This window comes from Periplaneta americana, chromosome 13, assembly GCF_040183065.1.
Source record: "Periplaneta americana isolate PAMFEO1 chromosome 13, P.americana_PAMFEO1_priV1, whole genome shotgun sequence".
Taxonomy (NCBI): domain Eukaryota; kingdom Metazoa; phylum Arthropoda; class Insecta; order Blattodea; family Blattidae; genus Periplaneta; species Periplaneta americana.
Window position 1 is genome coordinate 31,524,261 of NC_091129.1, and position 144,179 is coordinate 31,668,439.

Genomic DNA, 144,179 nt, shown 5'->3' on the forward strand with positions numbered 1-144,179 from the left:
TATTCTTGATGACGCCGGCAAACTGACGGTCACTTGCCGTTAAGTGTGAATGAGCTTGCATTGGACGTGACGGTGATGGTGGTGGTCCGTGACGTTGATGTTCCGTATAATGTGAATCGAGCTTAATAGCTTCATTCCGAACAAATGCAAAATGTTTCAATTTAGATTTCTTTCCCAATGGAACGAATGTCTCATGATAAGCTAGAATTCGTAAGTTGACTTGCAACACTTCAATTAACATTTTAATTTTCTATCATTTTGGATGACGAACATTTTTCCAAAGCTATTTCATTAATTGTTTAGGTCTGGAAGAAGTAGACATAATTGTATACTGAAGCAGAAAGCGACATGTGAATAAAAAGAGTGTAACAATGCTAAGACCGCGGTATACGCTTGGTCTTGGTAGAGCAACAATGCAGTATCTGCAACTCACATACCGCACTTATGCGTAGCATGGGAGACATACTGCAATCTTGATTAGTTTATCTAGCGATTTTGTGCAGATAACGCAAAATAAAAAGCTTATATTTCATTTGTCATTGCAAATACCGCATTTTTACTTAGTCCAATGAATTCCTGACAGTATAAAACCCTATGAAGTGCGAAAACCCCCATTTTTTCAATTTTCTTGCAGATACGGCACTTTAGCTTAGTAGGGCAGTATAGGCTAATCCTTTTTACTTTTATTAGCCACGAATATGTTTTCACCATTTGCTACTAAATTAACTTTGCAGCTTTTCTTTTTCGGAAGCGGTACTGCAACAGTACATTTGACGATGAATCCATGTTTAAACATAGTTCACTAAACTATAAAACGCAGCAATTGTCGATTAAGGGAATCTTTACACAGAGAAAACCTGAAGCATATACAGTACAGTCGTATAAGTACAATAGTTTGTTTTCTGTAACATAATACGGAGCAAAAATCGTCGTAGAAATTAAAAGATTAATTAATCAGTGAAATGTAACATTTCTTCCTTCTTTTTCTTTACATCCGTGTGCATTGCAGCTATTAAAAACAGCACACAAACGAACCATACTTATTCAGCTCAACCAAACAAATTGCCGCCCGTCGGCTATTCAATTTGGGAGCATAACACTAGCGCCAGTGAGCGGTCTAGCGGTTATTTAGTAAGTCTATGGTTTGGTGTTACCACCAAGCCCCTACAGTCTCGGCTGCGCGAAACGAGGAAACCGGGGCAAATTGAACACTGCGCTTGCCGCCATATTGTTGGAGAGCAGACGCATAAGAGTAGTACGTAAATCACGCAATTTAACGCTGTGATGATCTAAAATTGACAGATTATGGCCATTTTCGACATTTAACGTAAAATTAGGACGAAATAAACATTTTCAAAGTTTCATTGATATGCATTAGAACATTAAAGAAAAGAAAATACGTACGCAACAATTTATAGAAAACATACTCATACATCCATAAATAGGCCTACACAATACACATTATAGATTGTATAATTTTACGATAATCAGCAAATTGTTAGGTTTCAGAGACTCTAATATTATATTAACATACATTACTCTTAGATCACAAGACATAAATATATGCACCTTGATTACACAAGTTTTTATTATAATCAAATTCTTAAGTGAAATAAATATGTGATAATCAGTATAGACCTGTTGTTAAGTTTTAGAGAATCGAAAATTATATTACCGATACTTCTAGACCACAGGACATTAGGTAATCTGGCAAAATATAATGTGCGAAGTTAGCCAAATTACATTGAATTCATTCTTCAATTAATAAAGGGAATGCTATCAATTATAAAAAGTATCGGTACCAGTACCTAATAAATTGCAAACAATAGGTAATGTGAAGACCTAAAAACTAAACAATCACTTTATGCAAGATAAAAAAACCACATACTTTTCATGTATGGATTTTTTACATACCGGTATTGTATTTTTATTTTAAATAAATAAAATAGATATATTATCATTGCTTGCGGAGTGATGGTACATAATTTTTATGCACATATGTAATATCAATAAAATGCCATTCCTTGCTTTTGTTAATAAAATATATGTCCGGCAAAATGTAAAAGAGTTACTTATAGGTGAACTCTGAATCATAAGTTCACAAAGACGGCTTAGCTATTATAGCTATTTATTTATTTATTATCTGTATATTTATTTATCCATTTATGGATCTTGAATGAAAGTTTATAATATTGCAGATAAATTCATTTACATAATAAAAACAAAAATTTATCTTTCCACTAATGTTTTAACATCTGATGTGTTAGTCTAAATAATTCACTCAGTGGGATTTCTCTACAGTCTGATAAGTATTCTTTATTGTCGTAAACTACTGATTGATTTTTAATGATATTGATATTGTAACAACAGAGATAATATTATATCGTACCTTTTGCAAATGGCTTGGAAAATTAAACAGGGTTAGTATTATCGCCGCGCTCTCGTGGTTAACATTCGGCAGGTCTTTGAGCGGCCTCGTGCATAACATTCGGCAGGTCTTTGAAATTTAATTGCATTATTGTTTTCAATTTCTTGTGTCGCCGCTCCAATCACTCGTCTCAATTTCAATATTGCAGCCAATAAGCTGCTTCCATTATTAAATGACACTTACTTGTCTAATCCACGTGGACTAAAACCGAGATTGCAATGTCTTGTGCTGAGGACGAACATTAAGGTATGTGATTAAAAATTATTATTAAAGAGTTATTATTAAGAGTTAAGAAAGCCAGCGTACTCGTATATGATATAATAATTATACTAATAATAGCCATTTAACAATATAACAAACTAGTGCTTATTCTTATCGAGGAAGTAGACGTGACGCTTAGAGTGAAACCTACAGAGCAACAATCGGTCGGCAAAATTGTTTTAAAAGCACACCGCACGTTATTGTATGATGCCGACATGTTAAGCATGAGTCGGCGGCGATAATATTTATCATCTTTCAAAATTCTATTGCCATTACTTTCAAATTGTTCACTAAAAACACCAGAGACAAAACGAACAATTGTGTTTACCGCTCTATTTCTACCAGTAGCATGGCGGCGTAAACATGCGCAGACTGGTTTCAATTTTGGACAGCACACCAGCGCTCTGTGTGAGTCTAGTATACTATATAACGTCTTTGGTTACCACAGTCTAATAGATACAGTCACGCAACTCATACGTATAAAATATGCCAACATTTGACAGCTGGCGCGACAGTAGCCCTCTAGCGGCAGGCAAGTGAAAAGTGTGCACACGACATATGATAATACATCAGAAAACGGGTTTTGCGTAATTTATTTTATATTTTTATGCTATACAATAAGTGTATATGGTTCTTACTAATTCTACTTTAGAATCCTGGAAGAATTTCACACGCAGTTAATCTACAAGTTTCAGAAGCTGGGAATAAACGTAATTCTTTCTCCTCCTTACAACTGAATCATGGCCCTGATAACGTATCATGGTTTGAAATAATATAATTGTTTGTACGTGGACGGTTAATTCAGTTCATTCCTAAATATATTTATGAACCATTGGAACTCTATATTTCCTGTGAGAAGAGTCAAAATTGTAGGGCATATCTCGTAGGGTACATCGCGTGGTGAACTCCTCTCCCTATTTCCTGAGAAATTAACTATTTTCCATACCGCAAATTGGGGTAAACTCGGCCGCTGAGGTAAACTTAAAAATAAAAAAGGGGAATATTTAAACCTTAATTTGACAGACATTGATTTATGAAGTTCATTATTTTTCAATTTTTTTTATTACTATTTTTGAGTCGCTAATAGTGCTGATATTATGGTTTAAATTTTTATGGAAAGTTTACCGCATTTTACATTACATTTCCAGTTTTCACACATAAGCTTAATTTTAATTTACCCTACCTATATAATACGTAATTTTCATGCACTTACTGTTATTATGACGTAGGTGAGAACAAATGAATACACAACTTTGTTGAAAAAATTGTAACTTCAATTAACTCAGAAAATGTAGGCCTAATTTTATTTTCAGAGCAAAAGTGGTGTAAGTCAAAAATGGGTAATGAGGGTTAAAGTAAACATTCTGTAAAATACAGCGCAAAGTAGCAGTTAATATTGAATTTATTTAAACTATTAGTAGTCAGTGAATAGCACGAAGGATATATTAATTGCTACTTTGCGCTGTATTTTACATAATTTTTACTTTAAACCTCATTACCTAATTTTGACTTATACCACTTCTGCTCTGAACGGCTCAAATAATCACTGGTAATGTAAAATCAACACCAATAACAGTTATCAAATAATTACAGAAAAGATTGCTTTTTATATTAAATTTAAAAAGGTTGTTTTATTTCTTGAGAACTTAATACGTCTGCCACATGAATCTACACCAACACATCAGAAATTTATCGACACAGTCTGGATTTATTCAAGAAGTGAATATTTTGCAAAAGGATTATAATACGCCATTAAATCTTGAAAAAATTAACGTCATAATCCCTACTTGAATGCAATATAATATTCAACTTTTGAAAAATATAAAGAAAAACAAAAACAGGAATACAAAAGTTATGGAAATACTTGCATTAAAAACTGTAGATACATTATCCAAAATCGGAATGGTTACACATTTACACATGATCTCTGCAAAACAATAATATACTGTAACAGGTATTTACTTTGTTTTTATTTAAACTCTCCTTCCTGACATACAAATAGGTAACTGATAACTAATATATGTTTTATAGAACACAATACGTAGTCTACCTACAGCGTGGATTATAGGTTATGACTGAGTTATGATTTTCTCTTGGTTTTTAGGGAATCAGAAGAACGACAAATTCGGAGATTTAAACTTGTTGTTAATGCAATATTCGTCATTGCACACATTGCCTTATTCCGACGCATGATTAAAACGTTATTATAACATCTCGCATGCCTTTAAAGCACGTGCTGGCTGTATCAACCCTATGACCAGTGCCTTGCCTGCCGCTTGAGCGCTAGTGTCGTGAATGTTGGCAAAAAAAGTGTTGAAGTTGCGCGACTGTATATATTAGACTGTGGTGTTACTGTGACAAAAAAAAAAAAAAAAAAAAAAGGAAAATACCCTATGATAATGTTCCAAGTTAAACAGTGTTCCAAGTTTGCCCATTTGACGGTACAAAAAAAAAAAAAAAAAGAGTTCGACCAAGTTTGTGGAGGCAGTGCCCCCCTCCCCATGTCCTCCCATAACTCTGCCTAAAGGCTAATTCACATGGGGATAGTTTACAGGAGTCAAGTGCTTGGAGAAAGTCGACTTTCCTTCAACTTTCCCCGTGTGATATGGTCGAGACAGTCAAGTTGTGACTTGGCGGTCAAGCAGAATTCGAGTTGACGACCCGTCAACTTTTGTGTCCACTTTCCCGTCACGTGACCAACTTGACTCCACCACTTTCCGCGTGTGAATGGGAACTTGTAGCAACTTGGCAAATAGAAAGTTTGTAGTTTTAGGCCTATTGTCGAAGTAAATTAATAATTATTAATAATGAGCGCCCTTAAGTGGAATTCCAACGATATCACAAAGTTTTTGGAAGTGTATGAGAAGTATGAACTTCTATGGAATATACGTGACAAAGAATACATCAGTAAAAACAAGCGGGAATTATTATTCCAGGAACTAGTCAGTGAACTCATGGAACAAGGTTTCGAAAACATAGACGTAGAAGTGGTTCGAAAAAAATTAAAAACCCTTAAAAGAGGACTCATTCTGAGATGTTTCCTGTATTCTGCAGGATCTTCTTCAGCTAATTCTTTCAACAAGGTATTAGATGCACCGTGCATAATTCTTCTACGAATCCATTTCTTAACCCATGTTCTCTTTTCCTTTTTTTCTAGAATAATTTGTAATTCATACAATAACATGGCTCCAATTAGCTGCATACATGCTTTAATATGTGCTGGTGGCATCTTCAGTTTCACCAAACTAAAAATGCTAGTTCACTATTGATTTTTATTAACTATAACAGGTACAAGAATTCAAACACCACTACGAATACAACATTCAGCGCGCGCTTTTTTTCAAGCATGTTTTCAAGTGTAATGTCTCCGTGCGATCACAAATATAGCATCAAGTTTAGAGACTTCAAGCACTTGACTCCTGTAAACTATCCCCTTGTGACTCGGGTTTAAGGTTAAGTTTTTTAAAAATCCTAAATGTTTATAACATTTAATTTATTATACATTTATTAGGCCGAAACATGTTAACAAGGTAACATAAAATTTAACACGTGAAAGATACGTAATAGTTCTCCAACATTTAATTTATGTGTGGCCTATTTCGAAAATATGCGAATTCAGGTTCAATCATAAATTCGGTGCTGAGTAGTAATTAGTGCGGAGACCATGAATGACAGAATACATATCAATATAAAAATACTGTATATTGATCGTGACAATGTGAAAGTTATTCTGACTTTGAGAAAATTGTACATTTTTTTTTATTTAAATCTCGTGTTTTTGTTTTCAACCAATCAAACAGTAGACTCAGTCCTGGCGCTGGCCAATGATGGGCGACGGCGACGTTTTCGGATAGAGAGATTGTACTGTGCTGCCACCTATGTGTATACATTGCGGCAAGTCCATGCCGAGGGGTGGCTGTAGGGTTCGTATTTGGTTAGAATTTGTATTTTATTTAAAGGCGTGTATGTCCCTTTATATCTTGTTTGTTCTTGGTTCCTATTTGTAAAATAATTATAGCGTACCTAAGAAAAGATTTACCGAGTGTGTAAATATTTTACATTTAAGTTAATTACTGTACAGTAATGCAGAATTTTGTGATTCATTATCCTGATTATTTTGAATGTGACATGAATGTTGTGATCCTTCTTGCATAATTTCTATAATTATTTTAGTGTTGCTGTTAATATTTTGGACTTCATGCAGTTGTTTTTTGCACAGTACTCATTTTATAATTCATTTTGCTTAATACTTACAGTTGCAAGACATCAATTAGAACGTAACCTAACTATGAGTTACAATCGGGGTGGTGACGGGAAACCTCGCGGTTTTGGGTTTTCTGGATTCCAATTAAAGCGAGATCGGGCAAGCCAATTGCCGCCTCCACCATCAAGTGCAATTAGCAAACATGGGTACTCAACGATGTCTGCTATCAGCCAGAATGCACTTGCTGCAAGTTATGGTTTGCCAAGAAAGAGATCTAAGACGGAGGAAGAGTGAGTATGACATGTTTTGTCTGTTTTATATGCCTATAATTCTTGTGTAAAAGCTCCAGAGCTTTAACCTATATTATTAACTGACTTTCACATTGCTTCGAATAAATAGTCTTATCAAATTATTAGGTATTTTGGTAATTTCATAGAACACGGGCACCTGGTTGGCTGTAGTATTACCAACCTTTTTACTTTAGAGTTAAATGTTAGGTGATTTTTAGTGGCTTTTATTTGTTCTAGGTTTTTATATTAGGAATCTAACGAGTAGAGCTCTACTCAGTGACTTTAGGTTGTTAGGTTAGAAATTTCGACTAAACTAGCGCTAAGGTAGTTTCCTTCGTATTCCGCTTATACACCTCGCATATACGATTGTGTGACAGGTTAGGTTTGGTTAGTTTAAGCTTTTGTTATGCCTTGCATATACGATTAACTCCATCTCCACAAAAAAAAAAAATCCGATAGGCTACCAGTACTAATTGGCAAGGAACTGACCGGTCTTTCACAAGATATGACGAGGTTAGTGGGTTAGTTGAGGGGATATCTAAGTGACGTGAGGCCGAGGAATATGTGGAAAGATTTAAATGATTTAAGATCTTCTGCTTCACGTCACTTAGATATCCCTCAACTAACTCACTAACCTTGTCACATATCTTGTAAAAGACTAGCGGACCCTTGCGAATTACCAAAAATCCCTCACAAATTGAACGATTTTCACTTCCGAAATCACCAGAACTACCTCAGCGCTAGTTTCACCTCCAGTAGCTACATTTAAGTGGGGCTTATGGATTTTGAACTACATGTGTAGAAGAACGACGTATGGAGTGTCTGCTTATATTGAATGCAAGCCATCTGCATAAAGCTTTTTCTCTCAAGATACAGAGCAACATCTTGTTCATAACTTATTGCTTAAATACCAGTAGGCCTACCAACAATTCAAGAAGTCTAGAAGTATGCCTGTGCACAGAAAATTTTCAAATTTAGGCCTAATTGTAAAAGTAACAGTGAGCAGAATGTATTTAAGTTGACATAAGATATTCTGTCGACCAAACTTTTACAATGTTCATCTTATAAACATGAGTCTGTGAATTCTTAGTTTTTGAGCCTGAAGGCTGATAGCTTGTCACGTGTCCATATACCAGTACTTGTTGGAGTATGATGGCATCTTTCGATCGTAGCTTTGTCCTTCTTTTTTTTTTTTTTTACATATTCAATCTTTCTGTAGTAATCCATTCTGTTATGGATTCATTTCAGGGTCATTCCATAGTGACACACGTAACATTTTTAAAGTAACTAACTATGATCTTTACAGGATATTTAGTTAAATACTTACTAGTTCATGAAAAAGACATTACTGTCTTTTAACATAAGCATTCCAAAATATAAAACACACATTCTTAATGAAAAGGAATAATTGAAGCGTCGGCTGGAACAACATTGTAAGTTACAAAATTTTCATTCGGCATGTTTCTGTGTAATAATCTTATGTCATGTTACCTTGCTATACTCCTTGGCTTGCAGCTGTCCATCAATGCAATATGTAAAATTTGTCCATTCAAAAGTTTGCTACCTCATAACAACAATGTTGTACATGTACACATTTTTTGCAGCTCCTGTAAATTTTACCAAATGTAACTTATAACGTTGTTCCAGCCGACACTTCAATTAATAATGCAAAAAATATGAAATATTGTATGGTGTGACACACGAACATTTTCTTGCCACTTGATTTATTATCAAAATGGAAAATGTTCATATTATTGTGCTAAATGACATAAATGCATTCAGTTGTTTTCCAAACAATTAAGACACTTGTGTAGTAAGTTACATGTAACTGCTAAATCACAAGCTTAAAAAAAATTAACAGTGCCAGTAAGAAATAAAATATTGCAAATATGTTGTGACACACGAACATTTCTGTCATGTTTGTTACTAATTGTTTTAAATGCACTATAATACATCACTTCTTGTGAAAGACTTATACACTATGCCTACAGCTCTTATTATATAAAACAACACTAGATTACACTAAAATACACTTTTAAATTTAAAATATCCATGGTTATTTACAACCATATGTGGTGATATTTCCTGTGTAATGTCATGTGGTGAATATAGCAATAGGTCAGCCATTTGTAGTACTTCCCTTCCTTGGACATCACAGACACTTTAAATTCTTTGACACCACAAGCGTTTGTAACTTCACCTGTATATTTGATGTCTTTTTTTTTTTATTCGGTCATTTAACGACACTATATCAATGACTAGGTTATTTAATGTCAATGGGATTGGTGATAGCGAAATGGTATTTGGTGAGATGAGGCCGAGGAATCGCCATAAATTACCTGACATTCATTCGTCTTACGGTTGGAGAAAACCTCGGAAAAAACCCAACCAAGTAATAATCAGTCCAATTTAAATTCTTGAAAATACTATCAAAAAATGTTCAAAATATGTAAATATTTATAACAATAGAACAATTAATACAGATTTAAAAAGGCCTATCTTTTTTAGAATTGCTAAATGATACTAGGGTAAAAGTTAATGTTATTAAATAAAACGATTTTAAATTAATACCATTTACCTGCAAATAATTACACGAATTTATTTATACATAGGCCTAGTATGGTGGCTACCTGCTTACCATTAAAATGTACTGTTTAAGCTTGTTTTTTATATGAAATAAATTAACATAAACCAATTTTTTTGTAAGTTTTTAATTCAAGGAATTAAAAATATATTACATATTTTATACGAACTTTAAGCATAAATTAAATGTTGTATGCTAATTTTAGGCCCACACACTATATTTTTACAACAATTATTGTTTAATCAACTCTCCAAAGACAGGTGTGAACCTTACAAGTGATACCAAGAAGGCACCACTTATGAGGCAATAAGGCCAGGAGATAATGAGGTAGCGTGACCAGTTCCTTCCCCCCTTACAACAGTTATGGAACACATATTTTCAAGAGTGTTTACTCTACAGAATATGTACACTTAACGGCAAAAAGAATGGGCCGACTCTTGGTCGATAGAAATGCTAAGTTCTATCACGTGGTTTACTCGTGTAAACGAACTGAACTTCAAGGCATTGCTGTGGTGTCTCTTCATTGAAAGTCATCCGTCTACAATGTAATCCTTACGAGCTGTGTGTGGCCCAGTTGTATGATGTTTGACATTCGTACCAGAGGTTGTGAGTTCGCCTCCCGGTACGGTAAAATAATTTTTTTTTTATTTTAGTTTTTAATTTATTTATTAGTTTAAATGTGAAATGACATTTGTTCATAAACTTCGTTATGCCTGCCTTGTAAAAATATTATTTCCCGTCACTTGTGGACTATTAATAGGCGAGACCCGGCCTGTATAAACAAAAATACTTGTTTCACATCCTAAAAAACCAGACGCATATCAAACATAAATAAATAATTAAATAAACGAAAAAACTGTTTGTTAATATATTAAAAAAAAAAAAAGGCCTGTGATGGGGACTAGTATCTCGTCCACAAACCACTTACGTCAACAACTGCCCTCATTCTGCGCAGCATGGAATCCACAAGATTAAGGAACAGATTAAATTCATGGCCACTTCCTCCCACGCATCTAGAATTCTGTCCCACAATTCGACAGCTGTCCGAACAGGTGATTGTTCTGCCCAATTAGAGCGTAGGATCCATTTGACTGTATCCCACAAATTTTCAATCGGATTCATATCTGATGATTTTGGAGTCTGCCTCCTCGTAAACCATCTTTGAATTCGGTTGGCGGTGTGTACCAGGTGACTATCCTCCTTGAAGAAAAGTGTTCCTTCTGGATATCGTTCTCAGGCAGAAGGGATCATTATGTTTGCCTAAATGTGTTCATAGACTTCTGCCGTAAACTGACCATGGATGCATTCCAGAAGTCCTGCCTCATCGTATGACATCTACTTATGAACATTAGAAGTGTGCATGATTTGATACATCAGCAGGAGTGAATATAGTTTTCTGCATTTCTCAAGTCTGAGCCATAACATCTGTTCGAAGTAAATCTTGAAGAGCCTACTAGTAAAGAATTTCAAAGTTTAGAGTGCCCATGAAATAACATATTTTAATGTGATGTAAATTCAACAGTAATTGATTCTAAACATATCTACATCTAATGATTTACTTAAATACTGTTAAGTATATCTGAGAGAGTGATAAGATGGATTGAAAGTAATAAAACTCCAAGAAACAAATTACATAACTCTTTGTTTCTGCATACTTCATTAATTTTATCTTTCTCATTTGTGCATTTTTGCGACAATTATTTACTTTCTATCTTACACTCTGATTGAAAGTGATCCATGTTCTAGAAGGTCTTTAACAAACTGACCACCTGAAAATATTGAATGTGTGCAGCAGGGGCGGTCCGTCCTTATGTGCTACAGTGCTACAGCACAATGATAATTTTTGCTCAAATAATGTATTTGTAATACCATAGTATTTGATCTGCCATTTGACAATTTCCCGTGGTTATGTTCACGACGCATTATAGAGTGTTTAGTCTTCGCTCTTTGGTGCCTCAGGAAGTTCGTTGTGCTACTCAAAACTCTACATGAGAATGTAGACAATTAATGCTCATGTGCGAAGCTGAAATCACTGCTCTGATTGGCCATTTTTACGCAGGGAAGTGCTGTAGTCAGCTTCAGCACAACACCGCTTGGAGATTACAAAAGTAAAGCGTAACGAAAGAATGCTTGTTTGTGGAAGAACTCGGAACTATGTACAATGTGTTTGGTAATTCAAGTGTCCGACCGCTGCTGCCTCTACCTGGTTTTTGAGGTTCCTCCTGAATCAGTCAGTCTAGAAAATTGTAGCCAAGGAATTATGTGACAGTGTAATTCAGGAAACTACTTATCGTTTTAGTCTTTAACCTACCTAGACACAACAAAATTGTTAAACAGCAAATTTTTTGACAATTTTTCGCATAATTTTCCTGAACGCAAACTTGAAGTTGCTGTCAACAGCTGTACTGTACTGAACAAAAGAGTGTTAAAGATACAACTTTGAGTTCTATACGGAAGACTCGACTTCCGAAATATAGATGGAGCTGTTCAATTGTTACAATACATAGCCTCCAACAATTCACAGTATCCATTCTGTGAAGTAACGAAGTTGTTAAATATTTTGCTTAAAACACCAATGACCACTGCTGAGTCAGAAAGATGTTTTCCGTTCTTTAAACGCATAAAAACGTTTTTAAGGAACACTATGTCCCAGGATCGCCTCACTGCTCTTGCAATACTGTCAGTAGAAAAGAGTATGATGTCCAAGATGGAGGGATTTATCTCCAGGGTAATTGACAAGTTCTGCAGTAGGAAGCAACGTCGTATGGACTTCATATTTCGTCACTAGGCGAGTCTCAAATTAAGATAAATACATATAAGTGTATACAGTAGGCCGATATAGAGATTGTAGCACACTCATTATTTTGACCACCAGCCGCTACTGGTGTGCAGGCTGCAATTAATAAAAATTGGTGATGAAAGAAAATGAAGGAGGTCAGGTGATTACAGAGATTTTTAGAATTTTGGCAAGAAATATGTGACCGTAAAATTCCTTCTGTGACTCCTGTGACAAGAACAGAAGGGACCACCTCTGTGGTGTAGGGGTCAGCATGCTGGTCTCTTATGCAGAGGGCCCAGGTTCGATTCCCGGTCGGGTTGAATTTTCTGTTTGAGGTTTTTCAGGGTTTTCCCTCAACTGTAAGTCAGATGTCAGGAAATTTGAGCCACAACATCCCTGAATATCGCTGGCTTCATTCATCGCCAAAATTATATTCATTCAAGTCAGTAATACATACATCTACAGAAGACATCTAGTTCACAACAGTAGAACCAGGATCAATAATAGTACACAGGCCTTCAGATTTCACCTAAAAGATTAACTCTCGATATGACCAGAGATGTTAAAGCGAGTATAAATAACACAAAGAAATAAAAAACAAGAGATAAAAAAAAATGAAATAAAATAAATTTCGTGCTGCATTTGCATAAGATTTGCTTGATACTGCTAACAAGATTAATATTGTCTCAAAACAGTTATAATTGGAGATGGGGCATGAGTAGGGGTGTGATTTTATGGTGATTATTTGACTCTGATTTTGGTGATTAAAATGGTTTAATTTCGGGAATATTTCGTAAAAAGTAACAAGCAATTTCGCTCATATTTCACACTGTAAAGAAACTTAAAAATAATAAAACAACGCTTTACAAATTATTATTCAAATAATCCCTTTGAAACTAACAGAAAATTATTTGCATCATTTGAATGTGAGTAGGTGGAGGCACTGCCTTCTTAACCTCACGAAGGCAATTGGTGCACGAAAGAGAAATGACCATTGTCTACTTGTGCTGCTCTCTAGGAGTAGTCCTTAAACTGTGTGAACATGTTGCCAGATGTCACATGCATGTAATGCTGAACGATCAAATAAGTAGAAATGTTGATGTAAATTTTATAACTAAGAAAATGTTCAGTTTTATGGAAGAAAGAGTCATTTCTCATGCGAATTCTCCATGAAACCCGTTTTTTTTTTTTCAAAATATCATGCTTGTGAACTAATTTAAGTTAGTAGATTTCTATAAATTCTGCAAAAATTCGCGGATATACTGTATTTAACTTAATTTTGGATTTTCATTAAGGGGTTTGCATTTTCCATGCATAATATCAAGTTTTTAACACATTTTGCGTATATCATTACTACCAAAAAATGATACCCCTAGACATGGGGTGTCCAATGGAAGTCACCTGAGTCCCACTTATGAAGAAGGCATGTCAAAATCAGAGCAATGTCAAGGTCATGTTGACAATTTTTTTATCTTAAGATCATAACAAGCTAGGGTAAACGTGATCAAGGATGAGAATGGTAACCTGCTTGCAGACTCTCATTCAATCGTGAACAGATGGAAAAACTATTCTGAACAGTTACTAAATGTAAAAATAGAAATGATCGAGAAGAAATTCAAATACAAACTGCTGAGCCATTTATTCCCAAACCCACATTCTCAGAAGTCTCCAGTATCGATCAAATTGCAGCAGAATTAATACAAGAGGGTGGAAATGCATTATCTAGCGAAATTTATAAGCTTGTACTTCCTATTAGGGAAAACGAAATTGTACCAGAACAATGTAAATGAAGGAATCCATAATTGTACCTATTGTCAAGACGTGGGAAAAAACTGACTTTCGAGGAATGTCACTTTCATTGACGTCATACAAAATTTTGTCCAATATTATTTTGAGAAGATTAACTTCGTATGTAGAGGAAATTATTGGGGATCATCACTGTTGTTTTAGGTGTAATAGATTGACTATTGATCAGATTTTTTGTATTAGACATATATTGGAGAGAAAATGGGAGTATAAGGGTACAGTGCATCATTTATTCATAGTTTTCAAAAAGGCATATGATTCGGTTAAGAGAGAAGTTTTATATGCATGATATTCTTATTGAATTTGGTATTCCCAAGAAATCAGTTTGATTAATTAAAATATTTCTCAGTTAAATTAAAGGAGAGTCCGTAAAAGCCAGTTTCTGCCAGATGCTTTTCCAATTCACTGTGGGCTAAAGCAAGAAGATACACTATCACCTTTACTTTTTAATTTTGCTCTAGAATATGCCATTAGGAAAGTTCAGGATAACAGAGAGGGTTTGGAATTGAATGGGTTACATCAGCCGCTTGTCTCTGCGGATGACGTGAATATGTTAGGAGAAAATTCAGAAACTATTAGGGAAAACACGGGAATTTTACTTGAGAAATAGTTTAGAAGTAAATCCCAAAAAGACAGAAGTATTGTACTCTCCAAACTTAGACGACCCCAGCTCAGAGGAAAAGAGTCAAAGAAGTCACATCAACATGCTTTCGATGTTTATGTTATGCAGTTGGCCGTGTCCGATAACTGAATTGCTTTATAACAGCATTGCCAAACATAGACGAGTAGAAAGATCTGCTTCTCTTGCCGCAAGAGATGACTACTAACTTTTCTGTTAAAAAAAAATTACTTGCCTCAGCCGAGCAGCTGGGCTAATTCAGAGTCATAATGTGACAACACTGCATAACTGACAGGCATGCACCGTATGATTTATTATGTTTTGGGTAAGACACAAGTCAGCAGAGTGGTGAGTGTGAGGTCATCTAAACTTGGCGAGAACTATATATGATTATTAGGGACTGGATTTTTATGTAATTACATATTATACTGGGTGTTCAGTTCAAAGTGTGTCATGGCTCGCTGTATGCCATGTGGCTAGCCGATGAGCCTAGAGAATTAAATCTTCCTACACTTCCGCAGAGGTGTATAACCTATGAGGCAGAGAACTTGCCTAGCAAGTACGGCGTTCATTCTGAAGAGTACGGTAATGCCGGTAGTGGCAGGAATGTGAACTGTTTGGAAATACGTACTGTCGGGATATGGGGAGAGGGTTAAGACGATTACTTACATATTTGTTGACATTAACTTCGACTGTCAACATGGACACGGAACATTTGATTTGTGTTGTGGAATGTTACCGTACGCAACGGATGATAACAAATACCCTGCGTATGACTTGCCGGCGCAAAACACAGTTCGAAAGAGGTTATGGTAGCACACAGACCGTACAGACCGCCATCTGTTGCTACGACTTTCAAGTTGTACCATACACATTCTCAAGTTCAGATTGAAGAACGCCTTAAATAATAGGCAACTTCTCTAACATATAAGCTGAAACTCGCTTCAAATCGGTGACCCAGCAACAGTGACGTCATGACACACTTTGAAATGAACACCCAGTATTCCTTTCAACCTAACTGTATATAAATAACAAATCTTTGTGATCTTGTAATAACCATTAATATAATCAAATTTGATACTACATATTTTTACATATTTACCCCACATTACATATTATGGCTTGGTATTACATAGATCTACATATTTAGAGAGTTTATTCATTTTTACTTCTCTAAAGGGGGGGGGGGGAACTTCTGTTAGGGAAGTTTAAAATTTGAAATACACAGATTTAAAAAGCCTTTTTGCCTACCCAAGAAAAGATATATTTCGGCACGAAACATAACATCCTTATTTCCAGCAAACAACAGTTTGTAAATGCCTATAGTTTGAGGTTTTAGTAGGTACTTTATTTCTTACAGGGAGCAGTAAAATGTATGTGTCCCACATCTCCTCTTATTTTCTCCTAATCCAGTAAAGCGAAACAGTGATTGCAGTACTGTTGTGTCATTCATTTCACTCAGTTCTCTAGTTTTAATACTTACAATATAAAGTGCAAGTGAGTTTATCTACTGATTTTAACTAACTAAAATGGACCCTGTATCTTCAACCCTAATGACAAAAATAAAATCATGGATTGCGATGGACAAAGGTTTCACTACAGATAGAAAAATTGCAATGTGTCAAGTATGCAGTAAAAAAGTCGGGTGCTCTATGAAATCACAAGTGGAGAGTCTTACCTATCCTATACCTGCTATATATTGATATTAAATATTTTCATGATTTTACATATTTTGGTACATATTCAGCTTATTTTTCTTACATAAATATGTACATATTTCACACCTTGATATTAGATAAAAATCCTGTCCCTAATGATTATGTCTCGTGATCAGAATATTGTACGAAATGGAAATATAAAAATTGGAAATTTATCCTTTGAAGAGTTGGAAAAATTGAAATATATTGGAGCAACAGTAACAAATATAAATGGCACTCGGGAGGAAATTAAACGCAGATTAAATATGGGAAATGGCTGTTATTATTCAGTTGAGAAGCTTTTGTCATCCAGTCTGCTGTCAAAAAAGCTGAAAGTTAGAATTTATAAAACAGTTATATTATTGGTTGTTCTGTATGGTTGTGAAACTTGAACTCTCACTTTGAGAGAGGAACAGAGATTAAGGGTATTTGAGAATAAGATGCTTAAGAAAATATTTGGGGTTAAGAGGGATGAAGTTACAGGAGAATGGAGAAAGTTACGCAACGCAGAACTACACACATTGTATTCTTCACTTGATATAATTAGGAACATTAAATCCAGACGTTTGAGATCAGCAGGGCATGTAGCACATATGGACAATCCAGAAATGCATATAGTGTGTTAGTTGGGAGGCCGGAGGGGAAAAGACCTTTGGGGAGGCCAAGATGTAGTTGGGAGGATAATATAAAAATGGATTTGAGGGAGATGGGATATGATGATAGAGAATTGATCTTGCTCAGGATAGGGACCGATGGTGGGATTATGTGAGGTCAATGACCTGCAGGTTCCTTAAAAGCTATAAGTAAGGAAGGTCATACGTAACTTTGATGTTAGAATGACTTTGCTGCTTGTTTGAAATAAAAAATGTGGCATTCCAGTGTTCATCTCTTGTTTGGCAAATAGAATTCTATTGTCAGCAAAAGCATAGTGTCTAAATTTAGACGAGGTGGATACAAAATGTACTAGACTCTTGCTAAACCAATTCAGTAATCTGACTTTTCAATTATCTGGTGCTTTCTAATGTACTTCGTATCATTTCTACTGTAATAGCTTTCTGAGGAATTTGCATAATCCCATTTGTAACTCAGGAATTTGGTGAAAAGCCTTTATCTTCTAAGCAAATAAAATTATTAGGGTATATTATTAATTTGAGCTTGTACTAATCTAGTAACTGCAGTGGCATAGAAGAGGGAGGGGGTTACTTATCTGTGTGAAATCATGAATTATAGTGAAACACATTGTACTGGCCATGTAGGGAATGTTCTAGTTTCGATTTAGAAGTGCAATTACAGTGATTGGCACAGGTTATGACATTAAATTGAATGAAGAATGAAACATTTTCTATGCACTCTCAGCAGTCTGTCACTCTTGCTAATCCGGCACCTCTCTGTGCAAGGAATGGCTGGATTAGCAAGAGTCTACTGTAGCATCGCATACGCGCTCAAATTGACTATCTCATATTTGCTAGATTTAGGCTTTCAGACTGTTACTTAAAAAAAAAGAAAAAAAAAAAAAAAAAAAAAAAAGGAAAGAAGTTTTCATAAAATGAAGCAGTAATGAGTACTGTGGAAGAAAGGCTAGCAGTCCAAGACAAACAATATTTTATCAGGCGTAGAATTGCTTTGTGGCCATTGAGCTAAGTGTGTACAGGTCTAGTTAAATGTTGACTATGTTGAATTAGTAAAATTTTGTTTTAGGATTAGAATAACTTTTCCATGTTAGGGTAAAAACTTACCAATACTGTGTTGAATATAGAGGAAACTTAAAAAGCCTATTTATAGTTCAGTCCAGGAACTGGGGCTGCTTCACGTGAAAGCAGAGAATTATTTTTGTTACATTACAAAATTATGTGATTCAAGATTGTGATTATAATTTTTCAGATATGTTGGTTTCTAATGCGAGCATTTGGTAGTTTAGTCATTGACTCCTTTCAACTATTAGTTATTAATGCAGAAAAATTCGCTCTGGTGCCGAGGATCGAACCCGCGACCCCCCAGTTCTACGCACTGGATGCTCTAAAAACTGAGCTACGCTGAGGCTCAATCCACAGCACTGGATCAAGTCTTTCTCCTTTGATATTTTCCTTTAGTGACCTTACTCCATATTCGACATATATTGACCATATATTATATTAAGTCAACAGTCATCACTAGGGCTAGGATTTTGATGACCTATAAATCATGAAAAAATGTCCTAAAAACAATGCATTTATGACCTAAAAATCTAAAAAAAAATGCCCTTAAAATACCCTAAAAATTGTTCTTACATAATTGGCTTAGTAGGAAAAGAGGTTTTGTACTACTTCATATTTAGACTAGTAATTAAATGAAATTCTAGTACCAACATTTAAGTTTATTTAATTTTACATAACTTTTTCTAAGTGGTACACTTTCATTAATTATTTTACCTGATGTAGTTTCCATGTAGTCTACCACAATGCCACTCTTATCCGGAATTAGCAGGTATAGAGGAATCTATATTGAAGGGGTGGTTGTAGTGTACTACGTTAAAATGGCAATATTTGTGTAGAAAAACAATTAAAATATTATACAAAATAACGGGTATTAGCCACCAGCATAGCTTGGTCAGTTAAGGCGCTTGCCTGCCGATCCGGAGTTGCGCTCGGTCGCGGGTTCGATTCCCACTTGGGCTGATTATCTTTTGGGTTTTTCCCAACCTTAAGGCAAATGTCAGGTAATCTATGGTGAATCCTCAGCCTCATCGCCAAATATATCGCTATCACCAGTTCCATCGATGCTAAATAACCTCGTACTTGATGCAGCATTGTGAAATAACCAAGTAAAAAAAATGGGTAGTAATGGACAAAATATGTAGACAAAATATCGAAGGAAATAAACATATTATATTAATAATGGGGATTTATGGCCAAAATTAAATGAAAATGCCTAAAAAAATGTCCAAATAAAACAAAAGATGCTCTTATGAGTTGAAACTGGCAAAGAATGCAAAAAAAATGCCCTAAAAATATGTCTTAAAACACTCAGTTTATCACATAACATATAAATACTAAAGCAGCTATGTTTCTGGCTTACTAGAAAGAAGATGCAATTTCATCAAAATCCTAGCCCTAGTCATCACACAAGAAGCACACTCATTTGAGTGACTTGGTGGCCTGGACTCCACATTATATATGCACTGTTGGGCAAATGATCGATCCGGTGCTGTGGATTGAGCACCCGGTGCATAGAAGTGGGAGTCCGGGTTCGATTCCTGGCACAAGAGTGATTTTTTTTTTTCATTAATAACTAATGGTAACCATAACAGATAATTCTGTAGGACCAAAAAATTCATCTTTTTAACTAGTTTTGGCTTAATTGAAATCCGTTTTCTGTATATGCATCTCATGCTAGCCCATTGATGGATTGTTACACAAGACATATAGCCCTCTCCAGTTATTGACATGGAATTTTGTCTGTATTCCCGAACAAAGGTGTCTTGACTACGAGCAGTGCTCATATATGGCTGAGTTATGTGAACCTTTGATACAGGACTAATGGCCAGTATAAGCCGCACAAAAGATTTTTTTTCTGACTAAAAATACATCGCCCTCTGTTGTGATTGATCCTTGGATCCAAATGCAAACATGACAGCTACTGTCCATCTGAGTGGTTATGTCATCCTAGTTTCCCCCACTCATGTCTACTGGTCCTTCTGTAAAGACTAGTGACTTGGGTGTTAGGCTCTTTCCTTAGAATATTTGCTGTTCGGAATCGGGAGTCTTTTTAATATTACACAACTGTTTAAAATAATTTAAAGAAAAAACCCTGTTAAGTAACTGACGTGTGATTTCCCCCGTTTTGACAATCCTGTGACAGAACCCTTGCATGCACAGTACTAGACCGCAAAAAATAATAGATTTTTAAAAAATAATAAGTGGCCCTAAAGTAGGTGACAATAAATACCTCTATTATAAAAGACTTCTATTGCTATCATATTAGCATTGGACCAGCTGTATCCTAACATTTGAAGTATGCGGTGGACTAAGAATCTATGTTATGTTTTCTCTGATGTTGAGTTCATAGTCGAATAGGGATCTCACCAGGTGCCAGAACAGTATCGTATTCTGCTATAAACTGGATCAGCTTACTTAATACCCAAAGGCTGAAACTTGACCATTTTTCCCTTATTACTACATATGCTAGTGGATTATAGTGATTTTCTAGATGTCAGATTGAATTTTCTTTTAGGTACCAGTTTTGTTTCGAATTTCGAGAATTGATAGATACAACTGACAGTTATTTTCTAACTATTATGTTTTCAGCAATAATTTCGGTTTGCAATAAAGAAAACTGATGAAAAGGAAGTCCTTAAGCTTGTGAAATTTGAACATAATTAATAATTAATTAGTAATACCGGTATTAATATTAATATCAATCATAATTCAGTTGTGTTGCGTTGTGATTCCAATTCAACACTGTATTTAGATAAGTGTAATTAAATAAGGCTAATGGCTTGTGCAGCAAATGCTGCAAATTAAGTTCATTAGACGTTCAAACAAAAATTTTTCAGATTTATTTTCAATGAAGAATACCAGATATTTTGAAAGTTATTTGCTTCCATAATAGTGAAACATACTTCCTCTGAATGCCTTTTTATGCCAAATACTTTTTCTTTAATCTATCCACCTTCAGTTTCTGAGTTTCAATGCGAAAACGCAAGTAACAATGTCAGGACGATCAGTGGGTTTTTCATATGGGAGTAAAGCAATAGCTATTTCAGGTCGTTGTGGATTGTAGGTGAAAGTTAAAAAAACGTCAGGTTTGCTATGCTTTCGAACAATAGACATAGCATCTTGGTATAGCTGCTGCATGTAGAGTTTGAAATGTAGAGGGTAAAATCATTTTATCCTGCTAAGAGATCTTGCTGAAATGATCGGGAGACTACAAACTATTGTAGGGCTCTTATTTTATCAGTAAGTAATACCTTCTGATCTTTCCTTAGAAACTGTAATTTTTGCATTCTCTCGAGCTAATACTGAAGAGAATAACGCATATAAATATCTACACCACACCGCCATTATGTATATGAAAAAAACCCAACCCCACTTGATTAATAACTATAAAAATATTTGATTTTTAATAACAATATTATCTTAAGTTTTATATATATATATATATATATATATATATATATATATATATATATATATATATATATACTATATAGCCGCCACTCAGTAAATTATAGAAATGAAGATCTAATTTAAGATATTCTCTACATCTACTTATATAACACCGAAACATTTCACTTTCATATTATCATCAATATAGCATTAATATTTATGGGACCTATGGCGGGCTTATGTGAGGGCGGCAATGAACCTCCGGGTTACTTAAAAGCCAGTAAGTAAGTATGTATAATTAATGAAAAATAGTCACATCATGGCGTTAACTATAATAATGTTTCATTTCTAATGGTAATGTCATCAACCTCAAGTTTTGTAGATTTTAATATCCAATACACGGCTGTACTCAGATAATTACACACTGCAGAATCAGACCTGTAAATTATTTTTAGTAAGTCTTGAAGTTTTTAATAACCAATTGAATTTGAGCTCTAAATAATTATGTCAGCAATCCTGCAAGTCATGACCTTCGTGTAAAATCGTATTGTTAATTATAGTGTGTGTTTTGTTTTATACTGAAATGCAATTACTTAGTTTTCAAAACTGACGAAAGATGGATTTTGGAAAATAGGAAAATTATGTAGAAAAACTAATGCTTCACTGAAAGGTACTATTTTTATGAAAATCCTTGGGTTCCAAGCTTCAAAATGAGGGGTCATTCATTAAAATCCGTTCAGCCATTTTTCCTTAATTTCCCTTACCAGTTCAAATTATATATACATATAGATGTAAGTTAGAGACCTACTTGATATGAAACATGCACGTGGCTAATGGACAGAAATATATTTCTTAGTATTCAGATTTCTATTAAAATAGAATCTTTAGAGATGCAAATGTCGATTCTCTTGAGAGTAGTAATGGTATAAACATAAACATAAGCAGGGGCATTATTTAAGTTTTTGCTGGTGGGGGGGGGGGGGAGATAAGAATTTTTAGGGAGTCTTTGTACTTTTATTTGGGTATATCACGTGGCACACTCTCTCCCTGTGTCCTCTAAAATGAACTATTTTCCACACTGTGAACTGGAGTAAACTTAGCCATAAATAATTTAAACCATGATATCAGATGAACTGAATATAAAGTTCATTATTTTTTTCTCGAATGTGTGAAATGGACAGACAAAATAAGAAATGAAGTAATTTTTAAATGTTTTTTGTTATTTTATTTTTACTTCATGCGATGTCCAGCACTGCATAAAACTACTGTAATCCAAAGATACTGAGAAGTTAGAGGCCTGGCCTACTTATGGGTTAATGACTGTTGTCACAATGCCTGATATTTGTTTAAATAAGTTATTTTAAGTCATTAACAGGACTGATGTACAGGGTTGGAAAAAAAAACAGTTTTATTAAAAAAAAAATTAAAAAAAAAACATGTTTTTTTTGTTCTAAACTGTTTTTTATACTGTTTTAAACAGTGCCATGAAATAGTGCTTTTTAAAAATGTGTTATCATTAACTAATGCTGAATTCTTGGCAATAAAGCCATTAACTCACTTCTCTCCTATATTTCTCACACACAGTGGGTTTAGAGAAAAGGGCTATGTGTCCAGCTTCTGATCTTTCTGAAGACTGCATATTGGACAAAGTGGTGAAGAAAAGTTCCAGTTTTGTTAAATAGTTTTGACAAATGAAGGGTACACGGGAATAACGATCAAGGTCCATTTTAGAAAGTTTCGAGAAAAACAAATTTTAAAGTTTAAGCACTTAATACTTTGTTATGTGTGTGTATTTAATAGAAATTGACGTAGTGGAATGTCAAGAACGATTATTTCTTATTACTAGCTAGACCACATGATAGTACTTCCTTTCCATTATAAGATGGCATTATTAACTCAATTTCGATTTTTGATGGACCTTGATCGTTTTTCCCATGTACCCTTCAAATAGGCTAGTCATACCATGTGAGTAATCAAAAGGATGCAACTGCACTTTCCTTGGATATTCAGGAATAATATTTTGTACATAGAGACTCTTCCATCTTCTATTATTTGAAATTTTGTGGAAATGGTTGATATTTTGAGTTGATTAATCTTTTAACTGTTGAAAATGGTAGTTGGTATGTTTTTTTTTTAAACATTAGACATGTTTTATACATAGTGTTGCCAGATGGCTATTGTAAAAATTAGCAAAACTCCAGATTTTTTAAGAAAAATTCGGGAAACTGGCATTTTAGGCATTTTAAATTGATCGTGCTGTTTATTAAATTAAACAAGGTTATTTATTCATAAAATTAATATCCTACTAACTCAGATATATATTTTATGAAACTTTATGGTGAATTTCATAAAAAATAATATTTTTAAATTTACATTGCACATCTGCAGTGAATACCTTCTCACTGTGGTATTGCTGGGAATGAAGCAGCAGACTTTCTGGCAAAAAAGGGAACAACTATTCCTCTTTCATATCCTAACATGCTACCATTCCATAGAGCATCTACAAATACAAGAAGTCGAGTAAGACAATGTTTCCATAAGAGTTTGGAGGAACAAATTAAGGATAAACACTGGAAGGACGCACTAAACTCTCCTCTCCCTGAATGGTCCAGAAGAGAAGCTGTTGTGACATTCCGCACCACAGTAGGTCATGACTATCTGGCTAATCACCTCTACTGCCTGGGTGTACTATCCAGCCCCCATTGCATGCTCTGTGGATGTTCAGACAACATGGGCTCAAGTCACATTAAGACTTGTCCAGCGCTTTCATCTGTCAGCTTTGTGGATAGATAGAGAAAGAATGCAACAGTGCTGACATCCCTCCTTCGTAGTTTCACTTTGCACATTGTTCACTTTATTTTGTTTTCTATCTTTCATTTTGGTTTTACTCGCCATTGTACGGCCAATGACTCCAGTCAAATGCCATACTTACTTACAAATGGCTTTTAAGGAACCTGAAGGTTCATTGCCACCCTCACATAAGCCCGCCATCGGTCCCTATCCTGTGCAAGGTTAATCCAGTCTCTATCATCATATCCCACCTCCCTCAAATCCATTTTAATATTATCCTCCCATCTACATCTTGGCCTCCCCAAAGGTCTTTTTCCCTCCGGTCTCCCAACTAACACTCTATATGCATTTCTGGATTTGCCCATACGTGCTACATGTCCTGCCCATCTCAGACATCTGGATTTAATGTTGCTAATTATGTCAGGTGAAGAATACAATGCGTGCAGTTCTGTGTTGTGTAACTTTCTCCATTCTCCTGTAACTTCATCCCGCTTAGCCCCAAATATTTTCCTAAGCACCTTATTCTCAAACACTCTTAACCTATGTTCCTCATTGAATATATAAAAAAAAAAAATATTTTCAAATTTATCTCAGTTCGAGTGTGTGCTTATATTTCTTTGAATATCTAACATCTATTAACAGTGAGAAATCATTTTTTACAACATTGTAAAAAAGCTTGACAGTCCAGTTTTGAATTGGTACAAAGTTATAATTCTGATTTCATTAAAACAGTGCAGCATCTATTTCTGCTGTTTGACCACTTGTAGTTTATTGTGAGCTTAAGAGGAATTATTCCACATCGCCACAACCAATTGTACACATTTTCCCACCTGTTTAAATAAACACTTTTTTATGGAGGTTCCTCATCATCTGAATTTTGTTTCCCGAAATATTTAGACAGCATACTTAAAACATCGTTTACTGTAGATTTACCATTTATTACTTGGACCACACAACAGAAACACAAAGACGTATTTCCAATCAAACTGAATATCTGGATTTCTGATTTCTTATGATGCCACTGTTGAGTATCGATTAGTGAGTAAGTGATCATGATCAAATGATTACTTCTACCACAGAGCAGGCTGCTAAACTTGCATGTCTTTTTCGTGCATTCAACAATCAAAACATTTCATGAAGTAGAAGTGGTGTTTAATGGTTTAATGACTCAGTGGTACAACAGAAAAAACTGGTATCTTGTGGTGTACTTTGAAAATTTTATTTTATAGCTGAGTTTTTCGTTTTGAAATATTAAGCTAAATTTGTAGAAAGGTAATAAAGACTAGAATATTTTAAAATTAAGCATCTTAAAATCACTTTTCAGTGAATTTCTTATAAATATAACAAAATCTCCTTCAGATGGTAGATATCAGCATTCAGATTGTTTGCATTGTATAGGCCTATTCTACAAAAATTCCTTATTAATAATGTTTGTTGGGAAAAAAATTAAAGTTTGGGTCCGTAAAGTCAGGAGCATCACTGTAAATATTCATAACTGTACATTTTATGAAGGCCTGAACATGATTTTATATTGTAAACAAGTAGGATAAAATAAAACAACCAGAAAACGAGAGAAATAACTTGTATGGAAAGAAAAAAAAGGATATGTTTTGATTATATAGTTTTAAACATTGTTGATTATTAACGGTGATATGAATAATAAACATAACAGAGAATTCTGTTGGCTTAAAAATTAATATCATAATATAGTTTTAAATGTTGTGTTTAAAACGTTTTAAACAATGGACATTGTTTTAAACAATTTTGCACACCTTGTTTAAAATGTTTTGTTTTAAACATGCTAACCCTGCTGATGTAGTTAAATTTATTTTGTTTTATGATTAAGCTTACCCCATTTTACAGTACATTTCCGGTTTCCACACATAGGCCTAGTTTTAACTTCTTCTAGGCCTACTTATATGATACATGATATACATGCAGTTGTTAATAATATGATGTAGATGCGAACAAATGAACGCACACAATTCTATTGATAAAGAAATTTTAATCCCAATTAGGCCTAAGTCCTATAATAATTGTACTTAACTTTATTGTAGTTAACAATCACTGATGTAACTAAGGTTAACACCTTGTTTTCATTTGAGCAAAGTCATTAAGCTCGTCTTTTATTTCTTAAGCTTTTTTTTTTTTCTTCTCTCTTTAACAGAAGAGGGATCCGAAAGCTTACACTTCAGCCTGAGGCTTACTGTGCTTACCTTTTCTGTTCTCTGAATTGTTTAGCCTACTTCATTTCTTATTCTGTCTGTCCATTCCACATGCTTCACTCTCTCCATATCCACATTTTAAATGGTTTCAGTCATTTGTCTCCACTTCGTCGTAATGTTCATTGTCCTGCCCCATGCAATGTCACACTCCACATGAAGCACTTAATGTCTAGTTTCTTTCTTAGTTCTTTTTCCAAAAGTCCGCAGAAGTGCTTCTTTTCGTATTAAAAGTATCCTTTACCATTGCTATCCACCTTTTGACTTCTTGGCAGCAGCATATGTTACTACTTATACAGTGACTTCATTTGGACGCATGGCTGGTTGTCGGGGAATTGCTTTAGTGGCATTCCAAGCCAAGATTTGCGAAATTTCTAATTCCTGTTTAAGTTTTCTCAGAGATTTCCTTGGACTTTGTTCTAACTTTTGCTCGATTTCATCGAGTTTTCCCTCTGTAAGAACACAGTAATTTACTCTCAATTTCTTATCAAGAATGGATCGCGTTTGCCTAAATCTATTCACAAGATTACAAACCATTTCTCAGTGAGGTTTATGAACAGCAGGGAATCTGTCGATAAATCGCCTTCTCACTTTTCTACAAGAGTTTGTTTTCACATAGGAATCATATAGAGAGTCTGTGTTCTAAAGTATAGCGACTTTTGGCATTATAACAGCACTAACACACTGTAGAAACACACTGAAATATATATCAACTTCTATACAGCACAAAGACTTCGCTTCAACTGATTCAGCAGGCACACTGAGAGATGGGAGAGTGAAGAGAGACATAACCGGTTACAAGCAGCACAGTGCAAGGCCAAGCAAATCCCCACCAATCGGCCACACGTGCAAATGAAGTCACTGTAGTACACCACAAGTATTTGAAGCTGCCATTTAGGTTCATTAGCATATCTCTTATAAAGAGAGGACACGCTCTGTATATCACTGAATAGAATAAGATTGTGTGAGATGAAAATACAAGACATACTGTTTAAAATCATACCTGATATGGGTGGCCAATGACCCGCCGTTTTGGAAATATTGGCTATTGTTTGTGACATACTTCCGTTAGGTACTCAATAGAGAAACATTAGCCTGCGTACCAGTGTAACCCATATGGTTGGATGCAGAGTTGTTATCCAGGCAACCTGAGTTCGAATCTAAACTGGTTCTATATTTTTTTCTTTTAATAATGATTAATATTGTGATCATAGTTAACTATTTACCTAGCTATATCATATTTCTCAATGTATTGAATGCTTTATCATGTTTTAAAGAAATTACTAATTAACTAACATTGTATTGTAAAGGATAAACAATGAAATACTGCTCACGTAGGAATGTAAGATGTGTCACTGCCATCTGTTCTATTTCTGTAGCAGCTATTCCATTTCATTTTGTACCCGATTCATTATGATGTCATAAAAACACACAAAACATACATATTTCCTGCACCATGCACAGAAAATGAAAGAAAGTTGTCCACAGTCACACACATTTTTCCGCACTTCTGCTGCGAAACAGATATCCTTCACATTCACAAACACTTCTCGTTTGTTTATCAATTTTGATGCATACCACGCGTATTTCAACATGGCTTAGAATATAGGAACTGACAACTGAAAGTGAATTAAAATAATAATAGTAATTATGATGATGATGATGATGATGATAATAATAATAATAATAATAATAATAATAATAATAATATCAAGCTTTAAAAAATGATAAGGCATTAGGATTCGAACTCGGGTTGCCTGGATGACAACTCAGCATCCAACCACATGAGCTACGCCCTTACACAGTCTAATGCTTCCCTATTAGGCACCTAATGGAAGTATGTCATAAACAATAGCCAATATTTCCAAAATGAGGGGTCATTGGCCACCCATACCAGGTATGACTTTAAATAGTGTGCCTTGTACTTTCATGTCACAAAATCTGATTTAATTCGTGATATACAGAGCGTGTCCTCTCCTTGTTAGTATCATCTTCTCTTCTGCTAATAATGTCGTCAGCAAGTCTTATGCAATGTATTCTTCTTCCTCCTATTATCATCCCTCTCATTTTTTGAAAATAGTTTATCACTAAATCCTTCAAGTAGATGTTGAACACGGTAGGTGAAAAGGACATCCTTGTCATACTCCTGTCTCTGTTCCACTTCCCTCTGAAAATTCTTCTCCTATCCTGACTTTGACTCAGTGTTTCATATAAACATTACTTAATAGCCTCCTCTCTTTCCAATCCACGCCAATTTTCTTCAGGATTCCTGTAAGTTTATTCCAATCTGCTCTGCCAAAAGCCTTTCTCAGATCCACAAATATTACGAGGGCTATTCATAAAGTAACTTCCGTTTATTTTTCACATACCTGTGAATGACGTTACAGAATTGGGTTACAATACGTATGAAAGTATACACTTTAATTTATTTTTCCACATAGCTTCCAGTCATATTGAGACACTTGTCGTAGCGTTTGACGAGCTTTGAAATTCCACAATTGTAGAATTCGGCCGCCTGTGACTGAAACCAACCTACGACTCTGGTTTTCATCTCTTCGTCATCGTCAAAGCACTTCGAGCCAAAACACGTCTTCATGTGCATGAAGAGATGGTTATCGCTAGGTGACTAATCTTGGCTATAGGGAGGGTGATCCAGTACTTCCCAGTTGAACTCTTGCAGTTTGGTTGCAGTACGACGCGCTGTGTCCCAGAAGACAGTTGCCATGAGTTTCCTCGTGGAAAGTGTTTGATGATACTTTGTGGGTGTTTTCGGGGAGTGAGTATGGTCCCACTTCATTGATTGAAGCTTTGTTTCTGCATTCACATATCGCACCCAAGTCTCATGTCCTGTCACAATCTGATCGAGAAAAACATCACCTTCTCTTTCGTAACGCTCAAGAAAGAACAGTGCTGCTCCCATCCACTGAGTCTTTTGTTCCTCAGAAAGGAATTTAGGCACCCATCTGGCAGAAAGTTAGAGCAAACCGCAGGTTTACCATGTCAGAGCGTAGTGAGGATTTTCCACAGATTAGTCGTAGTCTTCTGTACAAAGTGATTACCGAAGATTTGGGCTACCGGAAACTTTCTGCCAGATGGGTGCCTAAACTCCTTTCTGAGGAACAAAAGGCTCAGCTGATGGGAGCATTACGACAGAGAAGGTGATGCTTTTCTCGATCAGATTGTGACAAGAGACGAGACTTGGGTGCGGTATGTGAATGCAGAAACAAAGCTTCAATCAATGCAGTGGGGTCATACTCACTCCCCGAAAAAACCCGTAAAGTGTCGTCAAATATTTTCCACAAGGAAACTCATGGCTCTGGGACGGAAAAGGAATTTTGCTAGTGGAATTCTTGGAGAGGAATGTCACAGTTAACCCTGAGCATTACTGTATCACACTAACAAACTTGAAAAGGGCCATTCAAAATAAACGTCGTGGCATGTTGAGCTCTGGGCTGATTTTTCTGCATGACAACGCCCGACTGCATACAGCGTGTCGTACTGCGACCAAACTGCAAGAGTTCATCTGGAAAGTATTGGATCTCCCTCCCTTTAGTCCAGATTTGGCGCCTAGCGATTACCATCTCTTCATGCACATGAAGACGTGGCTTGGCTCGAAGCGCTTTGACGATGACGAAGAGTTGAAAACCAGCTTCGTAGGTTGGCTTCAGTCGCAGGCTGCCGAATTTACTATTGCGGAATTTCAAAGCTCGTTAAACGTTACAAGTGTCTCAATGTCACTGGAAACTACGTGGAAAAATAAACTAGATTGTACACTTTCAAATGTATTGTAACCCAATTCTGTAACGTCATTCACAAGTTTGTAAAAAATAAACGGAAGTTACTTTATGAATAGCCCCCGTATATACACTTCATTTTTCTCTATATATCTTTCGCTGATTGTTCGCAACAGTCCAATTGCATCATACCTTTCTAAAACCATTTGAATCCAACAAATTATTGTATTTATAAACTTTGAAGTTCTGGTAGTATAGGTTTAACAACTTACCATTTGAATATGAGAACTTTTAAACATTTTTCCATCTTATTTCGTAGGTATTTTGATGAGGATGATGAACATGTTGCACCGGCTTCCACTCTGGAGTACATTCCAGCACCTGGCAGTCCTTCATATCAACCTCAAGGTGGTCAGAGCTCTGATTCCGAAGAAGATCCTCTAGATGCATTCATGGCTGGTATAGAGCGTCAGGTACAAAGAGAGACTGATAAAATTCAAGAAAAGGAAGACAAAAAGAAAGGAATAAGAGATGACATTGAAGAAGAAGATGTAGAAGAATCATACTATAGGTTAGTATTGCCACTATTTAATGTATGTTATATTCCATATGTAATGACTCAAAGCATCAAAAGAAAAACTGTACAGTCCAGATCAGCTTACTTTATACCCAAGGGTGAAACCTAACCATTTTTCCCCCATTACTACATATGCTAATGTATTATGGTGATTTTCTAGTTTGAAGGTTGAATTTTCTTTTATCAAGTTCGTTTCGAATTTCAGTATTGAGAAATACTACAACTGGTAGTGATTTGCTAACTTATGTTGGCAGCAGGAATAGCTGTTGTTGGTAGTGTACATTCTGAAAATTCGAATCGTTCTAGATTTCTGAGCCGATTACTGGAATTTAGTGAAATTCGAACATACTAATAATTAATTAATATCAGTATTAAATTAATACATAAGTTATTTTGTGTGTTGTGTTGAGTTGTGATTACAATTCAAGATTATAGTCAGGTAAGTGTAAAAATAATATAAAATATGGTGTGATACATGCAATTGGGTGATCAATAGAAAATGCGGGTGGAGACAGCAATTATAACGAGAATAGCAAAATTATTAGGAGTAAGTATTCTTAAGCATACATTTCAAAGTGGCATTCGGTTTTCGGAATTTGTGCTAATCATTTCACGTGATCAAGTAAAATACATTTTTAGGTTAGATCTCGTGAATCGTGAACTGTTTAGTCAAAGCAATGAATTTCATATTGTCAGACAAAATACATTTTAATATTCGATTATATTAATTACTAATTTCCAACATAATGTGCGAGAGGTCCAGGAGGAAAATATAAGCCTACTCTTTTACAAATTATAATAATAATAATAATTTATTTAATCTGACAGGATTAAGGCCATAAGGCCTTCTCTTCCATCCTACCAGATAGCACATATAAATACAAAAAAGAAATACAAACACTGATGAAAATGATACAAATTAAGTTAAAGCCCTATAGAGGGTCAACAGAGTCAAAAGTACATTATAGTGCTCTCATCGAGCTAATACAACGAAAAGAAAGAAAACAGAGATAGCAATGATGATATTGATAACTGACAATAATAATAATAATAATAATAATAATAATAATAGTAGCAATAGTAATAATAATACTAATAATAATAATAATAATAAATACATTACATATTAATTTTCAATTTTACAACAGCATAGTTACAATATTTACTATATGTCATGGGTTAAGGTGAAGTTGCGCAACCTGACATGTGTTCAACAAACAATTCCACGAACTAGAATGTGATTTTTTAATTTAAATTTGAATTTTGATATTATCCGACAGTCTCTGACGTGGTCAGGGAGAGAATTCCAGAGGCGTGGAATAGATATGCTGAAAGATGATGAGTAGAAGGATGTTCTATGCAGAGGAATAGAGAGAAGGTACATGTTCCGGGTTCGAGGTAGTGAAAGGTAAACAAAACGAGATGCTAGGTAAGAGGGTGTGGAGGTGTGGATGATTTTAAATAGTAATAAGAGAGAGTTGAAGAATCTTCTTTCTTTAAGTGGACTTCCAAGACAACAATTCTAGTGACGGTGTTACATGATCGAATTTTCTAATGTTACAAACGAAACGAACGCAGATATTGAATCTAAATATACCCCTAAATTTTTTACTGTCTTACTATATGTAATTGTAGTATTATTTATTTTTGTATTTGATACAGTGGCTAGATCTATTTTGTTTAATGCTCGTTGGTGGCCCATTATTATAGCTTGTGATTTGTCTGGGTTTAGTCTGAGTCCAAATTATTGAACCATTTAGAAAACACCTCCCAACATAAAGATGAGATGTAGTAAATAAGCAAGACATCGTTATTGTTAATAGTATATTATTATTATTATTATTATTATTATTATTATTGTACATGGCATTGTGATTTTATCCTCTTTGGTGATATCTGGTATAAGTTGGCAACACTGAAGAGACGGCCAAATTAGCCTTTTAGGAACTGCTCTTACATGATCCTCACTAGGCCTATATATAGAATGCTGCATTTACAAGTAAAGACTACTGATTACAATCAATAATATGGATTACGAAAATGATGAAGTATTACTGAAATATACAGAATGGGTTAACTGGAAACTAGCTTTTGGAGACATTTATTTCTGTCACTAGTCTACAAATTTTAACTTTGAAAATTGTGCCGAAATGAAATATTGTTATTATCCACATATTTGCTATGCTGAATCCAAAAATGGAACCCATTTTTCAACAGCACCCTCAGATTTTCAGTTATTACCCTTATTACACTTCTGAAAAGTTCGATACTATCTAAGCAGTTCTCACTTTTAATATCTAATGCAGAATGCATAAACATAATATTCCAATATTATAATAGTGTTAGTAGTAGAAATGAAGTATCCTTCATGTTATAATGATGTAAATGGCTACTTACATTTACGTAGTAGAAGGCAGGCGTCACTTTAAAACACTTTTCTTTTTGTGTGTTGTTGTATCCTCTCTTTGTAGGAACCAGCAGTAATCACTCATCATAGATGGATCCCATCTCCCCTTATAGCGCTGTTCAATCTGTAAAATGTCTTGGTGAAAGCGTTCCCCTTGTTCGTCACTCACTGCACCCAAGTTTTTAGGAAAAAACTTTAAATGAGAATGCAGGAAGTGAATTTTGAGAGACATCCTGCATCCCAAATTCTTATAATTTTGAAGGAGACTCCGAACTAGTTCGTCACTATTTTCTTCCTTCTTGTTGCCCAGGAACCCATTCACAACACTTTTAAATGACTCCCATGCTGCAAGTTCGTTTGGAGTTAATTTTTCTAAAAAAGATTGGTCACCCATCACTTTTTTAATCTGAGGTCCAATGAATATTCCTTCTTTTAATTTTGCATCACTCAAGCCAGGGAACATTCTTCGTAGATATTTGAAACCTTCACCTGTTGTGTCCATACCTTTCACAAAGTTCTTCATGAGTCCTAATTTAATGTGTAAAGGAGGGAGATATATTTTTTGTGGGTCAACTAAAGGTTTTAATTTTACATTATGTTCTCCGGGAGTGAAATCTTCTCTTCTTGGCCATTCCTTGACTACACAGTGATGTTGAGTATCCTGGCTGTCCCAGAGACATAGAAAACAAGGATATTTAGTGAATCCACTCTGCATTCCAAGTAGAAGACCAATAACTTTAAGATCCCCGCAAATATTCCAATAATGGTTTTCATATTTAATGGCTTGAAGAATATGACACATGTTTTCATATGTTTCTTTCATTGCCACACTGTATGCTACAGGTATAGAGGGAAGTTTATTGCTATTGTGTAACAAAACGCCTTTCAGACCAATTTTAGAAGCATCTATTAATAAGCGCCACTCTTCAGCATTATATCCAATACCTAGTTTTAACATCAGCCCATTTACATCGCTGCATGCATAAACTCCAGAATCTGTAACTATGAAAAATGGTAATAGGTCCTTATTTCTGTTTCTAAATACTGAAACATTAGTATCTTCATCCAGCACCTTCCATTCCTGAAGACGAGATCCTAGAAGCTCAGCCAGCTGTTTAGGTAAGTACAAATCACGTACCAGATCGTTGAGTTCTACTTGCATTATTAAATGTGGCTTTTCTTCTTCCTCTTCATCTGGAATGTAGAAGTCATCCCTTGATTTAGAGGGCTGCACATCATCAGATGACAATATGTCAGATTCCTATTCTTCTTGCCATGTAGAAGGTGGAATGGGAACAGGTAAATTTTCTCCATGAGGTATTGGTCTTATAGCTGATGGAAGATTAGGATACTGAATAAGTCTCTTATCTTTTGAAGAAAATCCAGTAACATTGGTTAAGCAGAAATAACAGTCATCTCCGTAGTTGTTTTGTTCACGCCACACCATTGGTACACCGAAAGGTAAGTGCTCTTTCCTGCCCTTTAACCACTGAGTCAGTCTTGCATTACATGTTTTACAACTCACATGGGGTGCCCAGACACGATCCTGATCCCCAAGGCCGCAATTGAAATAAAATTTATATGCCGTCTTAACAAGATTAGTAATTTCGCGCCTCTGAGATTTCGGAGTAAACTCACCACATATGTAACAAAATATATTCGGAGGGTTTTTACAACTACGCCTTTGCTTCTTCATTTCATTTCACACAGAACAACTCACTCTGCTAACAAAACTTCTACACCCGAACTGAACAAAGTATAGACTGACTGTCTTTGTTTTCATTACCAGGCACCCTCTAAGTCTATCTTATCTTTCAAGTATCAGCAAACCATAATTCAGATGTGTCAAGTTAAGAGGGTCTTTGTTTAATGGATGGAAACCAAAGAAGTGCTACATATATACTAGGTATTGAGAACTGCGTATAAATTCTATATTTATAATGCTAAATTATTTAAATTTATTTCATATGTACTTTGTTAAGTGGGAATACGTATGAATACCTCAAAATTAAACTTAGGCACCTGTGGCTTCCACTAGTTTCTTCAAGCGGCCGGTAATGGAATCCACAGTCTTGTGGAGGAAGTCGCGTGGGGCATTGGTGATAGCGCCCTGACTCCGTGCCTCCAATATTCTTTATTGTCTCTGGACAGATTGTGACAGTCCTTCCTTTAGCTGTATGCCACTGTCTCTGAACGAGAACAACGGAATTCCACGCTTAATAGCGTGTACCAATCTGCACTCGCTCGCGAACAAACAGGTGATTGACCATCTTTGCTATTGTTGCGCGAACCACCTCTCACGGCCACTATTTGTACTACAGACGCGTAAAAGTTCAAACTCTATTTAATGACCTATATGTACACACTATTTTCATTATGGTTCCATCGATATTAAAAATGCTGCAGCCAATTAATAATACCTAGTTGCTTCCCGCCCGCACTGTATTTATGGCTATTCATAAAATGTAATATTGTTGCAGTGCTCAGAAACCTGAAGTGATGGAAAAAATCTAATTACATATTCGTAATCAGCGTATCAGACTTAGTAATAAACAGCATTCTGTTTGTCACCACAAAAAATGCTGTAGACTAGTGTTATTAACCCGTCTTAGCCCAAACTCATTACAGATGTACAAATTGTTTATAAATGATTAAATAATGTTTATTACAGCCTATAGAAGTATTGTTTATTGAGACTTCATGGAAAATCATATTTACAAACGAACTGCAGGGGTGTCACCTGTAGGTGACATTGGGCAATAAATCTTATTGTCACATTTAATGACTGCAATATCATATTTTATTCAGTAGAGAATATTTAAGTTAGCATATATGTAATAATACTACTGGATGGGACTGAATCGCTGACTGGATGTCTGTATGGATCTTTCCCATAGAGACCACAACATACATGCACGATATTTCGCCGGAATTCACAATATGTCAAGTCTTTTTGTATTGCATCTCTTCTTGATACTGACCACGCATTATGACAGGCTGCATCGAGATCAAATGCAAAATTGGGTACCACCATTTCGTTCCATGAAAGCTCACTTTCAAAGAATGAACATTTTCGTCAAATCTGTCTACTCCTTCCATGTATTTGATGTACTATTCAATAACCGAAAGGCAATCCACTTGAATTTTGCTTCGTTTCCCTGCAATAGCACTGACTCGATCTGCTTTCAAAATTGGAGTTACATTGTGTCAGTTTGAAGCAAGAGTGACAATATTATTATCATGCCATCGAACAACAGCATCACCCTGTGTCACAGCGAAAGATATTGCACCACGATTGCGCTTTTTCATGTGCTTAGCTAGGTAGCCAAGACGTGTAGCTGCTGACCATAGTTTATATCCAAAACGCATGAATATAAATATGCTGATTGTCACTGTCTCCCATAATAGGGAACCATTGTTCATGAATAGATTTGTGACTTCACCATATTTTTTCAAACTGTTGGCCAAAATTTCCATTTAGAATCTCGAAGTATCTTCGGACTTTACCAAATTCATCATTAGGAGGAAGATTACAAAATTCGTGTACTAGCTCTAATTCTGTTTTTATTGTATTTTTTAAATATATTTTGTATTTTCATTTCGTCTTTCAGGTATATGGAGGAAAATCCTTTAGCAGGTGTCCAAAATGATGATTCTGATCAAGAAATTGAATATGACGAAGATGGTAATCCTATTGCTCCAAAGAAGAGTAAAGAAATTGATCCTCTTCCTCCAATTGATCATTCAGAAATAGATTACATTGACTTTGAAAAGAATTTCTACAATGTGCATGAGGACATAGCTGGTCTTGCTCAGAATCAGATGGAAGAGTTGCGTCAGAAGCTCGGGATCAAGGTGACAGGTGCCTTACCACCTCATCCTGTTAGTAGTTTTGCTCATTTTGGTTTCGATGAAGCCCTGATGAAAGCGGTTCGTAAGTCTGAATATACTCAACCAACCCCAATCCAAGCTCAGGCTGTTCCGGCAGCTCTCAGCGGACGAGATATGATAGGCATTGCAAAGACTGGTAGTGGTAAAACAGCAGCATTTATTTGGCCCATGTTAGTTCATATTATGGATCAGAAAGAACTTCAACCAGGAGATGGACCCATTGGATTGATTCTTGCTCCCACAAGAGAATTGTCACAACAGATATATACTGAAGCCAAGAAGTTCGGTAAAGTTTACAATATACAAGTTGTTTGTTGCTATGGTGGTGGTTCCAAGTGGGAACAGTCAAAAGCTCTCGAAGGTGGAGCAGAAGTCGTAGTGGCAACCCCTGGTCGTATGATTGACCTCGTCAAGATGAAGGCTACAAATCTACAAAGGGTGACATTTTTAGTTCTAGATGAAGCAGATCGAATGTTTGATATGGGTTTTGAACCCCAAGTTCGATCTATCTGTAATCATGTGAGACCTGATCGACAGACACTGCTCTTCAGTGCAACATTCAAAAAGAAAGTTGAACGACTTGCAAGAGATGTGCTTACAGATCCCATCAGGATAGTCCAGGTATGTGTGTTACGTTTTATGTACCTTTAAATGACATTTTAATACAAAGATATTTTTAAATCTAATATTACAATTCTGAAAACACTTTTACAATTCTTTGAAAGGTCATTGTCATTTTTATATGAAATCATTTATGCTTACTTACCATGTCAAATCAACAAATAAAAAGTGTCGTTTTCAATTTTAACCTCTTCTATATTTTTAAAATGAATTCCTTCATAAAGAAAGGGCATCAGTCATATTTTTTTCGAAATTGAGTTAACATTGAATTTCCCATCTTGAATGTTCAACACATCATTTTATCAAGATAGGAAGCCAGTTTAACGTTTCCTTCATTGTTATATTGTGATCGGAATGTGAGCATTTTGCAAAGGAAGGACATCGGTCCGGACAGTTTTTCTTCATTTCCCACAACTTAGCTAAAATGGACTGACGCCCTTTCTTTATGAAGCAATTCAAATGATCTGTACATGTATTATTGTTAAACAGTAGCACAATACAATTTTTCACATTTTTCTGACAAATAGTTAACAGTTACATAGTAATAGATATTAAAAAATGTATGTGTATCCATTGCCTTCTCACTTCACTTGCGTGATTCGGGTTCTACATATTGCGGATAGATGGCAGGACTGTGATCCATTTTTCAAGTTGCACACCACTTTGGAGGGCATGCTGTGCATGATACATGTCTGTGGAGAGTTATGTCGTGTTCTAGGATAAGTATATTTGTAATTGTTCGTATAAGGATAGTATAGGGAATGAGTACGGATGATGAGAAAGGGAGAAGGGGAAACCCAGTGCTGGCACATAGTCTCCTACTGTCAAATAACACCAAGAGGGTTACCAGGCTTAATGTCCCCTTCCGATGGACGAATCACTGTCAACAACTATTCCATTTCAGTAGCCATCCTTGAATATTGGGATTGTTTCATTCGTGCATTGGAATTATAATGGTAATTTACTAGAAATTTATTACCGTGGATTCTTGCTTTTGTCAATTACCAAAAGTTCTTTTGTGTCACCAGCCATATTAATCAGAATAAGACCTTCAGTTGTTCTTTAGAACACAATTCTTGCTATAACCTTGACAGATTATAAACATTGTGATCAAAGTTGCAGGCAATATAACTTATTTTACTCACTGAATACAATAAAAAACATTTCTCCAGTGTTTTGGTATTAATCTGTTTGGAATCTCATAGAAGTGATACTGTGTGCTTGTTACAATAAGTCATGTTCACTGTATTTTTCGATCTAAGATAAAAGAAAACTTAGGAAAATATTTGGGGAAAGTTACATAGTGCAGAACTGCACGCATTGTATTCTTCACCTGACATAATTAGGGACATTAAACCTAGACGTTTGAGATGGCAGGGCATGTAGCACATATGGGCGAATCTAGAAATGCATATAGAGTGTTAGTTGGGAGGCTGGAGGGAGAAAGTCCTTTGGGGAGGCTGATACGTGGATGGAAGGATAATATAAAAATGGATTTAAGGGAGGTGGATATGATAGTAGAGACTGGATTAATGTTGCTCAGGATAGGGATTGATGGTGGGCTTATGTGAGGGTGGCAATGAACCTCCGGATTCCTTAAGAGCCATAAGTAAGTAAGGTCAAAGAAAATTATTAATTCAACTGAAGTTCACAAATTCACAACTGATTTCATCGCAACTGTCACTAAAATTCGTGAAAATTTTTATCAATCCAGATTACCAGATGAAAAGTGTACTGTCAACAGTAATTTCGGTAGAGGTTTTGATTAATCTAGAGAAAATCAAAACTCATGTGGGATTTAATTGACTATTACACGATTAGAAGAATGTATATAAAGATTAGAAGTAACGTAGTACTCCAATACAATAAAATAAGAATTGACTTACGAAAATACAACTGTCTTCAAATATATTATTGTACCATCTCAACATTACAAATATTATGCTAGATGGCAGTAACTGTTTTCTTGTTATCAGTTGTGCCAACTATAGAATCTTCATTGAACTTTGTGGACGGTTACTAGTCAAGAAAGCTTTGTTGATTCAATTTCATTTTTATTAAAACAATTGCATTCCACTTATCCAGATCTCAGTAATCAACGTCACGTGATAGATGATTTTCAATAAATCTTAATATTAAACAATCTCTGATACGTGACTATCCATAATATCATATAGCAGTAGCTATAACATAATGTAAATAATATAAACAAGTGTTAGAAAAGTTTTAATTAGGGACATGAAATAAAAAATAAACATGAATAATTTTAAAAGGAACAGTTATTGAAAGTACAGTTTTTAAATTTGAATGTTTTAGTGGTTGGTGGTTCAGTTGATGTTATATTGGACGTGTGCGTAAAAGAAGTGGAACTCGTTTATGTATTCCTCAACTTATTCAGGATTTCCGAATGGTGCTCTTCATTTATTTTTAAATAGGGTTTCAGGAAAGATGCATAGCTTTGACCAGTGATCTTCATTAATTCTTGTTCTTGAATGCCAATGCGAGTCATATTTGAAACTGCTGTGCATCGACTGGAGTGGTTTGTAATTTTCTGTTTTTTGATGTCCAAACCAGTGCAATTTGAAATGTTGGCAAACAAAGAAACAAATGCTAGGGTAGTGATAAAAACAAACAAATGCTAGGGAAGTGATAAAATTAAACAAATGCTAGGGACGCGATAAAATTGTGCGATAAGCAGCCATGATTGGTTGAAAGATGGTCTTTCGTACCATTTTATTGGCCAAAAGTAGTATGACATTAGTAAAATTGTAATAGTCAAGAGAAAATGTTCAGAAAGAGTTATACTTCTTGTTACTCCTAATAAGTAACATAAATGCTTTAGAGGTGAGGATACAATGAGTGTAACGGAGTGGAAGTTTGCTATTGCTAAATATCTCTGTTGCTTTGTTCTTCATGCATGAGAACTGGGAATATTTTAATAATGTATTAATTTCCAAATGAAGATCTTGAAGCTACTGATGAAACTTTTAGAAATTAAAAAAAATAAATAAAATGAAATGAAAACAGAATTATAATTTGTATTCAGGAATACAAATGCCTCCTCTCTTGCAATTTCACATAAAAAATAATCTTCCTCTCTTACGATTTCACATAAAAAACGTGTTTTTTTAAGAAACAGCAAAACTACTTCAATATAGTGAAACTTTTCACGAATACTGTAGAAAATGAAAGATGTTTTTCTACACTTAAAGACATTTCAACACAATGAATGCCTTAGAAATGGTGTCAATTTCTAGATATTTAATCAAGTCATTTCTGAATTAAGTAAAGTAGTTAATATGAAAACCTGTAAAAGGGGTTGTGAAATATAAAAGTTTGCATATTCTAGATATGTCCGTGTTGCAGAAGAAGTGTTTTCATATTGTTGAATTTATTTTTTCCTGCAATTTTTTCCATTAATAACAACTTTCGCTCTAAAAGTGTGAGAATCTTTAAAGATTATGATGTTTTATCTATATGTATGACACTGAGTTATCCTCGAAATCAAATTTTAAAAATTGTTTATGAAGAACGAGTTTTGTATCGAAAATAAACTTAAGTGCTACAGGCCTGTAATGTATATTCTATAACATTTAATAATACAGAAATTTCTGAAATTTTTTTTGTCTTCATATAGTTCTTTTACAGTGCTGTCTTTTTCCTGTAATATGTTTATGCCACTGTTTCATTTTGTTAGTATTGTGTTATTATTTATTGTACTACTTTGTGTTACAGGGTGATGTTGGTGAAGCCAATACAGATGTGACACAGATTGTAAAGCTGTTATCAATGGGAGGAGCAAAATGGAATTGGTTGTTAAATAACATAGTTCAGTTTATGTCAGCAGGCAGTGTCCTCATCTTCGTTACAAAGAAGGTGTGTCCATTGTTTACAATATAACATATATATACACACTTATGATTTTAACTTTTCTTTTTCTAACAAAGTAGTTTGGTGAAAGATTGTTGTTTTGAAAATGTACATGTAAACCTCAACGATTTTCCATTGCGGAAATGCCATTGCATATTATATGAATAATATTACACATCACTTGTTTGTGTGGCAAATTAGAATTTGTGATATTTCTCATCAAAGCCTACCTTAGTTGATTGACACAGACATAGGTATTAAATATAGATATTCTCATGGCTTGCTGTACGAAATTCTTACCATAGACTTTCTTTTTTGGGAATCTGTTACAGTGCAGTAGTTCCTCTATTGTCTTTATTTCTGGTGATATTTACTGAAACATAGTAGTGATATTGTAGACATCAACAGTAATGTGTTTTTACATATGAGTATTGACATTTAAATGTCATCCAATTGTTTTTGTTTTTGCGAACCATTTCTTCCACAGCAGTCACTGCCATCGCTGGATGCCCACTTCTCTCCTCGTCTTTCAGTGAAGTTCTTCCCCTTTTAAATTCCTGAAACCACCGAAAGATTGTGGCATGGGAAGGAGCAAGGTTCCCAAAAACTCTTTGCAAACATTCAAGGCTTTGGGACTAGTTTAATGCAATTTTGAAATAGTACAAAATCATCACTTGAAAGTGCTCTCTTTTCACCTCCATTTCAGCAATTGACAGCACTCACCTGGTTGGCGAGTTGGTATAGCGCTGTCCTTCTATGCCCAAGTTTGCGTGTTCGATCCCAGGCCAGGTCGGTGGGGCATTTAAGTGTGCTTAAATGCGACAGGCTCATGTCAGTAGATTTACTGGCATGTAAAAGAACTCCTGCGGGACAAAATTCCAGCACATCCGGCGATGCTGATATAACCTCTGCAGTTGCGAGCACCGTTAAATAAGACATAACATTTAACTCACAGGGTTGTTTTCCCTCACATTTCTTTATTATGAGGATGTGAGAAAGTTGCTGTCTGATACCAGTTTACTCACAAAGAATAAAGATCCTCTCTGCAGGGTTCCATTTAAGTTGGCCTGCTTTCACTTTCCCATATCTCAAAACTTTCATAGTGACCTTCATACAAATATAAAATAGATCTCCAAGAGTTTATAGAATATGTGACATGTATTCAGATCGCCTTTGGTCTTAACCAAAGTAAATATGTTGGCAAAATGACACATTAAAGTGGAAGAATAAATGAGAAAACTCTCATTTGAAGGGACATTTGTTACAAGAAGATGGTGTAGGGAAATTACACTGAACAAGTACATAACATAATTGATGATATAAGAAAAGCTTATCTGAAATTCTTACAAAATTAGAATAAGAATATGAGTTAAAATGCGCTATTGTAAAGAAAGCAGGTAAGAAACTAAACAGAGAGAACTGGGATAAATATGTAAGTGATATTGGACACTATTTACATGGTATACAGATGTGGCATTCAAAGTTATGAAATATCTGAACCATGAGAAAATTACATTAGTTTAGATTTATAATATGTAGATGTAGACTTATTGAATGACTGAGGAAATTGCTTATTCAATATATTATTGAATGGCTTGATTCATCTTCCTTGTATGCTAATATTTTGAACTTGTCAAATTATAAATCCATGTCTAGATGATGTGTTTACCCAAGTTCGCATATTACCATTATCTCTGTAATGTTTTTTAATCATGTTTTTCTATAATAAATAATTCCAGTATGGATTTCGGAATAATATTTATCATGAGAGCACAGAAGTATGTACAAATTTTTATTCAGTTAAACAAGAATTGTTTTGAAAGTCTGTAAACTATATGCAACAAGAGACATATGGAATTGATTATCTTGTACATTGGCCAGTTGCCATAATTAGTGGTTTTTAAAAGTTGTTACAACACATTGAACTGTTATGTCCTGTACAACTACATAAAAACTTTGGTACATTGTATGTTGTAATTTATATCATTAACTTTAATCCATTATCCTTCGTATGTGATATGAATTAAGATATGTTAACTCATATGTAATTGGTTCTTATCCATATGAACAGCAATTTATTCAGGAGTATATATCATTCATTGATTAGTATACTTTTGGTATATATCATTAAGTGGTTACAATATGAGACTGCTGAATGTCGTTTGCTTGTATAAATGCATATTCGAAGCAGAGTTCAACAATTAAAGTAATTTAAAAAGAAAGACTTTGTGTCCTGTCCGTTGATATATGATTATTAGTCAAAATATGAGGTATGTTCAGAAAGTATCCACTCATTTCATACTAGGGCATTCGATAAGTAATGGCAACAGTGCTGTAAATCAGTGCTCCTAGCGATGACAATTGAAATCTTGTACTACATCATAGAGCAGCGATTGTTTCATAAAAATTGCAATATTGAAAGTCTCGAAGTGGCCATATTTTGTAAATAACAGTAGCTGTTTCCGATTTGTAGTAAACAACATAGCTCTAAAGGTGCTTCATAAAAGTCCAAGTTTGCAAGAGAAAAACATGCAACTCAGTGCTTTAGAGCATTACAAGAAGCATGTGGGAGAGAAGTCCTACCATACTGAACTATTGCAAGTTGGGTGGAAGCGAGGTATTCGCTTTCAATCAAAAGTTGACATCTGAAAAGCTTTAGATTGATCAGTGAGAGAGATACCCAGAAATGCTGCTGCAGATGGAGTCTGCCATCTTCCAAGAATTTGGCAACGTATTGTTAAAGTATGTAATGTCAAAAGTAACCTAAATAAATTTAGTGTGAAACAGTAACTATGTTGCCATTACTTTTCGAATGCCCTAGTATTTTAAAAAGTAGTTACCTAGAACAATGGCATCTTAGTTCCCTTCAAAGACAATCAGGAGTCAATGTTGAGTGCTCAGCTTTGGAAACCACCCAGTCAATACATCAACTTGTCATTGCACTACCTACTGTCTTAGGATTCGTTTCTAGTCCCCTTCAATATGATGGAAGTTCAGTTTTATTGTAATATAATGAAAATATCCTTTCGATGATTTTTTCCTTATCAAAATAAATGTTTGCGAGAATTCTGTCATTGGGGAGGACCAATTTCATGAATATTATATAAAATTTTTCAAATTATGATTTTGCTATTGGAAGTAAATGGTAGACATTAAGTTTGGTGAATGCAAAAATGTTTTTATTTTCAAGTCTATTTATTATGTCAATCATGACACAGCTCCCATCTTAAATTATTTCATCTGTTTAAGTACATTCAAATATTATATCATTTTTGTTACATATATTATGTATGCAAGACACATATGAGTTAATTTACGAAAAGAAGAATGATTACTAGTTACGTATACCATAATCCGTATCATGTTTGCTTGTGAAAGACATTCATTGAGGGTCAACTTAGCAATTGAGACAGCAAAGCAAAACAAACACATTGTGTGCGGGTTGTTTCCACATTCTCTGCCTGCAATGTTGCAGGTAGATGCTTGTTACCATAGCTATCGGTCTTCATCTTACCTTATTCCACCGTTCGATGACATATCAATGAATAAGCATTCTCCTTTTTGCCGTTTGGTTGGAAGGCGAATGCTGAGGAACTTGCTAACAACCTGAAACTGAAAGAGTTTGAAGTACTTCTGCTGCATGGAGACATGGATCAAACTGAGAGGAACAAAGTCATTACGCAGTTCAAGAAGAAAGAAGTGAGCATCCTAGTAGCAACTGATGTTGCAGGCAAGTAAAATATGAGATCTTAGAAAGTATGCTCACAGGCAAACATTCTGATGGGGGTAGATAAAAGAGTTAAATTTTTTTCTTTCACCATGTTAATACTGTAAAAAGAAATGCTTATACAAGTTTTGGCCACTCGACTGCAATTATGAGGGGTGTAAAAAATTAAGCTTGCAAAGGGCCGTTAACAGAAAGAAAACACAATTTCATTAGAAAAAGAAATTGGAACAGACACAGAAATTATTGAACTATTTTTCAACATATTTCCCATGGAATTGAGACATTTGTCATATCGTGGGATCGACAGAGAGGTCCAGACAGCTGTCAAATGCTAGTACCGATCCCAGGCAGCTGACTTCTATGACAGGAAGATACAAAAATTGATCCCATGGTATGAAAATGTTTCAATTTCAGTGGTATGTTGACAAATACCACAACAATTGCTGTATCTGTTTCAATAAATCTTTCCATGCAATTGTGCGTTTTTCTGTAAACAGCCCCAGGGAAAATCACTTTCAGGATGGCCTCGTAGTTGCAGTCGAGTGGCCAGATTTGTGTAAGCACTTCTTTGGACATTATTAACATGGTGGAAGAAAAAAATTACCTTTTTTTTATGTCTCCATCAGAATGTTTGCTTGTCAGATCATTATGCTGAATGGAAATTTTCTGCATATATGCAAATTTTACAAAGGAAAGTTTGGTTGTCAAGATTTCGCAGGTTATAATATAATTGAAGAGCTCCTCTGAATAAGGAGGTAACCGCCATATTCAAAACTTCAGGGATATGAGAAACTGTCTTAAAACGTAAATACAGAATATTTGTCCAGAAGTTCACAATACCTGCTAAGACAAGGTTGTAGTTCTTTTATATAATGCTTATAAAATATCATTAAAAGCCATACAATATTAGAAACATCGTCTTTTGATTGCACTTCAGTGGAATAAGGGAGAATATCCAAGGATATCCCTTATTCCAATAATGTATATGTAGTGACTAACAATAATTTCTTTAGCAAGTTTTTTTATTTACGATTTCTTAATAGTTCACTATAAACCATACACAAAAAACATTTGAAAGTTTGGTGAATCTCGTATTATCTGCTGTTACATATACTACACATTTACCCATTGTAAATAAACATATTCTGTCCAAAGTACATGTTGTAAAACTCATAAAACTCAATAACACAAAGTTCGCCAACACTTTACCTTATTCAAGTGTTTTATTTGAACATGAGAAACACTTACACATGAGCTGTCCATCATAGCTTGCTGAACTGACGCCGTAGTCCCTTATTTGTGGGAATGAAAGAAAAGTGATCAACTTCCTATCGGTGCTTTGGAAAGTTGAAGTGGGGAACATATAGAGAAGCAAACAAACCTCCTTATTTCACCAAAACATTGTTCCTGCAAAAAGTGTGACTTACCTCATTTCAGGGATCTCTTCAATTATACATTTACATAAAGTTAAATATACACTTCTGTTAATCTTATGTTTACATTCCTGCAATATACGTTTTCATGCTGTTTTTCTGTCTTGTCAATTTTCCTATAAACCAAATGTACCTATTTTTCCGACGAGGTTTCTTTCCGAAAATTGCATGTGAAAAATCGGTGATCATCTTATAATCATGACATAACAGTAATGAACACCACTGGCTACTACTACACTTCTACACTGCCATGCTCCCTCCCTCCACCTACGAAAGTCATTGACCTTCAGCATGTGTGTCTGTCTCTTTGTTATACACTACATGTGGAGTCCAATAGCACCTGGTGCAAAGTAGCAGTAGCATCTAGTGAGAGTTATTTGAATATAAATATTATTTGTTATGGATTGTGTTGTGAAGACATGTGGGTCAAGTATTATCAGCAAGTTTTATTTTACACCAGTGTGTGTATTGTCTGCATGATCTAATTTCTTTAAAAAGTTTTTCCACCTTTAGAAAAAAGGTTTTTTCATTATTATTATTATTATTATTATTATTATTATTATTATTATTATTATTATTATTAATATTAATATATTTGCAATCTTCCAGTGATATCTCTATCCAGTGCTTTTGCTTCAGTAAAGTCTCATTTTATAAACCTATGGATCAACAATTGGCTCTCTTCTGACAAAGGAAAAATTTTAGTCTGTACAAAAGAAACCAAATGACCTGGAAATGTACAAAAACTTGCCCAGACATGTTCAAACATTTTTAACAGGAGCCAGAACAGGTCACATTGTCACTCAATTGTACCTACACCGATTTCACATTTCTGATAATCCTACTTGTCTGTGGTGTAATAATCATGATGAAGATCTGGAACACATTCTTCTATACTGTCCATCCATAAACCACAAAGGAAGTAAATTAAAATCATCAGTACCAGTTGCAGAAGACACAGCCTGCAGTATATATTGACTACACCCCAACTCTGGCTACTAGCAACAGGCATCTATAATGAACACCGATCAAAATACCCCTCATTTCTCGTGAAAAACAACTGAATAGACTACAGTGGACTGTAGTGGACTTTATGTTGTCAGCAAACAGCTGGATACATTAAGAAGATTGATTATTATTATTATTATTATTATTATTATTATTATTATTATTATTATTATGTATCAATATGTGTTTTTAATTTCTTAGAAGATGTTTCTATATTCATCTGCAAGACTTCCTATATTCTTCCATTAAACATGTTGTTTGTATTTTCTTATTGACCTGCACGATATAATTTCTTTAGGAGAGCTTTCTATATCCATCCATAAGACATGTTCTTTGTGTTTTTCCTCACCCCCCCCCCCCTTCTTCAGTTTTGCCATTCACGACATATGGTATATGTTAATTTCTTTTCTAATATCATATTTTCTGGAATAACCTGTGCCCTCAATTAAGACGTGCACCCCATTTTTGAAAGGTAAAAAAAAAAATGCACTGCATGCATGTCAGTTGTTTTCCTTAATTGGCTGCTTACACAATATTCTTCAACATTAATAACACACATCAGTAAATAGTAAATTAACTACCTTTATTTTATATATTATTTTATCTTTCATCGTACCTTATTTTGTAGGATACTACGTGGTTTCCATTGTTGTTTGACTATTCCTTCTTTTTCCTCCAGTCTCTGATGCAACATTCACTTACATAAAATTTGCGGGCTTTAGTACTATTTCCATGCTCCTCCGCATCTTTGATAATTTTAAGTTTTTTGCTGCAAGTAAATAATCGCAATCTCATACCTTTAGTGATACTTATTTTCAGGTAAGACACACAAACTTTACACTTGAACTTGATTCTGACATATGTACTGCTAATCCAAACACCATTTAACAATTGAAATGCCTCCATGGGAAGATACTGGCATGTGCTCCACTGTAGGAGTTGCGCAGGAGGAAAATCGGGCAATGTTGCCAACTTTTATTTCGAATAAGCTGCGCAGTAGTATTTTTTACTTGTATATTTCGAAAAAAAAATGCTCAGGGTATTCGAGAAAATACGGTATCATTATTTGTCGATATAATGTCACACAATGTTCTCTGTAGTTCCAAATTTATCTCTTTATTTTAGAGTTCACACTTTTACCTTTCAAACAGTATTGGCGTGCCCATCAATTTATAAAACTGTGTTTTTCTCTCTTTCTCTCTCCCTTCATAGTCTTACATAAAGCTAATTTTTCTTCAAATAATAGACCTATATATTTTGATATTTCTTCATTATTAGATGCATGCATATTTTTAAATACTTTGGCCATACAAGTCAAGATTCTAATAATAATTTGATATTAGCTATGGATAGGGAGCAGTAATAAAACAACATTATGTAGGACTTCACATTTTCCCAGTGTTGGATATGGAATATCTCTTCTCGGGTTCTCAGCCAGGTGAGTTGGATTGTAGCTTCCAAGCTTTCAATGACTAGTTCTGCCATCTTCTTCAGGGATTGAAGAGGTAATCATCGAAAGCTTGGAAGCAACAATCCAACTCACCTGGCTGAGAATTCGAGAGGAGTTATTTCAAAACAATACTAGTCATATCTTGAGACAAGAAGAAATAATATGCTTTTAATAATTTAATGCTTTTATAGTACATTGTTGTAAATTATTATGAATTTATGAATTTGTAATATTCTATTTCTAGCTCGTGGACTGGACATTCCTCACATCAGAACGGTAGTAAACTTTGATGTTGCGAGAGACATTGACACCCACACCCACAGGATCGGCAGAACTGGCATGTATAATGAAGCTATTAGTTTAAGGAAACAGTGCAATTTATTTTGTACACCTTAGTATTATAACATGAATTTCCTCCTCTTTCGTCTCTTTTTTCCTATTAATTCACTACATTACACTTTCTTTATCCATTTTTTCTGTGCTCCCAAATTATCCTTTATTTCTGTTTAATTTCATGTAATAGTGTTAGACATTAAAGATGAATACTTTAGTTGCTGATGTCCTAAATTAGTATTTATCACGAAAGAAAACCATACACCACTTTATTTCTCAGTCTATTGGCCGGTTTCACCAAGCTTCTTTAAATCAGCACAAACGACTTGTCAACAAATGGATCGTTTAATTTTAACGGAATCTTTAAAAGTTGACTATTTCACCAAGCCTCGTATCTTTAAAATTAACAGGCGTTTACTAACGAGGGGATTTTGTACTTGTATCTTGCATGTTTTGTTTTTCATACGACCATGGCTTCGAAATCGCGAATTTCATTGGTTACATGTGATCATGGCTGACTTTGTTTGGCATGAAGAAACAATCATAGGCAAACGGGTAAGAGGCAGTAATTTTAAGAACATCTTCCTAAATACAGTATTTTGTCATACAGCAATTAAAAAAAAAAAAAAAGACAGCTGCTTCCAAATGTAAATAATAGGAATGTAGAGCAGTTAAATTGTAGCTTCTAAAGGAAATCTGAGAAAATTTAGCGGACTACAAGGTCGACAGCTTAAAAATTGATGCCACAATTAATTATATACAAAGCATTCTAAGCAGTTATATTAGGCCTAAATTTAGGATGGGAAATCGCCTCTTCCATAAATTGCATACTACTTTTCCACTGTATTTCATGCAGATTTATTAGTACCCTGTAACAATTTTGCCATGCTTGTGTGACAGGATTCAGGAGAGATGTCATTAAATTGGATTTTAAGGGGTATCCATTGTCTCCTAAAAGAAAATCTCTTTGCACCCTTTTCATTTAAAAGGCATCCTCCTTTGGAATGTTGTGCTATCCGTGTAGACCGTAACATTATCTTAAACCGAGAAGAATCTGTTGGAGAGGCGTTAAGTGGGTGATTCCTATCTGTCGTATTCTAACCTATTACAATTTCAATAAACTAGCGCTGAGGTAGTTCTGAGGTAAAAGTGAAAATCGTTGAACTTATAAGGGATTTTTTTGTAGTAATCAGTTGATCGTATATGCAAGGCATAACAAAAAATTAAACTAATCAAACATAACCTGTCACAGATTCGTATGTGCAAGGTGTATAAGCAGAGTACGAAGGAAACTATCTCAGCGCTAGTTTAACCACAATTTTTCTATGCGGAGCGTTACATAGGCCTATGAAATTGTTTGAATATTGAAGGAAAAATAGGATCTTCTATTGCAGAATCTTTTGGCTATATTACTGCCAGGATATACGATTGGAACATGTACACAATCTATGTTGTCTATGACAACATAAAATTTAGCTATAAGCTTATTAGGCCTATAGAAATAATGACTATTGTAATGTTGGTAGTACGTCTGATAATTTATTCACATATCTAGACAATACAGCTTTTGATACCCCGTTCATATCATCAATTACTATTTCAAAACTTCCCGCAACATTATTTTAAAACGAGAAGAATCTGTTGAAGAGGCGTTAAGTGGGTGATTTCTATCTGTCGTATTCTAACCTATACAGTATACCGGTATTCAGTTTCTTCTAGAATCATTCTTACTACTTATTTCCTTAATGTGTAGCTTTCGTGGAATTCTTTATCACTTAAATCTTCAAAATGATTATTCCGAGTGTTATTACAACATATAAGTTCGTCGTTATGTTGAAGTTCTAAATAAAGAACTTCATCATCGAATAATTACGTCCGCCATGTTGTTGACTTCTTAACGCATCGTTACTGTTTTAACGCGACGAATAGGTCCTAATAAATTAACGATGAATTTAAAGATGCGTTAGCAATAATGATACTTGGTGAAACACAAAAACTGACTAACGTGTCATTAAATTATTTAACGAGACGTTATAATGATAACGAAGGTTGGTGAAACCGGCCATATGTGTTTTAGAAGCTTCTTATTTAAGGAAAAATGAGAAAGTGGCTTAAAGTTGAATGCTTAACATTTAAGGATTGTACTTATTATAAAATTATATATTTATTTTTCAGGTCGTGCTGGAGAAAAAGGTACTGCTTATACACTAGTTACTGATAAGGACAAAGAATTTGCAGGACATCTAGTACGGAACTTAGAAGGTGCAAATCAAGAAGTACCCCAGAATCTCTTGGATCTGGCCATGCAGAGTGCGTGGTTTCGCAAATCTCGTTTTAAGAGTGGAAAGGGGAAGAAAGTTAATGTGGGAGGCCGTGGTCTGGGCTACAGAGAGAGGCCTGGACTGGGGTCGTCAGACAATCAGTCTAACTCAGGCATGGTTCCTAGCAATATTGCAGAGCTCATACCAAAGCCAGTTCGCACTGGTCCTGGCACAGATAGACTTTCTGCAATGAAGGCAGCTTTTAGAAGTCAGTACATGAGTCAGGTAAGATAATAATTACAGTAATACCTGTTCTAACGTTGATATTGTAAAGAATAATATGTTAAGTCCCAGCCAAATTATCATGAGAATAATGTAATTCATTCCCGATTTTAAGGAAACCTGGTTTAAGAAAAATCCTTATTTTAAGGAATACTTTTCATGTGGATTTTGTGATAATGAAGCCCGAAATATCTACTAGACTTTCAATAATCAATAGTACCAGCATATTCGATACTACATCTCAATTGATAGTAATGCAGCATCATGTGGCGGCATTACTCTTTGTTTTTCATGGTCATGTTTTGCATTGCTTTCGCAGATTGGCTGTCTTGCTTGCTTTGTTCACTTGAATTGTGTGGATCATGTTTCCAAGGTTTTTGTTAGTTTATTGTGTTTAAACATCGTTACCTGCTGTCTCTTCTCACTTTATAGATCTCCTGGATATGGAACAACAAGTTTTGATGGAGAAATCATTGCAATAAGTGAAAGTCTCAGGAATGTTCTATGCCACATCAATAAATTTAAGAATGCAGTTATATTGTCAGACTCCAAAGCAGCTTTTCTATCAATAGTCTCTAAACACACACCTTCATCTCAAACAGCAGAAATACAGTAACTAAAATGCTCTCTCAATTAATATCACTCAATAAAAGACTTGTATTCCAATGGATACCATCACATTGTGGAGTCCTGGGAAACAAGAATGCGGATGCTTTAGCAAAGATGGGCAGCACTGCTACTTACAGACCTGTTACTAAAACTGTGTATTACTCTGTGAAAAGATTTATTAACTACTTAGACTTCAACAAACAAATTTGATAACCCAATCTCAAGGGAAAAAATGGAACTCTCTGCATCATAATCCACAGTTAATTCCAGATTTACCACTCAAATCCTCTTTAGCTGCATTTAGATTGGCAACAGGCCATGATTGTTTGGCCAAAAACCTGCATAGAATTGGAATATATCAGTCCCCTAACTGCCCATTGTGCAACTCAAACCAAGAAATGGATTCGGAACACCTCAAAATCTGTGCTTCAGTAGCTGACCATGATAATATCTTTGAAAAATATTGGAGTGCAAGAGGTCAAATGACTTTGTCAAACGCATGGCATTAGAAAACAACAACAACAACAACATCGTTATAATGGCGACTAAATGGGAGAAATTAACTATCGGACAAAAAGTGAAAATAATAAGGGATGTCGAGGTTAATCCACAAAACTATCGCATATGGTAAAAAGCATGGTTTGCCAACTACTTCATTATGGATAATAATGAAGAAGAAAGAAGAAACTCTCAATGCAGAGTTTGTGTGGTTCAGTTTCAACCAAAGAGAAAAGCAAAATATTTGCTAACTCTTAAAATGGTGAGGCATGAATGTGTTTCCGTTTGATTGAACCCAAATCACACTGAAACTCAGCATTGAAAATTTCTTCTCTCTTCTTCATTATTCCCCATAAAGAAGTAGTTGGAAAACCATACATTTTTGCCATATTATTCGAAGATTATTTAAAGATTAACCTCTACATCCCTTATTATTTTCACTTTCCGTTTGATAGTTAATTTCTTTCAATTAGTCACCATTATAATGATGCAAAAACTAACAAAAAAACTTGGAAACAGGATCCACACAATTCGCGAGAACAAAGCAAGCAAAGCAACTCCATAAAGAACAATGTTGCTGCTTGGTGTCACATTATTATTGATTGAGATGCACTATCGAATATGCTGGTATTATTGATTATTGAAAGTCGATTCGATAATTCGGGTTTCATTATCACAAAATCAACTCTTCAACTCTCCAAATTGTATCCAGTATCATGAAGACATTTCTACAATGAATAAGGATCATCTTTCGAGTTGTTTAGCTCTCAAGATGTCACCTAAAAAAATGTTGACTGGTCTTTATTTAGAAGCAAGAAAGCAAATGAGTTATTCCATGTCAAACCGGACAAATATAAAGGAAATTTAACCTTGAAGTTTTTTATTTATGTCAAACTTTTTTATTCGATTGAAAGAACAAAAATAAAGTATACGTATAGTTTTATTTTCATAAAACTTGATTCTTTCGAAAAGTATTTAAATCCAAAATTTATATATATATATATATATATATATATATATATATATATATATATATATATATATAAACGATAATATCTCCGTTACTAATTAACGCAATTTATTCAAATTCGGCGCATATTAAAGCTCATAACATATACTTTTAGCACATCTGGCCTTCGATTACATAAAAATTTAAGTTGTATTTTTTTCTCGAAAATATACTTTTAAAATTCCTTTTTTTTAAAGTTCGGAAACTTTTTTCGAAATATAAAAGATATCACTGCATTCCTTAGTTTCTCAACTATATGCGTACAAAATTTCAGAATGGGATATACGTAAATGAATTTGCAATAAATTAACTTACCCAGCCAGGCGCACGCTGTTGAGTAGGAGCGTCACTGCAAGACCGCTTTGCTATGTATGGATACGTGTGTACACACAGTGTCAGTATCAGGGGCGTGCGGTGTATTTTTTGTGTGGGTAAGCTCTGAAGTTTACTTATTCACATTTTTTATTCACATTTTTTATAATTACACATTAATCATGACTTATAAAACTGTCAGGGTGATTCACGAGGATTTACCGTCCCTTATGGAGCTTATTTTTAGCTTTAGAAAACTAGCCAGTTAAAGAAATGGCACTTCTGAATAGTTCATTCTCTATTTATAATATTGTTTACCCGTAAAACTAAAGAAAAAAGGTATTTTACTAATAACTTCAAATTAATGTAACTCTGAAAATATTTCGATGAGGACAAATGTTCATATGACATTTTTTGCTCAGAATGTCTTCGGAAATAAGCTCCGTAAGAGACTGTAAATCACTCTGTGTGTGTATAGACTATTTTAGCTACAGTACTACAAAATGTTAATAAATAATATTACAGCATTCTTTCATTAGGCTTACTTGCATGTAATATGGCGATGAACAGCAACGACAATAGCTGTAGAACAGTAGCTGTAGAAATGTATTACTTAAAAGTAAAGTCCATTCTTCTTTCTTGTTTTGTGAACTTTTTGATTACATCTTCATAAAATGTGGCAGATCGTATCACTGTATGAAGAAGTCCCTTTTCAATGGATAGAAGTGCTAACCCATTAAGACGTTCTTGGCTTTGTGTTGATCGCTGGTATGATTTTATTCTTCTAAGTGCAGAGAATGTTCGCTCTACGGAAGCTGTAGTGCTAGGGATAGTGACAATAAGTAATCCAAGTTTATAGACTTCTGGTAATGCTGTGTCAAGTTGTTTTTTCTTGAATGTATTAACCAGCTGGTACGGATGTTGTCCAGAAAATTCATCATAAGAGTAGAGCACAATGAGTTCATTTTTCAGCCTGATAAAATCAAATGTGTCGGAGTGATTTTCTTTCAAAATGTTAAATATTGTAGCAGGAAAGTTCACCCTATATTCTTCGTACTTCTGAGGATCTAACAAAGCCACAAAGTTTAAGTTATGCATAGAACTAAATCTTCCATCAATCTGAAAAACTATTGTATCGATTATCTCAATGTAAAGGGCCTTTCTTGCAACTTCAGGGTCTTGTTCTGTGCGGCGACGTTTACTTGCAATTTCATCATCTTCGTGGTGGTAAACTACAGTTTCTGTCCTTATAGAATCCCAACATTTTCTGAGATTTTGGATATGTCTCTTTGTTTCTGTAACTTTTTCACAGCAATACTGGATATCTAAAGATTTGGACTGAAGTATATTGAAAAGTATGTCAGTGTAGCTGAATATCTTACTGAAAATAACTAATAACAGTGATGTCTCAAAACTGGTCAGAAATGTAAGGAAGCCTTGTGCAGTAACAACTGTTACACTGTCCCAGGTAGAACTGTCGTCTAATATGTCTTGAAAAAATCCAATAAATTCATCCCTATGTTCCTTTACAGTCTGAACAAGACGCGATGTGAAATTCCATCTAGTTGGAGCATGTCTAGGCATTTTCTTTGAGGTGTATTCCTTAAGTCGTTGTGTTCTTTTGGACGATTTACTGAAGAAAGAACCCAAACCAGTTAAAGTCTGTAAAAATATTCTGCACTCTTTCAAACATGTAAGCGACTGCGACAAGATTAAATTTAATTTATGACTGAAACAGTGCACAAATATTGCCTTAGGATATTTTTCAAGAACTTTAGCTCTCAGACCATTTGTGTGACCAGACATGACAGCAGCTCCATCGAACGTTTGAGCAACGAGCTTATTACTTATGTCATACTCAGTGGCTATATTTTGGACATGTTCGAATAAACCATTGGCAGATCTATCATTGCTTACATCAGTAAAACATATGAATCTTTCATTAATCTCACCAGTCTCTGAATCAACATACCTAAGAGTGGTTGAAAGCTGGGATGCATTCATAATGTCTGAAGTTTCGTTTAGCATGATTGCAACAAATGACGTTTTTGAAAGTTCTTGTTTTATGTTATCCATAACAACATCACTTACAGCGAGAATCAAATCATTCTGTATTCGATTTGAAGTTCCGCGGAATGTGGTAGAAGTTTCCAGATGATGACTGAGGGTTAAGTCATATTTTGCAAGGTAATTGAGCGCACCTAAATATACTCCTTTGTTAACTGCCTCTTCTGATTCACAATGACCACGAAATGACAATTCATGCATGGCTAGAAAACAGACTGTATCAATTAACCTCTTCAATATTTCCCTGTTCTTTCGCACCATTTCATTGTGTTGCTCGACACTGACACGAAGTTGTGAATCTAACTGTACGTCTATTCGAGATGATCCAAATGACTTAAATTGTAAAACACTAAAAATATGTGCCTGTGACTTTTCATGTTTATTAATGGCATTGTGCAGATTGTTCAGATTATCATAACCATTTTTAGACCAAACTGTTTCTTCTTTAGAAAACATAAGACAGGGCCAGCAAAAGAGTTTATTTAATTTCGCACTTCCTGCAATCCACTGAGTTTTCTGATATTGGGACGCTTGAAAATGTCGAGTATATTCTTTTCCTTTATCTTTATGAGCTGCAAAAAGTGTTGGCATTTCAGGACATGGTCGATCACTTTGTATTATGTTTAATTTTTCTTGCAAAGAATGTAGTCGAAATGGGTGTTTCAATAATTGTTCGATAGGACATAATGAATCACCCATTCTTAATCAATACCGTATTTAGTTTATACACAGAAAACTACGACATAAATTGTCACTCACAAAGAAACAAATCTTCAAATAACTGAGAGATCCTGAACACTATCTCAATTGACAAACAAATCGCATGTTTCACACACACTGCCAAATTCAACACTGGTATTCTTGTGCAGGAACTTAACAAGCCTGGACACGGCCGACTTTATGTGCTCGCTTCGCTTCTCCTTATACAAAAAAGCGAAGGGAACATCAAGTCGGCCGTGGCCTGGACAAGCGATAATCCCAATGCTTATTCTTGCTGAGTACAAGCGTATAGGCAATATAGTGCTTTACGAGGAAATTTTCCATCCGTGTCTACTGTCTGCGCATGCGCCAGCACTGTAAAATGAGACTTCGGGCAAGCTGTGAACGAAGTGCTGCCTTACTGCAGAAGTGTAGTTAATGCAGAACATTTAAATTTGAAGTGCAGAATACACTTTATTAAAAAATGTTTATTTATAAGCTGAATGAGATAAAATGATACATTAATTTGAAGTGTAATTCTATTAGGGTATGCGGCGCTTACCCCGCTTGCCCTAAATGCACACCCCTGGTCAGTATGTTATACACCACAAAGTCAACTTACGAAATGTGTAAACACTTTTGAAGCACAATTATTAACATAAAATTCCACAAAACTAAGTTAAAACACACAAAAACAAGTCAAGTGTGTTGGATAACTGAAACATACTTTTCAGCAACTCAGATAAATACACGTTTACTTTCATGGGACAAAGATTAATCTTTAACTAGTGCTTCAGATTTTGAGACCGGTATGAAAGCATGTGTTCTAGTGCCACTTACTGCTTTTGCCCTCTCATATCCAGACTGGATTAAGTCACATTCATTTTTATGTTCATCATTGGTGAAAAATAGAAAATGAATTCCACTAATATTCTTTTCAGCCCACTCAAACAATTTTCTTGGTGTCGTAATGGGGTCCTGATGTGGCTGAAGACTCGCTGTTGTTGCTAGTCTTTTAGTGGTGCCGCCAATCCCATCACAAGGGCCCTTCCCATGTGAAGTTCCAAAAAAATGCCATTCAGCACTTACGCCAAAATCTTCTTTGTGAAAACACAGATTTACAAGTTTTTTCGGTTTTTTATTGGGCACTAGCCCCATCAGAAAAATAAATAACTCTTTTTATATTTCCTATTTCGTTCTTCAGAAACCGTATTAATTGTCATTGGAGAAGATGAACAGCATTTGTTTCGTGTTTAAGACATGCTGAAATTGGTACAAAGTTTTTAAGTTTTAATTCACTTCTGTCTTTAAAATAAATTACAAAGGTATGGAGTGTGGCCTGATTTTTATTCCAATGAACACCCGTACTGAGTCTTGAATCACGCAGGCATAATTTTCGGAAAAGTCACAAATTGCAAGGCATTCACAGTCCTGGAGAGCTTCTTTCTTTTCTGCCAGAAACGCAACTTGGTGCTAAACAATAAATGCATGAGAAGCTAGCGCTTTTAACTTGGTCGAAAGTTTATCTAAAAATTCCTCTACTAAAGAGTGCAACATTTCCAAATTAGTTCGGTCAATAGTTACCCATTGTTTGTATTGACTACATCTATCATTTCTGTTTCAAATGCTTCCTGTAAATATTGAATTAAGTCTGCTGTTGATGGACAATTTTTACACTTTCTGAAATAACAATCTGGGGATGCAGGGTTACATACAATCTGTGAAATCAGATCTTTGTAATTTCTCAATGGCCGTTCTAAATTGGCTGTCAATTTCGCAATGTTTCCACCATCAGTTAACAACTTTACATTCTCATGATGAGCACACACACAGACAAAGTGTTCCCTAATTTTACTTTATGGCCAGCCATCAAATATAGTTAAAATCTGAATTTTAAGTTTTCTGTGAATAGTGTTCCTGAAACACTCTGCTAGCTTATTAATTCTGTCACTGCTACTCTCCTCATCTGGTGTTGTTTCTACTTTTTTTTTTAACGCGAAAAATCTTTTCCTTAAGCGTTCGTTTTATTTTCTGATATTTCTGTTGGGGATACTTCTTCTCTGATAATTTCTTCTTCTGAATTGGTGTTTCCCCCATTGATACCAAACTTCCATTCAACTTATCAATGTCCGTCACTGACACCTCTGAATTACTTGACGCACTACATTTATCAGTTTCCGAATTGCCTGTTGTTTCTTGTTAATGTTCTGGACACTAGAACCGGCTAAGATATCAACACTGCTGATTTGAACAGCACTTGATTCACCAACTTCTGACATTAACGAAATTTTCTTACGACAATTTATACAGATCCTAAGATTGTATGGCAACTTAATGTGTTGCATGTTCAATTTTTTAAGCATGTTGAAAGTCACACACCTTAATTTCTCTTTCTTAAACCTACGACTGTGGTTCCTCATTTTGAAAGAATAAAACACTGATAATGTCTAGGTTGTGTTACATTACTCATTGTGATTAGGTTACACAGTAATCACACCATTTAAAAACAATAAGAGAAACTACGCCATACACACTCATAGTAATGCTATAGGACTTCATTATTAATGCCCAAACGTTTGAAAATCTCGGAACAAACTGAAGAGAATTCATTCTGCCTTGGACCTAGTTTAAGTATTATATATCCCAGCTAAGCTTCTGAAGACGTAAACAAAGATGACTGGCAGTAGCCAGTGTGGTGACAACAGACAAAGGCAGCAATTGACAGTTTATAGGCTTCGGCAGTTTATCAGTGTGGTGGCGTGGTGTTGCAAGGGATTAAGGTTAGCGCAGCAGAGCTCTGCGCGTGTATTTGTTTAGTATTTTTTTACTCTGTCATTTATTGCTTTCCCATTATGAAATTTGGCATACTTACGGATAATTAAATGGAGAACACGGTGATAACTTAAAAATGGTATTCTAAGTGTCCGAACATTATGAATATCAAGATTTATATAATAATTATGGCATAAAGTACTGTGAATACATAAAAATGGAAAGTGAATATACACAGGCTAAAAGCCATATATTTAGTCTTCCAAATGAGACTAACCTCGATTTCATACGATACACGTAATGGGAGAAACGAATATTTATGTATGTCAATGTGTGTAATTTTTCAATAATTTTAATGGTGTATATATCTCAAAATAATCAGAATTGGGGCCAACAAAAAAATATGGGTCTTTTATTTTTACCCTGAGAAAGCATAAAAAAATTTTCAAACAATTCTAAAAATATGAGGTCAAAAATGTGTCCGGTCTGACGTGGAATGACTCAAATGGAATATATCCAAGCATTTGGGCATTAGACTACTACTACTACTAATCACAAAATCCACTTGAAAAGTATTCCTTAAAAGCGAGATTTTCCTTAAACCGAATTTCCTTAGAAGCAGGAATTAATTACATATGTTATTCTTTTGCAATTTGGCTGGGACTTGACAGATTATTCCTTAAAAATGGGAATGTTAAAACGGAGTTTTACTTTATTATTCATTATTGTGAATGTCTGTTTTTCAGTTCATTACTTATAAATTTAAACAATTCAGTTTTCAAACCATTTGTCCCTGTTGCCTTTCTATTCCTCATTGTCTTAAGGATTCCTTCTAAATCTTGTATACTTTTGCATTCATTTAATCTATCTTCGTAGTGTATCCAGTTATTTGCTGACAACACATGTTGCACTATGTTTCACTATGAATTTCCTTTTCTTACAAATGATGGGTAAAAAGCACGATGCTGGTTGTATATTTCAGCAGCCACATTCCAAAGATGAGGTGTATTCGGTATATGTTGGAGAGAACTGTTCAAGATTACAGGGATTGCAGATTTTAAATTAGTTCTATGGATGTTTGTGACAGGACAGTTTAAGAGGGTATGTTCCAAATCTTCTTCGTTATTGTTGCACCAGCAACAACTACTAGAGTCAACAAGATTAAAGAAGTGATAATATGGCCTGTCCTGGCTCTTGCTAAGAAAGTTTGTATGTGTCTGGAAATGTTGCAGAACATTTGTATATCATTAGGTTTCTTTTGTATGTTTTGAAGTACTTGGCCTTTATCAGAAGAAAGCCATAATTCGACCCATAAATTTGTTAAATGAGAATTAACTGCAGAATATGCGCAGGTTAAAGAAGTTGTTTGCATAGGTTTGGGCGCCAAAGATGTTGCCTGTTTAGCAATATTATCTACAATCTCATTTCCAGTAATGCTGCAATGACTGGGTATCCATTGGAATACTATTTATTTTTGAAGATTTAGTTCATTTAATATTTTTTGTATAGATTGTAATTTGTGCATAGGAAGTTGGGGTATATTTCATGATATTTAGAATAGCTCCCATGCTGAAAATGCTTATAAGTATATCAGATGAGGTAGAGACATGTAAAAGAGCTACCTCTATGGCCATTAGTTCTGTTTCAAGACTAGAGGGAGATGAACATGACATATAATATTTCTCGTTATATTTTGGGATATAATACCCTGCGCCTGAAAGTCCATCATCAGGGTTCCGTGACCCATCAGTATAGATAAGAAGAAAATTTTCATATTTGTTATAGATTAGTTCCATGGCACTAAATTTTAAAACATGTGGTGCATCATTCTTAGTATAATCGCCAGGGATATTAATATAACACTTTGGCCTTTTCCACATCCATGGTGGAGTTTCATTGACAACTAAATTTTGTTCCATCGTTAAACAAGTTACATTTAAAGGAACATCTTCCATTTGTATATTATAAAACTTGCTGAAGTTGTGATCTGTTATTTGAAAAAACATATATCATCTTAACGAAGACTGAAGCTAAAGGTGAATTTTAAGAATTTTATAATAATAAAAAACAACAACAACAGCAGCAGCAACAATAGTAGTTTTATTTTCCCTGGCAGAGTTAAGGCCATCAGACCTTCTCTTCCACTCAACCAGGATCAAATCACATACAGAAAAATACATACCAGTATACAAATATTAGCTTAAAAAAAAAAATAATAATAATAAAAATAATAAAGTAAAAAAGAGTGATTGAATACATGTACATAATCAGTATTAACTTAAAAAAATAATAATTATAATAAAAAAAATATATATAATAAATTTTCTCACGTATATATAACCAAACAGGTTGGACATAACATTCAATTTCTATTGCACATGTTGAGATGGTTTTAGACACTCCCAAACACAGTTTTAATGCAGCATTTTGGAATGTAGTAATTTTCTTCAGGTGTGTCTTTGGTGCACTACCCCAAACTTCACACCCATATAATAATTTGAATATTATATAAGCTATATAAAACAATCTCATTGTTATGATATCAGGTTCCCATTTTTAAATTTCATTTAAGCATTCTGTCTGATTTGAAAAAGCTCTTTCTCTTTTAATTAGTTCTTGGTAATATTTTTTCTTCGTTCTTATCTGATTATTTAAATGTTTGCTTTATTGTTCACTTCACCCTTTGTCGGCATATCTTAAAACTAAAATATTAGGCTCCTGTAATGTTCTTCTCAAGTCTCTTTACAAATTCTTCTCAACTTTGTCTTTTTGATGTCTTGTCCATTTTGATATTACTGCTCACATCTTCCTATATTATACTACTCCATTCCAGCCTTGAAAAGTCATTTGTCATTATTTGGTTTCATTTGTTGGATGTTTTGGTCTCCTTTTTTGTGCACAAACTGACACCCGACATTTATTTAATGGGAGTCTTCTCATATAATCTACAGGCTTGGGTCATCATCACAGATACAGTAATTACACTTTTAGTTTCATTTTTCAATTCTGACAAATTTTTATTTATATTGACATTTTATAATGAAAGTGATTTATTACTGTTAATATTGTAAGATATTTGAACTCTTTGGGCCGTATTCATAGTCATTCTTAGAGCGGGCTTTTGATGGATGATCAGCGAACCAGTGTTCGTGATGTGATACGATATGAATCCTGTACAAGTAACCAGTCAATAGCCGGGGCTAGTTTAGCACACTTGTAGCGCGGGCTAGCAAAATGTCTATGAATTGCACCCTTAATTTTTTAATACGTTATTTTATGATGCTTTATCAACTACTATGGTTATCTAGTGTCTGAGTGAGTTGAAGGTAATAATGCTAGCAAGATGTGAGTCCAGAATCCAGAGTGCCACAAGTTACCCAGCATTTTCTGTTAATGGGTTGAGGGAAAATCCCGGAAAAAATCTCAGCCAGGTAACTTGTCCCAATCAGGATTTGAACCAGGGTCCACTAATTTCACTGAGAGATGTGCTAACTGTTACTCCACAGTGGTGGACGTATTTTGTTGTTACGTATACCCTTATATAACAGCAGTTTTATTACTTCAGTTAAACACAATGTACAGGATAATTTAGAAGCGAAGATGAATAGAGAGTTATTGGGAGTTATATAGTTTCCAATGTCACTCTTTGTTGAAGACTGATAGAGAGGACATGACGTTCACTAGTTTTCTTCTTAGAAAGGTAATTGTGGTTGAAAGCTTGGAGTGTTGTGTGACCAGTGTTATATGAAATAAATAATATAACGTGTAAGTATTGAGCCCATACTAATTGTATAGTAGAACATTTTTCTAGAAACGAAGGATATTTTGCCTTAAATGGAAGTTTACAGTAAATGGGAGTTTCCCTGGCTTATATGACATAATTTATGGGATCATAAATTATTAACATTAAATGTGGGAGAGTTGTAAAATTGAGGTTATACAGTGTTTACATCTTCATATAGAATATTTTTTACATCTCATTGTTGAGTTATGTGCCTTTTTGTTACTTATTTTTATATTTTATTTTATTGGGTTATTTTACGACGCTGTATCAACATCTAGGTTATTTAGTGTCTGAATGAAATGAAGGTGATAATGCCGGTGAAATGAGTCCGGGGTCCAGCACCGAAAGTTACCCAGCATTTGCTCGTATTGGGTTGAGGGAAAATCCCGGAAAAAACTTCAACTAGGTAACTTGCCCCGACCTGGAATCGAACCCGGGCCACCAGGTTTCGCGGCCAGACGCGCTGACCATTACTCCACAGGGGTGGACTCTTACTTATTATTCTATAAATTTGTTTAACTAGATTTTTCTAGAAACGAAGGATATTTTGCCTTAAATGGAAGTTTACAGTAAATGGGAGTTTCCCTGGCTTATATGACATAATTTATGGGATCATAAATTATTAACATTAAATGTGGGAGAGTTGTAAAATTGAGGTTATACAGTGTTTACATCTTCATATAGAATATTTTTTACATCTTATTGTTGAGTTATGTGCCTTTTTGTTACTTATTTTTATATTTTATTTTATTGGGTTATTTTACGACGCTGTATCAACATCTAGGTTATTTAGTGTCTGAATGAAATGAAGGTGATAATGCCGGTGAAATGAGTCCGGGATCCAGCACCGAAAGTTACCCAGCATTTGCTCGTATTGGGTTGAGGGAAAACCCCGGAAAAAACCTCAACTAGGTAACTTGCCCCGACCTGGAATCGAACCCGGGCCACCAGGTTTCACGGCCAGACGTGCTGACCATTACTCCACAGGGGTGGACTCTTACTTATTATTCTATAAATTTGTTTAACTAGGTGTAAAATTCTTTTGATTTATAGTTATTATAATTCTATTTTGTATTAATTTTCTTTCTTGGCTTTAAGAGCTTTATAAATGAGTTTTTATGATTTTGGTAAAGCTTTCTTTACTAAACTTAATTTTTGTTTAGCTTTGTAGGAAAATATTTTTAATTTACTGTCAATGGTATGTTGTCTGTCTCAATTGCCTCTGAATCCAAGTGTCATGGTTTCAGAGAGAATATGGTGATGATTATTAGTAGGGCTCAGATTTTGATGAAAAGTCGTCTTTTTTTCTGAGTAGTCAGAGATGATGCATAGTGGCAGTTAAAAACCTTCTCCAAGAAATATATTAGACCTGTGGGGTTTTTACAGATCATAAAGTATCCCCCCCCCCCATTCGAGATTAGTCATTTTTTAACAGAGGAATGTAGTTTTATATTATTTTCTTCACTTCACAGATTTTTATTGGTCATTATTATGTTGTCTGTGGTTAAATTTTCATTTTTACCTATTTTTTTTATAGTTGTAGTATTATCTGTATTTTCTAAGTTAGCATTTTCTTTACGGATCTTGTTGGTTACTGCTAATGTTCTGCTAGGCAAACAAAGCAATTCTAAATTACATGATTTCTTTGGTCACCACACTGGTCATACTATTCCAGACGAGTCAGCATTGCGTTAAAACTACTTAATGAAGTGTTGTAAAGACACATTAAACTGAATATTTTAATGTGTGAACAGGAAAACCATTTTGTGTCAATTGACGAGACTACTGATTCAGAGGACCATAATGTAGTAATGATAGGTACCCTAGAAACAATTTGTCCCAGACAAATTTTTCTTCTAACCTCAGAGGTTTTGGAGGCAGTTAACCACACTCAGATATACAATAAAACCATGTGTTTACTGTAACCTAATGCAGTACAACATGAGAACGTACTCTTCCTAACAGAGCAAATTCTATCAAAGTAAGAAGGTGCATGTTACGTGCATGGTCCACGTCTTTCATCAAATCACAGAGGAGGTGAGATCAAAATTTTCAGAAGACTAATTTTCACAGTGAAGAAAATCGTTGTGAAAGCTCCGTCTCAAACTAAATATTTCAAAGACAAGACTCCAGACATAGTTTTTCCCTCGGTATCCATTTTAATATGCTAGAAAACATGGTTGACTACATGTACAGTATATACAGTGAGGGAAGTGGGAAAAAACCAGAGGTGGTATGCTACCCCAAGATTTTCCCCTGGCATACCTCGATTTTAAAAGACGTAGGCCTACCATGTCCCCTCCCTTTGCAACATACACATACATGACATATACTGTACAATAAATTGTTTCATTTAGTCAGCAACGCGAGTCTTTGAAGCTTACGCAACCCATTAATAATTTCTTAACAAAATAATTTCAAGTTAATTCAGTTATTTACTAGATTATTTTGTAATGTCCATTGAGACTTACCATTTAAAATAAATAAATAAATAATAAAATAATGTTAAAGCTTCAAAGTGCGAATACTTAAAATAGTACTGTATGTAATCCTATTCAAATAATAGGTAAGTAACTATATTTGTCACTGACAAATATTTTAAAAGAATAAGATCTGATGACATAGTCACTAAATTGGCAACAATGGCCACCACAAGATACAGATCACAGACTTTTATAGTTGAAATGCTACCATTGTTAAACATTCCAGAGGTTGACTTATCAAATAAGTATGTCGAAATATGTGTTGAATACAGTTCCAGAAGGCTGTGGTTTACAAACAGATAGTCCTCTTTGCTGTAAAAGAATGTACAAACAAATTTTTATGGATCACATTTTTTCAGTGATGGTATATCATTTTTCACTAACGGTATGTTTTCTGGCCAGAGAAACCAGTGGCGGTATTTCATACTGGCGCATACTGTTTCACTTTCCTCACTGTGTATATACCATTGTGAAAATTTTCAGATAGAGAAATAGTTCGATAGGGCAGATGCTAAGGCAATTGGGAGTGCACAGGATCTGTTTTCTGATACTTAGATAGAAGGTAAATTGGCTTGCATTAAATCAAATTTTGTATATTTTTGCTGGAAATTATAAATCATCTAGACATGTCAATAGAGGTAGTCAGGAATGCTGAAGATTGTATATAAAATGTGTAATGTGAGATTGGAGACAGTGAGACAGAAAATAAAATCTGTATTTAATAAAAATGAATGGTATGAGACTGCCAAATAACCAGTATTTTATCAGATAAGACTTCAGAATTGATATTTTTAAAGAGGATTTAACAGCCATTGACATACTGCTTTTCAAATATGATCGCATTACATCTGTGAAAATAGAAAGAAGTTTCTCTAAGTACAAAACATTATTGGCTTACAACCGTTCTTTTGGTAATTTGAGGATGACTGTGATAGTGTATTCCAATGCTAACTGTGTTAGTTACTTACTTACAAATGGCTTTTAAGGTACCCGAAGGTTCATTGCCGCCCTCACATAAGCCCGCCATCGGTCCCTATCCTGTGCAAGATTAAGCCAGTCTCTATCATCATACCCCACCTCCCTCAAATCCATTTTAATAGTATCCTCCCATCTACGTCTCGGCCTCCCTAAAGGTCTTTTTCCCTCCGGTCTCCCAACTAACACTCTATATGCATTTCTGGATTCGCCCATACGTGCTACATGCCCTGCCCATCTCAAACGTCTGGATTTCAAGTTCCTAATTATGTCAGGTGAAGAATACAATGTGTGCAGTTCTGTGTTGTGTAACTTTCTCCATTTTCCTGTAACTTCATCCCGCTTAGCCCCAAATATTTTCCTAAGCACCTTATTCTCAAACACCCTTAACCTATGTTCCTCTCTCAGAGTGAGAGTCCAAGTTTCACAGCCATATAGAAGAACCGGTAATATAACTGTTTTATAAATTCTAACTTTCAGATTTTTCGACAGCAGACTGGATGATAAGAGCTTCTCAACCGAATAATAACACGCATTTCCCATATTTATTCTGCATTTAATTTCCTCCCGAGTGTCATTTATATTTGTTACTGTTGCTCCAAGATATTTGAATTTTTCCACCTCTTCGAAGGATAAATCTCCAATATTTATATTTCCATTTCGTACAATATTCCCGTCACGAGACATAATCATATACTTTGTCTTTTCGGGATGCTAACTGTGTTATGTTCAGTTATTAATTTTTTCAGATAATTTTAGTAGAAGTGACGTAATGTTAATTATTATTTTAGTAAGAAATGCAACAATTCCACTACGAAAGTTTATTGCTTTACAATACAGTTACTTATAAAGTAGGTAATGATTACACCATAGGCCAAAATTGATAATTTTCAGTAGATTTTTTTATTGTTTCAGGTCATGTTATGAGAATTTTATAGGTAATTTTTTGGAAATTTTTGGATCAAACATCCAGACGCTAATTATTAGGCAGGAAATAATCTTAGATAAGTGATTCTGTAGGGCCAATATACTGTATTACATTTGATACATATAAAAGAACCCTTTCTCCATGAGTATAGATGAAAGCAAAATTTTATGTTCATACTGTATTTGACATTACTCCATTTTCATTTCTTCTTAACAGATGTCACAGTAGTAACAATTGTAGATGGCAGAAAAAGAATGGAGAAAATACCCATTACAGATGTCACTGGTTTGCAGCTTTGTGGTATGGGCTGCAACATTCACCACTGTATGATAAAGTTTACAAATTGAAATTGAGTAGTTGATAAAGTGATACCAATTGAGATGGTCAATAGTTGTCAAATATTTAGCATTGGAAACTGACCAAGAAGAATTTTGTTTATTAAAGCTACAGTAAAATGCGTTAAAGCAGCTAGATTCATTCTTTAAGCCACCTCAGTTAATGATACCGGTAATTCTTTCTTTTGGTGATCATTTTTTCTTTTGGAATATATTTAATATACTATAAAATGTAAATATGCTTTCATTTCAGTGGTTATTTGTAGTTGTGGTCAGCAACCAGAAAACTTTTATAGGTTCATATTTATTATAGGGAGTTCAGGAGATGGCTAGTGGTAGAAATGCATGATTCAACACTAGTAGCTCAACGTTACTACCCATATCACGTGCATGTGAGTACTGTGCATCCTGAAAATATTGGTTGCCTCGTCTAGTACACAATGGGTTTAGTATAATAGAGTTCTAAAAGTTTAATTTAAAGTAACATTTTTTATTACTATGAAATCATTATTATATTACATTCAAACCATTTGCATTATTTTAATTAATTTTCTTAGGTAGTTTACTGAAAAATTTGATATTTTGAGAATAATTTATCAACAGTAATCTCACTAGAGGTTTTGATTTATCTCGAGAAAATCAAAACTCGAGTGGAATTTAATTGACTATTACACTATTTGAAGAAAGTATATAAAGATTAGAAGTAACGAAGTACTTCAATACAATAAAATATTAATTGACTTACGAAAATACAACTGTCTTCAAATGTATTATTGTACCATCTCAACATTACAAATATTATGCTAGATGGCAGTGGTGTGTTATGATTATGTGATGTTATCAGGTGTGCCAACTGTGGAATCTTCATTGAACTCTGTAGACGGTTACTAGTCAAGAAGGCTTTGTTAATTCAGTTTCATTTTTATTAAAACAGTTGCATTCCACTTGAGTTATACGGGTCCCAGTAATCAACGTCACTTTACAGATGATTTTCAATAAATCTTAGTATTAAACAATGTCTGATACGTGACTCTCCATAATATCATATAGCAGAAGCTATAACATAATGTAAATAATATAAACAGGTGTTAGAAAAGTTTTAATTAGGGATGATGAAATAAACAAAAGTTTTAATTAACAATTATGACATAAAAAATAAACATGAATAATTTTAAAAGAAACAATTATTGAAAGTACAATTTTCAAATTTGAATGTTTTAGTGGTTGGTATTAGTGTTTTATATTAGACATGTGCTTAAAAGAAGTGGAACTCGTTGATGTACATGGTTTATTCCTCAACTTATTCAGGATTTCCGAATGGTGCTCTTCATTTATTCATAAATAGGATTTCAGGGAAGATGCGTAGGTATGACCAGTGATCTTTATTAATTCTTGTTCTTGAATGCCAGTGCGAGTCATATTTGAAACTGCTGTGCATCGACTGGAGTGGTTTGTAATTTTTTTTTTTTTTTTTTTTTTTTTTTTTTTGACGTCCAGACCAGCACAGTTTGAAATGTTGGCAAACAAAGAAACAAATGCTAGGGACGCGATAAAATTAAACAAATGCTAGGAATGCGATAAAATTAAACAAATGCTAGGGACGTGATAAAATTGTGCGATAAGCAGCCATGGTTGGTTGAAATACGTCCTTTCGTACCGTTTTATTGGTCAAAAGTAGTATGACGTAGTAAAAGTGTAATAGTCTACACAAAAAATAGCGTGGGATAATATATAAGTTAATATAATAGCATATTTTCTCGAATATCCCATGCTCTCAAATAAGCTGCAAACTCCACTTTTGAAAGGGCAAAAAAAAAAAATTCAACAAATGTATTCACAACAAATTAAAGCAATTAAACACATATACAATTCATTTAACAAAAAATATCTTGGAACAGGATGCATTTCAACACATCTTATGCACACACACTGTACACATGTCAGTTGTCTTGCTTAGTCAGGCATTTACATGATATTCTGCAACATTAATAATACATGTCAGTAAATAACTACTCTATTTTGTATGATACTAGATGGTTTGTTATTATAAATACCTGCTATCAGTATTAACTTCTTCATTCTTCGATGTTTTTGCCATTTAACAATGTTAAGTATTGAAATATCCACGCAGGAAGGTAGTAGCATGCACTACCACTTTAGGAGTTGCACTGGAGGAAAATCAGGCAGTGATGTCAACTTCATTTTGAATAAGCTGTGCACCCGTATTTGTTACTTATATATTTCGGAAAAAAAAGTGCAAGGGGTATTGGCTCTGCTAGTTCTGATAGTATTGCTCTGACCTGTCGACATATTGAAGCCCAGAAATTATTTAGAAGGTGATACTTCATGGCAAGTGAAACTTGTTCATATTATCAATGTTCTTAATGTATCCAGCTGTTTGCTGACAACATAAAGTCCACTATAGTCCACTGTAGTCTATTCAGTTGTTTTTCACGAGAAATGAGGGGTATTTTGATTGATGTTCATTATAGATGCCTGATGCTAATAGCCAGAGTTGGGATGTAGTCAATATATACTGCAGGGCTGTGTCTTATGCAACTGGTGCTGATGGTTTTAATTTACTTCTTTTGTGGTTTATGGATGGACAGTATAGAAGAATGTATTCCAGATCTTCATCATGATTATTACACCACAGACAAGTAGGATTACCAGAAATATGGGTACTCACCTTGTCGTGGTGAGGGGGCTTAAACTTGTTGTTAAAGCTAACAAGTAACAAAGAGGTACCCCGATAAGCTGCATTAACACCAACACAGTCCCACTATATTTTTCACTGCTTATGATTCATGGAGTCCCTCAGTGTAAAATTCTCCAGAGGTAAAATAGTCCGTCAATCGGATCTCCGGGTAGGGACTGCACTGAGAGATGCCAAGAATCGTCCTAAAGTACTTATTTGGAACACCAACAGTCACACTGTCCAGTCAATCAGAGCCTAGTTTAATATTGTTCATATTATAAAACAATAAAATTTACATATAACTCATTATACTGGCGTATACCTTATTTTCTCGAATAACATACACACCGAAATACAGAAGTAAAAAATATGGGCATGCAGGTTATTCGAAATGAAGTTGACAACGCTGCCTGATTTTTCTCCCGTGCAACTCCTAAGGTGGTAGTGTATGCTACTACCTTCCTGTGCGGGTATTTCAATTGTTAGTTAACATTGTTAAATGACAAAAACATCGAAGAATGAAGAAGTTAATAGTGTTAGCAGGTATTTATAATAACAAACCACGTAGTATCATCTATACTAATAATAAATCTGTAGCCGAAATTTTTCTGGTAATTTTCGATTTTCCAAAAATAATTGGTCCTAACATATATAATTAACCACCCTGAAACCGAAAATCGCATTTTTTTAAATTTTTGTTTGTATGTCTGTCTGTCTATGTTTGTTACCTTTTCACGCGATAATGGCTGAACCGATTTATATGAAAATTGGAATATAAATTAAGTTCGTTGTAACTTAGATTTTAGGCTATGTAGAATTCAAAATACTTTATTTAAAAGGGGGGTTATAAGGGGGCCTGAATTAAATAAATCGAAATATCTCGCCTATTATTGATTTTTGTGAAAAATGTTACATAACAAAAGTTTCTTTAAAAATGATTTCCGATAAGTTTTATTCTTTACAAAATTTTGATAGGACTGATATTTAATGAGATAAATTAGTTTTAAAATTAAAATAACGCGAACTAAGACGGTGCAATGAATTAAGAACAAATGACTTCGTCTATAAGGGGCCTTGGACATCAACAATCGAAAGCTATGAAAGATAGCCTACAGAGAATGTTTCTGTGTTTGTATGAAGTAATATCAGAAGCTAAATTAACCGATTTGTATAATTAATTATTATTTCACCATTGGAAAGTGTAGTTTCTCTAGATGGACATAATGCTATAATGTTACTACAGTAACGTCTGAGTAAATCTTATGCACAGAAAATTTGATAGGCTATTTTGTACATTCGTTTTCTGTATTTCTTAAAATAATATTTATGTACACTCATTTTAATCTCAGAGAATTAACGAACAACGAGAGTGTATTGATTTACTATGCAGTAATAGTACGTTAGCTTAGCAATCCATTATTTTATAATTCAAATTTTAACTATGCTCAATTGAATCGTGTTAAAATACATAAAATATATAAGCAATAAATCCAATGCAAAAAAAATTGGGCAATGAGCGAAGCAGATTATCTTGCGCTGTTGTAAAAGTTGTTCCCTGGATCAAACGTCCTATTTTAATTATGTAATTACTTTATATTTATTGCTAACAGGTGCAGCGGAGCGCACGGGTACGGCTAGTACAAAATAAAGGTAGTTAATTTCCTGATGCATGCTATTATTATTGCAGGATATCATGTAAACGGCTTCCCACCGAGGTAGCCTGTTTTAGAGTCTTAAATGCTCTCCTCAGGCTGAGAGTTGTGTCCATGGATTGCAGTAGAGTTCATCACACACCTCACACGGACTGCCACATGAAGAAAAAGCAGGATCTGGTCTTGTTGTTCATTGGTTGTTGTTGTTGTTCAGAAGGTGGACTCTGTACTTCACCATCTGTCAGAACTACCCACAGCATGTCCGCTGCCTTGTTGTCGTGATCTAGTTGTGTCTATTGTCTATGTATTAAGTCCATGTTTAGTGGATGGTGATGATTGTTGAATTGGTCGTCTAGTGCTTGGAAGTGTTGGCCCTTTTGAGTTAAGGATAGGTGTTAGTTATTGCCTTGGAATTGTAGGTGTTGGATATATTGTTGGTAGAGGTTGGATATTGTTATGTCCGGATTCTGTGGGGGGGAAGGGGTTGAAGAGCTGTTGGATGTAAGGTTTATTTAGGGACTTGTGGACATATTTGATGTTTTTGCGACGGATATATTCAGGGAGAGGTTTAATTCGGGAGAGGTCATATGGTATATGGTTTCTTGTGTTAGGAGCTACTAAGTAGGCTTTATGGATTAGACTTCTCTCTTTTTGGATTAGGATCCGAAGATATGAGGGTGTCATATGGGAGAAGAATTGGGAGGCATATATTATGGATGGTCGGATGATGGATTTATATATTATAATATTGATTTGAGGGAGGCTGCCAATTCGATCGGGAGGGTGACCGGAGACTTTGTAGAGGAGTTTAGTGGATAGGGTTATTCATTGGCGGATTTTAACTGCCTGCGGATTGAAGCTTAGCTTCCTGTTAAAGGTTACTCCGAGGTATGTCAGTTTGTCTCGGTAAGCTAGTCGTGCATTTTTAATTTGTATTGGGTTCCTGTCACGTATCGTCGCTCGTGAGTGTCGTCGTCTTTTCAGTAGCATAACTTGTTTTTCGTAGTGTTAATTGTTAGTCTCCATTTGTCGAGCCATGTTGTGAGACGTCTCAGTGAGTTATTGCTCATTAGACAACTAGGCCAGGAGATAATGGGTTAGGGTGACCAGTTCCTTTCCCCCTCCATTGCATACATCGCTACCTAGATACATATTATGCTAATCAGACTTCAGATGTATACAAACCATTGTTTTTCCTCTGACACACATCGTCAAGTGAGATGTAATAGATGCACATACCAGTCAGAACCTCAATCAGAGGTAATAAGTTATAGAACATTTATAAATGTTTATAGGAAGATTATCACTAGAAAGCAGAAAAGGAGGAAATTTATATTTTACAGCATTAATTACAGAGTACTGGGAATCATAATTTTTGTGTTCATTCAAGAGTAGAATCAAAATGGGTATTTTTTCATATTTCGTAAAAATGTTTATATTATGAACAAATCTTCATCCATCATCATCATCATCATCATCATCATCACCACCACCAGAGCTTAAGCCTTAACTGGTTCATTCCGGTCTCATGAATTACAACTCTTGTATCCAGCTGCTTCTCGGTCTGCCAACATTCCTTACCTTTTGGTTTATAATTTAAAATTAATTTTGAAATGCGGTCATCTTCCATCTGTTCTAGATGCTCCATCCAGTTGTTCCTATCTTGAGATATTTTTTTCTGTTAATTTGAATATATTGAGTTCTTTTCGAATGTCTTCATTTTTTTTTCCTATCCCATTAAGTATACCAGCCACATCTCTCAAAAATCTCATTTCTGCAGCTTCTATTCTGCATTCTTCTTTCTTATTTAGAACCCAAAATTCTGCACCATACATCAACATAGGAACTGCTACCACGTTGTAAAATTTACGTTTGATGTCTTTCCGCGTAATCTTTAAACATCTTGTTGTACCATATGTCATTTAATTTATTTAATTTGTAAAATCTTCGTATTTTAAATATGATACGTTACAACTGAGGTAATTAAAGCAGTGGATGTGTTCAATAGGGTTATTCTTCTAATATAATTTTAATTATTATTTCTGATTATCTAAATGCAAATACTTTTGACAAATCTTCATACTTGTTCTTACTTCCAAACACCAACCTTTCTGTTGTGTATTTATGATCTACTGGAGAGTTTTCGATTTTCTTAAAGATGCAATAAGATGCATCACACCCAATATCAAACCATATTCAAATTACCCAATCACAAGCATCCTACTATAATTCCAGAGCCAATGCCCAGTACACTGTACAGACCTAACTGTTGCCAACCATTTGGCTAAACATAGCTTAATTTTTAGTTACGTGGCTTGTAGCAGAATAACCATAGTCAAGTGTCAAAATGTAGCCGAATTGAGATTTGATCAAGTGATCTCATGTGAATACTCACTTTAATGTGTAAACATTTTCTTACATCAAATATATTTTTTCACACTCAATAAAATTATGAAAACACATAGAAAATGTAGGTTACAGACTGAATTCCAAATACTACGACCTTCATTTATAACAAGGAAAGCATTTCTATTTTCAGTTTTATTTTTCTGCTAAGTGAATAGAGTGTATCACCTAATTGACACTAATTCCTTTATTTGTAAATTCATTGACACTTGACAAGATCTTTATTAGGGATCGCCTACGCAACAAAAATAAATCAGCCTTATCCAAACAAGTGCACAACAAATTACACCTCCAACACATCTGCCTTTCACCTTTTCAGATTGTAGCATTGGTCATCAGTGCTGTTTATTATTCAAGAATAGGGACTTCTACTCAAAACAACTTCAGATGTGCCGCTCTTTATGATACAGTGGTTGTAATGTTATGCAGAAAGTGTTACAAGTCGACGGTGAGTTAGATAAGAGTGGAATGAGTCAATTTTTAAAATGGTGGACGGGCTTTGTTTCATGTTATTTATATGCTTTTATGACAGCTCTTGATATTGTGCATAGCTTAATTTTGGTATTTAACTTTTATGGAAAACACATTTAACCAATATTGCTTTGCAGTGTCTACCACAATTAAATCTCTTGAAGATCATAGCTAATAGGAAATGGGGATCAGATATCACGACAATGCGTCTGTTTTATAATGGTTATATACGATCAAAATTGACCTATGGATGTGAAATATGGGGAGTCAGCAACTCGTCTACAAAAAATTTCTGTTCTTCAAAACTCAGCTTTAAGATTATGCCTAGGAGTACCAAAAACCACGTCAACTGTTGCCCTAGAAATTGAATGTAATATTCAACCACTCAGACACTATATATTACAAAAGGATCTAAAAATACATTTAAAATTGCAAGCCTCATCCAGATCTCAGATATTCTTCAAACTGTCAGATGATATCCTGTGTAATTTCTATAAAATAAAAAAAAAAAAGAAGAAATACCAATCTATATCACAGACACACTCATTGCTAAAACTCCAGTTGTGAACGAAATTCCTCCATGGAAATGGGTGATTCCAGAACACAGCATATAAATTCCAGGAAATCATTCCAAAAATGATCCTCCATACATTCTTAAGTTAGATTCCATGGAACTACTCTGCAGTACATATAAGGATCACCTTCAAATTTATACAGATGGATCTCTAAATTCTAATAATGGGACATCAGGAGCAGGGTATTATATTCCAAAATATCAAGAAAGTTATTTCATACCATGTTCATCCTCCTCCAGTCTTGACACTGAATTGCTAGCTATTGATGCTGCTCTTCAGTGTGTTACTCAAATTTCTGAAAAATCTATTTGCATACTTACCGACTCCAAGGGGGCTATATTTAATATAATTAAATATGTACCAAACCTATATGCACATAGAATTATTCCAATTCAGAAACAACTAAGTAAACTAAAAGAACTCCAAAAGGAAATAACATTTCAATGGATACCTAGTCATTGTGGTATACCTGGAAATGAGAAAGTCGATAATATTGCAAAACAGGCAACATATTTGCAACCAAGACCACTTCAAGTGATATCTCTATCCAGTGCTTTTGCTTCAGTAAAGTCTCATTTTACAAACCTATGTATCAACAATTGGCTCTCTTCTGACAAAGGAAAAATTTTACAGTCTGTACAAAAGAAACCAAATGACCTGGAAATGTACAAAAACTTGCCCAGACATGTTCAAACATTTTTAACAAGAGCCAGAACAGGTCACATTGTCACTCAATTGTACCTACACCGATTTCACATTTCTGATAATCCTACTTGTCTGTGGTGTAATAATCATGATGAAGATCTGGAACACATTCTTCTATACTGTCCATCCATAAACCACAAAAGTAGTAAATTAAAATCATCAGTACCAGTTGCAGAAGACACAGCCCTGCAGTAAATATTGACTACACCCCAACTCTGGCTACTAGCAACAGGCATCTATAATGAACACCGATCAAAATACCCCTCATTTCTCGTGAAAAACAACAACTGAATAGACTACAGTGGACTTCACGTTGTCAGCAAACAGCTGGATACATTAAGGCCCAATTGTATAAAACTCTCTGACTAAAGATCAACTTTGATCGAAGATCGAAAAGTGAACCGAGTTCAGACACTTCTTCTATTGTATAAAACTTTTCTGCGATCAATTACCTTGGTTCAAATGCAATCTAAGTTCACGTGAAAAGGATTTGGCAACATCGCATAAACAGGTGAAATATGTGATGCGCGGACCATGTTGTACAAGTTTGTTCAGTGTTACCAATCTAGCGACTTTAACTCTTTTTCAATAACAATTTCTTTTAACTTTTGTATTGCATAAATAGGTGTTTAGCGAACTTTTTAGCACCCCATAGTGACAAAATTTAATCTTTCTTTGTTGATTAATGAGAAATCTTGCGACTTTACAACTACTTTTTGGCGACTTTCCGTACACACTGTTGGAGACACTGGTTTATTTGTGCAATGTAAATAATGGCGGACAATAAGAAGAAGGTTGACTGTTCTCCAAATTGTTATCATGTTATGGTGTTTGATACTGCTAAACATAATAAAGCTTTATAAAACGACAAATTGAAAATTTATGAATGTACCTATCACATCCATTAATAATTAATGGTCGTTATAAACATAATATAATTATAGGTTATATTATTTGATACTGCTGAACACGATAGAGCCTTATAAAATATAAGATTGTTTGTGTATTAAGGCAAGAAATTGAAATATATATATATATATATATATATATATATATATATATATATATATATATAAGTGTAACTACCATATCTATTAATATTAATAACAATGGTTATTCTATTTGCACAATCTACCACTCGTATATTTCAAACAGAAAAGAAATAACTGAACTTGGATCATCTAACTTAATCGGAGAAATTTCTTCAGTCAAAGTTGACTTTAGTTGGAGACAAATTAATCTCAGATTAGACTTTATACAACACAAAATTCCAAGTTCAGCTAGAACAAGGATCAATTTAACCTCTGATCTAAGATTAAATGGTTTATACAATCGGCCCTAAGAAGATTGAATTTTGGTATTTGTAGCTGAATGTCATGACGTTTGTAACAGACTCGCTCTCTTTGAGGTTAGAAACACTAGCAGATGTTCATTTCACGTCATGCTTCTTGCATTAGAATATGTTAATTTTTTCCAAGAAAATTTCATTTTCCATATTTTCAGGGTATGAATTTCGTATTTTGTCAAAATTTTCTTCATATTTTTCTGCTCTTTAATTGTCACAGTTTTGCATATTACTGAAATGCTTTATTATTCACAGTTCACTGCATCATCAGACCATACGTGGGAACAGACAATAGACCAGCCTCAACCACCATTACCACCTCCGCCACCACCACCACCGCCACCTTCTGATACTGGAACAGTTAAGTCAGAGAGAAGAGTAAAGAAGAGTCGTTGGGATAACTCGTAGAACATCACTCTATGCTTTGATGTTAATCAAATCATCTACCCAGAGAATTACAATGTTTTATATAATTGGAAGATTTAGGTATGTATTTTACATACCTCAGTAGCTAGACAGACTAACATCTTAAACTAGGGATGGGATGTTATTATATGGAAGTCCAACAATTTATTATTTTTCTTGCTGTATGTTTTGATAGCTGCCTCACATCACGTTAATGTTGTAAATGAATTAGCTCAATACAACATTTTTATTATCGGAAATGTCCTGTACAATAAGAAGTTTATCTTGAAAGATTTTATGCAGTTACGAAAAATGTACCTAGAACAGTAATTGTTTCTGTTTTCGTTCCATCATAATAAAGTCTCTAATGTTCACATTATTTTTGTGAAGAATTCTTTTCGTTGTGTGTGATCGGGTAACCTTGAAACTCTTATGTGTGCTTGTGAACAGTTCTGCGTATATGAAATAACATACGTAAATGGAATGTCAGTACACCAAAAATGAAATTCTGTGATCTAAGATATTGATACAGATTCAAATATGTGTATACATCATATGTATATTGTTCAGTTTATTAGTTAATTAAAGGAGATTTCTTTTTCTCTCAATGCTGATTACTTTTAAGGAAACTGGTATGTTGATCCGAGAAATGCGAATAATTATTGGCCATCTGTAACAATATTCCCTCAAAATGTACTTGATAGTTAAGATGACATGATTAAATTTCTCACCCTTAACTTCACTTTAGATAGCATTCTTCTGACTGTTATCTTCATCTTTTATTTAGCTATATGTCTGTTTTTATGCAAACCTTTATTTTATTGTATATTTGTTGGCCAACAAAACTTTACTGCACATCTGTTAAAGGTTGGCTCAGCAAGCTATTGAACATACATACATACATACATACATACATACATACATACATACATACATACATACATACATACATACATACATACATACATACATACATACATACATACATACATACATACATACAGACATACATACAGTACTCATGTTGAAAACTAGTATTATATGTAGTGTACTCTTAGTTGTACTGCTGCATAATGAAGATATTAAATCTTGTTTAAAATATATTATATATATAGGGTGTAACGAAAATAGTGGGCCAAACTTCAGATATGGATTCCTCATATGTAGAGAAAAAAAAAGGCTATATAGGTTCGGAAATGCCTGGTTGCTGCGTTATAGGGGTTACAAGGAAGATCATTATGCACTACAGAAGTTAAGTAATACAGACTGCAGTTCGTCGTCGCACTGACATCCAATCCTGCTCCCAAATTCCTGGCATAGCACATATTGTCCAACAGTGTTACTCAATTCACATACATTTTAGTCTGGATGTATGTAGACATCTTAATCCAACACTCCCTGGCCGATGGATAGGGCGAGGTGGACCAACTGCTTGGCCTCCACGCTCACCAGATCTCAACCTACTGGACTTCTACTTGTGGAAGCATTCGAAGTCACTTGTGTATTCAAGTCCTGTGATCGATATGGAATCTCTCCGTCTGCAAACTGAGCAACACTGTCGGACAGTACGTGCTATGCCAGGAATTTCGGAGCAAGTCCGGACGTCAGTGCGATGAACTACGGCTGTATTCAGGCAGGAAGTGGACTTTTGAACAGTTTCTGTAAACAAATGTACACAGACTGAAACATTAATCCCAACTAATACCTAAGTTTTGTAGTGCACAATGATTCTCCTTGTAACCCCTATAGCTCGGCAACCAGGCAGTTCCGGGCCCATGTTCATATAACCTTTTTTTCTTCTCTACACATGAGTAATCCATACCTAAACTTTGACCCACTATTTTCGTTACACTTTGTATATAATACAGTGTGATCCACGAGAATTTACAGTCACTTATGGAGATTATTGCTGAAGAAATTCTGAGCAAAAAATATCATATACACATGTGTCCTTTGTTAGTAAAATACCTTTTGTCTTTAGTTTTAAGGATAAAAAAGTATTACAAATAGAGAATGAACTTTTCAGAAGTGTCATTTCTTTAATTGGCTGGTGTTCTGAAGCTAAAAATGTGTTGTTAATTGCTTTGTACAGATTTTGTTTTTCAATTTTTAACTAAAAATGACATCATTCTTACGCATTTATCACAAAAATTGTTACAAATCATATGACTTTAGGAACTTGATTCTTTACAATTTAATTATGCATCCTAATGTACAGTCTTAAAGAATTTACAAGAGTGGCGTGATTTGTAACAATTATTGTGATAAATGCGTAAGAAAATGTAATGTTGTAGTTAAAACCGAAAAAAAAATTCTGTATGAAGCAGCTATGGAATTTACAATACCGTTTTAGCTTCAGAATATTAGCTAATTAAAGAAATGATACTTCTGAATAGTTCATTCTTTGTCTGTAATATTCTTTCACCCTTAAAACTGAAGAATAATGGTATTTTACAAACAACTTCAAATTAGTGTAATTCTGAAAATATTGAGATTAGGACAAAAATTTATATGACATTTTTTGCTCAGAATATCTTCGTAAATAAGCTCCGTAAGGGACGGTAAATCCTCGTGAAGATAGTTTCATAAATGTTATCATTCTCAGAGGTACCAATTATTGCAGATTTACCCCCATTATTATGGAATTGCGGTCAAAAGGAAAATTATTACCGAAAACAGTATTATCATGGGGGGGAGGGAAATATACTGGTATATATACAATATATATATTCTACAGGTGGAAGACGAGAGAAAATATGTCTACACTGCTTGTTTCTAGTTCTGTGAGCATCATTTGGTAGCTATGCGGGAGAAATTGTTACTTTCGTCTCCTACAGTCGCTTGTGTGAAACCAGGAAGCAGGTTAGGTTAATCTGTGGTGTTATATCATCTACGCATCACGAGGTTTGTGAAATTGAAGACCTCCCCAGAATAACGATGTAACCAACAAAATTGTAATTCATTTTTCAGGAGAAAAAAATAATTTCAGGGACATATTTCATTAGGCCTGTATTTACTATCACAATCATTTGATTAATCAGTGATACAAGTTTATTTAGCCATTGAATGCAATAATTTATTGTTATAAATAAATGTTTAAAATTGCTTTTCCATCTACATCACATATTCCAAGAATTTGATGTTACTGTACATTCTTTTTCTGGAGATATCTTCAATTGTAAACAAGAGGAGTAAATTCGGTACTACATATTCTGCTTTTATCTGATACTTATACTATATGTAACTGTTATTTTGAATATTTAATATCCATGATTGGTTTTGTGAAATGAAGCAGTTTAAGTTTTCAAGCTACATCCACTAGTAAGATGACAGCAATATTACAAGAATATTGAAGCGGTTACATAAAGGAATGGCGATGTTTTATTGAAAACCATGTGTTTTGTAGTGTGTGCTCATGTGATATTTCTATAGCCCATGGCTTCCAAGAACATACGGGCAAGTGAAATTGGAAAACAGATATATTTCATAATTTCGTTTAGAGCATAGTATCTCATTTTCTGTTTGCAGAAAAGCAGCTGTTAGATGCAAAACATGCCACGAGTAATGTTTAATCGCAGAACTGACTGTTAACGTGTAATTACTGTGTGTGTATATATAATATGATTAATATGATTCATAAATGACTTCAAAAAGAAGATGGTGAATATGATGGAATTACAGATGATCCACTTTAAAGGTTGGCATCGCTGCATTCTTCTGGCATGTCTAAATATATAAATCAAAATCCATAAATGTTTTTTTTTTTTTTACTGTGAAATTTTTATAAATGTTTAATTGGTAATGGGTCATTGATAGAAATTGTAATAAAATTATTTCAGTTTATAATGTCATTATCAAAGCCCAGTTTACAAATAGTCTACTATTAAAGTATGCATCGACACTTGGAGTACAAATTTACAATTTTCCCACAATTTAATTCAAAATTCACTTATTACTTTCTTACAGTTAAATGAAAGGAATGCAAAAGGAAACAGAAAAAACATTTTTGGGGGCACAGGGCAAAAATTATGTGAAAAAAAAAATCATATATTTTTTCAGCAAGCATTTCTTCGCTTCCAATTGACCTACATCATTCATTTTTTCACCAAATTGATCCCTAAACAGTGAAGAATGTTGTATTCTAGAATGAACGTAATAACATTTCTCACTTATTTTTTATGTAATTTTTTTCTAACATGTAAAAAAGTTTTTTTTTTTTTTTTTTTTTTCAGGGAGGCAATGCTTTTGCTTTGAACTACATTAGTTGATTTAATCTGTGCTTCAGTGGTTGACCATGATAATATCTTTGAAAAATATTGGAGTGCAAGAGGTCAAATGACTTTATTGTCAAGCGCCTGGCATTAGAAAACAACAACATTAGTTGATTTTAGATTACAACATAGCTCTATGTCTAAGCTTCAATTTGGTGTTTGAATGAAGTTGATAGCTCAATTCTAAGCATACTGTTTACTGCTCGAAGACTGAAAAATGTTGAAAAAACTAAAATAGGGTAAAAATGAAGTTAAAGTTTAAGTTCAAGCTAGATAACAAATAACTTACTTTTATGCTTTTAAAACCCTCCTACAACATAGGTGAGGCCCTCTTCCTATGTCATGAGGTCAATTTTCCTCTTTCACAGCCCTCTGGTATCGTCTTCGCTGCTGTTGCTCAGGCGTGCACTGTTTTTTGGCCTTCAGGGTTCGAGTCTCTTCTACAGCATTCACACCAGCCATTGTATATTTTTCTGGGGTGATACTCATCTTCTGGAATAAGTCCAATTCAACTTCGTTGTCACAATTGGTTTGGCAGATAGCATCCATGACCCCAAGTTTTAGGGTTGTACTACCTACATATGTTTCTTTGGGGCAATGTCTCCAAATCAAACCATTGAAAGACTCGTTTGCATTCTGAGTCTTGTCATGCAAACACCTACTCAGCATACTGGGGTTTGTAAGCCTTTTGTAAATTTTAATAGATTTAGTCCATTTCTTGGTGCAAGCAGCTGCACATGAACTATGAAAAAATTAAATTTCGTCCATCAATAGTGGAAAACCTAAACAAGTTATGTATAAGAATCAGGGTATAATATGAGCCAAAAAAATAAAATAAAATAAAATAATTTTTTCAAGAAAAATTGCATGCTTTAAGTTCGCAGAGGATTACATCTACCATACACTGGTGAACAGAGATTAGACTGCATTCTTTTACTGTACCAGCATAGCCAATGATAGAGATTTGTAGTGAGGTGGATAAATCCAAGTGATCATGTGTGTCTCATGTGATTAGATTTTTTTTTTAAATTTATTTACGTGCTATTTTACAACCTGTGTTTTGCCATAGGCATATCACAAGATATTTACATTAGTGGTGTCTACAATTTGATTGTTTAGAGTCTATTCTTGAAGTGTGCGGAAGATGTTGCTAATGAAGTTTGTGACAGCGACAGTGTTGATGTGGAACTTCAGTATCTGGGGCAGTGTTTGGGTTGTTAGAACACGAGGCAGGTCTCTTGAGTACAAGGAGCATTCTGTCAGAAGGTGTCTTGCTGTCTGAGGTGACTTTTCTGGGCAGTTACATAGGGGAGATGGTGCCTTGTTGATCCTTTGAAGATATGTACGGAAACAACCGTGGTTGGTCAGGAATTGGGTGATAATGTAATTAGGCCATAGGGATAGAGAGAGCCTGTGGTGGATAGAGGGGATGAACTGTTTGGTGTGATGTGCTACCTCGGAGTTGATGTAAGTTGCATTCCAAATGTTTGTGTAATAATTTTCCAGAAGTTGCTTTGCTCGAGACATAGGGATGGAATTGTAGGCTATAGTACTTGTATAACTGGCAGCAATCTTTGCTAGGTAGTCGGCTCGTTCATTACCTCTGATTCCTGTATGTCCTCTGACCCAGTTTAATGAGATATGAGTTGACTTCTTGAGAGTGATAATTTTCTTTCTAATGTAGACAGCTATTGGTTGTGTAGTTCTTTTGTTTGCGATGGCAATGAGTGCTGCTTGCGAGTCTACGTGTATTGCATGTGAGATTTTATCTTTACTTTGCTGTTGAATCCAGTCTACTGCCATTTGGATGCCTAGAAGTTCTGCTTGGAATACCGAGCATTCGTTGTCCAGTCTACGTGCCTTGGTGTAGATCTCCATTGAATTTTCTTCTGTGACCATGCCTGCTCGACGTGTTTTTCAGTTTTTGACCCATCCGTGAAGATCTGTATATTGGCTGGGATGACTGTACCACTGTTGCCTATTGTTACGCTGTTGTCTTTCGGATGGATTCCTCCGTATCTTCTTGGTAGTTCAGTCTTCTTGAGTTTGGGCAGAACTGCATTGGTGGGTAAGCCTCTTCTAACCGCCTTCATATCTTTATTCAGATGCAGGGCTTGCTCTATCAGCATAATCCCTGCTATTGCTTGCATTGCAACGTTGGACACAGTTTTGTAGGATTTGATCGTAAACGTTAGGAATGGTCTTTGGATCTGCGTTAGTTTGATGGAGGCTCTTCTGGATATTATCTGGCACCAGGCCTCCGCAGCATACGAGACGACTGGAAAGATGGCGTGGTTATACATGCCATCTTTCCAGTCGTCTCGTATGCTGCGGAGTGTGATTAGATTGCAACCAACGAAACAATAGACAAATCATACTGCTGATCTCACAAGCTTGTGTCACATGAATATCCAGTTTGTTGCAGTGTTACAGGACCAAAATAATTGGCTCTTCTTTTGGGTGGGGGGGGGGGGGGAGGAGGACAGAGGTAGACAGACAATAACCTATCCAAGTTAGTGTAAAATTATTGAATATTTCCGCCATTATGTTATCACTAAATGATTGTTCAAATTAACAACATATGACAGGCTGAACCAATACATCTTCTATTACTTATTTATTTGGTCTATATTATAAGTGGACCTGGTTGGCGCAGTTGATATAGCACTGGCCACCTATGCCCGAGGTAGCAGGTTCGATCCCAGGCTAGGCCGATGGCATTTAAGTGTGCTTAAATGCGACAAGCTCATGTCAGTAGATTTACTGGTATGTAAAAACTCCTGTGGCACAAAATTCCGGCACATAGTGACACTGATATAACCTCAGCAGTTGCAAGCGTCGTTAAATAAAACATAACATTTATTTCTATATTGTATGAAAATCTTTGTAAACAGCAATGGATAAAATAGTCTATCTAATTGACAGCATATTCCAAGTTAGTGTAAAATTATTGAATATTTTCGCCATTATTATCACTAACAAGGAGAGGACATGCTCTGTATATCACTGAATGGAATAAGATTGTGTGAGATGAAAGTACAAGACGTACTGTTTAAAGTCATACCTGGTATGGGTGGCCAATGACTCCTCGTTTTGAAAATATTGGCTATTGTTTGTGACATACTTCCGTTATATGCTCAATAGGGAAGCATTAGACTGTGTAATAGCATAGCCCATATGGTTGGATGCTGAGTTGTTATCCAGGCAACCTGAGTTCGAATCTTAACTGGTCCTATATTTTTTTCTTTTAATAATGATTAATATTGTGATCACAGTTATCTATTTACATACCTATATCACATTTCTCAATGTATTGAATGCTTCATCATGTTTTAAACAAATTACTGATTAACTAACATTGTATTGTAAAGGATAAACAATGAAATACTGCTCACGTAGGAAGGTAAGATGTGTCACTGTTGTCTGTTCTATTTCTGTAGCAACTATTCCATTTCATTTTGTACCCGTTTCATTACGATGTCATAAAAACACACAAAATACACATATTTCCTGCACAGCAAATGGAAGAAGGTTGTCCAAGTCACATACATTTTTTCCCCACTTCTGCTGCGAAACACAAACACTTCTCGTTCGTTTATCAATTTTGATGCATACCACGCATATTTCAACATGGCTTTGAATATAGGAACTGACAACTGAAAGTGAATTAAAATATAACAATAATAATAATAATAATAATAATGATGATGATGATGATGATGATGATGATGATAATAATAATATCAAGCTTTAAAAAAATTAGAAGGCATTAGGATTCGAACTCAGGGTGCCTGGACGACAACTCAGCATCCAACTACATGAACTACGCCGTTTCACAGTCTAATGCTTCCCTATTAGGCACCTAACGGAAGTATGTCATAAACAATAGCTAATATTTCCAAAACGAGGGGTCATTGGCCACCCATACGAGGTATGACTTTAAACAATGTGTCTTGTACTTTCATGTCACAGAATCTGATTTAATTTGGTGATATACAGAGCGTGTCCTCTCCTTGTAAATGATTCGGTTGTTGAAATTAGCAACACATGGCAAGCTGAACCATTGCATCTTCGATTACTTATTTATCTGATAATATTTCTTTGTAAACACCTGTGGATAAAATAACCTGTCTCATTGACAGCAGATTTCAAGTTAGTGTAAAATTATTTAATATTTTTGCCATTATGTTATCACTAAAATTAGCAACACATAGTGGCCTGAACCATTGCATCATCAGTTACGTACTCATTTATCTATTTTGTATTATATATACTTATTTATCTATTTTATATTCTATAAAGATCTTTGTGAACAGTCCTGGATAAAGGAGCAAGAATGTATGCTATCACTGTGGTAGACACACATCATTTGCTAATTTGTTTAATTCATATAAATATCTACAAAAGAACTCCGGAAGAATAAACAAAAAAGTGTGTGCAATAATATTGAATGGACAGTTTGCTACTTCCTAGTCTCATAGAGAACGAGGAAAAAATTTGGCTAGTACATTTCTAAAATTCAGAAAAGGAACATGAAACATGGGTTCATATCCTTTGCCGTATTGTTGTGGACTGAAGCATCATGTCTATGACTCACATTATGGATTGTGCACTGGTTCTAGTCCTCATGGGGAAGAAATTTTTCTCATGAAATTTAGGACAGTGTATGGGGCCAGTGCCCCAGCATCACGATGAATTTGAGAGCTGTGATAGACAGCGGAATCTGTTTATGAATACCAGTTATAATAGCTGGTGAGGATCATCGTGCTAATCACATGATACCTCCATTCTGGTTGTATGATCATTCACCTCTGCTCAGTTTGAACGTGAGGCCAGCAGCCAGCTGGTCAGCATTGGCCCTTCATGGGTTGTCGTGCCACGAATTATTATTGTAATATGGGATCGTAAAAGTTTAGTTACTGCACTGTAGGTCTTTCCAGAGACAGATTGGATGTTTGAGAACTGTTGAATGGTTAGTGAGATTACTTTATCTTAGTACATTTGATTTTCTTTTGTCTGAAGCCAAATGAAAAATCCTGTCTACTCCAGTCAGTTTTGAGGAAGTTTATTGCTGGGATTGTTGCTGGAGTTGATAGAATCAATAACCAACCTGGAGTGAGATCTTTGCTGATATCAGTCAATACTGTGGTATTATAGGTTATATATTAAAATGGGAACTGAGAACATTGAGCATTTGTTCTGATTTGTTCTAGTTTCTTTAATTAAAAAAATGTAGGGCAATAATAAAAACATCATGTTAGATATAATTTTTTGAATTTGATTCATACATTTTCTGTCTTCAACCCTAGGCAAAATAAGTAATATGTCTAATATAATATTGTGTGGGAATACAATTGGCAATACTGCAAATGTTAAGAAATTGAGTTGTGTGTTTGTCATTTGCATTGCTTACGTAATAGAAACACCCAGAATCATTACAGGACGAATGCCATAGCTAAGCTTCAATTATTTCCATATTAATTTTACAAAGAAAAAAAAAATGTTTTCTAAATCCTCCCCAACTATATCTAGAAATTTGTTGGTTGAATTTTTCTGCACTCTATACAGGGTTGAAGGAGACCAATGCACAAAACTTTTATTACACTTTTTCCTTGGTGAAGCACCATTAAGCACGAAAAAATGGTATTTGTCCAATGTTTGCAGTGCTCTATTGCGGTAACAGCCCGAGAGAAATGTCTGATTGCTATATAAGCAGATAGGTAAAAATAATCTCAATAGTTCGTGTCTTAAAGCCTTTTTTTGCAAATTAAACCATTTAGCAATGAATTTAAATTGAATAATAGTGAAAATCGTTCAACATAGCATAGTATTCCATGTCTCTGAGTACAGCAGAGGGAGAAAGGAAGGTAAGGGATGGGGCAATGACGTAATCTGACCTTCCCTTCCTGTGTTGACATTTACGTTAATGTAACAGTTTTCAGTCTAAAATTACATATAAATAATACCGTGTGCTTTAATGATTTATTTTTAGGAGTGTTAATTTGATGTAAGACAAATCATGTCAGTAAAAGTTATTACAATTTATTTCTGATATCACAAGATGCGTATTTCCGTTTAAAATTTCGATAACTAAGCCACAAGTGCATTATTTCATTTTTTCTACCCTACAGAGACAGGAAGGCAAATGCTAGGAGTTATTTTTGTTTACGTCTGCTATGGGTCTACATTGTCTTGAACTACTAACTCAGCTCTGCCACAGTGCAGGCCGCACTTGCTAGAGTTATTGCAGTAGCTGTGATGTTAAATGTTTCCTAGAAACATAACGATTTTCTCTAAAATGGTGAATGTTAGGAAAAAAAAAACTTGCTTAGATTTTTCAAATCTCTCCTCATGATCTATTACCAGGGCCACCGGCGTAGCTCTGTCGGCTAAGGCGCTTCCTGCCGATCTAGAGTTGTGTTCGGGCGCGGGTTCGATCCCAGCTTGGGCTGATTACCTGGTTGGGTTTTTCCTAGGTTTTCCCCAACCGTAAGGCGAATACCAGGTAATCTATGGCGAATCCTCGGCTTCATTTTGCGAAATACCATCTCGCTATCACCAATCTCATCGACGCTAAATAACCTCGTAGTTGATACAGCGTCGTTAAATATCTAACTTAAAAAAAAATCTATTACCAGTTTCATTTTGGTGCAGTGGTTACCTTCCACAATGTATATAAAAATCTTTAAGGGTCGCATTAATGAACAAGACAGACTTTGAAGCCAGTAGGTCGCCATTTTCATTTCATAGTCTCTAATTTGAGGAAAATAAAGGCAACTTTCCTTCCAAGTCACTAGTTTTATATACTTATACGTTGGAAAGTAGTCTTTGGGAACAGAAAATGAATAAAATGGATGATACTACGAATGTAGTTAATTTTGTAGAGGATATTGTTTGTGTTGAGGAAATTATTCAGTTTCTTGCTCGTAATCCACAAATGTGTTATAAGAGATGCCCTCAATGCAGTTTAATTTTACACAGAAAATGAGTTCAAAAAGCAGTACAAATTTGACAAACGTATTGTATTAGATATACTAACAATGTTTGAGGACGAATAAAATGAATAAAAGATGGTAATAGAGGACTATCTTTTCCTCAATAATGCAATCTTCAAGATATTATGCTACAGGTAAGATGAAAATGTTTACCATTTTACTATAATGCTTTTGCACTTACTGCTATTTGTGTTGCCTAGGTTAGGTTAAGAGATTAATGCATTTTTGTGGTTAATGACAATAGTCTTAAATATTTCCGTGCTTTTCAGGTAATTTTCAGCATGATTCTGCTGCCTTGCGAGGAGCAAGACAAATATCAGTGTTGGTTATCCGGAAGAGATCGCAGTTAGTATGGTTCCCAAATGAAGCTGAATGTAAGAACAGTGCACTACATGTGTTTGAAATATCCCAATTTCCTGAGGTTAGTTGAAGTTTCTGATGGTATCCATTGTACCAGTACTAAGTCCAGGAGACAACACTGAAGTTTTTTTGCAATAGAAAGAGAATTTTCACTTTCATTTACCAGGTATAGTGAACCATGAGATATTCATTGATTTTATGACAGATAGGCTGGGTTGTACACAATATGACAACCGAATTTTTAACAATAGCAGGGTTTGTTTGCAAAATTCGAAAGGGAATAATGGTGTGGATTGCTGGTTGGACCTAGTAGTTTTTAAACCTCAAACACCAGCAAAGCAGGAGTACAATGCTTCCCACATCTTGGCTAAAAATATATTGTAGAGAGATCATTTGGAAGCTGGGAGAACATTTCTGTGTATTTCAAGAAAGTTCACATTGAAAGTAGGCAACATACCTGCTGTCATTGCAAACACACTTGTACTTTACAACACTACTGCAGTGAATTGTGGTCTCTTGGAAGACTCTGATGAAAGAAATTGACGGAATTATACCCCAAATGGTTGGAAGCTGTAGATAGAACACAATTCATAGCAAAATATTGTAACTGAATATAACACTGTCTCTTTTATAATAAAAATGATCAAGGACGGAATTAAGTGCACATATTTTATTAAATAAAGTTACTCCTGCAGTGAATTGTTAGGATTCTTTATACATTATTATTACTATTACTATAGTGAGGGTCATGTAAGAACAGTTCTTAAACAACAAATATTGCCATCTTGTCAGTGTTGCCAGCTGTTACTAGATATCGGACAATCCTACATACTGAATGATTTATCTACTTACCATACTTTATCTTTTTGTTGGAAGGTTATTCTGAGTAATTCAATAATTTGTAACATATTTTCGTAGGCAAACTATACGAGAAAGGGATCAACATGTTAGGTATTTTGTCTGGCAATATGAAATTCATTGGTTTGACTAAAAGTGTATTTTGTTTGACCACATGAAATTATTAGTAATAACTCTGAAAATTGAATATCACCATGAAGTGTATGCTTAAAATACTTACTCCTAATAATTTTGTTATTTTAGTTATTCCGTCTACATGAGCATAATTCCTTCTTCATTATCTTCTTTCGGTTAAATCTGAAAGAACAGAGCATCAGTAGGGAAAGCTATCCCCACTCTCGCAGCACGTTTTACGCTTTCTTGGTGGACTTGCTGCCATGCTTTTTCCTCTTTTTGACATGAAAGAAATTCATTAAAATGTGAAATGGTATTTCTATCGATTACCTACCTGCATTATCACACCCAAGTATGTTATATTTATTTACACTTACCTGACTATAGTCTAGAATTATAACCATAACACAACACATAAAATAACTATTATGTGTTAATATTAATTAATTAATAGCATGTTCAAATTTCATTAGCTTCCAGTAACCAGCTCAGAAATCTAGTACAATTTTAATTTCGTGAAACTCCAGTACCGACAACATCTGTCTCAGCTGCCAACATAACGTTACAAAATCACTACCATTTGTAGTATTTGTCAGTATCGAAATTCGAAATGAAGTTGGCAAAAGAAAATTCAACCTGCAAACTAGAAAATCACCACAATCCATTAGCATATGTAGTAATGGGGGGGGAATACTGTTCTCCAACCAGGAGATCAACCGTGAAAGGAATGTACTTACTATTGTGTCATCTATTGGAGCGAAGTAGATATATAATATTATCGTTATAATGTCAGTTTAAAAATCATTAGCTCTTCTGCATTTGTTATTTCCTGTGTGGAGAGATTAAAAGACCTGGAGATTAACAGTGATCTAATTTTGTAACTAGGGTAGTATAAACATGTGTGTATCAATGTTATGGTTTGTGCTGTGACAGCGAGCCAATAGAGATACTGTACGAGTACCCACGTGTGTGACCTTATGACATCTTATGACATCAACATTCATTCACAGCATTACTCACCTTCGTCCCATCCGGCAGAGACTTTCTCGTGGTTGGAGCACAGTAGTTAGGTTTCACCCTTAGGATATGAAGTAAACTGAACTGGACTATGCTACTACTACTGCTACTACTACCGCTGCTGCCACATTAATCTGAGTGTGTTTTCCCTAAACAAACTCTTCCTAGACTTCTTACTGATGGCAGACAGAGGCATAGATTGTGACTCATCATTTGAAAGACTTTTCACGTTCCATCTTTTAAAATCTCGTGCTGTTCTTTCAGCTTTAATTCTGTTTTTCTCAGGATTAAGCGTCAATATTCTTGATTTTCTCTTCCTTCTCCCACCTCTATTGTTTTTTCGAGGCTCAGCTCTAGGAAGTGGACGGAAATGCTCTGGTGTTGGTTTCTTTGTTGATTTGACACTTTCAGTAGTTGCTGGATTTCCATGGCTAGGACTGTTCTCATTTTCTGTAGGCTGGTTCAAGATTTCAATGTAAATCTTGACAGTAAGTCTTCTTCACAGACTGGTACACTGGCTGGAGCAAAATATTCATCACCAAAAGCATTTCTAGAGAATGGACAGATATCAGACTTCTCAAAATCGGAAAGAATATTTTTGAGCATGAATGATGTTTTGTATGCGGTATTGACAATACCTGTAATGTCGTGAATAGTTACAGTCCAACCGGCATTGGAAACCAACTAATCATTCTGAACCACTGCATATTGTGACTTAAATGGCCTCAAAACAGCCACATTAAGAAGCTGTAAGCGATGGGTGCAGTGAGGTGGAAATGTTACCATCATAATGCCATGATTTCTTGCAAGCATAATTGATAGTCAAAATGAAAACTGACCAAGTGCAAAAAACAAAGTTTTGAGAAAACTAAAACAAAAAGTATTATTCAGTTTTATGTGAATAATGACCTGAAAATGTTACAAGTACAACTTATTGACATACAGTTTACTATAATAAAGTAGAATTAATTCTTACTTGCTCACATTTAGAAATACAGTATAATTTATATCCCTTTTTTGGGTCAGTTTTCACTTTGACAAAAATGTTTAACATTTTCACAAAAAATTAGGAAATCAGTCATTGTTTATATTGTAACTTTAATTGAAAACAAATATGTAACTTTTATTGTTACGACAATAATCACTTTCTATAATTGAATGTAAACACTCCCGTCAACAATGGGATTTCCACTCCACACAGTAACACAGTATTTGTTATTGCACTCCACAGACGACAATGACAATTTACTTGGATTATTGAGGACAACAATGTACTGCTAATTTTAACTAATGTTCACAAAGCACTATTTACAAATCAGAACTGTCAGTTCTCAGTTCACAGTTCGTTTGCCTTGGCTAGTTCTTCTAGCTCAGTCACTCGAGTTCACAGTATCTCGAACCCCAGACCTTCAGAGACAATCCACTAAACTTCGAACTCAGGTCCCGCAACTGCGGTCCACTGCACTCAAACTCAGGACTTCTGGCTCCCACAGTTACGGACACAACTCAAGTCGAACTCCGGTCTCGAAGCTGGCTTCACTGCTACACAAGAGTGCCTTGCTGTCCAAAACTAGCAACGACTGCACCTAACTAACTCAAGTTCACTCGCGTGTTGTATTTATAACTAAACCATAGTTTCCGGAAAGTACGATTTCGCTATCAATCGACAAATGCCTAGAAGATGGCACCTCTCGAATTCTCTGGATTTCTCCTCCTAGTCGCAGGCGCATTACTTTCCCTCTCTTCCGCGGTCACTGTCTCTCCTCTCCTCTCTACGCCAAAGCACATGCCCCAGGAAGCAGATGCGCATGCAACTCCATTTGCTGCGCCAAGCCAATGCCGAACTTGCTCTCCTTCTGCCAGTCGTGAGATCGTGTCCCGGCTGTCACATTATATGGAATTTTATTTTAAGCTTATAGTGATTATTGAAACTCCAGAACATTTAACTACAGCACAAAAGTATGAAATGAATGGAAATTTATAGAACAATATTAGATCCTTCAGACAACATTATATTACTGTTTCTTATATTACTCATCGCCTTTACTGATGTCACTTTCTGATAGGTTGCCAAGAGTATTAGCACCAGCTGCTTGAATATGATTGTAAAAGTCAATATGGTCTGGTTCCATATACTACTTAAAATGTTTCTGTGTGTCAGCCATTTTTTCTGCTTTTACTGGGATCCCAAAGTGTAGTACGTGTATTTGTTATTCTGGAAATCTTAGATCACTAAGTTTTACTTTATTACGAAGAAGGCAGAACTTGCTCCAAACATTGGCTTTAGTCACTTCTGAAACCCTAACTGTTAACAATCCAGTTTCATATTCAAATCTCTTACATTTGGTAACCTTGAACTTTTGTTTGCAGCTTGTTACAGATTTTTTAAAGTATTGCTGTAGAAACTCTGAAAAGTTATAACATTTAATGCAGTGAAAAGAAGTAACGTCATACTTCTCCGGGAACAAATTCACTCACTGATCTGGAACAAACACACTTTCTTGTCTGTGCTTTATTTTTGCAAGATGTGAAAAATCAGAATCACAGGTAGGAATGAATGTCCTCTTGTTGGGAATGTATGGTAAATCTTTTTAAACTGGCCACTATTCACCAAAACTTGCAGAAAGAACATCATCATACTATTTCTGTTTTGCCCAGTACACCCTTCACTGAAGAGGTACAGAGTATCAACTTATGGTCCAACATGTTCATTGATGAATGTTAACAAACAATTTAATAAGTCATTAACACCATGGCCAGAATCAGTTTCGGACCAACAGAAGAAGAAGGGCTGCTCAATATTAAGCTGATAAGTACCGAAATTGTGGAGCCATAACTGTCAGATAAAATATTTCATTTACATGTATCTTCGGTACTGGAACATGTTGCATGAAATCAGACGAGATTGTTTCAATATTATCTCTTTCCTTTGCACGTTCTTTACATTTCTCAACAGATTTGTGAAACCATTTAGCTCTTTCCTTTTGAATTTTCAACTGTGTTGTATAATGTGCTTTCATACATGCATTTTTTTCCACATTTCTTTTGTTGAAAATTTCCATACAGGTGTTGCATATGTCACTTTTAGGTTTTCCAAATTTGTACCCAAATTTGCTTCGGAGGTAAGATTGGTAGACATATTTTGGGGGACAACAAATCTTACTCCTATCAGTATCTTTCATTATTGCTTCATAACAGCATGGATATGTGTCTTTCAGGAAAGTACAATGCATTGAACAAATGGTCAAATCTCCTGAGAGATAATTTTTTTTTAAATTATGGTTTATTTAACGACACTTGCAACTGCAGAGGTTATATCTGCATCGTCGGTGCTGGAATTTTTTCTCGCAGGAATTCTTTTACATGCCAGTAAATCTACGGAATTTTTTAAAAATTATGGTTTATTTAATGGCACTTGCAACTGCAGAGGTTATATCAGCATCATTGGTGTCGGAATTTTGTCTCGCAGTTCTTTTACATGCCAGTAAATCTACTGAATTTTTTTAAAATTATGGTTTATTTAACGACACTTGCAACTGCAGAGCTTATATCAGCATTGTTGGTGCCGGAATTTTGTCTCGCAGGAATTCTTTTACATGCCAGTAAATCTACTGACATGAACCTGTCTCATTTAAACACACTATCTGTTATTATTTTCATTTTCTGGGCAGCACTCAATTTATCCATACATTTACGTTTGCATCTAAAAAAAGACAAAAACAAAATAATAAAATACACATAATCAGAAAACTATAAGTTATTAATACATTATAGTGCTGTACTATTTGCTCACCAAACATATAACAATACAAAATAATAAATTTCTTACCTAAAATCATCTTCAGTTACTCTTTCTGACACTTCACTGCCATTGTAGTTATGCGTTTTTCTCCAGTTTTTTTTTTTTTTTTTTTTTTTTTTCCCGAATAAGGTTTTGTTTCCACTGATTTGGGGTTTGATATTCTTTTCTTATTTTGCATTATATTAAAACATCATCATCACTTGTATCACCGCTCATTTTCAACAGGTTTATAACTGTAATATCTACAAACAATATGATGTTTAATATTAAAATGAATTTATGTGTCACAATGAAAACTAACTATAAAATCCTGGTCAGCTTTCCATTGCCATACTGTTTCATATGCTTAGATTTCATGTTTAGAGTCAAGATATGGACACTTTTCCCATCATAAACGATAGAGAACCAAATTAAAAACCAGGTGGCGTCACTATCTCAGTTTTGAGTTGTTGGTAAGACCAAGGCTTCCAGGTGGTGCTTCTATTCTTAGTGAATTATGCATTTGAGCGCTTGAAAATATAAATACAGGTGGCACTATATTTCCACTGGCACTCACTATGGCACATATAGTGATCATCAATCATCATTCTGCAGAAACTGCCTGACCAACTTATTTTATACCAGTTTCTGCTACTACACGAGGAGACTGCACAACATGAGGTAGACCAGTCTCATCAATGTCGAAGATACGTTCTGCAGAAAATTTGTGTATATTTAATGCTCTCTCTAAGTTAGCTTGAAATTCTGTAACATTTGTTCTATTGAAGCTCATACTACAATTAAGAGAACTTACAAATTAAACCAAACCCTTTAACTCTATTAAATATAGAATATAATCTAAATTTAACAGAAGAAATACTGAAATCAGAAGTTAACACTGAAATACTGAAACAATTGTCTTTAGAGACAATTAATATTAGGTACCCTCCACAAAACTGGCTTCATTTATACACCGACAGATCCTTGATCTCCAAAGAACAAGGTGCCGGTGCAGGTGTCACGTGCTATCTCTTCTCACTTTATAGATCACTTGGATATGGAACAACAAGTTTTGATGGTGAAATCATTGCAATAAGTGAATGTCTCAGGAATCTTCTATGCCACATCAATAAATTTAAGAATGCAGTTATATTGTCAGACTCCAAAGCAGCTATGCTATCAATATTCTCTAAACACACATCTTCATCTCAAACAGCAGAAATAACTAAAATGCTCTCTCAATTAATATCACTCAATAAACGAATTGTATTCCAATGGATGCCATCCCATTGTGGAATCCTGGGAAATGAGAATGCGGATGCTTTAGCAAAGAAGGGCAGCACTGCTACTTACAGACCTGTTACTAAATCTACATATTACTCTGTGAAAAGATTTATTAAATTTACATACCTAGACTTCAACAAACAAAATTTGATAACACAATCCCAAGGGAAAAAATGGAACTCTCTGCATCAAAATCACAGTTAATTCCCGATTTACCACGAAAATCGTCTGTAGCTGCATTTAGATTGGCAACAGGCCATGATTGTTTGGCTAAACGCCTGCATAGAATTGGAATATATCAGTCCCCTAACTGTCCATTGTGCAACTCAAACCAAGAAATGGATTCAGAACACCTCAAAATCTGTGCTTCAGTGGCTGACCATGATAATATCTTTGAAAAGAGGTCAAATGACTTTATTGTCAAACGCCTGGCATTAGAAAACAACAACAACAATTAAGGCTTGTGTTTTCAGGTTTTCTGAGCAACAAGCTTGTACTTTCCAAAACTTGTTGGACTCTTTTTCAGCTTGTGGTACTGCATTATCATCCACAAGTTTGAAATTTTTTTCTAATTGTAAAATACCTATCACGGGTTATTTTATCTGCAATAGCTTTTACTTTTGTCTTTTCTGTCCAGTACATTCTAATTCTCGGGTAGCCCAAATACAACATCATGATAGTTGCAGATATGAACTTTTTCATTTCTCTAATAGTACATTTCAAAGCTTTACCAGTTACTGTGTGGTATCTCATGTTTGTAAACACTGTAAGGAAGATATTTACTTATATAATCCTTGGGGGGGGGGGGGCAAATTCAGGGCATTTACCGACTGATCCTGATGATCAAGAGCAGGTGGCAGTGGGCAGAAGTCCATTGTCTTCTTCCAAAATGTTCTGCCAGTAGAAGAGCAGTCAACAGAATCTGCATTGCATGGTTCTGAAGAAGCATCTCCATCTTCTTCTCCTTCCTCTTCTTCTCTTTCATTTTCAATAATAAAATCAGGATCAGCTTCAACATCATCATCTTCTGAGAGCTCCTCCATCTCGCTATTATTTCTGTCCACTTCATTATTAACAAGTTTCTGGAAATTACTCGAAACTGAAATTGAAAATAGGTAAAATAAAGCAAATAATTACCACACACTTATCAAACAAATATTCTAATCTTCCACAGAGTAATTTAAAACAACTATGGTGTCTTTAAAAACCAATAAAGTTATAAATGAAACAAGTTAAATAAAACAACTTTAGGTAAGCACAGTTAATGCATCGAGTCCGCATGTCCCCCAGATGGGACAATGAAGTTTAAGCACTTCGTGTGAAAAGCCAAATCGTGTTTCATAAATAAAAACAATTTATATGTTCTTTATGAGTTTATACCACTACTTCAATTACAAATTACATTACATGCAAACTTACAAAAAAAATATTTACAAAGCTTGGGACCAGAAAAACAAGTCTGCTTCTTGTCGGCTGTTTTCAGTAACACAGTATCACTTGATCATTCAATATGTATAGATGTGTATAGCTCCAGATCGTACTGCCATCTATGGGTAACGTCTTCTTTACTAGAAAACTGTTACCAAACCGATCATTCTGCAGGAAGTAACTATGTGATTTGTGTCCCCTACAGGGGACATTAGGATCAAGGATGTTAAATAAGACTTCACTCTGTTCAGGCAAAAGAAACTTCTCTCAGCACTACAACTTGTTGCTGGTATTGTTGCAGCTAAGCAAAACAGTCTGTAGGCTTCCGGCAATACACTCTGTATGTCACTGTCCACAAACATCTTGATAATGTCCGTTGCACTGCGAGACATGAACTGATGGTCTGAATAGACAAATTCCAATCCATTTTTCAGTCGTGAAAATTCGAAGTGAAGAGAATAATGACTTCTTAATGAATTTAACTCTTTAGAAGGTAACCATTTTTTTTAATTCACTAAATCGTGATGAATCTACCAAGTGAAGGAATTCTAATTTCTGAATGTCTCTGAACCTGGTCTGAAGCTGAACTATAATGTTATCTAAAATTTCAAGTATAGTTGTTTGTAATGAGCTAGATTTGAAGTAGAACTATTTCTGGTAATTTTCAGATCATTTGTACTTTCCACAATGTTGAAATATTCTTCGGTCTTGCAGTCATTTCTCATGTCTTCTAATGTCTTTGTTTCTGAATAGCTGAAAAACAGTACTGTATGTCAAGTGATTTCTTCTGTAATGTATCAAAGCGCACTTCTGTCATTGAAAATATATCCTTGTACAATAAAAAAATAAATTTCATGTTTTGAAGATTGTTTTTTTAGTCCTATAGCCCCATTTATAGATTCAGGACTGGAAAGTGGATCTTTCTCTATGTCATAGCAAAAATTGATTATGTTTTCTCTTTTGCTAGAAATTCTAGCATTAGAAGTCTAACGCACATCACTAAAGCACTTTCAGAATAAGAAGGCATATAAGGCGGAGCTAGTTCAGACTGGTCTATCTCGACTAGCCAGTAACAGTGAAGCAGTGTTGCCTAGTTAAATCGACGAGTCGCATATTAGTTTCTCTCTTGTGTACACAATATTATGGCTAGAAATGAATTTTAAGCTGTACCATTCGATAGAGCTCCGAGTTCTGAATGCAACTGTACAAGAATGGCAATTACAGTATATGTCAACTGGCTGGAGTCGTGTTATCGCTTTAATACTAAACAGAGATATCCAACCTACAATATACAACATATTTTGCTCTGAAGTCCCTCTCTGTAAACGAAGATAAATTCTGTTTATTTTCAAATTGAGACGTGGACTGTTTTCTCTTGTGTGATGTGTAACTTACCGTAACAATGTCTCTTGAAGGGATTGCAAGTGACTCTAGTGTTTCATCTGTTATACTCATAGGCAAGGAGTATTGTATTTTCTGTTTATAATTTTTCTGAAGCACTAGCAAAACAAACAAACAGACTTTATCTCATCTTTCCTCTGGAGAAATAAACAATAATAAATTCAGCATTGCTGTACAAGGAAGTCTGAACATTTGGGTAAACTTTCTCACTCTCATTTTTTTTTTTTTTTTTTGAAGAGAATTTCCACGTGTCAGATAGTGCAATACAATATGCAGCATTATTTTTTTTTAAATCAAGACATTCTTTGTCTGACATTAAAATAGTAAATTTCTACATATGTCATTTTATTTCGTAAGTTAGTGATTCCAAGATCTACTGATCTGTTAAGCGAAAAAGTAATAAAAATTGTGATGAGAATTACTTCAGTAAGAGTAATTTTATTTACACATTGCACACAAAGAAGGAACAGGTCTCGACCAAAGACGAGCAGCGACTGATAGTTTCTGTCCTTATCTGTTGTCTCTGTCTTCCACGTCTCGTGCACTGTGTGACAACGTTGTATTGCTGCTAACTCTAGATTGGCATAGGCCATATGCCTTCTTATTCTGAAACCGCTATAGCTGTTGGTTTCCTTTTGCTTACTATTTTATCCAAAACAGCTGTGCATTTATGTGATTTATGAAAATATGCAGGGATAGCCTGAAGATTAGAGAAGAAAATGCGCACATCTTTTACATATTTTGCTCTATTTTGCAGTACAAGATTTAGTCTATGAGCACGGCAATGTGTGAACAATGCTTGTGGAGCATGTTCTTTCACTAGTGCCTGAAGTCCTGAAATTTCATCAGCCATAATAATAGCTCCATCACAGCATTGACCAATCAAATTTTCTTTAATATCAAAATCCTTGAGAACTTCAACTAATACAGTGCATAATTCTATGGCAGTTCTGCTAGTGCTAACATTGTAGAAGCCTAGAAATCAATCTTGAGTCATTCCGAACTAATCTACATACTTCTCAATAATTGAATATTGAGAGACTTCTGTTATATCAGTTTGTCATCACGCTGCACTAAAAAAAAAGGGGCCTCCTTAATTTCATTTTTTATTTTAGCATACAATCAATAAGGTCATTTTGAATGGTTTTGGATAGCCCTGTGAATATTTTTTTTTAGTTCCAATGCTGACATAAATCTTCGTCGTAATGGAAAATGCGAGTTACAATTTCTATATCATTCCCACGATTCAATGAGAGCTCGCTTTCATCATGTCCCTGAAAACTTAACTCTTGCTTACATAACAATACTGTTACATCAGTCAGCTGTCTCATAATTTGTCGGTTTTTTTCTACTTTATTGTTACATTGTTGTCATGCAACCCTCTGTTGTTCAGACAACATTTCCGAAATTGGATTCAAATTCTTTTCAAGTCTCTTTAGATTTACTGAGTTACTGATATGATCTTTTGAAATTTCATGTTTGTGAATGACTTTCGATAAATTTTTCATGTCAAAACAACCATCACGATTCCAAGTACCCTTTTTAGATGACAATAACAAACATGGGCAGCAGTACAGCCTAGCTTTAACTTCACTTCCTCTTAGCCATTTATGTGTTTCATACCATGAAGGTTTAAATTTTATTGCATCTTTAGCACTGACTTTAAGAAACAATAGAGCTTAATACAGGAGTGGGTCGTCCATTGGCCAAAATACTTCTCTTTTCAGTGTCATTCTGATGCGAAAAGGAACAATGTAACAGTTCACTTATTATATCAGTCATTATAATATAATAATATTATCACTGTAGGGAAGCATGGGGTACAGTGTAACAAAAAAAATATTTTTCAATATTGTGGAAAACATTTTAATCATACATAAATTCATTTTATATGTACTTCTTTCTACATCTTTTGAGAACAATTTGAAACAAAGAAACTTTTAGAATTTTTAGAGACAAGTCATATATTTGAATTTAATTAGCATCAGGCAGAATGTTACAGTGTGCCCCAGCATGGGGTACAGTGTAACATAGCTTGGGGTACAGTGTAACGTTACTTTTTTGTGTCATATATTTTGATACAAAAGAATACAACATGAAATCAAATATTGAAACTTGTGCAATTTCATGCATTCAAACACATACATATACAAGATCACACTTCTCTCAGCGAATGTTATAGTTACTTAGGTTCACTTCAAATGTCATGCAAGCATCAGGCAGAATGTTACAGTGTGCCCCAGCATGGGGTACAGTGTAACATAGCTTGGGGTACAGTGTAACGTTACTTTTTGTGTCATATATTTTGATACAAAAGAATACAACATGAAATCAAATATTGAAACTTGTGCAATTTCATGCATTCAAACACATACATATACAAGATCACACTTCTCTCAGCGAATGTTATAGTTACTTAGGTTCACTTCAAATGTCATGCAAGCATTGCGTCGTTTGGTTTTTGCTAAGTAAGTAAGTTGTGGTAAAATCATTACAATATCACATTCAGGTACAGATGCAATATCTGGCTCTTGAGGAAAAAGAAAGTCATTTGTATTATTCAATCCTTTCCTAAGGAATGTCACCTCATAGTCACCATCAGCATCTTTACCCTTTTCTATCTGTGAATCTTACTAAAACATAATCTCCCTCGAAGGGTGCAGGCTTTTCTGTCCAGTTCGACGACTCATCTTCAATCCAATCTTCATCATCTGAAGAAGCAAGTGGTACTACTGTATCTTCATTCTCTCTTTCACTCTCAAAGAGTTTCTTTGGCACTCTTTTCTTTCGCTCTTTTTTTTTTCCCCCTCTCTCTGTAGCGATCGTTCTCTGAATGCCTCTCTCACTGGCGTGTCTGTAGCTACACAACTCTTTCCCCTCTTCCTACCCTCTTTTGTTCCTTTTCTATTTTCAGCTTTGGGAAAGCCTCTGAAATTTTCGGGACCTACAAAGGTTGGTAATGGCATTGTGGGTGAGGTGACTCTTGATGCAGTTATTTCTGCTGTTTGACTGCTGGTGCCTTGTGTTGTCTCTGTTCCTTGGTAAGCATGTTCTTCAGCAACAAAAACTGAACCAATAGGAGGTGGAATGTCATCCTTTTCTAGAGTGCTGTCCATTACGAAGCTGCATAAAAAAATCATCCGTGAAAATTCGTCTGTCATAGGGAAATATCCCATATTTCTTGAAACCTGATATTATGTTAGCAGGTGTCATCGCATGCTGGAAAGCCATACCTCCACATCTTGCAACATGATATATGCTTACAGAAATACCTGGATGGTGCAGCATCCAGAAATCCACTGCAGCATTGTAAGAGCCTGGAAGGACTTGAATACACTGACATCCAGGGGTTGAATATGGTTGCTGCAGTGTGGTGGGATAGTTAACATGATGACACAATTCTCCTTAGCAATATCGAGTGCTTCTGTTGCTAGATGGCTCTCGTGATTGTCTAATGTTAATAGTGTTGGGTTTTCTTTCGATGATTGGATATATTTGACAAAGTGGCGAATGACATCTGAAAAAAGTTTTCCATTCATCCACCCAGATGGTGTGGCTAGTCCTAGGATGCCAGGAGGAGCCCCCGTAAGCATATGCTCCTTAAAATGTACCATGGGAAATATCATAACTGGGGGAATGGCAACACCAGATGCACTTATTATGCAACATGTTGTCACAAGTGTCCCTTTTTCTCCACTCGTAACTTTGTTTAACTGTTTGATTCCTCTTGGGGCAAACACATTTCTTGTGGTCTGAACTGTAGTTGTGGCAGTCTCATCCAAATTAAATATTCGGGTGCCATCCCTGTAAGCTGTGGTTCACTCCAAGACGACGTGTAGATTGTCGAAAAAAATTCCTACGTTATGTGGATTTGAACGAAGTTCCTCTCGTCAAACTACAGGCTTCTGGTAGATGGAGACTAATTGAATCGATTATTATTGAAAGGTCACATGTCCACTTTTTTGACAAATTGAGTTATGACCACCATTATATTCTTCTTAGTGTAGCGCACCGTTTGCTGAAGAAAAAGCACAAATTTGTGCACTCTACTGAATGTTACACTTTAAAGAAGTTTCTGTTTAGTATTGAAAGGGCATGTGTCCAGGACATGTGACCTATCAGTAACAAACTCTCTTCTTTTTCCATCATTCTTTGCATGATGTACAATATACAATCTTATGATTCCATTCTTTGTTTACAACAGTTACAAAATGGCAAGTAGTTGAATCATTAGGAAAAGAAGTGCCTAAAGGTCACAAAATATACTTTTAAATTTCACAGTATTCAGTGATGGTTTTTGATGCTGAGTCCCCAGGTAGGCCTGCAGTGGTTGCATATGAATATACTTATAGAATAATGACACACACATTCAAGTTACTGCATAGAACTAATGCGATGTATCCTAATGACTTGAAACTACTTTAAAGTAAATCATATTATGGAAAAGTTTCAATATATAAGAAGAAAATTGAAGATGTCAGCCAAGTTATGCAATATGTACTTCCTGAATATCTTCAATTTTATGAAGAAATTCCTCAGTAGCCGATAGAAGAAAAAAACAATGAAGATGACTGAAAACTTCAGAGGAAGTGTTTAATGATGAAACTTAAAAGCTTTTATGCTTTTAAATTGCTTTATTTCAGAAATAAGATATATTGCCATAGCGAAATAATGTTCTTAACAGTCACATTCTTAAATATTTGTTAGTCAATAATAGTTGAAACACATTTGAGAACATAAAAATTCATTTTATTGCGTTTTATTTATTGTTTATTATTGAAAGGGCACAAGTCCATCACAAATATTATTTTTTTACAGTTAAGTTTTAGTGATGTTACCATTAATTTATGCATGTACATGTAACTTTACACCTCTGTCGTCGAATAAAAAAATATCTGATTACACTACAAAGTATCGTTAGCAAAATAGACAGTTTTCTGCTTCTGTAAAATTGACAAAAGAGGACATGTGACCTTTCAGAAATAATCGGTTCAATTTGTGGATGTCGTTTTCTAAAATTGTACAACCACTCTTTGCCTGCTGTTTGGTTTCGAAACAATTTTCTGGCACTTCAACATTGTTGTGTTGGACTATTTGAAATGCCAATCGACAGGCTTCTATGATGTCCAAACCGGAACACATTTTCGCGCATATCAGTAGATAGGATTCCAGGGAAGCTTCCTGTTCATCAGTGAAAATTCGCCGGCAGTCATAGTTCAGGTACATACGGATATCTCCATTTTCATTTTTCTTCCTTTTTTTCACGTACCTGCACACAATTCATTTATATTAGCTAATAATGCTATGAATGGCTAATTTTATATAGTTTGCTCCAGCCATTTACAAAATATTTCATTGTAATATTACAACTTACAAATGGCTTTTAAGGAACCCGAAGGTTCATTGCCGCCCTCACATAAGCCCGCCATCGGTCCCTATCCTGTGCAAGATTAAGCCAGTCTCTATCATCATATCCCACCTCCCTCAAATCCATTTTAATATTATCCTCCCATCTACGTCTCGGCCTCCCTAAAGGTCTTTTTCCCTCCGGTCTCCCAACTAACACTCTATATGCATTTCTGGATTCGCCCATACGTGCTACATGCCCTGCCCATCTCAAACGTCTGGATTTCAAGTTCCTAATTATGTCAGGTGAAGAATACAATGTGTGCAGTTCTGTGTTGTGTAACTTTCTCCATTCTCCTGTAACTTCATCCCGCTTAGCCCCAAATATTTTCCTAAGCACCTTATTGTCAACCACCCTTAACCTATGTTCCTCTCTCAGAGTGAGAGTCCAAGTTTCACAGCCATATAGAAGAACCGGTAATATAACTGTTTTATAAATTCTAACTTTCAGATTTTTGGAGAGCAGACTGGATGATAAGAGCTTCTCAACCGAATAATAACACGCATTTCCCATATTTATTCTGCGTTTAATTTCCTCCCGAGTGTCATTTATATTTGTTACTGTTGCTCCAAGATATTTGAATTTTTCCACCTCTTCGAAGGATAAATCTCCAATATTTATATTTCCATTTCGTACAATATTCCCGTCACGAGACATAATCATATACTTTGTCTTTTCGGGATTTACTTCCAAACCGATCGCTTTACTTGCTTCAAGTAAAATTTCCGTGTTTTCCCTAACCGTTTGTGTATTTTCTCCTAACATATTCACGTCATCCGCATAGACAAGAAGCTGATGTAGCCCGTTCAATTCCAAACCCTGCCTGTTATCCTGAACTTTCCTAATGGCATATTCTATAGCGAAGTTAAAAAGTAAAGGTGATAGTGCATCTCCCTGCTTTAGCCCGCAGTGAATTGGAAAAGGATCAGATAGAAACTGACCTATACGGACTCTGCTGTATGTTTCACTGAGACACATTTTAATTAATCGAACTAGTTTCTTGGGAATACCAAATTCAATAAGAATATCATATAATACTTCCCTCTTAACCGAGTCATATGCCTTTTTGAAATCTATGAATAACTGATGTACTGTACCCTTATACTCCCATTTTTTCTCCATTATCTGCCGAATACAAAAAATCTGATCAATAGTCGATCTATTACGCCGAAAACCGCACTGATGATCCCCAATAATTTCATCTACGTACGGAGTTAATCTCCTCAAAAGAATATTGGACAAAATTTTGTACGACGTCAACAGAAGTGATATTCCTCGAAAGTTACCACAGTTGGTTTTGTCCCCCTTTTTAAAAATAGGTACAATTATGGACTCCTTCCATTGATCTGGTACAATTTCCTTTTCCCAAATAGCAAGTACAAGTTTATAAATTTCGCTATATAATGCACTTCCACCCTCTTGTATTAATTCTGCTGGAATCTGATCGATACCTGGAGACTTGTACTTTTTCAGATTTTCTATCGCAATTTCGACTTCTGAAAGCGTGGGTTCGGGTATAAATGGCTCAGCAGTTTGTATTTCAATTTCGTCCCGATCATTTCTATTTGGCCTATGTACATTTAGTAGTTGCGCAAAATAGTTTTTCCATCTGTTTAGGATTGATGGAGAGTCTGCAAGCAAGTCACCATTCTCATCCTTGATCACGTTTACCCTTGGCTGATATCCGTTCTTAAATTCCTTTATACCCTTATATAAATCTCGAATGTTTTTATTCTTACTATTTGTTTCTACCTCATTCAGTTTTTCCTTCAAGTAACCTCTCTTTTTATTCCTAAGTGTACGACTTGCTTCCCGTCTTTCATTGAAATAATTATCTCTCTTCTCCTCAACTGGATCCTGTAAGAATTTCAATTTTGCCTGTTTCCTTCTTTCTACTACCATGCAACAATCTTCATCAAACCACGGTTTCTTTTTCTTAGTTTCATAATAACCTATGCTCTGTTCAGCTGCAATTTTGATATTGTCTCGGATATTTTCCCACATGCTATTAACATCTAACTCTTTGTCAACTTCGTCGGAACTTGCTAATACGGCAAACCTATTTGAAATTTCGACCTGATAATGTTGCTTAGTTTCCTCGTCCTTTAATTTCAAAATATTGAATTTAGTAATATTAACTTGTTGCTCTACTCGCTTGGCTACTGATAATCTTTCTCTTAATTCTCCAATCACCAAATAATGGTCAGAATTACAGTCTGCACCCCTGAAAGTTCGAATATCTACTATACTAGTATGTCTCCGTTTATCTATCAAGATGTGATCAATTTGGTTGTGTGTCAATCCATCTGGAGAAGTCCAAGTATATTTATGTATATCCTTATGGGGGAATGTTGTACTTTTGACAATTAAATTTTTCGATGTGGCAAAGTTGACTAATCTAACTCCATTGTCACTACTAATTGCGTGTAGGCTCTCTTTTCCAATAGTTGGTCTAAAAATCTCCTCCCGTCCTACTTTAGCGTTGAAATCCCCCAATAAAATTTTCATGTGATATCTAGGGAACTGATCAAAAGTATGTTCCAATTCTTCATAGAAGCTATCCTTTATATAGTCGTCTTTCTCTTCTGTAGGGGCGTGAGCATTTATAACCATGATGTCGCACCATCTACCCTTAAGTACTAAATATGATAACCTGTCACTGATAAATTCGACCTTTTTTACTGCTGATTTTATTCTTTTATGTACAAAGAATCCTGTTCCTAATTGGTGATTATTGTTTCCTTCCCCATAATACAACAAGTAATCTCCTATTTGTGATATGCCATTCCCATCTAACCTAACCTCTTGTACTCCCACAAAGTCTATTCTATATCTAGCTAGTTCTTTTGCTACTAATGTTACCCCTCCTGTTCTATAAAGACTAGTTACGTTCCAAGTGCCAAATCTCAAAACCTTATTCCTTTGCTGTGGTCGTGCCAGAGAATCAGTCCTATTCCGAGGCTTACTGTAGGAATTCGTAACAAGCTGTTTTTTACGGTGATGGGTTGTTAGCCCTTCGCCCAACCCCCAAGCTGGAGGACCACCCCTTATCGGCTGTCCACGACTGCTTATTCAATATATTCGCAGCTACCCTCCATATCTGGAGGCCGTCTCCTCTATCCGCAACCTGAGGACGCGCCATGCCGTGGTGATAGGGACCCACCATACATGGTTTCATTGTAATATAGGACGATATAATAATTTATGTTGATTTATTTATTTATTTAATGCAGGGCTGTAGAGTGTATCTTTAGCTGTGATAATGGCATCATGCAATAGTGTGAGATAAGTAAACAAATATACAAACAAATAGTGAGAAGAGTACAAAAATAGTTCTGTGGTGTTTGGGTAAAGGGAGATAAGTCATAAAAAAAATGAATTCGGAGATAAATGAAAATTAAACTTGGAACCCTTATTACAAATAATTTTCTACACAAATAAAACACATCAACTGCTAGTATTCTTTGATTTTTGCACACTCACTTGTATAATTTAACTTGTGTGTTCATCTGGGAAACAAAATTCCACCTGGACAAAAAAATGACTTATACCCCTTTACCCGATCACCACAGAGTTCATCTCAGCAAGAATGATGGAATATATTTATATTTGGATGGCCATCTTTTCTCTTGCTTCCCAATACTTCTCTACCAGTGTAGTGGAGGACAATCCATTAGATGGTCTGAGTCCATTACGATGTTCTGGTTGCAGAGTGGGCAGTTAGGATTCTGGAGTAAACCAGTGCGGCATAGATGTTTACCCAAGCAATCATGTCCAGTTGCTAATCGGAGTTTGGCAACTGTTTCTCTCCTTAGCCAATCCGGTACCGAAGTTACATTGTCTTTCCATTCAGAGGTGCTTATGTTATCTTGCAGAGATTTTTTATAAGTGTCCTTTGCCTTCTGTCGTATGATAGTTGATGCTCAACTGTAGGGTACTTCACAAACATAGGGCAGGATTTTAGTGCCTTTTTTTTGCAAGAGAATCAGCTATTTCATTCCCGGGGATACCACAATGAGATGGTACCCACTGCAGGACCACTTTTTTGTTTTGCTTAGTAAGGTACCTAATTGTTTTCCTGTGTTCGTGTATATCAGGACAAGGTGGAGAGTTAGAGTTGTGCAATGGTAAACTCACCTCCTCGTGGTGCATCCTGGAAATGCAAAAAAGAGCGCCTGCAGGAAATGGCAACCAACAATATTTACGTTGATAAAGTGGCATAATTAACATTTCGAGCCTGAGCTGCCTAAGACTCATCCCTTGATTTATTACGAGCTCCACTGCTGCCCGCATATCTTCTTCAGCAAAATGGGCAATCATCTTTTCTTCTTTTCTTTCACACACCATTTTAGTTGATTCCCTAATATATATATATATATGAGTAATCTTTATCATTGAGACAATAGCGTTTTTGTTGTAATATAATAGAAGGAAAACATTGAAAAATCTCAATTAGGAAACTGGCTGAACCGGGAATCGAAATCAGGACCGCTGAGTGGTGACTTTTTCCATTGCTGGTTGTCACAATCAAAAAATTATGACACAACGTTTCGAAGGGTGGTTCTCCCTTCGTCTTCAGGTGGAAGGAATGAGAGAAAGGAAAAAACCTACTGTTGGGATCGTTACGTACAGCTATTCTGTATGACTGATCGATTGATTCTTCTTCTTCTTTTTTTTTTTTTTTTTACCTTGGGGATTTAGTGAAGTGAATTTTTAATGGCAGGCAGAGTAACTATCTCATGCCCCCATGTTTAGATTGCTACCAGTGCACTTCATTAGAACCAGGTACCCAGCTTCGAAGCCGTTAGCCCTGTGAACTTACAATATATTTATGTTCCCCTATTATCATAATTCAGCGTTGTTATCTAAGAAATTAGCAAGTTCTTTGTGATAGTAGAAGAGAAAGAGTGGGGGAGGGGAAGTGGTCCGTGGCCCATTTCTTTTAGGGCTCATCCCGACATTTGTCTATTGCTCAAGGGAAACCACGGAAAAACCTAGAGCAGGATGATATGTCGTGCTGACGACAAGCCAATTGGCTATAGTGGGGTTGGAATATGTTCAGGTGGGAGGTTTTATTTTAATCATGATTCAAAGTACAAATACATTAAAGGTACATAAAAATTGTTTGCAATAAGAACAATGCATCTATGCTGCCAATAACGAGATGACCCTGAAACAGAGAAATAACATTATTAGTGCATTAATAGACTTGTCTGTGTGTAGAGTCAAGTGGTTATTTAGTGTTCAAGTTGGTATTCGTCTTGTACGTTGTCGTTCCAAGCTAGAGGGTGGAGTACGCTCTTAGGTCTTTTATGTTTGTCTAATGCAGGGTTGTAATTTCCTAGTGAAGAAATTAGTGGGTTTGTGCTGCTGTACGACTTGGTGTACATGCAGAAGGCTTGATTTGAAATAAATTCTTGAATTGTCGGAATTTCTAGTTCTTCATGAATCAATCTAACAGGAGTTACTCTAGGAAGTCCTGTGATGAATCTTAAAATTTTGTTTTGGAAAACTTGTAATTTTTTACGGACTGTAATAGGTGCATGTCCCCAAGCAGGACAAGCATATAGTATTACTGACCTAATTAATGTTTTATACAAAGTTAGAGCTGTGTGTGTGTTTAGATGTCTGCTTTTATTTAATATTGGATAAAGCTCCACCATCCTAGCATTGGCAAGTCTGAGTTTTTGTAGTACGTGTTCAGAGAAAGTGAGCCATCTGTCTAGTGTTACTCCGAGATATTTTACTGAAGTTTTTCACTCGATTTGTGATCCATTTATGGCTAATTTTGTGTGATTTATGCCCGGTCTATTGAATTTATTTCTCCTGCTAAATAATATGGCTTGTGTTTTTGATATATTTAATTTAATTCTCCATCTGAGGAGCCATGGTTCAATGTCACGTAGGTGACCTTGTAGCCTATTTATGGCAACATTTGGCTTCCACGATGCCGTGAGAAATGCCGAATCGTCCGCGTATAGCGCTAGAATGCTATTGTTGAAATTTTGATGAAAAGGTAGGTCATTAATATAAATTTGGAAAAGTATCGGTGCCAGAATGCTGCCCTGAGGCACTCCAGCATTAATACCTCGCGACGTGGAGTGCACGTCATTCAGTTTAACCTGGAACGTTCTGCCCCGAATATAATTGTCCAACAGCTTCACTAGGCGGCAATTTAAATTGTTGTTAATTAATTTATGTATCAAGCCCGCATGTCAAACTCTGTCAAAAGCTTGTGTGCAATGTAGGAATATAGCCGCTACTGTTCGATTTAAATTAAATGCAGTGGTAATGAATTCCGTTGTGCGCAGCAATTGCTGTGTGCACGAATGACCTGAACGGAATCCAAACTGTTCGTTTCAGATTAGATCATTGTTTCCGATTTCGGATTTCAATCTTTTTTGTATGATCTTTTCCGCAATTTTACCTAGAAAATTTAGTAGACTAATGGGTCGATAATTACGTGGATCACATTTATTCTTTCCTGGCTTAGGAATTTGAATAATATGCGAGTGTTTTCAAATTTTAGGAAAATAGCCTATCCGAAAGATAGCGTTTATGATACTTGTAAGCAGTTTAAACGATTTTTGTGATAATTGTTTCAATACTTCAGCCTGTATGCCATCGGGGCCAGGGGCTTTTTTATTTGTCAAGTGTCTAACTTGCCATTTTATCTCGTGAACACTAGCAGGACGGATCAGTGGTGCGTCGTTATTGTTGAGGTCCACGTTTTGTAGGTACGTAGTTGTGTCTTGTGTTATTCTGTCATGTATTTGTCTGTCATATAAGTCACCGTGTGGATGGAAGGAGTTCTCGAGGACTTCCGCGAAAATAGTTGCCTTCTCCTCTGGACTATTGTACGTTGTCCCATTGTGCTGGATGGGAGGGATGTCAACTATATGGCTTAGTGAAAAACTTTGTAATTTTCCACACTTCGCTCATATTGTCGGTATCTAATTTACTAAGTTTTTGAGTCCAGGCTTGGATAATCTGATCGTTTATTTTCTGAGAAATTTCCTTTTTTAAACGATTTATCCTTGGTCTTAGGCGAGGGTCCCGCGTTCTTTGCCAGGCACGTCGACAGTCATTTCTTTCCCTTATTAATTTTAAAGTATCATATGGAAGTTCTAATTTCCCCGGAGTAATAGTTTTCGTTGCAATTACCGACATAGATTCCTGTATAGCATTCGTTAGCATTTTAGCAGCTTCTTCAATCTCAACAGATGATGTAGGAACCAAGTCATCTGTGAGAGCGTCCAACTTATCTCGAAAGAGTTCCCAGTCGGCTGCTTTGTAGAGTAGCACAGTTTTTGGAGGGGATAATTGTAGTTGCGCTGGAAATGTAATGATAACAGGTTTATGATCTGAATTTGCTAACGAGTCATGTACTGAAAGTTTGGTGTGAAAATTAATATTTTTGAGTAATGCAATATCTAAAATGTCTGGGTGATGGTTAGCATTGTCTGGGATGTGTGTGGGTATACTCGGGGCAGAAACAACATAGTCACTCCTAAGGGAGTGGCGATAAAGCTTATTGCCATCCGAGTTGCCCACACGACAGCCCTAGACTGTGTTTTGAGTTTAGGTCTCCGCCGACTACCATCTTTCGCCCAGTATCCATGAGGATGTCTAAGTCCCTAACCTTAAGTGAGTGGGGTGGACAATATACAGCTATAAACGTTACAGGTTCATTTAAGATCTGTAAATTTATAGCGGTGGCTTCCAATTTTTCTAGTTGAGGGAGCAGTTGCTCATAGTGAGGAATTCCTCTTTGAATTAGTATGGCAGTGCCCCCTCCCCTGACTGCCGCTTCCTGTCCCGGATCGATTGAACGATCCGTACGGTACACTTTGTAATTTGTAATTCTAAACTTATCGGACGGGCAGAGATGGGTTTCCGATATGAGCGCAATTTTTATATCTTTAGCTTCTAAATAATACCTAAGCTCGTTTTTATTTGCGCGTAGTCCTCGAACGTTCCATATTAGGACGCGGAAATCACCATGGCGATCTCCTCGCGTTCCTTCTTCCACCGGCAGGTCTACGTGGTCTCGTCGGTGTGGCTATAGCCCTTCTGTTCGTCTGGGCTGCTTGGAATAGGTAAGGATTTTCCCCCACATACGCGCTCATTTGTTTCAATATCTGAAACATGAGAGACAGCGTAAACTGAGGGTCCCAAGTGGCTGCCTGCTGTTTGAAAGCATTCGCCCACTCTCGGTTTGTTTGAGGGAGGTTGGGGCGAGGTGCTGGCGGGGCGGTTGCAACCTGGCTAAAAGTCCGCCCGCTCTCATTGGGTCGCCTATAGTCAGTAGACGTACCCGGTTGAGAGGTGAGTATGAATACCTCTTTATCAGCAGATTTCTCTTTGGCTGCTGGTTCTGTGGCAGTAAGGGGAACTTTGCTAGTAGCAACATGTGCTACAGCGCGTTTCCCCTTCTTACCTTTGTTCCCGGCAACCTGCCATTCGCCTTCTGAGGGCGCTGCAGGAACGTGCCGAGAGGGAGCAGGTTCTGGTTCTGCGACCTGTGAGGGAAGCAGTACTGGAAAATTATCCAGGTTGTTAACTGGAGCAGGAGAGGGAGGGGGAAGTCGAGCAGTACCGGCAGTCTGACTCGTTATGCCAAGCCTTCTCTGGTGCAGATTTTTATAGGCTACATATTCCCTGCAACCTCTATATGTTGCAGGGTGTTCACCCTGACAGTTTACACACAAACGTGTGTAGTGCGCCGGCATCATGCACGCAGATGTTACGTGCTGTCCGGCGCATTTTCTGCACCGAGCTGGTGCTTTACACTGTCTAGCAGTGTGTCCGAATCTCCAGCAGTGAGTACACTGTGGAGGAGTGGGCCTCTGAAAATACTTTTCAACCCTTATAGTTGTGAACAGTAGGCTGGTTAGGTCGAGAATCGATCTCGCCTTCTCATTGTCAGTGAGATGTATCTGAAACATCCCGTTCGGGGCCTTACGGTAGTTGTCATACATGACAACTGTGTTCCGCACAGGAAAACCTAGCTGACTCAGTTCTTGTGTCACGGTGTTGGGGTTCGTCCTAGGATGAAGCCCCTTCACCACGGCCTTAATGACCTTCTCGTTTCTGGCTTCCACCAGATGGAAAGGTACATTGTTCTGCTCTAGGAATTTGATCATTGAAGCATAGTCACGTTGCGTGAAAGTCTTCACTCCGAATCCTGACATTAACCGCTTACAGCTAATGTCCATCGGATCATGCTCGTCCCGGTACGTCATGAGCATAGTGACCGGGTCACCATTGTAATCATTTGCGATGATTACAGGAGGAATATCATCCCTCCTCGTGGTCAGAAAGTCATTCGCAGCGACTTGGGGATTTACCGTCCCTGGCTGAGTGGGTGAGCGTGTTGCAGCTGCACCCGTCTCGTTGACTAGTACTGTAGATGGAGGCCGTATTTCAGGTCTCCTATCATTCACAGAAAGCTCTCCAGTACTGGAGGCTGTAGAGATGGAGGACACACTAGTCCTCCTTGCTCTCGGGGTCTCACCGCCCACCGAGGGCGAGGGTGGAGCCCCTATTGACGATTCGGAAGCTGCCGGTGAGGGCAGACTTTCCGAAGTCGGCAGTACTTGATGCCGGAGATGATCCCGGCGAATCAAGCTTCTGCCTCTGCTTCACCTTGACAGGAAGCTTTGTCTTTGTCTCTACTACAGCTCTGGACGATCTCGCCCTAGTCGCTGCGGGTGATGTCTTGAGTCCAATGCGGCCCTCCATCACAGTCTTCAACTTACGTGTGGTTCTCATTGTGATTTTTGTGATGCACAGGCTTACCTCCTGGCAGAGCACATGGTTTTGTTATAGGGATGTACTATGTAGTAGCCCTGAGAAGGGCAGACTACAGTAGCACTGCAGTTGCAACTGGCCCTCAGAAGGGCCAGCTGCGGACGATGCTCTTTTTGAAGTTGAGAGGGTGTTAGTCCCACACGTAAGTGAAGTAAAAAATTAGAAATCTATAGGGCGCACGCCCTGGTGCAGCTCAGCTGCTACCACTCAATCGGCCCAGCCGGGCAGTGAGTGGCAGCTGCTATCCTAACAAGTCCCCCAGTTAACACCGCTAGGTGGCCGGACTTGTTAGAACACCGGTGGGTAGGCACACCGTATAGTTCCCTTCTTCACGCTGAGCCTCCTGGCCCAGCTAGATTCCCAAAACTGCAAGGCCTCCTCTTCGTTGTCGCCGCTGTCCGCACCCAATAAGCAGCACCGAACCGAAGAACCGGCGAAGGCGGCAGAAGGTGCGAAGACGCTGAAGGCTGTGGACTAGTGGCTCTGCTCAGATCTGCTCTCTCTGAAGTCCAAACAGCAAGTCATCAATTGATTCCTGGCTTTGGTGGAGATTCTAATTAAGAAAAACCCGAAGTCATTAGCAGTATGTTGGCACTAAACCAAACGGAATAAAAAAAGATGGGCGTGAAGTGGCTAAAAAATTTATGAAAGAGACACAAAAGGAGGGGCCGGGGAACTAAAAAAATGAACAAATGTTATGATACCTCGATAGAAAATAAAAGAAGGTAAAAAAGGAAACAACTAGTAACAAGGACATGATAAAAAAACTACTACTGCCACCTAGCGGTAGCAGACATTACTACTAACTACTAAGCTGCAACACTAGGTTGCGTTGTCTAATGGTGGAGATGACCCCAGATGGTCTACGTAATGTTGGTGACAGCATTCTTCCCCTTGTATTGAATATTTCTGATGTCTTGTTCAACTATGGGTAACCAAATATCTGGAAGAATTAGACTAGGTTGACTAATGGCATTGTCCGAAAAACTCATATGTGCGGCTTCCTTACATTTCCTCTATGTCAGAACGCTCAGCTTGTAGGATTGAAGTATTTTCCCCACTTTATTTTGTGTCCGGATTCAAAAGCTGTGTTGTACTATTCTTGATTTATCTATTAAGTATTGTTTGAAGTTGTACTTACTTACTTACTTACAAATGGCTTTTAAGGAACCCGAAGGTTCATTGCCGCCCTCACATAAGCCCGCCAGCCGTCCCTATCCTGTGCAAGATTAATCCAGTCTCTATCATCATACCCCACCTCCCTCAGATCCATTTTAATATTATCCTCCCATCTACGTCTCGGCCTCCCTAAAGGTCTTTTTCCCTCCGGTCTCCCAACTAACACTCTATATGCATTTCTGGATTCGCCCATACGTGCTACATGCCCTGCCCATCTCAAACGTCTGGATTTCAAGTTCCTAATTATGTCAGGTGAAGAATACAATGTGTGCAGTTCTGTGTTGTGTAACTTTCTCCATTCTCCTGTAACTTCATCCCGCTTAGCCCCAAATATTTTCCTTAGCACCTTATTCTCAAACACCCTGAACCTATGTTCCTCTCTCAGAGTGAGAGTCCAAGTTTCACAACCATACAGAAGAACCGGTAATATAACTGTTTTATAAATTCTAACTTTCAGATTTTTCGACAGCAGACTGGATGATAAGAGCTTCTCAACCGAATAATAACACGCATTTCCCATATTTATTCTGCGTTTAATTTCCTCCCGAGTGTCATTTATATTTGTTACTGTTGCTCCAAGATATTTGAATTTTTCCACCTCTTCGAAGGATAAATCTCCAATTTTTATATTTCCATTTCGTACAATATTCTGGTCACGAGACATAATCATATACTTTGTCTTTTCGGGATTTACTTCCAAACCGATCGCTCTACTTGCTTCAAGTAAAATTTCCGTGTTTTCCCTAATCGTTTGTGTATTTTCTCCTAACATATTCACGTCATCCGCATAGACAAGAAGCTGATGTAACCCGTTCAATTCCAAACCCTGCCTGTTATCCTGAACTTTCCTAATGGCATATTCTAGAGCAAAGTTAAAAAGTAAAGGTGATAGTGCATCTCCTTGCTTTAGCCCGCAGTGAATTGGAAAAGCATCAGATAGAAACTGACCTATACGGACTCTGCTGTACGTTTCACTGAGACACATTTTAATTAATCGAACTAGTTTCTTGGGAATACCAAATTCAATAAGAATATCATATAATACTTCCCTCTTAACCGAGTCATAAGCCTTTTTGAAATCTATGAATAACTGATGTACTGTACCCTTATACTCCCATTTTTTCTCCATTATCTGTCGAATACAAAAAATCTGATCAATAGTCGATCTATTACGCCGAAAACCGCACTGATGATCCCCAATAATTTCATCTACGTACGGAGTTAATCTTCTCAAAAGAATATTGGACAAAATTTTGTACGATGTCAACAAAAGTGATATTCCTCGAAAGTTACCACAGTTGGTTTTGTCCCCCTTTTTAAAAATAGGTACAATTATGGACTCCTTCCATTGTTCTGGTACAATTTCCTTTTCCCAAATAGCAAGTACAAGTTTATAAATTTCGCTATATAATGCACTCCCACCCTCTTGTATTAATTCTGCTGGAATTTGATCGATACCTGGAGACTTGTACTTTTTCAGATTTTCTATCGCAATTTCGACTTCTGTAAGCGTGGGTTCGGGTATAAATGGCTCAGCAGTTTGTATTTCAATTTCGTCCCGATCATTTCTATTTGGCCTATGTACATTTAGTAGTTGCGCAAAATAGTTTTTCCATCTGTTTAGGATTGATGGAGAGTCTGCAAGCAAGTCACCATTCTCATCCTTGATAACGTTTACCCTTGGCTGATATCCGTTCTTAAATTCCTTTATACCCTTATATAAATCTCGAATGTTTTTATTCTTACTATTTGTTTCAACCTCATTCAGTTTTTCCTTCAAGTAACCTCTCTTTTTATTCCTAAGTGTACGACTTGCTTCCCGTCTTTCATTGAAATAATTATCTCTCTTCTCCTCAACTGGATCCTGTAAGAATTTCAATTTTGCCTGTTTCCTTCTTTCTACTACCATGCAACAATCTTCATCAAACCACGGTTTCTTTTTCTTAGTTTCATAATAACCTATGCTCTGCTCAGCTGCAATTTTGATACTATCTCTGATATTTTCCCACACGCTATTAACATCTAATTCTTTCTCAACTTCGTCGGAACTTTCTAAAGTGGCAAACCTATTCGAAATTTCGACCTGATAATTTTGCTTAGCTTCCTCGTCCTTTAATTTCAAAATATTGAATTTAGTAATATTAACTTGTTGCTCTACTCGCTTGGCTACTGATAATCTTTCTCTTAATTCTCCAATCACCAAATAATGGTCAGAATTACAGTCTGCACCCCTGAAAGTTCGAATATCTACTATACTAGTATGTCTCCGTTTATCTATCAAGATGTGATCTATTTGGTTGTGTGTCAATCCATCTGGAGAAGTCCAAGTATATTTATGTATATCCTTATGGGGGAATGTTGTACTTTTGACAATTAAATTTTTCGATGTGGCAAAGTTGACTAATCTAACTCCATTGTCACTACTAATTGCGTGTAGGCTCTCTTTTCCAATAGTTGGTCTAAAAATATCCTCCCGTCCTACTTTAGCATTGAAATCCCTCAATAAAATTTTCATGTGATATCTAGGGAACTGATCAAAAGTATGTTCCAATTCCTCATAGAAGCTATTCTTTATATGGTCGTCTTTCTCTTCTGTAGGGGCGTGAGCATTTATAACTATGATGTCGCACCATCTACCCTTAAGTACTAAATATGATAACCTGTCACTGATAAATTCGACCTTTTTTACTGCTGATTTTATTCTTTTATGAACAAAGAATCCTGTTCCTAATTGGTGATTATTGTTTCCTTCCCCATAATACAACAAGTAATCTCCTATTTGTGATATGCCATTCCCATCTAACCTAACCTCTTGTACTCCTACGAAGTCTATTCTATATCTAGCTAGTTCTTTTGCTACTAATGTTACCCCTCCTGTTCTATAAAGACTAGTTACGTTCCAAGTGCCAAATCTCAAATCCTTATTCCTTTGCTGTGGTCGTGCCAGAGAATCAGTCCTATTCCGAGGCTTATTATAGGGATACGTAACAAGCTGTTTTTTACGGTGATGGGTTGTTAGCCCTTCGCCCAACCCCCAAGCTGGAGGACCACCCCTTATCGGCTGTCCACGACTGCTTATTCAATATATTCACAGCTACCCTCCATATCTGGAGGCCGTCTCCTCTATCCGCAACCTGAGGACGCGCCATGCCGTGGTGATAGGGACCCACAATACATGGGAAGTTGTACTTATGCTCTTTAATTCTTGTGGACAGAGGTCTGCTCGTTTCACCTATATACACGCAATCGCATTCACACGGAATGTTATAAATGCAGTCTCTGGTATCCATGTAATTAGGTTTGGGTTTGTTGTTGGACAGGATTCGGCTGAGTGTACTCTCTGATTTGAAGACCGCTCTGATGTTATATTTCTTGGAGATTTTCTTCAATTTTTTGGAGGTGCCTTTTACATATGGGTTAACTATGGTACTCAGGGGGTCAGGGAGAGGATCGTTCTTGTTTTTTTGGTTATAATTTATGGCCTTTCTTTTATGAATTCTTGGGGATAACCGTTCGTTGCAAAAATATTAGTGAGTGATTGTACTTCATTTTGAAGGTCGGATTCTTTACTACAGATGTAGTTAGCCCTGTTGAGGAGAGTAGATATAATGCCTCTCTTTACATGTGTGGGATGGTTGGACTGGAAATGAAGATACCTCCCCATATGTGTGGATTTCCGGTAGACTGTGGTTACCAGTTTGTCTTGGTCCCTCGTGACTAATACATCTAGAAATGGCAGACAATTGTCTTCTTCCAATTCCATCGTGAACTGGATAGATGGGCGGAGTGAGTTGAGATGTATTAAGAAGCCATCTAATAATTGGGGACTATGAGGCCATACTATGAATGTATCATCTACATAACAGAGCCACAGAGTAGGTTTATGGCTGGCAGTAGATAAGGCCATTTCCTCGAAATATTCCATGTAGATGTTGCTGATGAGCGGGGAAAGGAGGGAACCCATCGCCATGCCTTCATTCTGTTGGAAGAGCCTGTTGTTAAAAACAAAATAAGTCGTCTTAAGACAAATATCCAACTAATAATTTATAATGATTTGTACACTTCTGCTCATCATCAGTTCAATGCTGTACCTTGGGTCGACCCAAGGTACAACGCTTCAAGTGGACCGAGGTACAACTACTGCTCATTGTGAACTGAACATCATGTTTCAAAAGTTAAGTTATATTCTAACAATAACCTAATATACCATTCGAACAAGAAAGAAACAAAGATCTTACCTTACTATTGGAATTGTCTTGAATTATAACACAGCCCCGTAACAAAAATAAAGAACACACTACAAACAAAATACTATCTGAGATCAAAAACAAATTTCTTCACAAAGAAAGCAAACCACTGTATCTGAAGATCACCAAGCTTTGTGAGAAGACTCTTGTGAACAAATATGTAACTTGATTGTGATACTTCATTTTTCAAAACACAGATGGCAGAGAAATGATGAATGACCCAAGGTACAACACCTTCCCCTACCCTTGTCGGATAAATCGAATTGCCAGTAGTAAACAACATCCAACTAACACTAAAAAAGACCCATTCATAGTTAATTGAAGTATTTCTAAGAAGCTAGACAAGAGTATATAATTATCTTAATAAATTTAATACTGTATAAATGATATTTTTATTAATTTGATTTTGTTATTAATAAATACGCACATTTAGGTTTTTCCAAATGTGTTGGGGTAGGCTTAGCCTACCCTGAGGAGCCGCCCCTGATGGGGAGTCATGATATATATTGTACAAATGATATAAATTATAACTTATAGTCCGTACCAAATAACTGTAATTTTAAAATAAATTGAGAACGAAAATTATGATTTCTTGTGAACAAAACACTAAAAATTGAAATAAAAATAGAAAACAAAATTAAAATTAGTTACACATATCTGTCCATTGTTCATTCACAATCTTTGCACAACACTTCAATATGTTGAAGACAGAAAAACTTGTTGCATTTTTATAGTTGTACTTAGTTTTTCTATTTTGGTTGAGGTGTATACATGGCATCTTCTGATTGAATTTTTAATTAGCAGCATTCCTCTCCCATAGATGTCTTGGAATGTTGGTCATAATGGCACTGTTAGCAAGATGATTTTGTACAAGTCCCATTCCCACCTTTGTGAGAAATGTTCTTCGCATGATGTTTTGCATTGGTGCATTCTGGCTGAATACAACTTGGTTATTGATACCTGCAATGTTTATGATGGCATAGAAGAGTACCATAGGCCAACACCATGTATTTCTTGCCACATAGTAATTAATACATAGTTGATCCACGATGTTGACGCCTCCTTTGATTTTGTTGTAATCCAGAATTATACAATTCTCAAAAAATTATTGCATATTGCTGTAATTGCTAACAAAATTGTTACATTTTTTTTTTTCCAAAGATTAGCAGTGTAAACAGTATAGAGCTGCTTTTTAGTCATGAGAAAAAGGAAGCAAACATTAATTTATACAAAAATAATAAAATTTCCTTTGAGAGTTGAAACACTGGTTCCTGTTAAACACACTCCAGGAACTTATTGGTCCTCCTCGTATTTGCGGGCACCTCTATACATGATGTGGCATGCTTTCAGTTAACCTGTCCAACACTTCTTGTGGATTATTGTCACATTCCTCAACACCGGCCTGGGAGACATCTTGTAAAGTCTGTGGTGGGTTTGGATGGTTGTAGACGGCTCTCTTCAAGATGGCTCAGACATTTTCAATGCAGTCCAGGTCTGGGGAATAGGGAGGCCATTCCATTCGACTGATTCTGTGTTGCTCCAGGAACTTGTTCACAATGTGATGTCTATGAGATCGTGTGTTATCATCCATCAGTGTGAATTTCTCTCCATAATGCTGTGGGGTGAGTTTTGTGTTGGGAATAGCTAAACTTCGCTAATAAATAATGAGGCCAAGGAATCCATAGTGGGTAATTAATGAATGAATGAATTTAGCCTATAACATCCCTTGAGGGCTAAGGCCTCCCACCGGTAGGTGGGGTAGCTTTACGAGCACTCACTAGGCTAGCTATTCCTAGAGAGTGTTTGTTGCTCTGGGGTATTTCACAGGTTTGTTGCTATTCCGACTACAGTGTATTCACTGAACATTTTGTGTGTGATTGGTATGTTTTCTTTTCACTTCACTTTTGCACTTGCACTTATATTGCACTATATTGCACTTTCACTGATCACTGTTGGTTCTGTTGTTGCGTCTGTATTTGCTGCTCGCTTCGGTTCTGGCGCTTCCTCTGTATTTCTGCATTTACATTTATGCTGTGCTTCTCCTATTGCTGTCGTCCCGGTGCCTGTTGTTTCCACTCTCCTCTGTTCCTTGCTAGTCTCGTCCATTGGTGACCAGCTCGTTTAACAAATGAGTCCGCCCATCTGGTCTTCTGCCTCCCGACGCACCTTTTGCCAGTCCTGGGGTCCCACATGGTTGCTCTGTATGTCCATTTGGTACTCTGCATCCTCGCCACGTGGCCTCCCCATTGCCATTTGAGCCCTTCTGCTATGTCGATCGCGTCCTTCAAACCTGTGGTTCTATGTATGTCTTCATTCCGGATCTTGTCCCTTAGAGATACTCGCAATATCATCCTCTCCATTTTTCTCTGGCATACTTGGATCATGTGCTTTGTCTTCCCATTTAATGACTAGGTTTGGCTGCCGTATGTCAGTACCGGTAACACACATTTTTCTAGCACTTCCACTTTTGTACTCGTTTTCAGGGTTGCATCTTTCAGAATGAAGTTGAGGCTCCAGAATTTCTTCCAGGCTTGTCCAATTCTTCTTTTTACCTCTTTCTCTATGTTGTAGTGGAATGCTAGGTTTTGTCCCAGGTAAACATATTCCGGTACATATTCTATTGGTGTCCTGTTGATGTTTATTGGTAATTCTGTGTCATTGGTCATTACTTATGTCTTTTTGGGGTTCATTTGCAGGCCCGCTTCCGCGCTCGTTTTTTCCAGGTCTATTAACATTTGTTCTAACTTCTCTGCCGACCTTGCCACCAGCACAATGTCGTCCGCGAAGCGTAGGTGGGTGAGGTTTACTCTGTTAATGTTTATTCCATGCTCAGTGTCCCAGTTCAGTTTGCGTATTTGGCTTTTCAGTAGAGCTGTGAAGAGCTTTGGCTATAGGGTGTCCCCCTGTTTGACTCCTCTTCCTAGTGCAAAGGGTTCTCCCTCCTTGTTCTGTCAGTGCTTTCCAGACGAATTCATGCTCTACTGAGTCAAATGCCTTAGTGAAATCGACGAAGGCTATGAAGATCCCTATGTTGTACTCTTGCGTTTTTTTTTTTTCAAAAAATTGGTTCATGACTTGTAGGTGGTCCGTTGTACTGTACCCCAATCGAAATCCAGCTTGTTCTTCTGGCTGCTGTTCGTCCAGTGCTCTTGTTAGTCTTTTCGTTATGATTTTCATGAAGAGTTTGTATATATTTGGCATTAAGCTGATCGGTCTGTAGTTGTTGATGTCATCCTTGGTGGAAAATACAAATAAAAATACACAAACTGAAGCCAAGTTTTAAGCCATAAACATAAATAATCTACACGCTTAGTGCACTAGATAACAAATTACAATCATAATTAACAAGTCTGGAAATGGTACTTCATGTAACTCTTACAACCTTTTGAAGAGAGTGCCCTAATAAAATCCTGGAAAACCCATACCTAAATTATACCCATAATCTAAATCAGTTAACACAAATACCCCGAACCCAACTCTGAACAAATAACAAGCTAACCATAAAAGATAAATTACACAGTATCAAGCTAATAATCTAACCAATAAAAAGACTAACCTGAATTAACCAGACCAGTGCAGTAGTCCTGGATATGGGAGAGAACCCGACTGCAAACTCACAAATACACCATTAAAATATGAACTTGTTCGTCACTCGAGTAAAAGTTCATGCGTTGGGGTCACACAGTCCAGTTACCTCAGTCCATCACTTACAGACAGGATAATTGAGTAGCAGATATTACGGCATGAGGATGTTAATTGCCAGTTCTAGTAGATCGAAGATAATGCTGGAATAAGCCGGCCAGCTCCAAACAATCACCAGCACCAGGAAATAACTCCTTGGTTTGCAGAAGTCGGTCAACCATATGGAAGACTGAATATCCTTATGGAGTTTGGTGGCGTGCAACACAGACACACCGTGTGTGTCCATTGCCCGATGTAATCAGCCACCAGCTGCCGAGACGTGTGCAATCAGGCTCAGCAGGTAACAAGGCGCCTCATACGCGTGGAACTGCGGGCACTCCCCAGCTAAGGTCCTCTCGCCATTGTAGTATTCCAGAGACTCCGAAACAACTCCTCACTTCGCAGTCTGTACCTCCGGGAGCAAACAACCTGGAAGTCAAGAGTCGTTATTTTACGAATCAGCCAATGAGACTGTATCTCTCAGAGTAACAAGCAAAAACAAATATGATTGGTAGAAAAAAGGAAATGAAACCACCCTATTAAGAAAAAAAGAAAAATAAAAGAAAGAATAAAACACTCTCTGATAACATATAACAGAACTACCAACAAATAATCTAAGAGTATATTTAAAGTACAAAACTGTGGGAAAGATGTTGGGGGAAGGCAAAAAAAAAGAATAAAAGTGGTGTCCAACACCACAATGCTCAGCAATTGGAGTTACAATGAGTTCTGGGATGTCATCTGAATACTTCTGACCAGTCAATGTCCCTCGAACTGGCACAAGGGATATCCTGCGTCCATACATTATTCCCCCCCAAAACATGACATATCCTTCTTGTTGATAGCGGCATTCTCTGATGATGTCATTGTTTTCAGGATGGAGACTGACATGAGTCTCATCACAAAAGAGAGTTCTGGCCTATTGTTGCCTCGTCCATAAAGAGTGGTTCCTTTGCAGGCAACATGAGCCCTCTTCCTGGTTCGATTTAGAGGAGTTACCTTAAGAGGTCTTCTGACACATAATCCAATCTCATGAAGTCTATTTCGGACCATTTGGGTTGAAACCAAGTCCCCACACTGCCGGCTGCGCAGAAGATACGACTGGACCCAAATTGAAGCGATCGCTCGCCGCCATCTTGGGGCCGTGACGATAGCGGACGGAAAGCAATGCTGATAGAACGCAATCGTAAAACAAGCTAAGATTTATTACTATACAACATAAAAACAACCAAACATGAGCCTAAGAGTAACAAGGATAAAGACAAATATAAATAGTAAAACGTAATTACCTGCATTCTTGTGGTATAACATCAAATAATCAAAGATATTAATCCTGCAACTGTCAGTCAATAATCTTCGTCATCTTTATGACTTGGGCGTATTTCTATTTACATAATTCATCATATCCGTAGAATGGGCTTCCTGAAATATATTTCAATAACCAAGTGAGAACATTAACTTAATCTTGTACATTGTGTGCATCTTGTGGTCGTGAAAATAGCGGACGAAAAGTAATGCTGATAGAACGCAACCGCAAAAGACACTAAGATTTATTACTACATTATAAAAAAAACAACCAAATATCAGCTAAAAGAGTAACAAGGATAAAAACAAATATAAACAGTGAAACATAATCACCTGCATTCCTGTAGTAGTCTACAACAGCAAGTAATTGGAGAAACTGGAACTGTCAGTCAGTAATCGTCATCTTTGTGAACAACAAATATTAAGCTGTTATGCTAAAGCTGTGAATTAAAAATTCTTGTCTTCGTGAATAGGCCTATTCATATTTACGCAATTCATCAAATCTGTACCGATGGAGTTCCTGAAATATTTCATTAATCGAGTTAGGACATTAACTTAATCTTGCACACTGTGTGCATTTTGCTTAGGCCTAATAATAAATATTTTAATAAGCAAGGAAATGCATCAACTGTTATTATTAAATCGAATATGTGCAAGAATGTCAAAATATTGTAACTAGGCCATATCTAGATAATATGAAAATATTTAATCAGATTTATTTTGCACTCACTATTGATTCATAAATAAAATTGATTTAGTATGCAGTTGTATGCAGCACAAGAGCACACGATGGTTTCACTTATAACATGATTAAAATACTATATAAACACTAAATGTATAGGCCTCATATGTAGCACAATAGTAGACCTACACTGTGCGATTCATTTAAACTATATAAACACTATATACACACACACACTATTGATAAAATTAATACGCACTTACTCCTAACACATTCAATAATACTGAATAACCTTCTATGTTATTTCAAATTAAGCGGAATTGTGATGTAAACATATTGTAGTCACATGACTCTCTGCCCCAAGATGGAGATGCACGAAAGTGTTCAATTTTTGGTCGAGGAACAGCGCTCGTAGTGAGTCTAGGTTAAACTATAAAACGTCTTTGGTTGAAACTTGTACCCCTGTAGCTGTCCATAGTCCTTGCCACAAATGATGGCATTGTGAATAGTTTTTCCACATGTTGTAATGTGCAGATATCTGTCTTGTGTAGCAGTTGTTTTCCTTCTGCGGCCTTTGCCGGGTCTATCTGCAAGAGATCCTGTCTCCAGAAACTTGTGCCATATTTTTGAGACATCGCTTTGACCCACATGCAGAAGTGCAGCTATGTCGATGTGTCACAGTCCCTGCTGCATTAAAGTGACCATTCTTAGTCTGTTATCATGCGAAATTGTTGTTCTAGCCATTCTGAAAGGAAACAAACCATAAACTGACACAGACTGCACGTATTGTTTACTGACATTTGATGTTCAACTTGAATGGGAAGCATACTGCACTCTATTGGTACAAAAATAAACTGTCATTACATTCACAACACAACAATGTATTTATCAGACATATATATCTTAGTAACTTTATCTTATGTCTATGATTCAGCAATATGCAATAATTTTTTGAGCACTCTATCTAGTTTTCCTGTTTCTTCTCAATGATGTCATCATCATGCATCAAAGATATCAACACGACATTCTTCCCTTTAGATGGAATATATGAAAGAAGAGTATAATCAAGATGAAATGCAAAAATAGTGAAGGGAGTAGGCCTTGATTGTCCCTGAACGAATGGAAGTGGTAACTGGAATTTGTTTTTTCATATAATGCCTAGAAGAGTCAGTTTATGATCTTCTTGCAGCCTTTCACACAGATCAACACCTTGTGAACCAGTTGTCTGTTGTAACATTATGGTTCATTCCAGAAATAGGCTGTATCGATCTTTGTACACTTAACGGCAAAAAGAAAGGGCCGACTCTTGGTCGATAGAAATGCTAAGTTCTATCATGCAGTTCACTCGTGTAAACGCAATGCAATGAAAAGAATTGGTGTGGTGTCTCTTCATTGAAAGTCATCTATCTACAATATAGTTAACCTTACGAGCTGTGTGTGGCCCAGTGGTAAGATGTTGACTTCCGTACCAGAGGTTTTGAGTTTGTCTCCCGGTATGGTAAAATTATTATTAGTTTTTTTTTTTTTTTTTTTCAATTAACTTATTAGTTTAAATGTGAAATGACATTTGTTCTTAAACTTCGTTATGCCTGCCTTGTAAAAATATTATTGGCCATCACCTGTGGGCTGTTAATAGGCGAGACCTCGTCTGTATATACTAAAAATACTTGTTTCACATCCTAAAAAATCGGACGCATATCAAACATAAATAAGTAATTAAATAAACAAACAATTTGTTAATATATTAACAAAATAGGCCTGTGGTGGGGACTAGGATCTCGTCCACAAACCATCTGCGTCAACAACTGCCCTCATTCTGCGTGGCATGAAGTCGACAAGATTATGGAACAGGTCTATATTCATGGCCACCTCTTCCCACACATCTAGAAGTCTGTCCTACAATTCGTCAGCTGTCTGAACAGGTGGTTTTTCTGTCCAATTAGAGCATAGGATCCATTTGACTGTAGACCACAAATTTTCAATCGAATTCATATCTGGTGATTTTGGAAGCCAGTCGACCAGGTTGACATCAGGCCTCGTAAACCATCTTTGAATCCGGTTGGCTGTGTATACTGGTTGATTATCCTGCTGGAAGAAAAGTTCCTTCTGGATATCATTCTCGGGCAAAAGGGATCATTACATTTGCCAAAATGTGTTTGTAGACTTCTGCCTTAAACTAATTGTGGATGTGATCCAGAAGTCCTACCCCATCCTATGACATCCACCCCCAATACGCGATGCTCACGCGACCTGACCTGTTAATTCGTCCCACAAAGCATTCATTGTATCAGTGGCCATCTGTACAATAAACTAGGCAGGACCATTGTTGCTACTGGAGACAATTACCTCGTCAGAGAAAATTACATTTCTCCAATCAGAATCCTGTCAGAGGGTAGCATACGCTAGATGGTCCATGGCATCCTCCATTGTCAAATGTTCTCTCCTCACAGCTCGATGACACCGTATGCCACGCTCTCTATTGTCTCTCTGCCATCTTCAAGCGTAATGACAAGACAGAACATTTTATTAACAGACAGGAGTATTACTTGGAAGAGAGAGGGAGGTTTATTATTTGAGTTTGGGCATATTCTGAGAGATGTCACCACATAACAGTGACGAAGTGTGAGGTCAAGAGCAAGGCATGCACTAATCAATTACCATAATTTCTCTTTGAAGGGGTGGGACATTATTATTATTATTATTATTATTATTATTATTATTATTATTATTATTGTTATTATTATGTATTAGTTATTTAAAAGTAATTTCTGTTTTGTATAATAGAAGAAAAGTTATTTATTTTCCTTACTCACCGCTCTGTTTATATATGAAATCCAGCCGCTGCTCCTTCTTGACGAATTCCTCAATAACTGCATCATAAAAAGTTGAAGTTGAGATTGTCTTAATTGATATTAACATCTCCTTTTCGATGGAGATGACGGCAAGTCCACTCAACGGTCTTCACTCATCGTACTGCGGGCATAGGTTTTGATACGTTTCTATGTGGAAAACGATCGTTCTACCCCAGCTGTTGTTATAATAATAATAATAATAATGGTTTATTTTAACTGGCAGAGTTAAGGCCATTCGGCCTTCTCTTTCACTCAACCAGTATAATAGAAAATTACTACATTGCTATGAATATAACATAATTAATACAATACAATATAATACATAATTAATATAATACAATGGCAATTCTTTTTATCTTCATAACACAAATAAAATAATTAAATAATAATAATAATAATAATAATAATAATAATAATAGTCATACCTAAATTAAATTAAATTAAATTAAATTATTAAACTCGATCACAATTATAACTTCAGTTTGACTGCACCCGTAAGAAATCGTTTAGCCTTTTCTTGAAAGTGGTTATTGTCTGGCAGCCCATAATCTTCTGAGGTAGAGAATTCCATTCACGGGGGACTGAGACAGTAAAAGAGGATGAATAGTGGGTTGTTCTATGGGCAGGAATTGCTAGGATTTGGCTCTCCTGTGACCTGGTGTTTAGATTGTGATTGGAGGATAAGTAATTAAACCGTGAACGAAGATAATTTGGAATAGAAGTATGGAGAACTCGAAACAGAAGAGACAGTGAATGAAGTGTTCTTCGGTTATTAAGTTGCAGCCAGGATAAAGATTTGAAAGAGGGTGTAATATGGTCAAATTTGTGAGCATTGCTGATGAATCTGACACACATATTGTGCACATGCTGCAGCTTGTTCGAAAGTTCAGTTGTCAAGTCTGTAAGTATTACGTCGCAATAGTCAAACAATGGTAGTACGAGGGTTTGCACTAAAGTCTGTTTTAATTCTGGTGGGAGGAAGTTTCTGAATGGGTTAAGAGAATGCATGGTATAGCACACTCTCTTGGATATTTCCTTTATTTGGCATTCCCAATTTAAATTTTCGTCCAAGAAAATGCTGAGGTTTCTGACGACGGAATGGTACGGAATAGCAGCATTATTTACTTTAATAATTGGGATATGTCTGTTGTTCATTGTGTTCAGTATCTCTTATGTCCAATTATTATAGCTTGTGACTTACTAGCATTTAACCTTAAATCCGAACTTATTCGCCCATGAAGAAACTTGATTCAAGTCATGATTAAGTTTGTCAATAATTGCATCGATTTCGTCTGGTCGGGAGTGCATATAGAGTTGTAAGTCGTCTGCGTAAATGTGATACTTGCAGTAATGTAAGTTTGTAGTCACGTCATTAATATAAATGGAGAAAAGCAGTGCTCCAAGCATGGTACTTTGAGGTTCTCCTACTTTCGTGTTACAGGAATGGTAAGAATGAGATTGCACGATTTATACAATTCGGGCAACACTTCTTGGAATCCATTTGAAGTTATATGTTCTAGAATTTCGCGGATACTTTTCATGTTCTGAAATGTAGGTTTCTTAAAGATGACATGACATTCACTTCGAAGAGAAACTGTCAAAATAGCTCCCTTATGTTTCTTGAAGGCTGGTTAAAGCAGACGTGGGAAACTCATTTTTGTATTACAAGAACTTCGAAGAATCAAGAAGTTCAATGAATTTTAGCGACGCAATATTTTCAAACCGAGTGTTCATTTGCATGATAATGTTGTCAAGAATTTCGACATAGAGTACGGAAAGAAAATGTTGGATCTGCTGGGGTGTCAAGAACAACTGTCCTTTTATTTTCTAGGCGGCTGCAGTGGACCAGCCATCACAACACTGCGATTATAGCAATCGTCGAAATTATTTCTCATCTCTGACAACAGTTTACTCATTCCCATCACTTCCTTAGAGCAAAACTCAATGTCCATGTGTTTAGTTTGGAGTATCTTATAAAGGTGCTCCGTAAGATCAAAAATGTCGGAAAAAACTGTGAGAAAAAAACAGTTTGTGAAATCCTCTTAAAAAAAGCAAGGAAACCCTTGGATGCAGCAACAGAATCACTAACCCAACAAGTTGGATTTTCTAGAATTGAATTAAAAACTGCAATGAAACTCATGGTCGCTTTTGATTTCCTTGATCAATCTTTCATTATAGTTCTAACAAGTTGGTGCTACTTTGGGTAAACGACAGCTGGCAATTTCGTCCAGCAACTGGGTTCTTTTAGTAGAATGTGAAAAGAAAGACAGACTGCTAAGGGTACTGAAAAATATTTTACACTCTTTTATGTAGTCAACAGATTGAGTGTTTTATGTAGTCAACAGATTGAGTGAGAACTAGATTAAGCCTATGGGCTAGGTAATGGACAAAGAGGACATTTGGAAAAGACTGTCTAACCAACGCTTGTGTACCATCCAGCATTCCAGAAAATACTGCAGTCTCGTCATATGCCTGAGATATAATTTTCTTGGAACAATTCAGATCATCAACTACTATCATGACATGGGTAGCTAAATGAACTGCAGAACGATCTTTACTTACATCCGTATAACCCAGAAACCTCTCCTGAATGTCTCCAGATGGAGACACGTATCTGATAACAGTAAAGAGCTGTGACTTATTGGACACATCAGAGGCTTTGTCTAACAGTATGGCTATAAAAGGAGCAGCTTGAATTTCCTTTCTGATGGTCCTTAATAAAACATTACAAATACATTGTATGATATCGTTTTGAATGTCGCTGGACATGCCAGAAAAAATTATTGAGCTGCTAAGATGCTCAGTTAACAAATTGTCATACTCTGCTATCAAGTTAATGAGCTCAATATAATTTCTACTGTTAAGTGAATCGAGGTTTTCGCGATGCCTGCGAAATGGAAGTTCCTGAGACGTGAGAAAACTCATGACATTTATTAAACACTTCAGTACTTTGAGGTTTCTCTTCACTTTTGTATTGTGGTTTTCAACCATCAGTCGTCTGTGTTCATTTAATGCAATATCTACACGTATAATATCTCGTCATCATTGAATTATTGTTAATAATATAATAGTTATACCAATTATTAATAGTTCTTGGTTATATTGGTGAAATCATTTAATTATGCCTGTTATTGTTACTATTGCTCCAATTGCTCCAGTTAATGGTCATGGACTTTACTTTACCAAATTCTTTATATGTAAGATACGCATTAATATGATTGACAGATTTTTCATGTCTGCTGATGGCAGTGTGTAGGTTGTTGAGGTCACAGTAGCCGGTACTGGTCCATGGCGATTTAACGTTCGAAATTTCGAGAAGTAAACATGGCCAGCAAAATAGTTTTTTAATTCTTCGCACCCTGTCAACCACTTGTGTTGTTCATAGAGTTTTGTATTAAAATGACGGTTTATTCCTTTCTTATTACAGCTTATTAAGTTCGTTAATTTAGGTACTGGTCTGTTCTGAGAAAAAATAATTTGTTTTTCTTCAAAGTTCAATAATCGAAAGGGTTTTGACTTCAGTTTGCAAATGTCACATTCACATATCTCGTTACACTCACTCATCTTTACAAAAAATAACAGTACACACTTCACTATAAGAAAAACACTTTAACACTGCACTGTGCAAAACTAACTGAATTCATATTGTGGATGGACACAACTCAAGGCTTCTAGAATGGTGAACAATAGTCCCATTTCGGTCATTGTACTGAAAGTGTCAGTGTCGAGATAACCATGAAATTGTATGGTCTAACTAGCAGAAAACTATGCGTTATTCCACAGCATGCAGGGTGGAATCTGCTTTTCTGAAAACAAGAGTGACGGGTTCTCACACCCTTACAACTTCCTTTTGTATTGGTGAAGGTCATGTCTGTAGATAGTAACACACCTCGAGGCTATAAGGCAGTTTTGCCAGAGATGCATGTCTTGCATATAACGTAGTGCAATGTAACCTGGGTGGAATTCAGCGTCATTCATTCATAAGTTTGCAGTCTAACATGGGCAACTTTTAAACTTGATACCAATATCTGTATGAAAAAAATAAACAGAGCACACATTGTCAAACAATATTGGGCATACACATGCTCTAAATATTCACCACTGCCACATAAATATAGCTTTGCGAGATGTATATGATGGCAAATTTGTAATTAAAAGAAAACATTGTGGGAGATTCGAACCTTGAGCTACTACTGTTAATTCATTCAGTAGATCAATGCCGTTACGACTTATGCTATTGCGACTGTTAATATTGTTTCAGCATAATATCTTGTTTTCCTCTTCATATTCGCTTCGGTTGATTTTGTATTTATCAATTTTATTATTATTTCACTTTTCAGAGGCCCTGATGTATCTAGAATCAACCCTCCATTCGATTTTATAACATATTTTAGACTCTTAAACAAAATACAGCAAATTTAAATGGTTTGATTATGTGTTACCTGTGAACTACAGCTTTGACGAGATGAGCATGCACATTGTTATGTCTCTTGAACTTAGAAATTGCCGGCAGCCCATTCTTTTTACCATTAAGTGTACAATGTCAGCTGGAGAGTTACTGACAGCATAGTATGATTCCTCCAGTTGCCTCCCTACATAAGCTTCCATTTCCGAAGTTTAAAATAGTTTGGCGTCACATAAGGCAAAAACTTTGATTTTGTACTTATAGGCTTCGAAGGAATGTACTGACAGAATTCAGCCTTCCCTCTAAATGCTAGAAGTACTTAATCAACTGTTGTATACTGACTAAGACTAAAGCTGGATTCGCATTTATTCACAAACAGCTCAAAAAGATTTTGCCTGCATTTTGTGCTTGCGCTAAATATTCACTAACCAAGTTTCTCAAATTGCAGTCAGTGTATCTTGTCTTTGAGCTCATGTATTGACCAGAAGTTCCTGTTATATGATTTAGAATTTAGCCTATGACATCCCTTGAGGGCTAAGGCCTCCTGCACGTAGGCAGGGTAGCTCTCATTTACTCTTTAGGTGAGCTAGTCTAGAGAGTGTTCAACTTTGTTCTCTTGTTCATTGTCTCTCCTATTGGATATGAAGCACTTTCACTGGTTTACGGTCACTATTCACTGATTCTGTCGTGCACTTTGCATCATTTCTCTATTCACATATTCTTTCGCATTGCTGCTGGCACTTTAGAACACATTTCACTTTTAACCAACATTTCCTTCAACAGTTTTTTCCACGTTGATCTGTTTCTTGCATGCCTCTCCACTGCTTCCCCACTCTGTGTGAATGTATTCATCCATCAGGTTCTCTGTCTTCATGCATTCCGCTTCCCGATCCTGGGGTCCGACATGGTCACTCTGTATGTCCACTGGGTGTCACGCATCCTAGCTACATGGCCTCCCCATTTCCATTTGAGTTCGTCTGCAACCTGTACTGCGTATTTCATGCGCGTGTTCTTCCTGAGGTCCAAATTGCGGATTCAGTCTTTTAGCATCACTTACATTATTTTTCATTCCATTTTTCTCTGGCAGACTTTTACCTTCTGCCTGAGCTTCTCGTTCAAAGACCTTGTTTGACAGCCATAAAGCAGCATGGGAAGTACAAATTTCTCGAACACCTCCACTTTGAGGCTGTGTGTCAGTCAGTATGAACTTCAAGCTCCAGAATTTTCTCCAAGTTTGTCCTATTGTCCTTTAATTTATCGCTGTGCATGTGGAAAGATATATTTTGCCCTAGGTAGATGTATTCTGAGACATATTCAAGCTGTGTGCTCTGTTAAATGATACCAATTATCATTTACCTTGGAACAGAAATCTGTAATCTTACATTGATGGTTCATGGTTCGTTTCCATAAATCTCTGATGTATTCAAAGTTTATGTAAGTCACTATTTTCCATTTCATAGGATAAAAAGATACGGTTCCTACTTCATCTAAATAAATCCCAGTTTTTGAAATAATTTCTTGTGCTTCCTGTGCCTGGATTATACACCCACCACAATATGGTGATCGATGATATGCACCATACTCTAAGTAGCTTCATGTTCGCTACCTGCAATGGAAGAGAAATAAGGTTTTAATCTACTGTCTTCGCACTACGAGTTGGCAGGTGGAGTGGATAGGCAGGACGGAGGAACTTTACGCTACACTCTGACCTGAAAATGTCAGTCCACTTACCTGGCTACAGGGGAACGAAGTCAGACATAAAAGATTCCTCATCTTCGGTGTTGCTGTCGTTATGGCTGTCATCACCACTCTTATCACTACTGTCATCGTCACTGGTGTCTGTGTTGCCAGCATTAATTATGAACTCGTCTATAACGTCCTCCATTATTGCGTCTTTCTCCCAGTAGTAGTTTTCAGTATCAATCACATGTTTACAGTATCCAGTCCAGTCTTCTTTAGTTACAGATTTGAGTCCTTCTTGCAGTCTTATCAGTGACATATCACCTGTTGTGTTATGTGATCTTACATAGTTCTGAGAACGTCAGTCCACTTACCTGGCTACAGGGGAACGAAGTCAGACAAAAGATTCCTCATCTTCGGTGTTGCTGTCGTTATGGCTGTCATCACCACTCCTATCACTGCTGTCATCGTCACTGGTGTCCGTGTTGCCAACATTAGTTATGAACTCGTCTATAACGTCCTCCATTATTGCGTCTTTCTCCCAGTAGTAGTTTTCAATATCAATCACATGTTTACAGTATCCAGTCCAGTCTTCTTTAGTTACAGATTTGAGTCCTCCTTGCAGTCTTATCAATGACATATCACCCGTTGTGTTGTGTGATCTTACATAGTTCTTAAAATTACTCCAAGCTAATTCAATATTAACACCAGCAAAAAACGATAATTAAAGCTATACTACTGTATTACAAAGACTTGCGGTATATTGAAACTATTCATCCTGTTGAAACTAATAAAATGCAACGAAAACGCTACTGTTGTTTCACAAATCCGCAGACACTCAAATACCTGTTAACTCTAAAATGAAACGACAACTAAAGCTCTACTACTGTATTACAAAGGCTTGTGGTATATTGAAACCATTCGTCCTGGTGAAACTAATAAAACACAACGAAAACGCCACTATTATTTCACAGACCCACAGTCACTCTCAAAGACGTGTGATCTGTGCTCAAAGATATGTACAGTAGATGTTTGTGAAACAGGAATACTGCCGTGAAGAGCACGGTGCACATGCACTACTGTTTCCACTCTGTCCTGTCTAGATACTTTTGGCGACTTCTCCTGGTATGACAACAGTATTTGTATGCACTTCTGCTGCTTTATTTTCCCTAACTCTTGAATAACTGCATTAGAACCAATCACTTTGTTTAATCTCAAATGGACCTTTGCATAGAGGTTCCAATTTATGTTGCATTTCTATCTTTAACAATACTAAGTCTTTTTCCTTTAAATGTACAGCATTGGCTTTCACTTTACCTCTTTGAACTTAAATTTAATCTAGCTACCTTGTGACAAATCCTATGACTCGCGTTACGCAATGCGCGCTGGTTCAAGTCCTCATGGGGGAAGAAATTTTCTTATGAAATTTCGGCCAGTGTATGGGACCGGTGCCCACCCAGCATCGTGATGCACTTGGGGAGCTACGATAGGTAGCGAAATCCGGTTGCGAATACCAGCTATAATGGCTGGGGGGATCATCGTGCTAACCACACGATACCTCCATTCTGGTTGGATGATTGTCCACCTCTGTTTCGGCATGTGAGCGTGAGGCCAGCAGCCGGCTGGTCAGTCTAGGCCCTTCACGGGCTGTAGCGCCATGGATGATTATTATTATTATTATTATTATTATTATTATTATTATTATTATTACCTTGTGACAATTCCGCATTCTATTTTTAATATCTTGAACTAAGTCATCATTGTTATAAGGGTTGCGGCATTTGTTGAAAATTACCCAGTAAGTTAGCTTTTCTTCTAAATAAGATTTCGTATGGAGTGGACTTAGTAATTGAATGAGGTATCGTGTTAAAATTAAAACTCTCAAAAGAAACTGATAATTCCCAGTCTGAAGCTTTAGGGTTGGAAAAGCATCTTAAATAGGTCACTAGTGTCTTGTGCATCCATTCCAACGCACCATTACTCTTGGGGTGATAAGTGATAGTGTTTATCTTCTATATTCTCAGTAACTTACACAGCCTCTTAAACAAGTCATTCGTAGTCACTCATAAAGTTCGAACCTTGATCTGTTACAATGTAAAATGGAATTCCGTATATCAAAATTATATTAGTCATAAAAGCTTTTGCTATTTCGTCTACGGTCTAATTCTATAGAGAAGTGGCTATCACATGTTTACTCAGATTGCATTGGCAGGTCAGTAAGTATTTATTTCCCTTCTTTGTTAGAGGTAGAAGACCTACTACATTGTCCCACGGCAATATTCGGGTATCAGTAACCTCTAGTGGTTGTCTCACTTTAGGTCGCATTTCCAAATTGGAGCCAGTTGGTCTGATTGTAGTCTCTTTTGTCTTGTCTCCAAATCATCAAATCGAAGATGAGCCAGCAGAAAGGAGAAACATTGTTAGGACATCACTAATCGAAAAATTTCTGGGGAGTTTCCATCCATAGAGAATAGTTTGGAAGCATTAACTCTGTTAGATTCTTTTTACCCCAGCCAAGATAATCCCCAATAGAACTTGTATTTCATTACAATCTGTATCACGAGTGTGATATTCTTGTTCATATTTTTCTCGTGCACAGGCCTGGATATGCTGATTTGTGTAATTGACTATTATGTCACTAATTTCAGTATCGAAGGATTCCCCTCAAACTTCAGGAGGATCAGTTTTTCCTCTAATAGGCTCTCCAACTCCAGCTAGGTGAGTTTATATTCTTCTGCCGAGTTCTGACATTTTTTGGAGGTGCACGAATTCTTCACTTGAAGTTATCTTTCCCAAAATAAAAGAAAGAATCTTTACCTCCATGAAAGTACTGTTTCCATAAAGATTCTGCATCTTCATCAGCGTCCAGCTCTTGTTCACTTTTGGTATCCTCTTCTCACCTCTACGATATCGTCTTCCTCAGGATCTGATTTGTCATCTGTACCGGGTCAGGTTTGGTATCTGTTTGAACCGTTCTAGTAGTCTCTGTATTCAACCTTCTTCTTGTTCATAATCCATTATATGTAGAACAACATAAATAAATAAATAAATAAATAATAATAATAATAATAGCGTAAAAAATGTAGGATAGGCCTGTATCCTATTTTATTATACTTTTTATCAATATGTCAGTTTTATGCTTAACCTTCTTACAATCATAAATTTATAGAGTAAAATCCCTCGTAACTGGCAATATAAAAACAATGGAACTTTTGTCTTGGCCAAAAAAGAATTTTGAATCTGCTACATTGCTACAATCTGGGCCATCAGTTTTACCGCATTAGGAAGTTCGCACGAACTTTCATTTTCAATGAATATTTGAACCTAAAATTGGTGTATTATTTGTGTTGTGCGTTGTGTTTTAATAAAGAAAATCCACATAGTTTTTATATTTATTTAACCCATTAAGTCCCAAATTATTTTTTTTATACATTTTCATGTTTTCTTTATTGGAACACGCAAAAAAACCCAACAGAACACTTGCCTATCATACATAATATTTTCAGAAACTTAGATTCAGAGAAAACTGCTGTGCCCTAAATAGGACGCTGGGATCTAGTGTAATCAAAACAACCAAATTTTCCTGATTCAATCATATCTCATGAAATGGCGAAAACTCATTACTAAATTTGCCTGATTCAGTCATATTTTATGAAATGGTCCAAAACATTGCATGCACAGTGTGACATTACACTTCACGCAGTATGACTTTGGTTTTCCTCCACAGCCAGCTCGTACACATCTTCTCTGTTCTTTTCTTCGGGCAATGATGTGTCCAACTCCCATTAAGTCCCAAATTACTTTTTTTCTACATTTTGATGATCCTGACATCAGGGACAACTCTTAGGTGGCTAGATAATGATGCAGAAGGTCGCCCTAGTTGTTTCCTGCTTGTGTCAAATTTTAGATAGGACATAGTCACTGCACGTCTGAAATTTAGAAGATCCATTGCATTTGCCCCATATATGTGTCTATATAGGAGCCATGCATTTACCAATGCCATGTCTATCATTCCTGTAAATATAGGCCAGTAATACATTTTTTCTCGGACACCAATTGCGTATTTTCCTACTAGCCAATCATGATGGTCAACACCTCCCATATGGGAATTGTAGGACTTCAGTACTCTGGGTTGTGGTATAGCCACCTTTTGTTTCGCAGTTCTGTTCCATCTACTTACTGAAGAAATGGGATTTATGGTGTCATAGTTTGTAGCAATAGTGACACATTTGTTGTCATTCCACAGGATGAAAAGTACTTCTCTGTTTTGGTCAAACTGATAATCAAATGTACCTCGATCTTGCTTATTCGATTCTTTGCTGTTCTGTAGTGGATATTTCCAGGATGACTGTCTCTTACAGTTCCTGTTGCTCTGTATCCTACACTTTGAAGATGAATAAGGATATCACGATTTGTGAAAAAGTTACCAAAACACAGTGTAACTATTTGGATGTTCAACACAGTTTTAGTTATGTTCAGACCGTCAGTGTTGCCACATTAGGAAGATCGCACGAACTTCAATTTTCAGCGAATATTCGAACCTGGAATTAGTGCATTGTGTTGTGTGATTTGTTTTAATAAGGAAAATCCACACAGTTTTTATGTTTAATCGGTTATGAGCAAGTGATAGAGAAATAAGCTTTACATGGCTGCAATTTCAACATTTGGCACCATGAAATACGAACTTTTTTGTTTGTATATGCTGGTATTTATTCAATTATCCGGCAAAATCTTGTATCTGGAACTAGCCTGGTCCCTTTGGATTCTACTGTAATTAAATTAACAAAATATGAAGATTATTATGTGAAATTATAATAATAATGATTATTATTATTGTTATATATATCTATATATATCTTTTTTTTTATTTAATATACAATATAAATTCTTGTCATCCTAATTCACTTGAGTATTAATTTGTCTGACTGCTGAAAACAGGAACCTAAAAGTACAAACCATATAGGAGTCCAATAAAAAAAATAGCTGTAACGGATGTTACAATAAATGGATGTGTTACCTAACTTAGTATCCGTTTTCTTAAAAACTCTGTTCACTTTGGCCAATGATGAGTCTCATTTTTGACGAGCTGATGCAGAAGGTATGAAAGAGGTCTGGTAAATATTGAACTCACAGAAATGTTTAAATATGAAGAAAAATTATTTAATCTTTGTAACGAATGTTACCTACAAAGTGTAATGGATGTTACAAGTAAGTACCAAACAGCAAGTTTATATAAAATATGCATGGAACCCTACAAATGGAGATATACAAAATAAAACAACTTGAAATGAGTTCCTGGGACCACTTTTTGACATTACAAGTTATTCATCTCACAGTTTTAAACTTTTTTTTTCATATACATCGAGAGGATTAGTGAACTCATAAAAGATCCTGGCTCCCTTTGTTACTATTTTAGGTGGTGTTATGATTTTGATGATCTGTTCATACCTGATGTACTTTTCATCATGTTCATCTATTTTAAATAATCTACCTGTCTTTCCATGTAGCTTCAGAAACACAACGCGAACTTCGTCGTCATTGTCAACAAGAATTTGGCATATACCAACATATCTGTACTGATCAAATTTATTAGACCTACTTATTCCAAGTTACCAAAACATATTTTCCTGGGTTAATATTACATGGTAACAGTTCAGTGGCAGTCAAGGAAGAGTCTGTAGATAATCTGAGGATGGTAATTGGAGGAATGCTAGCTGCTTCTTCTTCTTCTTCTAAGTCAGTTTACACTTCATTATAAAATAAGCACCCCCGGGAATTACTGGTAGTTGACTTAGTAACTTGGACTATTTCCAAATGAGAACCAGCAGTGAGGCCACAGAAGACAAAATTGTTATCTACCTTCTGAAAATGGTGAAATTTTCTTATTCCATTAATTTCTTGTACATCCTTCCATCTTTCATTCAGGAAGGAAGCCGTGCTATCAACATCACTTTTTGCAACATATGTTGACTGTAGGACTTAGTTCCCTTGTACAATTATAAAAATCTTCACTGGTATTCAATGTAACAGATCTTGATTTGACAGTTGTCCAGACTGTTCTCTTCACTTGTCCACCAATAGCATCAACTGCTCCCTTGCCATGACCTGGTGCAAAAGTATTCCATTCAACATACACAACATTAAGTCATCAGCTAAGTAACATAAATTGTGCACAGTAAATTTGCTTCTAAACTGGCCTGCACGGTTGTCAGAAAATATGTACAGGTGTGTCATTAATGAACTGTTATACTAAAAGCCAGGTTGTGAACTGACTAAACCAGAAGCAACATTCTGTTGCTCTCTTTCTGAGCTCTATTGCCACATAGTGCGCGAGATTCAAAGCATGTTCAGCGTTTGTCATCGATATGTTCAAAATAACTACTGTCTGTAGTTCTCGATAACACTATCAACAATATTAGTAATTAAAATTACTATACAAATCTGGCTTTCAGGTAGTAGCTCTCTGTAAAGCAGGTTTGAATAATTTCAAGGAAAAGTTGTTCTGGGGCTGGGTATCGATCCCGGGACCCTTCGCTTAGCACGCGACCATTAACATGCCATGTGTTCCAACGTTTCTCGCAGATCTGATATATGTGTTCCGCCAGGTTTCTGAAGAGTTGTAACAGTTAGGCTAGTTCTTAGTTTTCTGGATGCAATTTTATAAACTTCATTCCATGAGTTTGTGGCTGATGTTAAGTTACAGTGTTGTTTCCATGATCTACATTTTTCTTCTTTAATGCTTCTCTGGTATTTTTGTTTTTCTTCAAAGTATTGGCTTCTGCGACTTTCTGTTAGAGATTCGTTTCTTGTTCTTTGGTACCATCTTCGAATAGCATTTAGTCTCTTTCTCATAATAATGAGGTTGTCATTCCACCATGGAACACTTTTGTCTTTTATGGCTTTATTATGGTGAGCAATTTTAAAGGATTTGTGACATGCAGTTTTCAGCGCTTCGTAGAATCTGTCTACAGAATCTTCAGTATCAATATTTTAATGATAAAATACACATATTTGGTCAAGTTTTTGTTACAATGTTTATAAAATACATTAAAATTAAAGGAGATATACTACAGTTGTATGAGCAGGTCTGTTGAACTTCTTAATCATACATGTTTCAGAGAATGCTTCTCCATCTTCAGTGATAACAATCTACATCGACTGCAACGAAAACAGTTACAATTAATAACTTTAGTAGTTATTTATCAAAAGTTAAAATTTTAAAAATTGTAAAAAGAATTAAAAAAATTAAATCATCTTATAATTACAATACTTTACAATATCTTTTGTTGATTTAAAAGATTAAAACGAATATAAAATATAATTAATTTCGACTAAATAAATTATATAATATATTATATCTTCTACGTATAAATGTACCAAAGTATTAAAAAATGTTTATAGGAAACTGCATTAATTATGTAATTAATTAAATTAAAAAATATGAAAGTTGAGATGACGTATAAAAATTAAAAGAAGTAATACTTATAATGTATGTACAATTATCTTACAAAATTGACAAAGACCATTTTTGAAATAAGAATAAAAATAAAAAGAAGAATAGACAAAAGTGCAATTTGGATGAATGGCTCACCGAAATGGTTCCAGATGTTCGAAACTGTGTTCTTGCTTAGCTTAAAGTAGACTGACAGAGGCAAAGGGAGGGACAGGAATTACGTTAATTTACAAGTACACTGGTGTTTTACTATTCAGTTCAGAAGTAATGTTTTGGTCAAAGAGAATGTTCTTTTCGTAAATTGCTTCTTCATTAAGATTGTGGGGATTTACGAATTTGTCCTTGTGTATTTCAATGGACTCCAGAATATTTAATACTTTACCCTTCCTGTTAATATGTAAAATTTCCATATCTGAATTAATATCTGTGAAATGATGTTGATTATCGTATAGATGTTTGCTAAAAGCTGAATGAGAAATTTCATGGGAAATATTTCTATGTTCCTTATATCTGATATTGAAATTTCTGCCTGTTTGACCTACATATGTAGCGTTACATTCTGGAAATTGGCAACTTAATTTATATACACTCGAACTGAATTTATCGATGTTACTATTATTAAATTTGTTAAATAGAATTTTACCAATGGAGTTATTAGTCTTATATGCAATATTAAAGTTAAGTTTTTTGAAGAGCGTGGATATATTGTAGGTGTCTTGATTGGAAGAAACAAAAGTGATGTAATCTTTTTGCTCTTTTTTATTAGACAAGTGTGTAAGGGTTTTTAATTGTTGTTTTTGGTTTAAATGCGAAATGATCGTATCCACTGCCGTCGTATTGAAGCCATTATCTGTTGCTGTTGTATATATAGTGTCTAATT

General features: G+C 35.8%; 1 protein-coding gene across 5 annotated transcripts; it reads left to right on the forward strand.

The window, feature by feature from the left end:
* The first annotated feature begins 6,542 nt into the window (after window positions 1-6,542).
* On the forward strand, window positions 6,543-79,694 carry LOC138711784 (ATP-dependent RNA helicase DDX42). Of its 5 annotated transcripts, none has more exons than XM_069842987.1 (9): window positions 6,543-6,612; window positions 6,946-7,183; window positions 30,818-31,069; window positions 37,094-37,994; window positions 41,730-41,870; window positions 45,444-45,594; window positions 49,727-49,819; window positions 51,991-52,361; window positions 78,937-79,694. In XM_069842987.1, the coding sequence occupies exons 2-9, from the start codon at window positions 6,978-6,980 to the stop codon at window positions 79,087-79,089; spliced, it is 2,268 nt and encodes a 755-aa protein (XP_069699088.1). In that variant the 5' UTR covers window positions 6,543-6,612; window positions 6,946-6,977; the 3' UTR covers window positions 79,090-79,694. The 5 variants fall into 5 exon arrangements, with proteins under 5 accessions (XP_069699088.1, XP_069699092.1, XP_069699089.1 ...); XM_069842991.1 differs by having other exon boundaries at window positions 6,590-6,623; XM_069842988.1 differs by having other exon boundaries at window positions 6,603-6,652.
* The last annotated feature ends 64,485 nt before the right edge of the window (window positions 79,695-144,179 follow it).

Excerpts from the sequence above, each read along its gene's own strand:
- LOC138711784 (XM_069842987.1), top strand. The coding sequence starts at position 6,978 with ATGAGTTACAATCGGGGTGGTGACGGGAAACCTCGCGGTTTTGGGTTT. Across the intron at positions 31,070-37,093 it reads GTAGAAGAATCATACTATAG|GTATATGGAGGAAAATCCTT; the intron begins GTTAGTATTGCC and ends TTCGTCTTTCAG. Across the intron at positions 45,595-49,726 it reads AGTAGCAACTGATGTTGCAG|CTCGTGGACTGGACATTCCT; the intron begins GCAAGTAAAATA and ends TTCTATTTCTAG.